This window comes from Heterocephalus glaber, unplaced genomic scaffold, assembly GCF_053883595.1.
Source record: "Heterocephalus glaber isolate CG9 unplaced genomic scaffold, H.glaber_assembly_v1.0 deba00000594, whole genome shotgun sequence".
NCBI lineage: Eukaryota > Metazoa > Chordata > Mammalia > Rodentia > Bathyergidae > Heterocephalus > Heterocephalus glaber.
Window position 1 is genome coordinate 9,735,119 of NW_028258151.1, and position 144,179 is coordinate 9,879,297.

At 38.7% G+C, this 144,179-nt stretch overlaps 3 long non-coding RNA genes across 7 annotated transcripts; 1 reads left to right on the top strand and 2 right to left on the bottom strand.

The window, feature by feature from the left end:
- Positions 1–25,096: 25,096 nt before the first annotated feature.
- LOC147829486 (uncharacterized) lies at positions 25,097–31,875 on the bottom strand. Its single transcript, XR_015448904.1, has 3 exons — positions 30,834–31,875; positions 29,907–29,989; positions 25,097–26,366 (listed from the first exon to the last, which is right to left on the bottom strand). It is a non-coding gene; the product is annotated as an uncharacterized LOC147829486 (long non-coding RNA).
- Positions 31,876–32,286: 411 nt separating this feature from the next.
- On the bottom strand, positions 32,287–103,237 carry LOC147829487 (uncharacterized). Of its 2 annotated transcripts, none has more exons than XR_015448906.1 (3): positions 103,067–103,237; positions 101,543–101,664; positions 32,287–37,022 (listed from the first exon to the last, which is right to left on the bottom strand). It is a non-coding gene; the product is annotated as an uncharacterized LOC147829487 (long non-coding RNA). The 2 variants fall into 2 exon arrangements; XR_015448905.1 differs by lacking the exon at positions 103,067–103,237 and adding an exon at positions 102,202–102,427.
- On the top strand, positions 102,651–111,297 carry LOC110349510 (uncharacterized). Of its 4 annotated transcripts, none has more exons than XR_002395502.2 (6): positions 102,651–102,837; positions 106,186–106,298; positions 106,433–106,566; positions 107,248–107,319; positions 108,711–108,826; positions 111,085–111,297. It is a non-coding gene; the product is annotated as an uncharacterized LOC110349510 (long non-coding RNA). The 4 variants fall into 4 exon arrangements; XR_002395504.2 differs by having other exon boundaries at positions 106,433–106,496; XR_002395505.2 differs by lacking the exons at positions 108,711–108,826; positions 111,085–111,297 and adding an exon at positions 107,764–108,683.
- The last annotated feature ends 32,882 nt before the right edge of the window (positions 111,298–144,179 follow it).

The window sequence follows — 144,179 nt, forward strand, 5'->3', positions numbered from 1 at the left end:
TACGATTCGCAGGTGATCTTGTGCACCGCTGTATGGAAATACAGTTGGCCGCGATGTCTGATCTGCTGCAGTGTCAGTTCTGAGTGACGCTCAAGGAGATGGAAGAATGGGCCCGATGTAAACTCAGTGCCTGGTCTTCTCCCTGTTAACTTGCTATGAACCACGACTGAATAAAGTAATGAAGAGTTTACAGAGAGCCCCAGGAAACCAATCTCCAATTTTGCAACCAGCAGGCTTTGACTTCCCTGCAGCCCTTTGCTAATTTTGTCTGAAAGCAGACTTGGATACTAAATGCCATTCCTGCTTTTTGATCAGACAGACTTTTCTAATCCCCATATACTTGCCCATTAGTCTTTTCATAGGACCCATTTTATTTCTCTCCTTAGTTGTTAGCTAAAAATTCCTAAAATGAGAAATGAAATTTTAACCACTTTGAAACTTAAAAACATTGAAAAAAACTGGTCACATATATGACACACAGGAGGCAAAAAACTAAACATAAGAGAATTGTCTAAAATTTATTTGTGACAAAACTAAGCAAAAATGTGTAAAACAATTACATGTGGTTTATTTGTATGTTCTAAAATAGATTGCTTTTAATGTCATTCAATGAGTACTAACTCATTGATCATAATTTTTGACTTATATTAAGTCGAAATTCAATTTTTAAAAAACTGTCATATACTCAACAAAACTTCCAAAAATCAGCATATGATTTGAATAGTTTTCTGATAATCAAAAATGTGTACCTGATAGTGTTACTTTCGTGCCACCATAGGTGCCCTGGCCATAACTTCAAACACAATGGAATACTTGTTGCTGACTAGACAATCTGCTTAAGAAATATTTGGTTTCTTAAACATACTACTTAACATGGGCACATCCTTCTCTATTTTCAAGATATTTGTCCAATTTCTTCTTGTTAGAGAAGCACCAAAGTACAATTAATTTCTCTATAGACTCCTTAAAGTTGACTGTGCTCGCCTTCAAAGACGAGATGAAAACTTATAGATTTAAGTTTAATGTCTCAAAGACTGCAGTGTTTGTGAGGTAAGTTAAAAACAGAGCTTCAGTCAGTCAGTATCCATTGATAACTACCAGGCAGATGAATGAGCCACATTTCCTTCAGACAAGGCGAACTAGAAGACATGGTGGGGGATATGAAGAATTTCTCCTTTTATTCTCACATTCTCTAACATCCACCTCTGAAAGCACCTGTAAGCGATCCTTTATCATCAAGATTCTTCGTGGTTACCAAAGGAAAAGTGTGTCAATCGATTTTCAAGTTGTGAGTTGTGCCACTCATTTAGAAAAAAGGAAAAGGGCTCTTTCTTTTACTTTCTTCTTTTTCCCCATTTTAAAGGTGAGGAAGGTAGAACACATCAGGCAGATCCAAATGGCTCCAGACATTCTGGCTGTAACGTTGTTATCTCCAAAATCCCTTTTCACTTGTTCCAGCTGAGTGAAGACTGCAGGCTTCTTGGGGATAAAAATCTAAATGCTTGGATGGCATTGCAAGGCCCACATTCCCATCAGCATTGGCAAAGCGGTCGTTTCTTTTGCATTTTCCTTGTTTGGGCAAGATTCCTGTTTTAAATTATAATACACAAGAAGGCAAGGTATGTAGACCTCAAAGCCTGTGTATTTAAAATAACCTTTCACAGATTTTAAATTTTTTTCAGTGCTCAAAGTCCCATGCTAGCCCAGAATCCAGCCTAATAAATGCTGACACTCTTGGCTCCATTTAATTAACAACAAGCAAGCTGTGGGAAAGCACAGAGGGCCCCTGAAGCAGGGCAGCGGAGCACTCCAAGTGTGCTGCTGTCAATCAGGGCCTGAGTCCAGCTGGAATCCAGCTTCCAAAGGAGTCCTCGGTATGGGAGTGTTCTAGTAAGGCCTCCACTGCATGCCATCTTCATTGACAATGCTTCCATTTGCTGCATGGTAGCTGCCTGCACATTTTACATAATGACATGGGAATCTCTCTGGAAGACACATGTGCTCTTCATGCACTGTCTCACTCAAATCTCAGACACATGTTTGTCTGGTTTTGACTAAGAGCACTGAGGCTCAACAATCAAAATGGATTTAACCAAAAGCCACAGAGGCACAGCCTACATTTCAGAGCAGGTTGTCCAGCTCCACGTGAATGGTTCTTTCATTTTTACAATAGCTACTCAGAGAGTTCATGCACTGGGATGCAGGACTGTGTCCAGCACAGGACAGTGGTGAGCCCCACGCACACGTAACCCTGGCAGCCCTGAGCATGGTTTTATCTCCTTGCACAGAACTTAAGAGGCACAGAGATTTTTATAATAGCTTTCCCGGAAGCCATTACAATAAGCCACAGTACATGAAAACAGCAAAGTGCCTTGATACTACATGATACTCTCCCACATCACACAGCATGTGACTCCAATAGATGCCAGTGGAAGACTTCCTATTCGAATTGTTCTATATCTTCTGAACTAATAATAAAATCAGCAAATACAAATTGGTTATTTTCAAGAGAGGCATATTGGATGCTAACAATTGATATCACTTGTTAAAAAGTACTACAGTATTAGAATACAAAAAATGAGGGAATGATCTCCAAGGGTGAAGTTACCCCCTATTATGGGTGCAATACCCAAAGTGTCATGAGATCAGTTCAGCACTATTTCCTGGGGAAGGAAAACTCAGCTTTCAACCAGAATGCTATGGCTTTTTGCATCATTTCACTCCATGAAACTACATCTCTGCCTCTCACAACACATGGATAAGTAAGAGAGTAAATAACTAGAATTTGGGTGGTTCTTACATTTGTACTAGAAATAATAATAGGTACACTGTGTCCTTGGTATTATTTTAGGTAATTTTGCATGTAGTCAGGTAAACAAGAGTTAAATTTAAACATGTGGCATTCAAAAACACATTTAACAAGCTTTAATTAGTATTTCCTATGCCAGATAGGAGGGAGAATATATATTCATAAGACAGATCATATTCACCTGAAGATACCATTTTACACAATCACATGGCAAGGTAGGGAATGAAGGAAATTCATTGGTGAATGAAGACACTGATCCCTAAATGGAAATGAAGTCTGTGTAAATAGGGAAGGGTGGAGGGGGTGAAGGGCACACAGGTAATGGGGAAAAAATAAGAACCAAGATACATCATGTACAGGTACAAGTACCCAATGACAAATGTAAACATATTATATACCTAAAATGTACCAATAAAAGAATTTAAGAAGAAAAAAAAGACACTGATCTCTGCATCCTGTATCTTTCTGAAGCACTGATTCAGCAGCAATTCAAGAACTTGATGAAAGTCACAGCATCTTGAGTTAGAACTTCCCTTCATATTCACATGGAGCAACATGCCTAGGGCAGGCTCAGGTCAACTAAGGCACCAAAAATACAAGTTCCTTGAAGAGTTATAGGAAATAGAACAGAACGGAACCACTGTTCTTCAATAATTCTGAAAGAATACATAGTCCAAATAAGCGTATAAGGATACGGTAAAGAAATCATTTCAATCAGTGCTCTCAATATTCACACACAAAATACCTTCACCCCACTGGTACAGTTAGCAGAAATCACTATGAAAATGTGTCCTAGGGTGACTGAAAGGTCAAGGGCCAGAGATAGACTGCATTTCTAGGTAAATTCCAAATATTACACAGAAATGTAGTTTGTAAAATCGAGTTGGCATGTCCGTCTGACCAGATGAAATTGAACAAAAAGACAAAAGATGCACTTACTCATAATTTTAGGTTTTCCTACTTTTCATACTATAGTCTATTTTTTATGTAACTTTAAAAAGAGCATGTTTTATACACAAATCCTCTTCCGCTAATTGAAAATGTATTTTGAAGGAAATGCATCACTGAAACAGTTTATTCATTTCCAGTAACAGATTCGATGACATTTGCAGAAATAGCTCTCCATTATCTACATTGTATTACTTGGTAAATTTACCAGAAAGAAGGGGATGGAAAAATATGAAAACACAAAATGTGAAAATAATGAAACTTTAATGTAGCACAAATACTGACAGATGCAAAGCCACAAAGAGTCATTAGATTCTTCCCAGTCCATCTCTTTTTATCTCTCTCATCCCTTCACTATCAATTATCCCTAGTGTTGTTCTTTTCCCTGCTAGACCCATAGAAACAACAATAACTTATGCAACTTGCTTGCTATGTATCTCTCTGTCTAAACAGATCTCTAGCATTGCAAGTACAACCCTCAAATCTTATGATATGGGATTTCCCTAAGTTAAAAACATCATAGCCATTCTATCAGAGATTTGTAGTTATGATAGTAGTTATGGTGTTTATTCTTACATTCATCAATTAAAAAGGGTAATATATTTTGCTATAAGTTGGGTAACTGACTCATTGGAAATTTTTCCATTGTTTTTTAGACTCAATATATTGAAATAAGAGCTGTATTGGTCTTTTTATCATGGATTGATAAATATGAAAAGAACCCTAAGGTGTGCTCATTTGTCATTGTCAACTACATGTAGTCACATAAATACACTTTTTAAAAGTTATGCTAGAATCTCCTGATGTGATCAGCTTTATTTAAAGTAATAAGAACTAGTAGATCTTTAGGGCCTAGTTTTAAAATCTGATAGCTGGCAAAGGTAGTCATTTACAGAAAACGCTTAAAGCTATTAGCAGCAAATACATCAACCCAAAGCCTCTTTCTTTTTTTTTTTTTTTTGGTACTAGGGATCAAACTCGGGTCCTTGCGGTTGCAAGAAGGCAGGTGGTGGAACCACTGAGCTAAATCCCCGGCCCCCTAAAGCCTCTTTTCTTAGAGTCTCTGAAGAGCCTGGTTTCTGATATTGCAGATATCACTTCCAGTTCTACAGAACCACAAGAAAAGTAGAGGAAAGACCAGTAAAAATAAGTGGTTGGTCCTATTATTTAATTAACTTGCTACTAAAGAATAGTAATAATGAAATGCTTTACTTTCTGGTAGACCTGGCTCAGGAAGGTACACAGATACATAAAAAATGAACACTGAACAGAAGCAGGGATTACACAAAGGAAACATCAGAAGTTTTCTTCATTTTTATCCTCTCTCTGAAGATGTCACTAACTGAAACATGTGCTTCCTGGAAGGGACGAGCCTGACAACACCCCCCAATTGTAAGATCTCCCAAGGAGAAATGTTTAAGAAAACGTGTCTCAGACTTGATCTCAGTTCAAGCACACATCTACTGTAATTTCAGGGAATTTAATTAAATCCTCCCTAAAACTGAACAATGAAGTTATATGAAAGGTTTAGATTCTAAGATCAGAGACAAAAAACCCTAATTGTAAAATCCATGCTTAGAAATTCTTGTGTAATTTCCTCTTTCATGCTTTTTAATCATTTTATACAATTTTTTTCTTAATGATGTGACAAAGCTTTCCTGGCCTATGAGGTAATATTTTGGTTTTGTCAATGGTCAGTTATTCCTAAAATTATACGTGCATTTCATCCCTTTCACCAAAATCCACTGGCTGCTTCAGACTGTTCTGAGAGGTTTATAAATTCCAACTTGCACAACTTTCTAGGCAAAACCTTCACCACCACCTTGAACAAATTTATAGGGAAAAATTCCAACTTACACAATTCCAGCTTTGAGTTCCAAAATTCTAAATTCCAACATGCATAATTTCATGGGAAAAACTCCACCACAATCACATAGCCTCCCTCCCTGTCCTGTAAGCCCACAGACTTGAATTTCCCCTCTTGTAGGGTTACTTTGGTTTGTCTGTTTTGTGCTAGCTTGCACACCACCAGCTGTCTTAAACAGCAGTAGGAAATTTATCATACAGATGTGAGACTCGTGAAACTCATGGACAGTTAGGTCTTCTGAGGGCACAGAATCAACAACAGTAAAGTGTCAGAAAATAAAATCACTCTCCTTTACTTTTGGGGACTTCATGGTTTTATGTTTGCTTGCTCTGTATAATCTATCTATCCTTTCTTCCTCTGAAACTAGATTTCCTTCTTTCTAATGAGCAAATACTATTCTTTGTGTAGTAGAAGTATCTTCTCGGAAGATTTTGGAAAAGAGTTTATCTGAAATGGAAATCTCAATCCTTAAAACTGAAGTTGACTCCTGGCTCAGAAACTCAGTTTCCAAAATAGAGAAGAATGTTGGCTGCGCCTACACTTGGCTTGCCCATGCAATGACAGTGAAGGCTCAGAGGGTGGGCACTGTGTGACAGAAAATGGTTATGAAGGTTCGATCACACCAATGGAAATAATTTTTCAAAGAAAAGGATGGGAGGTGAGGCAGATGCCCCCAAATATCTACAACACAGTCGTGTCAAAATAACATATTGAGTAGTTAGGAATACTTACAGGAATTTCTCTAGGTTTAATTACCTAAGAAGAAATAGATCCGATGATCACAAGGGAAACATTATACTTAAATATTAAAATTTAAAAATTAAAATTTGATTTTGTGATTTCTTTCGAAGTGATCAACCAACACAGTACAGTCTGAGCTTTTGTGTGCTGAAGCCTCGTTACCAGGTGGCGGTAACCGGGCCTTTGCAAAGCGACTGGGTCACAAGGTCAGAACCGTCACAATGAGGTCAGCATCCCTTCTGAAAGTCTCCAGAGAGTCATCTCACCTCTGTGATTTGAGGACACAGGGAGAAGTGCCACTCGAGAGCAAGGAGGTGGCCTTCACCAGACCGGAGGCTGCACCTCATCCTGAACTCCCAGGCTCAAGCTTCAAGAAGCAAATGACTGTTGTTCATAAGCACAGCTGCCCACTTCAGGGCTCTCTATCACAGCAGCCGGAGACCAAGACACAGAGCACCCGACCCACAGAGCACCTGATGTAGGGTAGCAGAACAGCAGAGAGAAAGTCTTTTAAAATTACCTAAATGACTTCTTGAGAAACTTCCTGTGAAGCAACATTTAAATATAGCCTGGTTTTGTTTATGCTAACATAACTTAGTGCACTTCTTTGCTAATGACAATATTGGTTTTAAAATCCAAAGCAGGCAATCAGAAATAATAGCCTGTTTCTGAAACAAAATATGAATCTTTAAACACCCCAAATGTGTAATAGTAAGTTGTCTAGCATGCTTGCAGAAAAATACTTCACTTCTGATAAATAGTCACAAGAATGTAGGATTACATTTTTTTTATTTATGACAACAGTTTTTTACCATGTGAATGGGCTGCTGAATATCTAGAAATTACATTTTCATATAAATTGCACTTTTCAAAAAAATCACGATTTATCCATTTAAATAAATCAGGAAAACACTAGGAAATTCAATGTATGCATTAGGTTTATTCCCTCCAGTTATGAATGTTGCAGAATTTGCTTAAACAGTTAATATTTTCCCGGAGATAAACCATTTCTGAATATAAGAAAAACCCAAGCGATATGGCATTAACCCTTCTTTATCCATGGCTCTGAAAAGTAGGGAGATGCTTCAAATGTTTTAACAGGTCAGATAATTTTTTAATTGAATCTTGCAATAATTCTTTAATGATGAATTTTAAAATAGTGTTTTACACTAAATAAGAATGTGTTAGTTTCATAGAATATTCATTATGTTTATACAACTAGCATAATACTCTGGAAATTTTCCATTCTTTCATTTCTGTCTGTGATGACAACTGCACAACAATCATAAAAGATCTTAGAGACCTAGGAATAGAAGCCACTGATGCAAAAATTTAGGGCACACTGCATGCTGTTCACTGTGCTAAGTTTTTCATATTCACAGGGCTAAAGTAAAGCAGTTTTTCTTTTTATTAATGGGAACCCAATGACATCAGATTTCCCTTTCTCTTAAGACTTTGTTCCCAATCTTCCCTTCTAGAACCTAGAATCTGTTTCCCCAAGTAGACAAACTTGGCCAGCTCTGGATCTGATCCCTGAAAATAGAATGGAAAGATACCAGTTCTCCTAATAGAAGTCAGGCAAGGCAGGTGTTTGTTGCCTCAACTCTGCCTTTCATTGAGCAGGGCACTAATGAGATTCTTAACTGAGACATCCAGATGCCACCAAGTCCACCCACAAAGCCAGAGAGGAATATTTTCAATGCCACAACTTGTTAATTTGGAATATTTTATTTATTTTTAGGGTAAATGAAGAGAAATGAAGCAAAAATAGTAACTTCCTATTTTTATGGCTTTCAATTTAATTTCTGAACAGATCTATAGCACTTACAATGTAAAATATCTTTTTTTAATTCTTGCATTTTTTGTAATGTTTGACATACTTAGAATATTTTCATTTTAATAGGATATTTCAGTCTTAATGAAGCAGTTAGAATGACCTCTTCTTAAGCTTAGAAAAAATATTCATACCATATTGTCAACTGACCTAGTTATCATCTTCTTATCTTTCAAAGACTAATTTCCTGACAATTTGGATTAAATTTCTATTGCATAATTACCAAGAACCTCAGGAATCTCTATCCTTTGTAGTCTTAATAAGACTTTTAATTTTTCTTAATTACTTATTGGTCCACAAGGATTAAGATACAGAATACCTGCCCTGTATGTCCAAACACTTTCATCTCTGTATTTTGATGTTACAGAACTTCTGAGATTTTTAGGTGTGTATAGGTATCAATGACAGACAACCCAGATGCCAAAGACATACCACATAGCTGATTTGGTTCTTTTTCCTATACCAAACCACAGTTGGATTTATCCATTTGTAAATCTTTTATTGCTCTTTAAACAAATACATATTGATTCAGGCACAGTGCTTAAAGCCAGAAAAGTATAAAATCAAACAATATGGAAAAATAAAGTGAGTTGTTTTTCATCTTTTTTTGCAATAATCTACTAACTAGATTTCCTAAATCTATTCTTTCTTTCCTTCAAACTCACCTCTACACGAAGCATAAATCTGATCATTGTGCCTCCCCTGACAGGTAAATGGAGAGTTACTAATAGACAGGCAAAAAATTTCAGTTAAGTAAGATGAATAAGCTCAGAGAGATCTTCTGTATAACATTGTAGCCACAGTCAGCAATAATATATTATACAGTTAAAAATATATTGAGACAGATCTCATGTTAAGTGTTCTTACTATAATAAAAAAAAATGTTAACATATGTCCAAAAGTAAGTAAATGAATAAAATCCCAAGCATTTATAAAACAGTAGCAACAATAAAAACAAGTAAACAACTGTGGACATATTGTATATTAGAGTAAGAAAAATTATAACTTGAGCTCCCCAGAAATTTCATTGCAACTGTGATATCCTTTAGAGTAAAATGATTGACAAGTCAATTATTTAATTAGAATTAAAATAAAACATAAGTCTGATTATGAAGCTTCTGCTCAAAGTATTTAATAGTTTTCTATGATACTCTAGGAAGACCTAGCCTTTTAAAAGGCCTATAAATTCTAATATAATCTGATTTTTACCTACCCCTTCCAAGTTTCCTGGAATAGGTCTTGTAATACTCATGACTACAATACGTAATTTTTTTTTCTTGGTACCAGGGATCGAACTCGGGTCCTTGTGCTTACAAGGCAGGCGGTGGAACCACTGAGCTAAATCCCCAGCCCTGTAATATGTAATTTTCCAATATCTGACTCTCCCACCAGTGTGTAACCTCCAAGAAGGCATAAATTATTCTGCTTCTATTTATAATTTTACTCCCATCACTTCACAAAGGCCCTAATAAATAGAAATATATTTGTTTGTCCGATGAATCAATCAATATATGTCAGTCTTTTCTAATATACAGGTTAGTAAAATCACTATTTCTTGTTTCTGCATTTAACATGGCAACAATTTAGAAGATATTAGTATGACAATAACTTTGAAGAAATTTAATATGCCAATAACCTAACAGCCTGAACAATTTATTTTCATAAGTCAGCTAATGGAAAATAACTTTTCAAGTTATTGACCATAGTGTTTGAATATCTTTGCAATGTTTTTTTTTTACTATGACATAATTGAACATAGAAACAAGACTGACCATAATCCAACTTTTAGACATCTGGAACAGACATGGAGGTTAAAGAATAAGATGCAGCCACTGCCAAGTAATATCTATATATAGCCAATAAGAAGCCAGGCACTAGTGTTTGGTCAGCATCAAAACAATCCAAAACTACAAGAACACAATGCCAACAAAAAGCCTTGCAACTGGAGAATACATATTAAAGAAAAGATGTAATAAAAAAAACAACTAGAACCAGAGAGGGAGTTGTGATTTCCCATGGAATTCCAGTGATTATTTCTGTACATCACATCCTGGGTAAAATTATCTGATAGGAGACCTTGGGATCAACATAGAAGCTAAGGAGTCAGCTCCAGATCATCAAAGACTTTTGTGACAATGAAAGTTAAATCCTTTAATATGGAGACCAAAAAACCCACAATTTTTTGTGCAGTGTTTTTATAGCTGCCAGAATATATAAATATATATTTAATCATTGTGTTGATGAGAAAGAAAATCAATTTTAAACTTCTTGTTTCAAAACCCTGCTAATATATTTGTGTGTAGGTTGAATAATGGGTAACCAAAATGCAGCATTCTAATCTCCAGAACCTGTGAGCATTACCTTACATGACAAGAAGAAACTTTGCAGCTGTAATTCAGTTAAGGATTTAGAGATGAGGTAATTGCCCTGAGTTACGCAGATGGGCCCAAAATACAATCATATGTGTCCTTATAAGAGTGAAGAAGAGGAAGATTTTACTACAGATACAAAAGGAGAAGGGAACTGTTTGGAGGCAGAGATTGGAGGGATGAAACCACAAGCAAAGCATTCCTGGCAGACACCAGAAGCTAGAAGAGGCAAAATTCAGACTCTGGACTGGAGGCTCCAGAGGAAAACCATCCTGGAATAGGCCCTGTGGAAATGATATCAGACTTCCAGCCTCCAGAAGTCTAAGGGATTAAATTACCACAGATTTGGAGGTGACTTGTTATAGCAATCACAGGAAGCTGATACAACTTATTAAACTTGTGTTTCAGCTTCCCATGCAAGAATAAACAACTGAGCTGCACCGCTCCTCCATTTTGTCAACTATAAATAGTGTCCTCCTTTACCAGTGAGTCAGCAACTTTAGAAACTTAAGTTAGGACACCCAAGAAATCTTTGAACTTTCATAGTAGCATCATTAGACATTAATCACAATTGTATGATGGCTCAGACCTCAGAAACAACTCTTCAAGAAAGTGTTAAAGCACAATAAAACAAAGGAAACCCTCAGATTGCCTAATACCTTCTTGTTACACAAAATAATCACCAGAGCACTGAAAACCACAGCTACTATACTAGAAAGTGATTTTAAGTTTTTACACTAATATTTTATGCATGGACATTAGGAGGAAATACATAATTAGTAATAAGCCTCCTGGCTTCCCTGCAATCGAGAGACACACCTATGAGTGCTAACTTGCTGAAGCAGGCAGGGGAGAAAGTACTTTTGGGAAGATGGCAGAGTGGGAAGCAGCAATAAATCAGCCTCTCCAATATACAGAATCCAGACACTTGGAAATAACCACTTGGGAAAGAAAAGAAGGAGGGAGGTAGATCCCTGGAACCCAGGAAAGATCTGAAGGAAAAATTGGAGCCTACAGAAAAATTGAAGAGACAGACCACAACACAGAAAAAGGAAGGGGCAATATGGATTTTCCCCCTGCCTTCCACCTCATGGCAAGAAAAATGAAGATCTAATCTACAGAGACACAGTGAAAGCAGATGACTCCAGAGGCCTCTAGGGAGAAATGCACCAGTGGAACAAAACAGTGGATGCCATGCACCACAAAAACTTGTGAGTGACTCCAGTCCAAGCATTTGCCATATCCCCTGGAGAGAGTGTCTGGTTGGACATCATGTTAGGGAGGGGCAAACTGAACCTGGGACTCAGGTTTATGACCACCAAACCAGCACTCCTATAAGTCCTGAAGGGTATTCTAGAAAGAGATAATGAAGACAACAATTCCAAGAATCACAATAGAATGAATCCACCAGGCAAAGCAAGCAATTAAATAGTATAGAAAGAAAGGGAACCAACAACAAGAAAATAATACAATGACAAGGATAAGTCAATACCTATCAGTTATAACCATCAATGTGAATGGTCTCAATTCACAAATAAAAAAAAAATAGATTGGCAGGTTGGGTCAAGAAACAAGATCCAAAAATATGCTGCATACAAGAAACACATTTAACCCAAAAAGAAACTCATAACCTGAAAGTCAAAGAATGGAAAACAATACTCCATGCAACAGGAACACAGAAAAAAAAGCAGGAGTATCTATTCTATTTGCAGACTATGTGGATTTCAAGCCAAGATTGATCAGAAGCGACAATGCAGGTTATTACATACTTATCAAGGGAACAATTCAAGAAGAAGAGATAGTAATCGTGAACATATATGTACCAAATACTGGATCTTAGCAAAACAAACTACCAGCAGAATGAAGAGACAACTCAGAGTGTGGAAAAAATCTTTACCAGCTGCTCCTCAGACAAAGGACTAATATCTAGAATATATAAAGAACTCAAAAGATCAGGCCCCCTAAATTTAAAGACCCAGACCAAAAATGGCTATCTGTAATGAATAGACACTTCTCAGATGAAGAAGTATAAACATCAAATAAATATATGAAAAAATGTTCAACATCACCAGTCATTTAAGTGCAAATTAAAACACTGATATTCCATTTCACTTCAGAAAGAATGGCTATTATCAAGAAATCAACCAATAACAAATGCTGCCAAGGCTGTGGGAAAAAGTCACTATTTTTTATTGCTGGTGGGATTGTAAACTGGTATAACCAGGATGGAAATCATATAGAGAGTCCTTAAAAAAACTAAAACTAGAGGTTCCATTTGACCCAGTTATTTCCCTTTTAGGTGGCTTCCCAAAAGAGTTAAAAGCATCATACCATAGTGATATAGCACAGCCATATTTATAGCAGCACAATTGATAACACTTAAATCTTGGAATATGCCCATCAACAGATGAATAGATAAAGAAAATACAGTTTTATACACAACAGAGTACTGCTGTGCCATAAAGAAGGCTAATTGAGACCTTTTTAGGTAAATGGATGCACATCAAGACCATCATTTTAAGTTAAATATATCATCAGACACACAAGTTTAAATAATGTATTGTTTGTCTTGTGTAAGAAATCCAGAGGGTAAATAAGGAACAAAATGGAGGATAGATACTAGGAAGAACATTTTCAAATAGAAAAGGAACAAGGGAGGGTTGAGGAGGAAGGGAAGGAAGGGAAAAGGGATTACAAAAGAGAATGGAAGGAGAAAATGGAATCAAAGGTTTTGTAAATGGGAAGGAGAGGAAGGTTTGAAAGGAGGGGAGGGGAGTGGTAAAAAAAAGAATTAGGATCCATTATGTACAGGTACAGATTCCCTATGATGCATGTGATCATTATGCATGGCAAACATGTACTAATAAAACATTTTAAAATAATTTAATTAATATTTTGAAAGCAGAGGAGAAAGGCCTGCTCCCTTCCATCCACTGTGGACAGATGAGGACTTCAGTCAGCCCCACACCCATCCTTGGGGTGGAAGCAATGGTCCAAGGAGTCTCGATCACATTCTCCAGAAGCCAGACTCATCAAGGGAAATGAAACCTGCACTGAAAGCATCTTTCCTAGGCCTGAGGTTGGACAAAGGGAAATCAGCACACCAGTATCACTTATTTTTTTCTTTCTTTTTCATTATCATATGTTTATAATACATAATAATTACACTCATCATTCCCCTCCCTCCCTGTCCTCTCACCCCCAGATCCCTTCCCATCTCCACAAAGTCTGCCTTGCTGTTTCCTATCATCTATCTTTTATTTGGCTCTTAAAATTGTTTAATTTGGGTTTCTTATATAAGAGAAACCATGTAATATTTAACCTTCCATGTCTGATTTACTTTACTGAGTTTTATGGTCTCAAGGTCAAATCATCCTACAAATGACTCAAATTTATCCTTCTTCATGGCTAAGAAGTACTCCATTGCATGAATACATATATACCATATTTTCTTTATCTGTTCAACTGTTGATGGGCTTATAAGTCACTTCTAAGATCTTACAAGTTATGCTACTATAAACATGGATATGCATATATCACTGTAATATGATGTCTTTTACTTTTTCAGGAATATACTCAGAACAGGTACAGCTGGGTCAAGTGGATTTCTATTTTTAGTTCTTTGGATCTTCATACTTATTGTCATAGTGGTTGTACTAGTTTACATTCCCACCAGCAATATAGAAGTATTCCTTTCCCCCCACAACCTCACCAGTGTTTGTTGTTTTGGGGTTCTTGATGATAATTAGTCTTACTGGAATAAAGTGAATCTCAGTGTCATTTCCATTTGCATTTCTCTAATAGCCAAAAATGTGGAACATTGTACTTATTCTTTTGAGATGTGTCTATTTGTTTCAATTGCCTATTTTTAAGTAGGTCTTTTATCTTGTGGAGTCTAATTTTTTAGTTCTTTATGTATTCTATATATTACTGTTTTGTATGAGAAGTAACCGAAAATTTTTTTCCATTCTGTATGTTGTCTCTACTCTTGGTTGTCTCTTGCCTAGGAATTAACCTATCCAAGGAAGTGAAAGACCTCTATAATAAGAACTATAATACTCTTTGAAAGAGAGAGATTGAAGAGGGCATTAGAAAATGGGAAACATCTTCTGTTGTTGACAATGTCAAAATGTCCATATTGCCAAAAATGAGGTAGAAGTTTAATGAAATTCTAATCAAATTACCAAGAGTATTCTCAACAGAACTAGTAAAACAATCCTACAAGTTATGTGGAACCAGAAGAGACTCAGAATGGCAAAGGAAATCCTGGGCAACAAGAATAAAGCAGGAAGCATCACAATCCCAAATTCCAAGTTACGGTACACTACTAAGTTACAGTGATAAAAACAGCCAAGTGCTGGCACAAAACAAACATGGTGATCAGTGCAACAGAATTGAGGACACAGAACCATCCCCAGCACATTAAGCCATCTGGTCTTTGACAAGGGGCCCGAAAATGTACACTGGAGAAAAGACAGCCTCTTTAGCTAACGATGCTGGGAAAGCTGGCTATCCACATGCAGAAGAATGAATTCAGATCCACATCTTTCATCCTGGACTAAAATAAAATCAGAATTGACCAAAGAATTAGTAAAACAGGAACACTTAATCTTCTGGAAGATGAAACAGGTAAAACTGTGGAAGACTCAGGCAGACAAGCACTTTCTGACCAGAACCCCAATGGCTCAAGAAATAACACCAAGAATCACTAACTGGGATTATATCAGATTAAACCCTTCTACAAAGCAAATGTATCATGTTTTTATTTGATGACTTTAAAGACAAATAGGCTTAATGTTTAAAAACTGCTAGACATAGATTTTGTTCAATTTGATTGAAATATAATGATGTGCTATGAAAAATTATGACAAATTAGTCCCAACACCAACATATTTCACCACCTGAGGTGTTATGATTTTCTCCAGGACTGATTCTTTGCTTTATTATTTTTACTTTGACATGGTGCTTCCCAAAGTGATGCTTCGCACACATCATTTTTTTCTAAATTTACACCATAGCCAATCAGAACAATCAAACAGAAGCAGTCACTGTTAAGGCAATTCACAAATGTCATATCTAACTGTCACATTTAGAGAAGCATTAAAAGAAAGGCTTGGAAAGGTAAAGACTGTGTATTCAGAAATGCAGAGAATTTAAAATCCAGCAAAGTTCTTCCTAATATGTAATTAATTACTTGAGGCAAAACAGTATAATTGACAGAAGAATAAGTTCTCCATCTCTTTTGCTTTGCCCTGGATGGCTTGCATCTAGTTATTCTGATAGGTGACTACCACCAACAGTTTCATATTTTCTCCTTCATGTTAAAGTGATAGCTTGGCCATAGCACCAAAAGAAATTAAAACTTAATTACTTATAAGCTATCAGCCGAAAAGCATATTCTTCAAAACAGTTGAAAACTCTTCTTCAAAGCTTATCAGCACTAGGCCAAGGACATGTCACCAATTGTGTGTTCACACAACATGTTACACTAGTTCCAAAAGCCAACAATAAAATTATTCTTCAACTTGAGAAATGATTCCAAGGAGAAATATCATAACTGGCTGTTATTCTTTCTTATCAAGAGACAAAACAAGAGAGAATTTCTTTATAGGCTTATTCCTAGCATCTGTGTGATATTGTCTACATCCAGCATTAGTAACCAAACAAAGAAATGTCTTTAATTAGTACAGGCGTTACAACTGTGGACCTGCAAAACCGTGTTTAGAAATTCTAGTAGGAGAAAATACGAACTTCTATAAGCCTTGTGCAAAGAAATGTCCTATTCTATGAAGAACAGTAATCCTTCTTGATCAAGTGAAGTATTTCAAATAAAACACACACTGAGTGAAGAGCAGTAAAAGAGGCACTCACCTCACCAATTATATTAGTAAGAAGAAGAGAATCTGGTCACCAATGAGATGATAGAAGTCAGTTCACCTAGCACCTTAGCACTTGTAAACAGGCAAACCCTGATTATAGTGGTGATAACTATAGTTAACATTTATTCAGTGCTCAAAATGCAGCAAGGAATAGAGGGTCCAAAGAGGAGAAAGTGGACTAAGGCAATGATGAAGAGTTAAACTGCATGGTAGAAAGTTCAGCTGAAGAAAGATCTGTCTTTAGCAGTCCTGCCTCTGTGTCAAGATCACTTGCATGAAAAGTGGCCAGCCCCATAGTCCTGTGGACAGTAAGTACTGGGAATGCACTACAATGGATGAATCCAACAACTACCCAGCTCAGATACTGGGGGCTTAAATGATAGTGAAAAGGTTCCAGTCAACCCATAGGCCAGATATACAAAAGCTCTTAAGACCTGCTGCCAAGATCAGTGTCTCCCCACCCCTGCCCACACAAAGACATTCTGCAGTAGAATGGAAAACTGATCAGAGGCTTGAATGTCAACAAAAGGACAGAAAGATCTTTGTACTGGGGGAAAAACCTGTTTAGCCTACTTTATTCACTATGTCCCATTTGCTTAAAACCACACTGTGGTGCATTATAATCCTTGTTTTATAAAGGAAAAATGCAAATGATAGGATCAAGAACAGCTAAGTGACAAGTTGCTATCAGGAACTTCTGGAAAAGCCAAATTAGGAGGATCCCAAGGTTGAAGCCTATCAGTCTCAAAATAGGAATATGAAAAGGAGCTGGGGACATAGCTTGGTGGTAGAATGCTTGTCTGAGTCCCTGGATTTAATTTCCAGCATTATGTATGTGTGTGTGTAGTAAAATTACATACATATAATTTGTTACTCTTCTTTTTCCATATATTGTATCCAACTCTCTTCCTAGATTATGAAATGAAAAAAAATCTTGTTGAACCTGATATTCTAACTGATTTCCTCTAGACTGAACCAGCACACACTGAAAATCTAAACAAGCAATGCAATAAGGTACTTAGCGGCACATTTCTCTCACCTTGAGATAACTCCCAGTACAAGGTAAGAGCAGTGCTAGTAGCAACTCTGTAAGCCAACAATAGTTTACACTGTGGTCAGCATGGTCAAGATGGCCTGGGCATTCTCGGCTTCCTCTTACAGCAGTAGTTCTTTTTCTTCCTCAGTGTAACCAGAAGGTTTCACTTTCTCATCATCAGAATTTCTCCACTAGAAGGAAAGGCCAATTTACACTAATGTGCCACCAAATAATAGGTTTAAGTTTTAAATTTAAATTTTAAAAAACAAGTCAAATAAATGATGTGAAAGTAACAGAATAATTGTAACCATGTGCTGGTGGGAGAAGCAGCTGTGAATTGGAGGGAAGTTAAAAATGAAGGTGGGCAAGAAAGAAGTCAGAGCCCTTTATGATGCCCCCCAAATCTCTCTTCACAGTTTCTATATCACTACACACAGTTCACTGCAAAGATGCAACACATAAAAGGACCCAGGCAAAGAACTAGAACTTGAGTAATATTTGCATTGTATTCAAAATAGCACCTAAAAAGCCAAGGTGAAATGTTCAAATATGGACCTAATTCCCACACATATGCTGACAGGAGAGCCTTGCATTTACATAAGAATTCAAGCATCTTCATTGAATGGAGGGACGAATGAAGACAAATTAATTGTTAAGGATACATTATAACTATAGCCATTATTAAATGGTAAGGGTGTGAAGGTCACAACTCCCAAGCCTTCCTGGCAAACCCAGAGTTGCTTCAAGCAAGTGGATTCCTCTATGCTGAGCAACACCCACCTGGAAAGGCCATACTGAGATGGAATTCACTGAGGCTTTGATAGAGGTGGAACCATTGGACTTTGGGTGAATTTGTAAATAGAATTAATAGTTCTGTAATTACTTTCAATAGGTACACACGGTGCTCATTAATAGGTTCTTGCCCAAGTGAGTTTTATTTTTATGTTAGTGATATATCATTAGTGTATATACATTACTAGTACGTGTATTAATATGTATAATGAATATATAAATGCACACACGTGGGAGTATGCATAATTAGATAGATCACTAGTAGATATTAGGAATCTACTAGGCCAGGAGGAAAATAACAGGAAATAGAGTGGAATGTGCACACAAACCTACCCAGAATAATAAATGATGATTCACAAATTTTGAGCATTACCAATGAAGTCATTAAAATTCAATAACAATACCACTATGTTTTGAGACAGAAGTGATAAAAATCCAAATCTGAAGTTGCCTACAAAAAACAGAGGCAGAAAAGAGCAAAATCTTTTAGACAAGCTCCCTTTTCCAAATGTAAGAAAAGCAGAGGGCAAATGGATGGAAAGTAGATGTCGCCAAACCCAAGACATGACAGAAATTTCAACATTAATGTCAGAGTAGAGGCTATGAGTTCAGGTGATGCTGAAGAACTGTGGAGTTGTGAGAGAATTTATAAGAATGCTAATATAACCAAAGTTAGAAGCCTGTGTGAATTTCAGAGGAAAAATATATTTGGTTACTAACTTTCCACACAAATCCCTCATGATTCACCTGTGACTGCTTTGAACTTTATTACAAGTAGCATTTTCTGATATTTTCTAAACTTGAGATCTTTGAAGTATTCCTTTAATTATCCTAGCTGAAGCAAGATGATGTTTTAAGACCTTTACATTCTCAGCAACAAGTACCAACCTACTTTAGAATTTTGGAAAGGAATTTGAATTACTATATTAAAGAGAGTTATGAAAATGTCTAATTTTCAGTTAGCAATGGTTTTCAGGTATCTTGTATCCTTTATCTGAGAGGGCCAAAAAAATTTTCTCAAATTGCTGATTGACCCAGAAATCAAAGCTAGATCTCACAAGGATTTTTAAAAATTAAGTAGAATAGAGGGCTTGTAGGAAGAGCACTGTTTTAAGAGTTAGGAGGCCAGGATTCAAACCTCCTCTCTGGAAAATAACCAGTTATATGATCTGATCAGATCTGTGAAGCTATCACAGCTTTCTGAATTTCCTTATTCCCCATAAAGTTAGTTTAGATGAGCAACTGAGTAGTAGTTCTCAAAATGTGCAATACTGCCTCCAGAGAGTATCCTGGGAAGCTGCAGGGTTGTTTTAAATTGTCGCGATGACTTTAGGTGTTACTGAATTTGGGAACAGGGATAACAAATAATCTGCAGTGCTCAAGACATTTGACACTATGAAGGATACTTCCACATATCACAGATTTGACGTGTCCCAGGAGACATGCTCATACAGGTGCAAACTCTATGTTTGTTAATGTTTATGTTATGTTCGCCTAAGCCTATAGGCTAATTTTATACAATATTAGTAACATACACATACAGGTATATGTATGTCTTAGTCTGTTTCAGGTGCTATAACAAAATACTTTAAGTGCTGCATAAGCAATAGAAATTTATTTCTTACATTCTAGACCACTCTAAAGCATCAGCACCTCAGCTCCACCTCAGCTCATCAGGCATTAGGTTCTCATAAAAGCCCACAACCCAGACCCTAGACCCTTGGCCTGTGCAGTTCACACCAGGGCTCAGCTCCTCTGAGAAGCTGATGTCATGCTGATTGACAGGAGGCAGAGCTGGGGAAGGAGCTGAGAGGGGGAAGCAGCTGTAAATGCAGAGAAAGCTTCTCCGGCAGCCTTCCTGCTGTCCTCCTGCTGTGAGGCCCCTTCCTGAAGGGCCTCAAAACAGCCAAGGTCCTGGCCCAGGGGCTGGGGCCCCACTCTAGATGCTTAGAATTCCAAATCAACATCTGCCCAGACACCGTGTCCGGTGAAGGTCTTGTCCTCATGGTGCCTGGTAGCTGTGTCCTCGGAGGGCAGATTCCGGCAGCCTCATTTATAAAGGGAACAAATCTTAATGAGGGGGGAAATTCATCAAGAAGATCATAGTCATATATGTGTGTGTGCGCGCGCGCGCTCACGCGCATGTGTGTGTGGCCATTTTCTGATCAAATCCTGTATCTTTTCTTCTATTTTCTTAGGATTTAATTTTAATATCTGTGTCTAATATCTATATCACTTGTGGATCTGCTTCCATTGTCTGTTTTCCTTTGGTCTCATTTGTCAGTAGCCCTGATCAATGCTCACTGAATGCTGAACATTAGGCATGAAATTTTGTAGAAATGCTAAATGCTATTATTTCTCTTTTTAGCACTGTCTTAGGATGTAAATTAGTCACTGTGTTAATTCAAGGCAAGGCCTCAGTTTTGTAAGGCCTGGTCTGTCCCAGTTATCTCAGCATCGGGACTTACAGCCTGGGCCCCTCCTCCTGGGCAGGTCCTCATCTCTCACTTCCGTTCCCTACCACCAACTCCCAAAAATTCGGCTTAGTTTCTTCCCATCTGGCAGTCCATTTCTCCTCATCCTTTTCACCCATCTGGTACAGAGCATCTTCCCTGCTAAGATCCTGGCTGCACAGTGATGCTGAAATGCTTCTGAACAGTCTCTATCTTCTCCCCACCTGGCTTACGGAAGGAGGATTCGATTGACACAATTCAGTCCATCATGGCTGTACGTGAAAGTCTGACGTGGTTTAATAATGGACAGAATTTGCTTGGAAAACAACCATTGTGTAAGTTGAGTATTATAATTTGTTTTGTTCAGAAATTTTCTAAAATGTCAGAAAATTGCCTTGCCTATAACAACAGTGGTAGCTGAGCCACCAGTTCTTCACATTTACATCAGTCTGCATTTACTGCTAGTGCACTAAGGGTGATTCCGTACTTAGGTGTGTTTATATTTATATAGTGTTATTTTCAAAATGTGTAATAGAAAGAAAGCTTTCCTTCCCCTAAATCCAGAGTGATTAACTGAATATAAATACAGGTAGCTAAACATATTACTTTGTGCTCTTATGTAGTTGTGTCTGAACAGCTATGAGTTGAAAGCCGTAGAATAACATCTTCAGCCCTCGGCTCTCACCTTTTTCCCCAAGCCCCCCATACTTAACTGGCTATAGAAACATGTAGGTTCCTATAATGCTAATCACACCGAGCACCCTAAAATCCAAAAATCCAAAATTTCAAATGCTACAAAATATGAACCCTTTTAAGTGGCAACATAATGCCATAGCAGAAAATTTCACACCTGATCTTATGTGCTGGGTCAATCAAAAAGCAATTGCACTAAAAATATTGTACAATAGCAACTTCAGGCTGTGTTATAAGGTATATATGAAGGACAAATGAATTTCATGTTTGGACATGGATCCTATCCCTAACATATCTGATTATGTAAATGCAAACATTCCAAAATCAGGAAAAAAATCTGAACTCCAAAGCACTCCTGGTCCCAACCATTTCAGATAAGAGATGTTTAACCTGTACTGAGCCAGAATAAGGAACAGAATTCTCCCTGGACTTTGGCCTGCATTGCCCAGTGCTTCAGTTCTCACCTGAAAAATGTTTTGACATGACAAATACTACAGAGAGCTGCAGTGGCACATGCTGCATGTCCACGTTTCAGATGCAATGACAAAGGTGCTAAGTTTTCTTTAGGACTAGAAGGAAGTATCTGGGCTTGACATCTGAAAAGCCCAGCTCCAGAAAACTGTCTTCCATGGCAAGGATGCCCAGGGAAAGCTCCAACAAGCAGGACAGATATCTATTCAGGCCAGCCATAAAGTATATCATCCCCGTCTCAAAAAAGTATAAGGCTAGAGATCCCTGGGAAAGGGAGGGCAGTGGGAAAGAGTCTATGAAATCCAGCAACACATCCTTTGAGAGGAAGAACCAGCATTTGAATATCTGCCAAAGTGATGGACTCAATTCCAGATTCTAATGGCAGCAATCAAGTAAGACTTTTTTCTTCTTCTAGTTCCTTCTCCTGAGCATAGAGGAGCCAGAAGCAGCAGCTAACAAGTGGAGGAAGGAGGATAAAATCAGGGAAGAAACACACCATGCCTTACTCCCCCCACCCCCACTGCTGCAGATTATGAAACCAGGATTATGACTGTACTGGGATTGGAGGAAACCAGGGTGAGCAGGAGAAAAGAAGCTTTTATTTGGATTAGACAAGTCATCATCATACTAAAAATGAGACTATTTTATACTTCAAAGTGATAGAAAAAGCCAAGAAATTTGCCTGAGATCTTATTCAGGTCTTTGAAAGAGACTCAACATACAAAACTAATGATGATGGGGGAAACACAGCTATTTCCCACATGTATATCATTGAGTAGAGTCCCTCTTACACACTCGGGAGGAGGCCTTGCCTACTAGGAAGCATGACAACTGTTAGTCACGTAACTGTTTCTCCTATTATTGAATATATTACAGAGGCTCAATGAGTTTGGGGTTTGAAAAGATTATGAATCTGTCGTAATTTAAGAAATAATTGCCACAAGGTAAACCTATAAACCTATTCTCCCCCTATATGTTAAAATATATTCAATGCATAAGTGTACCCAAATTGCAAAAGTAGCAAAATGCCATTAGACTAGAAGGGGATTTTTCTTGCAATGCAACCTAAATCAGAGAAGCAATTATGAGCTGAATGTGGAATTATTCTAATCTCCAAAAGAACTAGAATCGTCAGTGACAGCCCTTTCATGATAGGACATAAAAACTTCTTACACATGGGGAGTCCCAGATGTATGAAAAATCAAGACACAAGATAAAAATAACCTCAGAACACCAGCCTCGCTACAAATGTATTACAGAAATTCTTATTGTCTCTCTCAAGCAAAAGAGTAAGATGAGCATTGGAATTATGTTGCTTATTATTAGATAAGAAAACTTTTAAATGGAATTTTTCAGTGAAATGCCAAGTAACATACAACTTTCACACCCAAGTCAAGAATTACAGTACATGCACCCACTGATTTAACTGAATGATGTCAGAAAGTACTGACCCATCATAACATTCTTTGAAAACAGAGTACAATGCCAGTAGGAAGTGTCCTCGTGCCCAGATTCAGTTTCTTCTCAGACCTGCACACGATACTCTCTGTGTACTTCAGGATGAAGATCATATCGGACAGACATGGAGAACTCATCACATATAGCACCATAAGCCCAGGGCCTGACAGACAGGTGAACAAGAGCATCTATGGGGACAGAATGGAGTCATAACAAAGCAGTGACAATAAGTGATGGAAAAGTACATCTAACTTTGAGAGAAGAGAGCCACTAACACTAAGCAATTTACTTAAAATTTGAATGAAAGTATATGACATCCCCCACTTCTTAGCAAATGGAAACAACTCTAAATTTTGGGAAAATCTGTCAGATGGTAAAAGCCTAGGAATAGATTCTCTTTGCCTATTAGCCACTAAAAATCCTGTTATATATTTCTCTATTTAGGAAAAGATATTTTATTAATTCGTTTTCTAACAATAATGGCATTTGTGCTTGATATGCTAATATTATCAGAGAGTTGAAAGTAATAAAAGTGTGAAGCTGGGGAAATGGAAACAACAGTTATAGTAAGAGATTTAATGCTTATTTAAATACACTATCTTTATACTTTTTAGAATATACTGTAGTCTTTATAAGACATGGAATTCTTTAGATATGTAACCTTTATAAGTGGAAGGAAAAACAGATATTGAGATTCTCCTTTAAACGTATTATTTTACAAATAAAAAATGTTGAAGCAAAAAGTGAGATTTTCTGGGTCATAGAGTTAATTAGTGGCATTTGTTCATCATTTGTTTAGTCACACATATTTGAGTGCCTGTAAATTTAAGGAAGTACATTTAAGGACAGTATAGAATATCAAAATGATTAAAAAAAAAAAAAAACCCAGGCTAGGCTGATATGATCCTGGGTGCAAGGAGTGATGATAGGTGTCAGCCCACATAAATGTAATACCAATTTTATCCTGTCGCATTTGCTAGAGTGTATACAGTATCTTACAGGAGATTCGAGCTATGGAAAATCAGGGGCCAGAGAAAAGAATTCAGAAAAGACAAATCTGGAACTAGGTAGCGGAGGCTGAAGAAGTCAGAAACACAATCATTGGCTTGAGTGGGACATTCGTTTGGCCTGGCTTGGTGGGATCAACAAGGTGCATAATAAAGCTATAAAGTTAAGCAAAATTCTTACTGTGAAAAGTCTAGAGCTCCCTGAGCAGACAGATTAGCTGTATTTTGCTAAAAAGTGAGAGCACTCATAGGAGTGCTAAGTAAGATTATCAGGTCATTTCATTATTCAAGATGCAGACTGGAAGGGCCCGATGGTCACACACAGAGACAGCGGCAGAGGAAGGTAGCGGCAGAGGAAGGTAGCGGCAGAGGAAGGTAGCTGCACAGGTCCCCAAGTGATCCTGGCCACCAGGCAAGGTCTGAACTAGAGAAGAAAAGGGGGAGTCACCGCTGACTCTGACAATGTCGGTGCCAATGATGGGAAAAATTCCACGGAGAAAAAAAGGGTCTGGTATGGAAGAGGAGTTCAATCTGGAATATACTAACACCAGAGTCCAAATTTCACGTCAGGCGTTTGGTCTCTATAGGCCTGTGCTCTCTCTCCTATATCACCCTAACTTCCCTAAGGGTGAACTTAGAAATAATTAATTACCTAATAGCTACCACAATTAATTTGTTCCTAGTTGTTCATTAGAAACTAGATCTTACATATCTTCCAAGGTTTTTAATATTAGCCATTTTTAAATTTTATTTAAAGTAGTTTCATTTTCTCAGCAGGAATTTTAATGCTACATAGCCAGATGTGGGGGTACAACCCTGTAATCCTCACACTCTGTGGGCTGAGGTACCCAGACCAAGAGCTTGAGCCCAGCCTGGGCTACTTAGCAAGTTAGTGAGACCTTGTCTCAAAATAAAAAAGTAAAAAAGAGGGGAGGGTGATGTAGCTCATGTGTAGGCCCTGGGCTTAATCCCCAGTACCCCCTCCAAAAGAAAAAAGCTTTCTATAACAAACATTTGTACAGTGCTTACAATGGTCTGTGTATTATTGCAAACACTTCAAACTCCATATCAATCATTAGTATCCTCATCATACAAACAAGTAAACTGAGGCCCATGAAATTAAGTCATCTGCCTAGAAACCTAGCTGCTCCCCAGATGCTGGGCTCATGGTGATCCAGGCAGTGTGGACTCCGGTTCCCAGCTCCCACCTTCTCAGCCTTGGCCTCCTGCCCAGTCCAGAGCCTGGGGAGGCCAGGCTGCTCTCGTTCTACAGCTCAGTTAGGAGCCTACAGTAACCCATAACTGGTAACGGAGCCTCCCCACAGTCCCTCCCTGCCTCCTCAGAGGCTGCCTCAGGGCTTCCCCCCGACCAGCACTGTCCCTTCTCCTGGGCAACGCCCTCTTTGCCTACCTTCTCCCTCTTTCCAGAACACACATAGAGAACAGACTCCAAACCAGGGCTGAGGGAATGGAAATGAAGTTTGCTTCCAGAGTCTTCCTCCCTTCACATGAGTAGTCCTCTACCTTAAACAGACATTTTAAATACCTTGCTGTAACATTTGGCTTCTGCTGGTGCACTTTGCTGGACCCCCATAAACAAGGCCATGACAGCTGAGGTGTCACACTTAGCCCACCCTGACTTCTCATTTCTACCCCCTCTCCCAGCAGCACTCCAAGAGCTCTTCACTCAAAAGAGAGTGTCAGGGGCATTTAATTAATTCCACACCAACTTTAGAATGAGTGCCATACATCTAAATTTTATTACTTTCCCTTGTGGTTTACAGAGGAAAGGTGTGGCTATGAAACAGCAAGCTCATTAACAAAGATACATTATTAAGAATCTATTGAAAACTGTATGACACTATCGACTATGGGTTATTCCGTTTTACATACTGTGCATGTCAGATAGCTTCAAATCATCTCTAGAGCTGGCAATAATTCCTTAATGGGCTACAGCTTGATCTTCTGATGACAGGAGCAATTACTTCTCTACCTCTCAAATCTCCATGCTGCAACAGAAGAACAAATTGAACTTTCAGAGCAAGTAGCCCATAACACTTCTCAGCAGTATTGAGCTTTACTTCTTAGGTTGTTTTGGTTTTCTTATTTTTATTTCTCCTGTACAACACAAGCTCACAGCACCTATGTGGCTTTGGTGATACATGATTAATGGTGCAGTGCTTGCTAATCTAGTATTTTTAATCTTCCCTTTCTCTTAAAAAAAAAAAAAAAGGTTTCCTTGACTATCTTACCCTCCTTTTCACAGGTACTGAAGTTTGAGAAGTTACAATGGTAGATTACATTTGTAAATGCTGTAAAATACCCAGGACCCATCCATGATATAATTACAGGCACTCATGGAGCGTAGAGATAAGTAAGACAGTGTTGTCCTGCCCCTGTCCCTGGAACAGACTCTTGGACTACAGATCACAGCAGAGAAGAACCAAAACGCATAATCATGAGCAGTTTAGAGAACTTCATGTCCACTAATTATTTAATCCGATCACCTCCCCCAAAGAATACTTCGTAATGTGCCGACCTTAAGATTCGGTTGTCCTGCTGAGCCCCACTCCCTCTATCCAGTGCACATGGTAAGTCATTTGCTAGTAACAGGAAAGAAGCCAATCTGTTTCTCATCCAAGGCTTCTGCACCAGAAATAAATATCTGGCTATTTGGTGAAAGAGAGGGATGACTGTAGATGCAGGCCTTGGCTAGAGATAAGCCTGGGACAAAGGCAGCTCAGAAAGGAGACAATGCTGTCAATCCTGCTAGCTCATGCACTAATCAGCTTAGCTTCTACCACAACAGATAATTACAGACTTTTCTCAGTGGTAAGTAAAGCAATGTAATTAGCCTCATACTTTTAAAAATCTGGTTAAGAGTCATATGCCTGTTAATCTCACCTTCTGGAATTTCTAGCATTGATTAATAAATTGTAGCTGGTATTAACAGGCATGAAAGATTCCAGTTCCTTGGCTGCAGACTAGACTTTACAGAGACTGATTATATAGAGGGATACGCACAGGATGAGAACATAAAGGAGAAAAAATGCACAAACACAAACAGAAGAGAGGGCAGGACTAACAACACGGAGCAGAGGAGAGACAAAACCATAAGGGTGATAAGAGAAATACTGGTGCATTCACTGGAAAGGAAGGTGAAAACAATTCTTTTAAGAGATATTATTTCTTTAAAATAGGTTAAACCTGGTAAATTCCTATGCAGGGAGGATGTCCACATCATCTAAACATGGGAAGAAATAGGAGACACTACTAAAACTGGCCAGGATGACAAGCATCACTGAACCTACCATCCTGGCTGGCCAGAATGAAGGCTCATCCTATACACAGCAGGAAAAATGGTTGAGCACAGAAACGAAGAAGCATTACTCATAAAAGAGCAAGTATAAGAGAAACAAATTAGGTCTAAATTCATTTTTATAAAGTTTCTTCTACGGTGGACTTCTTATTTTTCCATCTGCAGTAGGGTAAATCTTCACTAAAGTCCTGGGATTTGGCCTACAGAGATAGGGAAAGACATTCAGGGAAATTCTGGGCTATTACATGCTCATGTAGCATGCTTTCTACTTGGACACTGTTACGGACTGAACTGTCCCACAACTACCACCACCACCATGCACAGCCTGAAACCCTGACCCCCAGTGTCATTGTATCAGAGACAGAGCCTGTGCGGGCTAAGTCAGGTTACACATAATTGTAATGGTAGGTCCCCCATCTAACTGCCCTTGTAAAAAGAAAAAAGGAAGAAACACCAGAGATATTTCTCTCCACGCAGAGAAAACTGTCATTTGGAGACAGCACAAGGCAACATCCCTGGCAAGCAAAGAAGAGAGGCCTCAGAGGAAACCAAGCCTAAAGGGGCTGTGATCATTGACTTTTCAGCCTCCACAGCTGTGAGGAAACAAATGTCAGTTGTTTAAGCCACCCAGCTGGTGGTATGTTGTTATGGCAAGCACAGCAAACTAAGACAATCATGAAGCATTAATTTTATCAGAAAGAATAAACATTTAATTCAATAGTGTTTTCTACATCTTTGTTTCTGTCCTTGCTGAGCCTCAGAAATTTACAATGGTATCATGAGCCAGGTGTGAAAATAGAGTCAAACATGGGGCTGGTGGTGACTTGGGGGGCCAGGTGCTTGGAAGGCTGAAACAAAAGGATCCCCTCATCCTAAGAGTTTGAGGTCAGCCTGAGCAGCAGGACCTGTCTCATAAAAAGGGGGTGGTGGCTGTGGATGTAGCTCAGAGGTACAGCACTTGCCTAGTGTGTAGAAGGCCCATCCTAAGTATTGGGAGAAAAAAAATCTATACTTGGGTCATCAGAGGATAATGTTGTGGCTTGTATCTAGAGGTCCGCCCAAAGCCTCCTGTGCTCATAGATGGGACTTTTCAGAGCTGGCTGGATCTAAGGTATGTGATACTGGGATTAAGTGTGTGTGGTATTAAATTAGTCCACTGATTAAAATTAGCATAGTTCTGGGTGTGGCTGAATGGATTTACTGAAGACAGGCCTCCTCATGGCACCATGTGGATGGCACCACCCAAAAGGCTTATATCCTAGATGGGATAAAAGGGAAAGGCAGGCCTGCTGATTACTGCCTTCTGCCTGCCACACCATGAACTGTTTCTCCTCTCTGATGTCCCTCTGCTGTGCCATCCTGCCTTAGAACCAGCTGACTATGGGCTGAATCTGTAGGGAACAGAGAAAGGGAACATTACTAGAACCCCTGCAGTAAGTCCTAGTCGACTGCGAGCCATGACAGCACAAGGCGAATCAATTAATTAGAAAAAAATGATAGAAAAATGAGAATTAGAGAAGAAGCTGAGGTTTGGGCCTGATCAGTGCTGCTCTGGGTAGCAAAGACAAAAGACCCTGAGCTTGCCACATCTTTATTCAGTACATCAGGAGAAACAAATGTAACAGGTGATTCAGAGGGCAGTGGGCGAAAATCCCAGAACAAAGAGGGACTGTGCAGATGAAGATTTTGTTCCTCCTCAGGATGTCTTCAACTGGTGTAATCCTGCCCTGGAGCATCACAGCATCAAGGACCATTGAGGTCCTAGCTGTGACTGGAGGCAAAAATAGAGTTATGTCTTGACATGCCATGGCTGGCCTGTAGGCAGGAGAACTAGGCCTAATTATAATTTTAATTGTGAAATGATTTTTCCCCAAAATTATGTAGAATTGCTCCTGACATGAATCCTCTACAAACTGTGAGGTAAATAAACCTTCTGGGTGTCAGGAATTTTGTCTCAGCAATGAGAAAAGCATAACAAAGACAGACAGCAAAGCTCTAAAGAGATAGGAAGAAATGTGGAATATGGAGGAGTTAAAATACAAAAAGTAGGACCTTGCTCATCTATTACTACTCAATTTTTCTTAGAGCTAGCCCTGCTTGCCAAAGTACCCCACAGAGAACAAGCACTGGTTTACTGACTTGGGTAAAAATCTTTTGTGAACAGAGTCTATATTAGTCACAAATACCTGAGGAAAACAATTTAGAGGAGGAAAGGCTTATTGTGACTCACGATTTCAGCGGTTTTGGTCCATGGTCAGCTGGCTCCAAGCAGAAACATCAAGGCAGAAGGGTGTGGTGGAGGAGAGCTGCTCACTGCATGTCAGCCAGGAAGCCAGGAAAAGGAAAGAGCCTGAGAAAGCTGTGGACATGGCCCCATGACCTACATTCTCCAGCCAGGCCCCGTCTCTTTACAGCCCATTCAGCTATGAGCTCATCTGTGGGTTAACCTGCTGATGAGGTTACTGCCCTCACTGTCCAATCACCTTCTGGTGCCTCATAATCCAGCCAAGCTGTCAATCAAGATTAACCACCACAGTCTTCACTGGAGTCAGCAATGCTCCTGAGGAAGGAGCAAATAATCCTAACAGTGAACTGCTGACCTTGGACCTGTGTGCTTTGGTCTCCTTGGCACAGCCCTCCAATGGAGACAGCCCATTATTTTTATGCAGCAGTCAATTTCATCAATGGCATAGAGCCATGCAGCACTAGAGTTCCATATTGCTTCAGGACATCCTGCTTCCTAGGAAGCATTTTAATATTGATCGTCATTATTGTATTTTATCATGTGCCAGCTAGAATGACAAGCTTTAAAATCAATTTGCACTCTAGTACTTAGTAAAGATTTTTAGTTACAGTAATACCCTTTGGATTTTTGGCATCCTCACCCCTTTATTGAAAGGCCAATCTAGATCTATTATTTTATGATCATAAGTGGTTTCATTTCCCTGAAGGAGAATGCCACTTGCTTTAAATGTAAAGTTGAACATGCAAGGTACTTAGGAAATTTAATTTAATAGCTTTAGGTAAACGATCTGTGGAATTAGATATTTGTATCTCTAGCTGTCATTAAAGGCAACCTCTCATAAGTTCATCCAGTATTTCACTTTATATCACAAGTTCCATTAAATTTTCATAAGCAATTTCTTTCAAAGTATACCTAAACCATGAGCAAGGTTGTCTTCTTGAGTAGTTTTACTCAAAAGTGGATTTTCTAGCCATGTTCATCAAAGAAGTCAGAACTGTTTATGAACCTAAAATTAAGAAAAAAAAAATGACCCTATGAGGAAAGGACTTTGGCCATCTATTTACTCTTCAGTCAATGATAACAGAGCCAAATGGTCAGTAATTCAGGCAGGCCTGGACTGGCCACCCAAAATATGCTCATCACAGGTATGAGCACAAAAATTACATATTCAGTAAAATTTGTATTTCCTTGTATTGATATTACATATTCCTCATTAGAGTTTCAAAAATTGCCTGTAGTACTAACATTTAATTTAGAAAATAAGTCTAGATTCACCCATTTATTTCTTCACACAAAGCCTGCATCTATCCCTGAGCATTGTAGTTATACAACACAGTGGAATTATAAGGAATAGATTATTGATTAAAATGGGTTTATGTATAATCCATTACACTAATATTTTTAAATATAAGGAAAATAATCCAATGAAAGTACATCATCTTTCTATACTTTCCGTATAAACTTCCTTTAAACCCAAAAAGAAATTTGGTGTACTTGTTGCCATTAGCAATGGTCTAGATGTTACAAGATACCAAATCTACTCATCCAATTAGGAAAGTTGGGAGCGATGTGGGACTAAGAAAGAAAGGAAGGAAAAGAAAATATTAGATGTCTTATTTTAATTTCTAACACTACATATTTAACGCATAACCTTTGCCTCTGCTCATCAGAAATACAGAAGGTAGGGCCGGGCATTACCTCAGTGGTGCCACGTCTGCTTGGCAAGCACTGAGCTCAATCCCCGATACCACCACTCCCAAAAAGAGAAAGAAAGAAAGAGAAATACAGAAGGTAGAACAGCAATTTAAATAACTTAGAGTAAGCCCATAGGACAGAATATTAGGATCACTAATATAAGGAGTTTGGAGTATATTTAATGTATACTCTGACATATATTTTGTATCACAGGAAAAACATCATGATAATGATAAAAGCAAAATCAGAATATATAAACTATGCACACAGAAAATACGATGTATGGTATAAAATTAATTTTAAATAATATACATACATATAAGAAAGGTAAAAGATAAATATGCCAAAACATTAACTGATAATATCTAAATTATAACATTATAAATGACATGTATTTGGTATCTACAATTTTCTCAAATGTCCTACTTTTATAACAAAAAATTTTAAATTATTAGTTTTTTAAGTTTATGGGAGAAAATGAACAATTTAAATGATTAAAATATTTTCTCTACAGACAAAGGAAAAATTACTTTTAATTACTTCTTTCTTTGAAAAAGAATGAAAAATTTAAATATATAACTAACCTTTCACATGAGTTATTTCTTAATAGTCAAATAATAACTTTGTTCTTTCAGATATTCAATAAAAGGAATGTAGTTGATACCAAGAGGGCAAAACCTAAGCAAATGAGGCATTTAAATTTCCACTACAAAATTTTTCTAACATCTAAAATTTTCCAAGATTTGATCAAATGGCTTTACCCCATCTCTAAATGCAAAACCTGCAATACTTAAGAAGTGCATGTGTTGTGTGGAGATGAGTGTTATTATCTATGCTGCATTTATTCATGAATCCTTTATTAAACATTTAAAATTATTTTCAAAAGCTTGTACTATGATTTAGATCTAAAATGTCTCCTAAAAATCTCATGTCTTCAGAGCTAGGGCTCTTGAAATGACTACATCATGGAGTACTATACATGTTAGGAGATGGGGTATGGGTGGATGGGCAGGTGGATCACTGGAAGCATGACCTGGAATGGTTCTTGTCCCTGGCTCTGCCCTTTTCTCTCTGCTTCCCAGCTGCCATGCATTAAGCACATTCCTTGCTGCATGCCCTTCTGCCATGATATACCTCTCTTGGAGACAGCCGACCATGTACTAAAGCTTCTAAAACCATGAACCAAAATAAACATGTTATGTTTATATAAGAATGATTACCCAGTTTCACATGCTTAGAGGCAGGGCACTGGGGGATATGACCAGGTCAGGGGGTGTTTTATTCATTAGTGGGTTTAGTCAATGATGAGTTCATGGATAAATGTGCTGTTAGGAAGTGGAGCCTGATTAGAAGAGGTGTGTAACAACTGGGCACCTGTCTTTGGAGGATCTCTCTCTCTCTCTCTCTCTCTCTTTTCTTGGATGCCATGAGATAAGAAGCTTTAAGCAGCTCTCTTCTGCCAAGCCCTTCTGTAATGCTATCACTGCACTGGAGCCAGCTGACTATGGACTGAATACCCAAAGCTGTGAGCCAGATTAAATCTCTCCTCCTTTAATTTATGAGTCAGGTATTTTGTCCCAGTGACAGGAATACTAATACAGAATATTGGTACTGGAGAAATGGGCTTATTGGTTTGATTATACCTGATCATGTGGTTTAGAAGCCTTTGGAACTTATTTATGAAAGAAATTTGGAAAGATTTGAAAATATATATTAGAGAAGCCTTAGAATATTATAAGTGGAGCCTTATGTATGATTCTGGTCAGAATCAGAAGACCAGAATGTTGAAAGGAATGCAGACAGAAATACCAGGCTCAGGAAGTTTCAGTTGGAAACTTCACTGGTAGTTGGACTAAAATCTGTCTATATTACACTGTGGCAGAAAAATTTGTCTTCAGTTTGCCCACATCATGAGACTGTAGGACACTGACAACAGCAATGGACCAATAGATCTAATGAGTAAACTTTCAAGACAGCCCAACATTCAGGCTGTAGCATGGATGGTGCTAGCTGCATTTAGCTGGATGTACAGTGAGAATTACAGACAAAAGGCAGAGCAGAAAAACTTGAAATATTAAATTTGGGCTCAGAAGTAACCATATGTAAATTGGGATCAAAGGACTTGTGGTTACTGAAGAGCTCAGTACCATTAAAAAAGGATCAACTATTTGGCACAGGGCCAAGAAGAAAGATCCCTGGAAGCCATCTCTGGAATCTGAAAATCCCTATCCATCAAAGGCTAAAGAGTGTAAAAGGGTAAAGGCCCTCAAAAGAGTTCATTTTGAGAAGACAGTCCAGGGTTTCCTGCTAATTCAGGGATACCTACTTAATGCACTGCTGCAGTAATGTTTCAAGGTAACTGGGCTACTGTGAAAGCTAGTGGCAGACCTTGGTATCATCTGTGTGTTATTGTTTTTTGAGGCATGCAAAATGAAGTTATGGGGTCATGGAGGTTTCCATCCAAATTTTAAAGGAAGGCCTTGAAGGCCAGGCAATGTGCCCCTGAGACAGTTCAGGTATCCCTCATTTAACAACCTCCCTGTTTAATGACTGTTCTGAGTTATGACTGAGGTACACTGTTCAGACTTACAATCCTCTGCTCAGACTTATAACTCATCTTTCTTTATTGTACAGTTCTATATATTTTGCTTATAGAGCCTCAATGTCTTTTTTACAGTACACCTTATTATATAGTATAGTAATTTTTATAGTACAGTACTGTAGTGTTATGTTCTGTAATACAGTACAGTACTGAATGTAAGAGTTATACCAATAAAAGTAAAGTCATCAAGTTGGAATTCCTTTTAGCCATTCCTCTGTTCTGAATATTGTACTGTATATACTATATAAAATTTCTCATTTAGCAACCACTTCATTTAATGATCTAGTCACAGGAATGGAGCTCAGCCATTAGAGGAGAAATGTCTGTAATTTATGAAGCTATGAGAGTGGAGTCAAAGGTTCAGTGGAGACCCCAGGAAGTTGGAGATGCCAAGAACATGGGGCATCTGCCAAGGGAAGCTCCAGTTGTTGAGAATAGCCCAGCAGAGAAGTCATGTGGCCTGCAACTGGAAAAGCCATAGAGGCAGGATTGCACAAGCTTTTTGGAGCACATGCTTCACCACAGTTTGTTCCAGGTGCTGGACATGGAACTACAGGAGTTTATGTTTGTCTTAATGGTTTCTGACTTGCTCTGGTCCAATTTCCTTCTATCACCCTATTTCTCCCTTTGGAATGGGAATGCTTACCTTGTGTCATTGTATGTTAGACATATTTGACTTTTGATATTTCCTTTTGATTTTTATAGGGCCTCATAGCTAAGAGTTTGCCTTGTGTCTCAGAGGAGATTTTGGACTTTGACATTTCAGCACTGCTGAAACTTGTAGACTTTGGTAGCTCTAGATACACTTTATATAATGAGATGGATGTGAGCCTTTTGGGGTCCAGAAACAAAATATTATGGTTTCTATCTAGAATGTTTCCCCTGAAGTCTTGTGTGTTTAGAGGCAGGTATTTTAGGATAGGATTGGAACATGCTGCCACTGTACTAAACAGGGGATTGAGCCCTTGATACATTTAGGGCTAAAGGTGTTGTTAGGAGATGTGGCCTGGATGGAAGAGGTATGTAACTATGGGCTTACCTTTAGAGGTGTTATGTCTGTGTTTGGATGTCCTTCAAAGCCTCATGCTGTCATAGGTGGGGCTTTTCAGAGGTGACTGGATTTAGAGTGTGTGACACTAGGATTGATTCATGATGCAATGCTAGGATCAAGGGCACTAGGATTAAAGGTGTGAGTGCTACCTGCACTAAGTAGCCTGGATAAGATGTAAGGAATAAAAAGAGCTATGGTCATCCCTTGCTTGCTCTGCTACCTTCTTCCCACCATGAATTGTTTCTCCTCTGCTATGCCTGTCTTCCATGCCACCCTGCCTTGAAGCCAGCCAATTATGGACTAAAACCTCAGCAAAATATGAGCTAAATAAATCTTTCCACCTTTAACTCTGAGTATCAGGAATTTTGTCCCAGCAACAAGAAAAGTAACTAAAACAAGAGGTGTATCTCCCTCCCTGACTCATCACTGTCTCTCTGCTTCCTGGCTACTGTGAGGTGAGGAGTTTTCCTCTGCCATATATGTCCACCCTGCCAGTTCTTCTTTGGAGCCAACTAACCATGGACTGAATCACCCCAAACCAAGCTAAATTAAATCTTCCCTCCTTTAGCTTGTGCAAATCAGGAGTTTTGTCCCAGTGACAGGAAACCTGACTAATATAAAACTTCTCCTCTGTTAATCTGAAGGTGTGGGTTATTTTATCCTGGCACAGGAAAGTGACAAATACAGTGTGCATGCCTTTATATATACTTAATAAAAAATATTTAAAATCAAGAAAAATAATTTTGTGTAATGCAGTAACTTGCTTAAAATAAAAAATGTGATTTGAGTTGTACCATGAAAAGAAGACATACTTATGCAGTAACTCTCAGCTAGGGATCTTGATTTATAAGAGTAAGAAGGTGAACAAGAAAGAAAATATGGATACAAAAAAATCAAAGGAAAATATATCCTTTATAATATTGGAATTTTGCAAATTTGTCTTCATATTTTCTCAGACATTATGTATTTCGTGTGGTAGATTGAAAACAAAGAAATAAATCACAAAAGTTTCAGTTGTTCCTTCCACATAGAGATAAAACATACATTAGTTTCTCATGATAATGGGCTTAGCCATGTGACTTCTTTGGCCAAAGGATATTAGCAAATGTGATTATATAGCATATACAATCAAACCTTAGTTTTTAATTAATTCCAGAAACATGCTTGTAATCCAAAGCACTTGCATATCAAAGCCAATTTCCCCATAAGAAATAATGGAAACTCAGATGATTCCTTCCACAACCCAAAAATATTCATAGAAAATGATTACAATACTGTATAATATAATACAGAATAATAAAGAAAATACAAAATATAAAGAAAAATAAACAAATTAACCTGCACTTACCTTTGAAAATCTTCATGGCTAGTATGAAGGAGATAAGAGAGAGGAAGGTTATTGTGCAAGATGACTTTCACTATCACTAACAGAATCACTGCTGTCTGTTGGCTCAGTAGAATCATTTGTTTTCATTCAACTTTAACAAGGAGCTTTTCCAATAACACTTTTGCCTCCTTTTGATAATTTCATGGAAATGTGACATTGCACTGTCAGTAAACAGATTCATCACCCACACTGCTACAGCTGTATTCAGATGCTGCTTTTCTACAAAATTTTGCACCCTTTCCCACATTTTACATATCTCTGTAATCTCATTTGAAGTGAGAGATTCCTCCACCTTTTTCTCCTCCTCTTCTGCAGATGCGATCTCCTCCATAACCTCTTGCTGTTGGAAGATGATCACCCACAATCCTGCAGTACGAGAGAAAGAAAACTATTGGCTCAGTTGTGATCGTGTGATGTTCAGCATTGCATATTTCTCATATTGCAAGACATCATTTGTTTATCATTCTAAAATTTATTAGAAATATTTTCTCAAGGTTTTGCTATATATATTTAATTGTGAGAGAGCATATAGAAAGAAACTCATGGAAAACCACCTATGTGGCCATGTCAAGAAAACCAAAGGACATGCTAGCATTACACTGATGTTAGTGCCAACACCTAAGAAATAGAAACACATTTTAATAGTAGCATTTTTACATTACATTGAGTCTGTAGCGCTAAAACAAACAAACCATTGTGCATGGTTTTGTCTTTTGGGAGAAGGAAGAGAAAAAGAAAGATGAAGGAATTACAAAGATGTAGGAATCACAAAGATGTAGAGATCACAGAGATCCTATATGTTCCGTACTACAGAAAAGCAAGCAAGGATTTTTAATTGCAGAGAAGACCTTTGTGAAGTGCTTTGGTCTTGGGTATTATTTTTAACTTGGGTTGTTCCTTTTTTCTCCCCACCAGAGGTTTAATTTTTCAATTTGAAGTGCTATTGGTATAAAGCATGCCTCATTAGCTTGTGGGTGGTAGCTGGTATTCATTAATTCAGTTCTCACTTCATTTGCTTTGCACACAGTCATAATTAGCTTCCAAATAACTTAGGTACCTTCAATAGATTTATGACTATAATTTTATTCTACATTTGCTTTTTTGTTTACTCATTTTCCCCTTTTCTGATACTTTATAGACATTAAAATTTAAAAGGCCAAAGCTACTTTGGAGTGATTTGATGTTGAAATTTTGGGCATCCAGTTGTCTTGTATGATAAAGGCATAGAGATTTCAGCATTTTAGAAATTCTCTTAACATTCCTGATTAGCATTCCTGATAAAAAGGCAAACAATTAAAATTTTAAATCTGTTAAAAATGCTTTAAATTTAAAGAGAAATTTTGAAATCTCATGCCATCTCAGCCTTTTGTATTTATTGCTTCAATCTTCACAGATTGAGTAAATGTTATATTTGAAATACTACTTTCATATGGGAATTTTACTACATTGACAAACATCAAGGCCATGTGTTGATGTTGCTGTTGTGGTAGATTGAAAACAAAACAAAATAACAACAGCAGTTTACTGCTGCTCCTTCATGTAAAGACAGAACCTATATTTCTTTCTCCCGAGCCTGGACTTAGCTGTGTGACTTTTTGGCCAGAGAACTTCAGCAAATATGAGCTGAAACATGAAGCTTGTCTTTACCCACTGTATCTGGAACGCTGTGAGGAAGTGTGGACAAGCTATGTGACCAGTTTTTCTTTACCCAAACCACCTACCATACCTGTAAATAAAGGGATCTAGAGCCAGTCAGACACCAGGCAACCTGCCTGCCACGTTGTCAGCCAAACAACACTGAAGTGGACTCCCTGGGACTCGGGATACACAGCTGAACTGAGGTCACACTGTAGGCCTCACATGGAGCACAGTGGTACATGCCTGAAGTCCCAGCTACTCAGGAGGCTGAACCTTTTGAGTTCATGAATTTAAAACCAGCCTGGAAAACACAGTGAGGCTTTGTCTCAGAAAAAGAAAAGAAAAAGAAAAAACTGCTAGCCCACAGAATTGTGAGTAAATGAGCTAGCTAATGGTCTTGGTTCTAAAACACTAAGCTTTTAGGTTATCTGTAGCATACCAAAGCTTGTTGATTTAACTAAAATTTCTTAAATATTAAAGTAAATCTAAAGCCCTCTTTTTAACAATGATCATGATTTTATTATCAATTAATCAATGACAAAAACGGTTAAAATTCCCACAAAGAATGTAAAAATGCCTTGAAATGAAACTGAATAAACCCACCACAAGGCAACTTAACATATTCATTAGATATCCTCTAACTATTCAACATGGTAAATATAGCAAGACATGGGTAGTAGGTAAACAAGCAAATGTGGCTGCTACCCTGAGAAGTTCACACTGTAAAACAGGAGCATCAAGAAATCTTACCTGTGGGAGGAGAAGGAAGGAAAGGAGATCAAAAATGATCAAGTCCCTCTCTCCTCTCTTTCTTTTTCTCTGTCTTTCTCTGTCTCTCTGTCTCTGTCTCTCTCTCTCTCTCTCTCTCTCTCTCTCTCTCTCTGTATGTGTATGTGTGTGTTAGTGGATGTAATTAATATATATCACAAGCATATACTAATTAGAATAAGTTTTAAAAGAAATCTCACTTAGCTCCATCAGTAAGAAACAAAAGTCAGTGGAATAGTTGATACTGTGTTCTCCATACAATAAAGTTTCCACTCTTTACCAATAGGTGTAGATGAGTCACTTCAGCATTCACTAGGGCTTATTTAGCCCAACTTTATTTATAACTCTTACAAATTAGATCATCTGGTTCCCAAGGCAGGGATACTGATACCAAAAGAGAATGGCTATAAACAAAGGAATTGACAGAAAACATACAAAAAGCATGTTCAATAAGTCAAGAAGCAAGGTATCTGAGACCACTGAAAAGCCCTTTCCTCCTCATTGGTTTCCGGCGCACTATGAACATAGTGCATTTGTGCATAGTCCCTGCGATGACTCAGCTCGTCAAACACCTGATAAACTGTGTATGAATATATGCTGCTTAAAAGGTCAAATGTCCCCCAAAACAAAAACAAAAAATTAACATCCCGGGCCGGGGATTTAGCTCAGTGGTTTCGCCGCCTGCTGCGCAAGTGCCAAGGACAAGAGTTGGATCCCCGGTACCAAAAAAAAAATTAACAGCCCAATTCAAAGTAGACAATGGATTTGAATAGACATTTCTCTAAAGGAGATAAAAAAGTGGGCAAGAAGCACTTCAAAACATGCTCACTATTACTAGTGAATAGATTCAGTACTTTTACTTCAGAATTATGTAAACTGTGATTGTCTTTCAGAAAATTTATTATTTGCTAAAATCAGTTAAGATTTTTTATACGTGTAAATGACCATGAAGATGTATTTTATAAAATGTTCTGTACAGTAGAGTTATACCACCGAGGTGAACGGTTGGAGTGGATTCCTTCCTATAAAGTCTTATCTGCGCCTGTGTCTTGAGAATGTTTGTCTGTTACTGTCAGCCAAGTGTTGTTACAGAGAGTGCAGCTTCACACAAACTGAACCTCTCCTTCATATAGTTTTGTGGCATGTATTGTTTATTTCCGTCAATAGACTCTTCCTTTACAGATGGTATGTGGTCTTCACGTTGTGTTTCATTGGCCTGGAGGTTTCAAAGCAGAAGATATTAGATCCCCATTTTCATGACATTGCCAGTTATGTCTTTGTCTACGTTTAATACTTTGTATTGAAAACTTTAAATGCTGCGGATTTTTGTAGATTTCTAATACCAAAGACAGAAGTAAATGTTTTTCATATACTTTGTCTTGCCTGTATGCAGCCCTTGTGTAATATGGTGAATTAGAATGATGTACTTTGTAATATATTCTAAATATGTCAATACAATAAATAGTTACTACTTACAAAAAAAATGCTCACTATTACTATTATTAAGGAAATGCCAATCAAACCACAATGAGATATCACTCCACACTATTAGGATGGCTATTGTATTAGGCACTTTCCTTATTTGCAGGGACAAAATACCTGACACTCACAACTTACAGGAAAGGTTTATTTTGGCTCAGAGTTTCAGTGGGTTCAGTTCATGGTTAACTGGCTCCAAGACAGAAACAGCATGGTGGAAGAGCATGGCAGAGAAAAGCTACTCAACCCAGGGCAGCCAGGAAGCAGTGAGAGAAAGGGGGAGTGGGGACAACAATAATATATATTCTTCCAGATCACAACCCTAGTGACCTACCTCTTCCAACTAGGCCCCACCTCCTAACAGCACACTTAGCTAGGGACTCCTCCATGCATTAATCCACAGATGAGTCCCCCTATGATCCAATTACCTTCCAAAAGCTCCACCTCTGAATACATGAGTCTTTTGGAGGACATTTTAGATTTAAACTGTAAGAGCTATCAACCAAAAAGCAAAAACTAGTAAGTATTGGGAAGGATATCAAGAAATTAGAACTGTATCTTAATGGTGGAAAAATTATATATGGTACAGCCACTGTGAAGGTAGAATCACAGTTCCTCAAAATATTAAAAACAATTACTATACAACCCATAATTCTACCTCTGGATACACACATAAAAATGACAGCAGGGACTTAGATATTTGTACACAGATGTAATATGGCAGCAGTATTCACAACAGCCAAAAAGTGGAATGGACCTAAAAGTCCACCAACAGATGAATAAACCAAATATGGCCTGAGGGCTGAGGTTGTAGCTCAGTGGTAGAGAACTTTTCTCGCTTGCACAGGGTCCTGGGTTTGATATCCATAACCACACAAAAAAGGAACCTATACATACACTGGATTATTATTTACCCTTTAATAAAATTCTGACAGTATGACCACATGAACAAACTTTAAGGACATTATCCATGTAAATAAGCCAGGCACACAAAAATAAATACAATATGATTCCATTTTTGTGAGGAACCTTGAATAGCCAAATAGAGAAAAAGCCTGGAACAGGGGTTACTAGGAGTTGGAGGTGGGGAAGTTGGGAAGTTTATTGTTTAATGGATGCAGTTATAATGATGAAAAAGCTCAGAAAGATGTATAGTAGTGATGGTTGTACAACAGTATGAATGTCCTTCATGGCACTGAATTGAACACTCAAAAGTGGTCAACAAAAGTTTTAGATTAATGTATATTTAAACACAATACAAAATGGTCAGGGTCAGTTTGTTGTTGTATATAAGGAATACTAGACATAATGATTTGGTAAATTTTTATATAACTTGACTTGGAAACATTAAGGGCAAAGAAAATGCTGAATGACCCTTGAAGGACAAGTGTGAAGAAGCCCACCAGATGGCATGCAACTATCTCAGCATGGCAGTGCACACAAAGGCAGAGGCCAAAACACACAAACACACACACACACACACACACACACACACACACTCCTCACTCAGAGGAGGGAATATATAGGAAGAGGGAAATTGAAGGATAAGAGAAAACAACATTCTTATTATAAACAGGCATCAAAGAAATTAGAACACATGATCAAAAGTTTTATCAACCTACTGAAAATTTCTTTTCTGGTGAGGGGAATGATATGATTCTTAAAGAAATAGTCTCAGCAGCATGCACACTGAGTAGAAGGGGGAAGTTTCTGGTCACAGACACCTGCTGGATGCTGCTCAGTGATCCTGGCACAAGATAAGGACCCAAACTAGAATTATGATGTTGGGGAGGAGTGAAAGACAAAGAATACAAAAGACATTTCAAAGGAAAACAACAGATTTGAAGACTTACTAGAGTTAGAAATAAAAATATTTTATCCCACTTTATTGATAGTCCATCTCAGTATAGAATGAAGATATAGATTGTAAGCCTGAATTTTTGGGAGGAAAAATCATACTGTAAAGTTGAGCCTTTGCTGTTCATAAGAACTGCAATACAAGAAGAGTGTCCTGAACAGCACAGTGCTAGGAACAGTTATCCCTCTGTTTAATAAATCTCACATCAATGTTTGGCCTTCTTTTATCCCTACTTTAAAGATGAGAAATCTGAGTCTGAAAAAGCAAATGACTTGTTCAATATCTCTTAGTAAGTAGATGAGCATACTGCTACTTTAATAGTAAAGTAGTACAAATGAAACAAATACCTTCATGTTTTTGTATTACAGTGAAAACATTTTATCAGCTATCACAATCCATAAAATGCTGCAGAATACTGTAGAAGAATGAGCTCAAAATAAAATACATTAATAGTGACTTGCAACATCCCATAGTATCTTAGTGACCCTTAATCTGAAGCGTTTTGCAAGTTTTAGATAAAATGACATAGCATTGGGTAAACTGAGCATTATCTACTGTCTCACTACTAGATCTTCAATTTTCAGGATCATATACTAAAATAAAAAGTGTTTAATTTAATGTATGTTCTAGCACTAATTAAATAAAACAGAATTATAAACCTAATTTTACCTCCAAAATAAGTTATCTGATAATTTAACATGTAATAAATTTCTGAAACTGAGAATGTAATTTCTCTGAATACAGATATAATTTATAGGTTATGTTGGAAGAACATTGATGAATTGTTTCTGAACTACATTGTCTCCCTCCTTCTTATCTAATTATTAAATGCATTAATATGCACAAGAACAATTTAGACTTTTATAATTAACCCAGCTTGTGGAAACAAAATTATATTAGTGAATATCAATCAAGTGCTGTTTGTATTTTTTAAAACTGTTTGCAGTTAGATGCATCCTTCCTTTAAAAAGGTTAATCACAGTGATTTGAAGCTCCACAGATGAAGGCACTGTGGATGTCTGCATCCCACCAGCCTGTGTAACAGTGGCTGTCCTGAAGTCACCCGCTCACTCTCCCTGCGGCTCACAGGGGAGGACTGCAACATCAGGAAGGCCCCTGCCCACATATTTCTGCAAGTCCTGAAAGGGAAAGAATAAATCTTCTGTTACCTGCCCCCAGCCCTTCCTTCTGGAGGCTGTTTCCTTACAGGAAAACTTGTAGTCACTGCTACAACCTCCCATGACCTCCATGTCAAGGTGCCACCTCTATCTTCCTGAAGTAGCCAGTCTTGGGGAGCAGGAGCTATGCCAACGGCTGCCTGGGTTGGAAATGAGTCCGTCTCACATACTCAGTGCCCTGCTGACTATTGTCCTGGGTGCACAGCCCTGCTGACCTACAGGTATCACATTTCTCATGAAAGCAGCTCCTGCAACTTTTCCTCCACCTCACTCATCAAAGCTCAGAAATTCAATAGGCCACAGCATTATTGCTCCCTCTACTGTTCATATGTTCCCCACCCTGCCCTTAGATGTTCCTGAAATTTTCAAAATTCTTTTCGCTTTAACCTAAAACATGATCTCTTCTGCATAGCAATCTATGCTAATAGATGTCCTTATGGGCTATCATCACACTATCATCAACAAACAGTAAGATGCTCACTCAATCTGATCTCAGCTAGATCCACTTTAAATGGTCATGGACTAAAATTATTTTTATAATTTAGGTGCAACAAAACAAATACTAGAATCATAAATAGAAGCAGAGATACATAGCATGCTAATAAATGCAAGCATCAAGGGACTAAAACTTAGCCAGAGGTATTTTTTTTTCTCCATTTACCCATTCTTATTGCCTAAAAAATAGGAAACACTGTCTAAAATCACACAAAGGAGAGCCACTGGCTATTTCAAAAGTATAGACTGGAAATTGATGCGCTGACATGTTTTAATAAACCATTTTTTTATTCTCTGAATTTGAAATTCACTCCCTGCTTGGCTAGTTGGTCTCATAAATCCTCCTTTCTTTGGATTTACTTTCTAAGTGAATGTTTGCTACATTATATGTCAATCTTAAAACTTGTGGATGTGCTTTGAGTATAAAATATTTTTAAAAGTCCTTATTTCTTTTATAACTTTTTTTTTTTTTTTGGTACTGGGGATTGAACTCTGGTCCTTGCACTTGTGAGGCAGGAGGCAGAACCACTGAGCTAAATCCTGGCCCTTTTATAACCTTTTTTAAAAGACTGAGGTAAGTTGTTTAAAATAGGAATAAGTATTTCATTTTGAGGCATTTGTGAAATTATTGAGTTGCAGTGTAAATATGAATATATGCACATATAGAAATAACACAACCTAGTAAAAGCCTTAAAATATAAACTTGTAAAAACCTTTTGGTAGCTTCCTGTTTATAGGTATACACATACATGTATGTAGATAGAAAAAAATATATATATATATAAAATACATATTTGGGCTTTCATGCAAATACAGTAAGAATCTCTTCTTTATTCCAACACTCAAATTCTATCAAACTTACAAACACATTTGGAGACAGATATTAGGTTTCAGTTTCTAAGAATAGAATTAACTTCAAATTCACCAAGATTAAGAGAAAGCTGTCCAATGTGTTTAATACTAATTTATGTACAGACCCAAAATTAATTGGTCCATTCTTTCTCATTTGGATCAATTAGTAGGCTCAACTTCAATCAATTTAAATATGTAGCATTTTTCATTCACTGGATCCATCCAAGAATCTAAACATACTGTTATTACAAAGGTTTGGTAATCTACACTCCAAACAAAATCAGTTGGGAGATAGAAATATTTACAAAAGAATTAAATATTCTTCTATGAAAAAGGGGGGTTATTCTAAAGAAAAAAATAAGATTCAGGATATTCGTTGTGTAACAAGGTAGACTCTAAGCCTATTTTATTGGAGATGAGTTTCAAGAAAGTTGAAAAAGTGATATGACTTGTAGAGTCAAAATTGTAGAACCAAAAGGAACTGAAGCTTGTGGCTATGGTCTAATCAAAACTAACTAAAATACTATATAGTAAAATAAAAAGACAATATTCCAATGGAATGGTTTATTACAGAGTTTATTATCAAGGATGAAGTAGACATACTGTTTAAGACACCAGAGGAGCATACGTGGAGCAGTGACCTGAGGTCCCAGGGAGCTGTCTCTTACTTCAGCAGTGTTTGGATGGAACAGACCAGAATCTCTCACCCAGCCTGCAACTGCCTTCCTATATCCTCTCCAGCTGCATCACCTGGACCATCAACTCCCACATCTAGGACCAGTCAACATTGCTTTGTGCTTCCCTCCTCATTATCACAACCTTGAGCTCCCAGATGCATCAGAATTCCACATCAGTGGGTTCTGCACTCAACCATGGAGTCAGTCTGGATCTGCAGGCTTCCTAGCCTCCCCTTCTCCCAGCTTCTGGTTCACCTCAGCCACAAGACTCTGGAGGGCATGGCTCCTTCTTGGAGATTTGACTGAGGAGAAGCCTATGCGGTGTCTTAAGATGCAAAACCTGCTCAGTGCTGAGCTCTCATCCTGGATGTCCAGCTGCCTTCTTTGAATGAGTGGGGCAAAACCCTGGACACCATGGAGGGGCCATGGTCCTAGAGAAGCATCTGGAGTTCCCTGGATATCTGCAGCCAGGGTGTTGCCTGCACCTCTGTGACCCCAAAGAAGCACTTTGCAGTGAAAACATAAAATGCCTGGAGAAGATGGAAGACACCTTAGCAAACCTCTGCAGCCAGAGCCCCAGGCCAGACTGGGCAAGCATCTCCCTGAAGGATTCATCTTCTGGTATGACTGCCATCTCCTCTGCATCTCCTCCTTCTGCTGGAGGATCTCCTAGCCATGTGGCAGCTTTGAAACTAGCCCAGACCTCTCTTCCAAGCCTTGGACCAAATGAAAGTAAAGATTTTTGCCAGCTTGAGGGGTGGAAAGATTGACATCACATGCAAAGTCTATAGTTATGAAAATATTTAAATAGTAAAGAAACATTAAATATGTTTTAAAACTATAGTTTCCAGAAATCCTGAGCCAAAGGAAAAGGAGAAAATGTTTAGGAAAAGTTACAGAGAAGTCCTACCTGTTCTCTCCCAAGAGAGCTGCATGAGGGCAAAACTGACAAATGGACATGGGTCTCTCTGTGATCAGTAACTTCAAGAAATGAGCACAAATAATTATCCCTACCCACAAGACAAGATTGAGGTATGTCTGACCAGCAAATACTAGAACTACGCCAATCTGCACTCAGTCTCTTCAGAAAGGCTGATCCCTCACATTCACTGCCCCTCCCCCCCGCCCGGGACAGTTCCAGTGGACAACATCAGCTTCCCTTGCAGTGCTGCCCTCTGGGCCAGAGCCACCTGGGAAACCTAAAGTTTCTTGCCTCACCCCACCATCTGTGGTGGACACAAACCTGGGAGAAAGAGTTGCTCTCGTCCTTTATTGCCCTCCTTGTGAGAAAGTCCTATGAACAATTTGGGCAAATTAAACTTCTCATTTGTACTGGATTTTACAAGATGTGCCTCAAAACTCCACCAATATTGGCTTGAAGGAAAGCCCTCTCCTTCCAGCTCCTTATACAACTGGTACTGTGAAATTAAGGTGGAGACAGAAGTGAAGTTTTCCTTTTGATAATTAAGTTAATGTGCATGCCTTTGGTTTCTGATGCTGATTCAAAGTCAGACAGGCAATGAGTATTTACGACAGGTGGGTGTCAGACCTCAGCTACTTTCACGGGGCAGGGTACAAGGGAAGGTGTGCCACCAGATGAAATGTGGCACACTTTATTTTTTTTTTATTTTTATCTTTTTGCTTAAATTCTTTTATTGGTACATTTTAGGTATACAATACGTTTACATTTATCATTGGGTGCTTGTACCTGTACATGATGTATCTTGGTTCTTATTTTTTCCCCATTACCTGTGCGCCCTTCACCCCTCCTCCCTTCCCTATTTACATACTTCATGCAGCACACTTTAAAGGGAGAAATGTCTCTGCTAAATTGGGAATGAATTTACAGCATGGGTTACTGGAGAGCAGGAAGCAGTCTTTTCAAGATTCAGGCCCAATCCAGAAAATTTCATGTTAATTAGAACTTGTCTAAAGAAAAAGAAAATGTGTCAAAATGTTGTCTGTTATGTCCAGACAGAGATGCAGGTATATTTGAATGACATGTAAAGATTTGTTGTTGTTGTTTAGCATGGACTTTGCTATAATGACTAATCAAAACATCACTGTACTTACATACACACATTTTTGGAGGTTTAACTTTTTGTGGGTCTTTTTGTATATTTTGCTTTGTTTTATAGTACTGAGGACTGACCCAAGGGCCTTTGCACCAAGTTACAACCCCAGCCCTTTCATTATTTTTGTACCTTTAGGATCTCACTGCGTCACTAAGCTTCCCAGAGGTTCAAACTTAGGGTCCTCTGCCTCAGCTTCCCTGATGCTAGGGTTGCAGGCATGTGCCACCAGGACTGGCTCATACACAGTTTTTAATCAAGTCTTAAACTCCACAAGCCTGATGCCTAGGGGTGGGAGTACAGGTTTGAGGTACTAACTTAGACAAAGATGTAATAACAAATTGGAGTTGAGAAAGAGAACAACTACTACCATATTTTCCACTCATATATTTCCACAAGACTAAATGAACCCAGATATACCTTTGTGAGCTGTTCCATGAGCAGATGACATTCATGTCACCACACATGCCTCTTTTCCTTGTATGTGAAGATTGCTATTTCTTGGTCCTTCATTTATAGACCATCCCAATAAAACCTTACTGATTCCTAAGTTTGGATCATAAGCATTCCCAAAAGGTCTGTGTGGCGAAGGCTTGTTCCTCCATTGGGCATCACTGGGAGGTGGTAGAACCTTTAGGAGGTGAGACCTAGTGGGAGTTCTCCAGGTCCCTGAGGGTGTGTTTTGAAAGTAGGACCTCAGACCCCTCCTTTTCTTCTCCTTCTCTTTCTAACCACTAGTCAGGTGGTTCTATACTTCCACACACTCTCCACCACCAAAGGCTTAAAAGCATTCAAGTATTTGTTGTAGTAATGGAAAGCTGACAAGTACAATCATGTATGCAAACACATGATTTATGATTATCTGAGTGAGGCACATATGGTCAGGGGTTCTCAGCATGGGACTGACTTAGGGGGAAGAGATGTAATTCCCACACCTGCTAGGTATCCAAAACACAAGTTTGTGTTCTCTAAAATTGAAGAATGAATTCTAGGAACAATGGAGGTTAAGAGTAGGAAAAATTGGGGCCGGGGATTTGACTGAATAGAACCATGCCTGCCTTGCAAATGCAATGTGCTGAGTTTGATCCCCAGTACCAAAAGAAAAAAAAGAGAGTAGGAAAAATTTATTGAGAAAAAGAAAGCTTCTGTCTAAGAGAGACAGAAGGGGGACCGGAAAGTGGGTTGCCTGGGACCCTATTTCCCAGGGTTTTTTTATGGAGCAAAGCTATAAGGTGCGGCAGGTTCAAGGTGGGACAAAAATATAAGACCCAAAGGAAAATTACAAGGTGGGCATGAGGTGGGGAAAAACTATGACCAACCAATAAGATTACAAGTACAATCACCCAGGTAATATTGATTAAATGGGAAAACAAGTCACATACAAGGAATTTCCCATTTAGAATATCAATCACTGCTATCTATCTCTAGAGGAAGTAGTGCCTCTTCTTTTTATAATTTTAAACAGTGAATGTGCCTCAACTGTTCTCCATGTTGGTTCCTCCTAGCTGTGTTGGCTCCTTGAGGGCTGGCTACTTGAGGGCTGGTGCCTTGAGGGCCTGTCTAACTGCCTACAAGATAATCTAATTAATTTACCTATCTACCATAGGATAATTTTGCCCTGAGGGGATTTGGCTTGTCTGGCAACATCTTTGAGTATCACACTTTGAGGGTTCTACTGACATCTAGCCAAGGATGCCATTAAATAACCTGCAGTGCATAGGATACCCTGTACAACAGAGCCCTGAATCTCAATGGTTCCAGTCTGAGAAACTCTGTTCTGGTACAATGAAGAACATAGGCTTGTGACTATTCTTTCTCCTTTACTTCCTCATCTTCCCATCATCTTCCCATTCCCATTGGTTTCCATTCAGAATGTTCTAGTCTACATGATTTAACACAATTACTTTGCACGGTCTTACCTTGCACGGTAGTTTTTATAGTTTTGAACTACCATACATAGAAAACACCACCAGTGCTGCTGGTCCCCTCCCTCGGGCCAGAGGGGTGGCCAAGTGGCTAAGTGCAAAGAGCATCTGTAAAACCCTAAACTACCAAGAGCCCAGCCCTCAGTAACTGGCATATACTACTTGCCGAAAGCTATACTCAAGAAATAAAATTCTTTGTAAAACATTCAGTTCAAGTAGAAGTTAACCGAAAGCAAAGTCATTATTGCATTTGTTTTTAAAAAGCAAATTATTAATGCAAATTCTCTGGGAAAGAAGAGTCACTAAAAGTAGAGTAGAAACATTTGCTCATATCTTAAGCAAAGAATTTCTCAAATAATATTACACTGACTTGTTCTCTGTGTCCTCATCTAAACCCTAATGTATAAGAATTGTATTTGTGTTTGTATCCCCAATACCTAATAAGATGCAGGGATGCAGTAGGCCCACAGTAACTATTTAATGAATAGAAAAATCAGCAGTGGTCAGGAGATGAGACTAAATTCTAACTTTAGTATTATTTCACTGTATGAGCTTTAAAAATGAAGTATTGTGCCTATTTGTTTCTTTAACTGAAAACACTTAGACTAAATAAATATTATAAACACATTAAGTGATTTAGAATTGGTAATTCTCTTGCAAGCAAAATAGTTACTAATCTCCTACCTGTTCTAATTTGGAAGAGTCTTCTGCAAGAAAAATAGTTACTAATCTCCTACCTGTTCTAATTTGGAACAGTCTTCTGCCCCATTAACAAATAAAGTGCCACATAGAAATTTCACATGAAAAATAATGCTAATTTTACATAGTGTCACGTAGTGAAAGAAAGGGGGGGGGGCGGGAAGAAAGGTTAGAATATACACTGACTGAAAAGATAAGAAAAATCCTGCAAAAGGCTAGAGAAAGAAAAAATACTTCATTAAGTGTCTTAGTTATTTTTCCCATTGCTGAGACTCAATAAGCAACACTCACAATTTAAAGGGGGGATGGTTCTTTCTGCCTCACAGTTTGTAGAGGTTTCAGTCTGTGGTAGGCTGCTCCAAGGCAAAGCAGCAGGGTAGAGGGGAAACAGCTCATAGCATGGCAGCAGGAAGCAGAGAAAAGGATCAAGGAGAAGGGAGGGAGAAAGACCCTGTCAGGCCCAGCCCCAATGACCCACCTCCTTCACCAGGCTTCACCTCCCAACATCACATTTAGCTAAAACTCCTCAGTGGACTAATCCACTGATGAGTATCACACCCCCATGATCCAGTCACTTTCTCACTTACACAGCATGAGGCTCTGGAGAGACATCCAGTTATAAACCATAACATTAAGCTTTTATTGCCAGGCACTATGCTAGGAAGCAAGAAAACAAAAACTGAGGAGGACATTATCTCCTTGCTGAGCAACTCACTCAGACAAACTGAGGGATACCCCAAGAATGCCCAAGCATGTTTCCTCAAGGAGGGACTGGCCTGGAAACAGCAGATTCAAGAAGGAGCTGCGATGCACTGCACCCCTCTTTTATCACACCCCATTTCCATACTTCCTTAGAGTGAATTTCATTCTCCAGAAAGACCCAGGCCATATTCCTCAGGAATCGAGAATGTCAGGGAGGTTTAAAGGTTGAGAATCATTACCAGACTGAGTTGGGGGAAAGGACAAAGTAAAGTAAGTAATGACTAAGTTTATTGTTTTTTAATTTAAAAGAATGCCATTGGAGTGAAGAAATAATATTTCTCTGGGCACTACAAATTTCCTCCATAGCTACAAATTCTAAGACTTATTACTGTGGTGTTTTATAAAATATTGTAATATTTTAAATAAATTACAAAAGAAAAAAGTAGTTGTCGAACTTAGGTCAGTATCAGAATCACCCAGGGAGTTTAGTAAATTACCACACCTAGGCTTTATCCTCCCTGTCAAAGTAAAAAAGCAAGGTACCTTCTTCGTCACTTTCCTGGTCTCTGGAACAAAATATTCAATACCCTCAACTAAAGGGAGGCGAGGTTTATTTTGGCTCACAGTTCAGAACCTTAGTCCACTCTCAGCAGGCTCCAAGGCAGGAAAGGGTGTGGGGGAAGAGCCTGCAGAGGAAGAAAGCTGCTCACATCATGGCAGATGGAAGCAGAGAGAAGACAAGGAACAGGAAGGGAAATAAACACTTCCGTGTCACAGCCCCAGGGACAACTAGGCCCCATCTTCTAACAGGTCAGCTGTTAACCCATCCAAGGTCCAAGCATCTTGCAAAAGCCTCACTTCTGAGTACATGAGGCTCTCCCAGGACATCTAGATCCAAATTTTAATGTGCCAGGTATTTGTTAAAAACAGTAGGAAAACGTTATACTGGCTACAGCAGCAGGAGAAAAAGACCATAGGAGACCATGGAAGACTCAGCTCTGCAAGAACAAAGGGCAGAAAGGTTCATGAGCACCATGTAAGCAGTGGACACACTGGAGGTCTTTGGGAGATGCTGGTGAGATTAGGCCATCTGTGCTATGTCTTTGGCTGAAGTTTCACTTCTCCTTCCCTTCTCCCCACATAGGCACAGAGAAAGAGGGATGCAGTCTCCCTGACAGGAGGACAGCTGCTCGAGAAAGACAGCAGGCTACAGACCTGGGAAGAGGCAAGGAGCAGACTTACTACAAAGGGACAGGAAAAACTCACAGCTGTGCATTCTCCTAGGTACTCCTCTACTGGTAGGAAGCCAGGGCCTGCAGTCAGGAACAGCCAGGGGCACTTTCAGGCCATCTGCATAACACTTCAGTGAGCAAGATTAGTGCTCTAGATCTGAAAATGAGACCAAAATTTAAGGGACAAAGGGCAAAGCCTGAACAAAGGAAATAAACGAAATAAACGGAGTAAACTGAAGGCAAAGTGAGGTAAGCCTCCAGGGAAGCTGGAGCTGCAAAAGCCAAAGAACTGATAATATCCTGGGTGATGGGAAGCCTGGCGAGCAGCAGCAGCAGACAGCGGCAGGCCTGTGTCCAGCCCTTCTGTACTGCCTTGGAGGTGCCTGGGCATCTAGGGAGGGCTTTCCTGGTTCTTTACAATAATCCACCCCACCCAATCCAGCTGCTCTTTCTTCTGCACACCCTTCTTCTTCTTCCTCCTGCTTCAGAACAGGAACCCAGAGGGCGGGAAAGCTGGTTACAATGGGAACCCAAGTTTGGAAGCCAATGCTTGGAGATATTTATAAGAACTCTCAAACCTGCCCTCTAAATTTATCCCAAACTAAATTAAATGGTGTTAAACAAAAAAAATCATATTTAATCTGAATTATGTTCATGAATTCTCTCCAAATTTACTATATATGACACTATTAAGAATAACATTCGTGTGAAATAGAAACAATAGAACTCAAGGGTTTCCAGAAAAGACAGGACACAGACACTGACTCATTTTCTGAAATTCAGATGTTACCAAATGTCATGAATTTTTGTTCATTAAACCTCATCATCCTAAAATGGAGATTATGTTTGTGCTTTCCCTAAGAGCACACAGAAATTTTCTAATTAAATATCTTAGAATAGCTTTAGAATTTTCATGGAGGAGAGTATTGTCAGTGAGCCAGGACAGAGGTGTCTTAAGCCAGTAAGTGCAGTACCCTTTTCCTGATCACTATTCTCCAGTGGCCACTTTGTGCTGTGCCTCAGGCCAGGTGTCGCTGTCAGCCACAGCCCTCAAGCAAAGCTTTTTTACCTGGGGTGCCATGATTTGTGGAAGCCACTTATTCCCTTTTAAATGTTAGGAGCTTAGCGGGTCAAAATACAAACATTTTTTTAACCAGGCTCAAAGAATATGAACAATCTACAAAGCATGTAATCACACACAGCCAAATTGCGGAGCCATAGGTTCCAGACCCTGCCAGACTTCAGTTCTGTGAATATTTTATCAACCATGTGAACTACAAGGAGCAGCTGACCTGCTTGGCTGAGTTATCAAAGGGATCTGCTGTTATCCTGTAATGACAAAAGTGGGTCTGCATGACAACTTAACAGCAAAAGCCATTTCTTTCAATTTTCTACTTTAAAAAACAGCCAGGTAATTAACTTCACAGCAGTTTTGTTGGCAAAGTTATACTAGAGATAAAAATAAAACATTCATTAATAATTGACTGTGAAAACTGTCCTTAAATACTGTTCAGCTAATACAAACACTAATAGAGGATAGAACAGAGTGACTCAGAGATGTTGGAAAATGGAAGTAGTCATAGGGCTCTTCCTGCTCTGAAGGGCTGAAAGATGAAAGAAAGTAGGTGATCAAAAACAAATCATGAAAGAATTACAATACCTATGTATTCATATATCTACGGGCTGAACAGTTGGTTATTGTATTCAAAGGTCCAACACAATTTTCCTTGTTTAAAAAAAAAAACAAAAAAAAAAAACTTGCTTCCACTTGTATGAAGACTCAAATTGGTAAAAGTCCTTTGCAGCACTGGAAAAAGCACTCAAGCCAGTGACACTATGTCTTACAGCAAGCACTATATTTCCACGTTAAGGCCTGTGTCCTGTCCATTTCACTGTCCTTTAACTACATGCTTTTGACAGTGACTACTGTCTTGTTAAAATGTGACTTTCTCCTCATACACAATCTTCTAAATGATTTTGGAAAAAAAATGGTATGACTTCAAAGGAATCCCCATTTAAATAAAACCATTTATCTGAAAAATATCTGCAATTCCTTTTATGCAGAAAGCAAACAAAAGGAAAAGAAAATAATTTTCTCTTTCTCAAATGTGTGCTCTTTGTATATCTCAGCTTCGGCATCTAGGATACTTATGCATTGTAAGAAAAAAACTGTAAGGGCCGGGTATTTAGCTCAGTGGTTCCAGAGCCTGCCTCGCAAGCGCAAGGTCCTGAGTTTGATCCCTGGTACCAAAAAAAAAAAAAAAAAAGAACTCAAAGAAAAAAACCATAATGAGAGGGCAGAGCTGAACCTCATATTAAAGACAATTTCTTAGTTTTTGCTCTTGTATACTATTGAAATGATGCATGTTTAAAATGCTTTGATCTGAAGATCAGGAAAAAGCATCAGCTGCCCTACTAGTAATTAAGTTCCTTTGAGGATAAGTAATAATTAAACTCTATAGTTTTTAATGGGCAGACCCAGATACTGAACGAATGTCCTGTGGGCAAATCTCAGACACAGAACCTGGAGTTTTCCATTTAATTATCTTGTTCTAAGCACCAGAATATACAATATCTGCAGGAATTGTTTTTAATAATTTCTTTTAAAGAAAAATGCAATGATATTGTAGAAAAAGAATGTAGTTATAAACAAAAATCTCCACTGTTAAAGATTTTCATCACATCTATGGTCACATCATAATATCAATAAACTTTTAAATTGATCTATAATTTCTAGTGCAATTCAGAAATAATTGCTAGTGTGCTTTTTTTTGCTGGTGTGCTTTTTTTTAACTTTTATTTTATTGGTACATTTTAGGTATACAATATAATTCAATATAATTCATTCATCATTCTACATACTCTGTCTTGGTTCTTATTTTTTCCCGCTTCCCCTGCCCTCCCTTCAAACCCTGCATCCCTCCCTATTTACAAAGGCTTTGTTTCCATTTTTTCATTTTCTCATGTTAATTCCATTCCATTTCTTCCTTTCCCCAACCTCTCCCACTTTCCCTTCCCCTTTGCCCCTTTTGTTCCTATTTCACATTATCTATTATACCTTTTAGTCCTTACTTATGATTTCAGTTTCTCACACTAGAGAAAATATTCAGTATTTACACATGTGTGTCCTATTTATTTCACTTAAGAGTATTGCTGAAATGTACCTCCATTTAGCAATAATTGTCTCTAATGTCTCGTTTTTTTATGGCTGAGTAATATTCCATTTTATTAAAAAAAAACATACATTTCCTTTATCCATTCTCCAGTTGATGGGCAATTGGGCTGCTTCCAAGTTTTGGCTATTACAAATTGTGCTGCTATGAAAATAGGTGCACATAGATCACTGTGGTATGATTCTTTTAATTCTTGGGGGAAGATCCCCAGCAGTGGAATAGCTGGTCAAATGGGACTTCCAGTCCTAGTTCTCTGAGATATCTCCATACAGATTTCCAAAGTGGTTGCACCAGTCTACACTCCCACCAGCAGTAGAGCAGGGTCCCTCTTTCCCCACAGCCCCACCAGCATTCGTTATTCGTTGATTTCTTGATAGCAGTCATTCTTTTTAGGGTGAGGTGGAATCTCAGTGTTGTTTTCATTTGCATCTCTCGAATGACCAGTGATGTTGAACATTTTTCATATTTTTATTTCCCATTTCTACTTCTTTGCTGAGAAATGTCTGTTCATTTCAGATGCCCATTTTTGGATTGGGTCTTTAAATTTGGGAGGTCTGATTTTTTTAAGTTCTTTAGAGATTCAAGATAGTAGACCTTTGTCTGAGGGACTGCTGGTGAAAATATTTTCCCACATTGTGGGTTGTCTCTGCACACTCCTGGTGCTTTCTCTTGCTGTGCACAAGCTTTTTAGTAAGAAGAGATTCCACTTGTTGATTGTGCTAGTTCATGGGGAACTGAAGTTTTGTTCATGAAATCTTTTGGTACACCAATGTCTTCAAGAGTTCTACCTAACTTCTATTCTACCTAGTTCAGCGTTTCTATTTTAATATTTAGATCTTTAATCCATTTCAATTTTAGTTTAGTGCATGGTGAGAGATATACATCTAGTTTTAGTCTTTGGAAAGTTGAAACTCAATTTTTCCAGCACCATTTGTTAAACAGGCTATCTTTCCTCCAGTGAGGGTGTTTGGCTCCTTTGTCAAAGATGAAGGAGCTGACTGTGTCTGGAGTTGTTTCTGCATCTTCTAATCTGTTCCACAGGTCCTCAGGTCTTGTTTCTTTGCCAGTACCATACTGTTTTATCACAGTAGCTTTGTAGTATAGTTTCAAGTTGGGGGTTGTGATACCCCTGGCCATGTCTCTGTTACCTAGAATTGCTTTCGATATTCTGGGTCTCTTCTTGTTCCTAATGAATTTTTGGATTGTTTTCTCAAGGTCCATGAAGTATGCTGCTGGGATTTCAATTGGGATTGCACTGAATCTATATAGCAGTTTTGAAAATATGGCCATTTTCACTATGCTGATCCTTCCTAGCCAGGAGCAAGGGATGTCTTTCCATTTTCTGATATCTTCTTCAATCTCTCTTTTTAGAGTGCTATAGTCTTCAGAGAAGAGATCTTTGATTTCTTTTGTCAGGTTGATTCCTAGCTATTTCAGATTTTTGGATGCTATTGTGAAAGGAATACTTTGTCCTATTTCTCATTGAATCTGTTGTTCATGTAGAAGAAAGTTATTGATTTTTGTGTGTTGACCTTGTATCCAGCTACTTGACTGAATTTGGTTATTAAGTCTAGAAGACTTTTGGTTGAGTTCTTGGGGTCTTCTATATGGAGTATCATGTTATCTGCAAATAATGACAATTTGACTTCTTCATTTCCTATATTTATTCCTTTTATTTCATTCTCTTGTCTAATTGCTGTGGCTAATGTTTCCAAAACTATATTGCACAGGAGTGGTGATGGCGGATATCCTTGTCTTGTTCCTGATTTTAGTGTGAAGGATTTCAGTTTTTGACCATTTAGTATGATATTGGCTGTTGGTTTTTCATAGATGGCTTTTATCAGATTGAGGTAAAAATCATCTTTTCCAATTTTTTGTAGGGTTTTTATCATAAATGCATGTTGGATTTTGTCAAATGCTTTTTCTGCATCTATTGAGATGATCATATGGTTTTTTTCCTTGGCTCTATTGATACAGTGTGTTACATTGATTGATTTATATATGTTGAACCATCCCTGCATCCCTCCCTGGGATGAATCCCACTTGGTCAGGGTGTATGATCTTCTTGATGATCTTCTGCATTCTATTTGCCAGTATCTTATTAAGGATTTTTGCATCTATGTTCATTAGTGAGATTGGCCTACAGTTGTCTTTTTTCAGTTGGGTCTTTCTCTGCTTTGGGGATAAAGGTTATGCTTGCTGCCAGGAATGAATTTGGGAGTATTGCTTCCTTTTCAGTTTCACTGAAGAGTTTAAACAGTAATGGCAGTAGTTCCTCTCTAAATGTCTTATACAATTCAGCAGTGGAGCCATCAGGACTTGGGCTTTTCTTAGTTGGTAAGTTTTTAATTATGTTTTCAATTTCATTGATTGATATTGGGTCGTTTAGAATTTTTAGTTCTTCTTCATTCAACTTTAGTAATTCATATGTATCTAGGAATCTGTCCATTTCTCCTGTGTATTCCATCTTATTGGTGTATAGGTTCTCAAAGTAGGTATTGATGATCCTCTGGTTTTCGCTGGGCCCGTTGTAATTTCATCCTTTTCATAACCAATTGCATGGATTTGGGCCTTTTGTTTCCTTTTTCTGATAAGGCTGGCTAAGGGTTTGCCAATTTTGTTTATTCTTTCAAAGAACGAGCTCTTGGCTTGTTGGGTTTTTTTGTATCGTTCTCTTAGTCTCCATTGCATTGATTTCTGGTCTGATCTTTATAATTTCCTCCATTGTATGAGCTTTGAGTTTGTTCTGCTCTTCTTTTTCTAGGAGCTTGAGGTTCAGCATCAGGTTGTTTATTTGAGCTCACTCTGTTTTCCTAATATGAGTATTCACTGCTATGAATTTCCCTCACAAGACTGGTTTCATTGTGTCCCATAGATTCTGATATGTTGTATTGTCATTATCATTGAATTAAAGGAACTGTCTGATTTCTTCTTTAATTTCCTCTGTGACCCATTTGTTATTCAGAAGTGTGTTGTTCAATTTCCATGTGTTTATGAAATTGTTGCAGTTTCTTTTGCTATTGATCTCCAATTTCATTGCATTATGGTCTGATAATATACAGGGGATAACTTCAATTCCTTTGCACTTACCTAAATATGTTCTATGAGGGAATATGTGGTCTATTTTGTAGAAAGACCAGTATGCCACTGAAAAGAATGTGTATTCTGATTTTGTGGGGTGGAACACTCTGTAAACATCTGTTAAATTCATTTGTTCAAGAGTTTGATTGATTTCTAGTATTTTGTTGCTTGTTTTTTGTCTAGTTGATCTACCTATTTGTGACAATGGGGTATTGAGGTTCCCCACTACTATCATATTAGTCCTTATATGATTTTTCATGTGTGTTAGTATCTGTTTTATATAGTTGAACACACTAGTGTTTGGTGCATATTTATGATTGTCATCTCTTTCTCTTGGATTGTTCCCTTTACAAGGATGTAGTATCCTTGTTTGTCTCTCTTAATCAGTGTGGGTTTTAAATCCACTTGATCTTCAAAGAATATAGCTACTCCTGCTTTTGTTCAGGTTCCCATCACATGGAGTATTGTTTTCCACCTTTTAACTTTCAGTCTATAAGTTTCTTTTAGAATTAAGTAAGTTTCTTGTATGTAGCATATTGTTGGATCTTGCTTCTAGACCCATTTTGCCAGTCTATTTCTTTTGATTGGTTAGTTGAGACCTTTAACATTGATGGTAATTACTGATACATATTGACTTATCATTGTCATGACTTTTTCTTTTTGTTGGATTCTCCCCTTTTGCTTTTAATTTCTTTTCGTGCCTGGCAGATTCATTCTGGGGTTGTGATCCTCATTGTCTTTTCCTAGGATTTTGTCTAAAATTTTTTGGAGTGCTCGTTTGGTATTCATGAAGTTCCTAAGGTGCTTTTTGTCATGAAAGCATCTTATTTCACCATCAATTTTGAAAGATAGTTTTGCAGGGTACATCAACCTGGATTGGAGGCTGTTTTCCTTTAGGGCTTGGAATATATCACTCCAAGCTCTTCTTGCCTTGAGGGTTTGCATTGAGAAGTCTTCTGTGATTCTGATGGGCTTTCCTTTGTATGTGATTTGTTTCTTTTGTCTAACTGCTCGTAGAACTTTGTTATTCTGTTGGGGTTCTGGAATCTTAACAATTATATGCCTATGTGTACATTTTTTTTTTTTATCTAGGCCAGTTGGTATCCTATATGCCTCACTTATCTGTATGTCAAATTATTTTCCCCTGCTGGGGAAGTTTTCTGCCATTACTTCTGTGAAGTTTTTTTATGTCATCTGTACTTTCTCCTGTTTCTTTATTGACTCCAATCAGTCTTATGTTATTCTTCTTTGCATCATCTAGCAGCTGCTGGATTGATTTCTTGTGGTCCCTTACAATTTTAAAGCAATTTTTCTTTTCCTGGTCACTAATTGCAATCTCATCTTCTATATCTGAAAGTCTGCCCTCATATTGGCTTATTCTGCTGCATAGGCTTTCAATGGAGTTTTTAATGTCCTGGAAATCTGTTTGCATCTGTTTTATGAATTCCATTTGTTTCCTATGTTGGGATTCCATCATGTTCCTCAGCTCCTCTATTTTTTAGTCTGGGTCCTTTCTAGATTTATTTATTTGTTTGTTTGTTTATCTATTTATTGATTGATTGATTTTTTTGGTACTGGGAATCGAACTCAGGTCCTTGCGCTTGCATAGCAGGTTGCCAAACCACTGAGCTAAATCGCCAGCCCTTCTCTAGATTTACTAATCATGTCTTACACTATGGGCACAATCTCTGGTGTTATGTGAGAAATTATTTCTGATTTCAGCTTTTCCAGATCCTCTTTTGTCACTAGTCCAGGAGTCTAGGTGGTTGAGTATCAGAGTGTTCCATCTCATTTCCCTTTGGGGTTACTGTAGGTGATGTGGAAGTCTGGTCCTGAGGCTTGTTTACATGTCTTCTCATTTCGCAGGGGGTGGGGGGTGGGGTTCTGCTGGCACCCACAGGGCTCACCTCCTCTGTCCTGGGAGCAGTGGTAGGTTGGCCCAGAAGCCTCCTACTCTGCACTGGGAGCTGTAGCACATTGACCTGGAAGTCTCCTCTGCACTGGGAGCTGTGGTACACCAATCCAGAAGCCTCTTCTATGCTGGGAGCTGTGGCACATTGACTGCTAGTGTGTTTTTTAACTCACAATTTTCAGAGCTCTAAACTTTAAAAATTCATTCTGGATATTTTAGGGCTCTTTATTTTAATATTTGAGAAAAAAAACTGAGAATGGAAACGCTTGATATCTTTTTTGAATATTCTTGCTCTGAAGCAAACAGCTCTCTGAATCTATAAGACAAAGCCATGGCTAAGATCATTAACCAAAAAGACAAAGGAGAGAGAAAAAAAAGGCAGAGATGAGTACATTACTACCATGCTCACCAAATTAGCACAAAAATTCTGCTTTTCTGATTCAAATATTTTAATCTGCCTGACTCCCAAGGTAACATAAATAACACAGAATTCACACATTTATTTGTTGGAAAGTTATTTTACTAATCAAATGCTTGGCTTAAGTAAAATAAAATCTACTTATTTGGCTTTAAGGTGAGATAAATCATCTCATTCTTTAGGCAAAGGGTAATATATTTAGGAAGGAAAATTTCAGATAGTAGCCTAATGACCAGTTTCTGAAAAATAGTTTTTATGCATAATTCATGGAGTTTCTTTTAAGAACTTATTGTACTTTCTTTATTTCCCTTTTTAATAAACTTGGAGTCCATTTCACACATCTAAAGCAAGTTTGGTTGTGATTATGCTATCATATGCATAAACCTAAAAAAATACCCTTAAAATGTAAAAAATCTTTTAAAATAAATACTGAAGGTAAAGTTTTATAAGTAACCTACCCATTCATTTCCCATCCAATCAGTTGTCATAAAAAATTATTTCTGGGTGTGTTTGCAAGGTTCTTTCCAGAAGAAATTGGCATCAGAGTCAGTACACTGAGTAAGAGAAACCACCTTCACCAACATGACTGAACATCATCCTTGTTGCAAATAGAGCAAAAGGAAGGAGGGAAGGGACATCTCTCACTGTTACTCAGTATTACTTTGGCACTTTGGGGGGGCAGGGTATCGGGGATCAAACTCAGGACCTTGTGCTTGTGAGGCAGGTACGGTGCCACTGAGTTAAATCCCTATTTCCTGCCACAATGGTGATCTGTACAAATGATCAAGCAATATTTTCTAGTCAACCTTGTCAGAGGACTTTACAGAGGGAGATGAAGAATAATTAAGAATGGGTCAAAAATAGGAGCAAGTAACAAAGTAAAAATGCATGAAATATAAATTAAGACTAGTAGAAATTATTTTTTGACAAGGTTGATTAGAGTCCAATAAACCCTAATAAAATATTTCCAAAAATATTCCAGAAATTCTTGGCAAGATGTTCTATTATCTTTAAAATATGACATGTTTTAGCATAGTGATTTCAAGAAAATCACCCAGGATTGTTTATAGTGGCCTAAAGTCTGACAGCCAGAGAAGCCAACAGTGCTTTACCAGCTTTCTGGGCATCCCTTTGTCCAGCCAAACTGTCACATAAAAATAACCATCACACTGATGTAACAGGGAAAAAAGTCACAGTCTACATGAAGCACTTGATATGAAGAGATCAATAAATTGAAGCTATTTTAAAGCATGAAATATATTAAAATGAAGTAGTTACTTCTCTCTTTAATAAAAAGTAGCTCAAGTCTTTAGACAAAAAAGTTACAGTGAATAGTTACTGAATATGTACTTGTTGTACCAAACCTTATAAAGTCATTTTACAGATCTCCCTTCTTATATATATGGCATTATGCATGGAATTGTTAGGACCCAGCATTACCATCTAAAGTCTCTCAAAGGCCTGAATTCCAGCTCATTTACAGGGGTATTTCCAGGGTGTGGTCTGTATAACATCTCTCATTCATGACACCAAGGCGTGGCCAACCCATGTTACTTTAACTCATCTGCTGAACCTGCTGCATTGCAGTGATACGATGACACAGGACTTGATTTTTACGTAAACTATCACCTTAAGCCAAAGAGCTGAAGCTTGTATTACAATAAATTTTAAAGATATCAACCAGAGATTAGGAGAAGTCAGTGGGGTAAACTTCCCTACCTTCCATGAACAGCAGTAAACTCTCAAAGCTCAAGCTTTCTACTTGCTACAGCTTTTCTTCACTAAAATAAACTATTTTCTAAAGGAAAGAGTGCAATTCCATTATGCATGTGTGTTCTGTGGGTTGTAACCCAACTTCCAAGGCAGAACTGGTATAAAAATAATTACTTTTACAGAGCAAGGAAGATCTAGCATAAAAATTATATGGTAGCAATAATAACAATCATAGTGATCACAAAAACAAGCAGGCAACATGAGGTGCACCACACAAAAGAAAATCAGCTACTACCTTGACAGATTTATCAAAACTTCACAGATGAGAACAAATGAAAAGAAAGAGGACAAAAAAAATTACAAGGAGAAACTGAATATCCATCAAGGAATGGAATATCCATCTGGAAATGGATACATGTGGTTAAAATATGCAGATAATGAGGTTTTTTTTAGTATCACAAAAACATCTCTTATCCTCCTCATCCATGAGTTCCTACCATTATATAAAAATGATATAATCTCTGTTCTCCCATCTAAAGTTGAAGTCTGTACATCTTCCACTGTCAGCCTGGAGACGCAGGAGGAATTGAAGGAATGTCAGAAAGGACGGATGTGTCTGTCAAGAAAGAAAGAAAAATTCCAGTTTTCTTCCTATCCCCTGAGCGTTAACGTAAGTGGGATTATCCCTCCTGCATCTTTGCTTGAAACATGGTTGTACATACCACATTACAGTACGATGTTTGTGCCTTCAGATAAACACTGGGACCAGTTTATAGGTTCTAACCTCAGCTGATGACACACAAAGACCCAATGTTTGTAAATAATAATTAAAATGGTAACCTGTGTGTATATCATACAAAAACTCAGGATATTTATATCCATTTCTCTACTATAAATTATAAATTGTGTTCATAGAATAATTAGAAAATACATAATGTATAAGCATGTTTTAAAATAAATACAAGAAAGAAAACTTTAAACAATTTTACTCAACTTATATAATAAGCAAGATTTGTTACATATAACTTAAATGTTACTATCTATAGCCATATGTCACTTCATATATAGATAAAGGTTTAGTATCACTCTAACGTATCTTTTCTGTGTTAGGGGCGCTGACACTCTACACAATCAGAAACCTCTATCCACCTTTTGCCTCCTCCAAAACAATTCATGCAGCAGGAGGCAGAGGAAGGGAGACAGCGCAGATGGCCCAGCCCGGAGGGCCCAGTGAGGACCCCGCCCGCCGCCTCCCAGGGCCACTCTCCTAGGAACTGGTCCTCACCGGGTCACCGCTGTGCGTGCAGACTGACCATCAAGACCAAAATCTTGGCAGCCTGTCCCCCTACAGTCCCCCATGCTGTCACCTGACTGTCGTGTGGGCTCAGGTGGAGACAGAGTCCGCACCGAGGCCTAGGCTCTTGAGGACTGAGCTCAGCAGGCAGGGGCAAAGGCTGCGCGCCCTGCTCAGGAGCAGCTCACAGAGCGCAGGAGGCTGCTCAGAAAGGGGCCCCTCGCCACCCAGGGCGACACGAAGTGCCACGTTCCAGTGTCAGCTTCACTTTACCCTTGAGGCCTACTCGGGAGTGCAGCCAAAACCCACCCGTGCCCGGTTCCAGGTCATCTCTGCACTTTCCACACTGGGCCTCCAAAACCTCACTTCTCCTTGACTGCCAGGTAAGCCATACTTTCCTCTGGGTCTGAAAGTTCCTTTCTCCTGCAACTGTTTGGGATCCCCCTCACATCTGCCACTAGTACTTCACAACTGCAGTGAATTTCAGGTTTCCAGCTTTGCTGATGATACACAAGCCACTCTTCTCATTGAAGAAAATGAATACGGTTAATTTCTGGGAGGATTCTTATCTCATTTCCCATGAAATCCACCACAACATACAGTCCAGTTATCTCATTACCATTTCAAATTCTTAGACCCCCTCAAACCTGAAACAGACTCTTTGGAGACACAGTCCAGGAATTGTTATTTTTAACAAGCCATTTAATAAGAAACAATTGCATATTAAAGTTTGAGTATCACTACCCTAGGCTTTAGTCATTTTACCCTTATCTCTTCCCATTTCATCAGCATAAAACAACATGACATTATCTCATTTAGGCTTTCTATTGCTTTGGCTTCATCAAGAACACCTTTATACAATTTGAAAAAAGGGGAAGAAGAAAAAGACCAGCAGTAAAAATGGTTGCAGTGGTGGTAGAGACAGGTATCAAAGACACAGAACAAACACACACACACACACACACACACACACACACACACACACAAAGAACAACAACAAAAACCCAGAACAGAAAATTATGGAGCTTTTTGGCAAAAAAGGAAAGTCTGCAACAAGGAAAAGGGAAAGAAGACAGAGCCATAATCTTCAGTACAGAGGCAAATACGCATCCTGAGGAGCAGTCCCTTTGTCCCTTTAGGCACAAGACTTCATCTCCATTTCCCAACTGCATGCATGTTCTCTTCACTAACTGATCGACTTAGCAAGTGTATCAGGCTCTGCTTCCTGTTCTGCTTATCCAATAGTGAACAAGTGAAAAATGTACAGAAAGAGTCGAGAAAGGAAGCAAGTACTCTGGGCAAGGGATGATGGTGGTTTGTGTAAGTGTGTTTCCTTGTGTGAACAAAGAAGACACAGTCAGTACCATTATGGAGATCATTATATAGTAAAGGAAGATATTAAGTGAGCAATCCCAAAACTGTTACAGTGTTCTCAAAGTTGGGAGTGGGTACAATGGAGGGAATAAGGGAAGGTGTCAGAGAAAGTCTCTATGGAAAGGCAGACTGGTTAGACCCAAGTGAAGTAGGCATGCAGGAGGCACACAGGATGTTGGGGAAGAGAGCAATGGCAGAAAGTAAAACAAGTGCACAGGCCCTAACACAAGCAGCAGCATGGAGCCTCCCTTTCCCTTTCTACACCATACAGGCTAAAAGCCTATTGGTTGGTGCCATCCACACCCACCATAGGTCTTCCCATTATCCACACCCAGAGTCATGCTGGTCAGTGGACTAATTATCACACGCCTTTAATCCATACACACACACACCCCCTAGATCCAGCCACCTCTAAAAGCCTCCACCTCTGAGTGCATGAGGCTTTGGGGGACATCCAGAAACAAATCACAATACCACTTTCTCTGCATCCCACAGGTTTTAATACTGATTTTGACTATTGTTCAGTTCTAAAAATTCTGTAATGCATGTGTTTTCTGGGAATGCATTTTTCAATTTCCATACACATGCATTTTTAATTCTATTTTCTTTCTGTTGTTGATCTCTAATTAAACAGTTTTAAGAAAAGAGAAAATGCTCCATATGATATTTAATCTTTGGTATTTGTTGAGAATATTTGTAAGCGAGTATGCAATCAGTGTATACTGGAAAATAGTATATTTTATCTTGTTCCTATCATTTTTATGATTTATCTTTAGATCAATACTATTGACCTACAGCCAGTCCAGTTATAAAAGAAAAATTGCAAAATTTCACATTACCAAGTGTGAATAAGAAACCTAGGGGCCAGACAAACTTGGTTTTAGGTTTCCAAGGGAGTATGGCCCTGCCAGCACTTTAGTTTCAGATTTGTAGTCTCTTGAACTGAGAAAACATATTTCTGGTGGCCTAAGCCACCCACTTCATGGTACTTTGCTATGTGAGTCCTAGAAATCTCATACAGAGATGTTTGAAGATATTTTCAAGTGAAATCAAAGAGGCGTTCATACAGCATGAAGTGTAGAAGAATTTAAGATAATATTTTCAAACTAAAAGTGGAATAAAGATCTAGTTGAAAACGCTAAATTTTTATTTTATTAAAATAAAATGAGTAAAATACTGAAATCCATTTGAACTCACTGCCCAAGCTCAGTCCTGAAAAGTCAAAAACCATTTAGAAGAATGCTTTGAATTTGTAGATTCCTAAATGAAGCACAGTAGACTGAAAATGTAGTAAACAATTAGACTTTCTCTAATATATGTCAGGCCTCTTTGCTTTTAGAACTCTCTGATGCATTAATTGTGTGTTGTGCCTTTATTAAATATTGAATTACCTAGTGAGCAGTGGTATGAGATATATGTGTGTATCTAACCACATAAACTGTGAAGGTTAGCCAAGCTTATCTTTTAGATACCAAGTCTATGATTTATTTTATTTGTTCAATAATGAGACCAAGCAATGGATAATTACTAGTGTAGAAGATTTTGGCAATCAGTATTTCAAAGGGAGAAAATGCCATTTGGAATTTGGAAAAATCTATTACAGCAAACTAAATAATTACATTCCTTTTTAATAGTATAGTATTACATTCCTAAACAATTACATTCCTTTTTAATAGTATATAAGAACAGATACATCATTATCCCTTATTATGGTGATATCTGAATGAGTTGAGATAATTTCTTTGTTTGTATTACTTGGAATAAAGTAATAAATATGTTTTTAAAAATCAGATAAATTATTCTAAGAAAAAAGCACATCTGTGCAAATTGCTTTTTAAGAGTTGGAATTTTTACTTTAATTGGTTATTTTTGCAAAAATACAATATGAAATTTATTTCCATGTTTTAATATTTTAAAGACCTAAACATAGAAGATTAGTAATGCTTCTGTATATTAATGAATCATAAATTAGAGTAAGGTGCTGAAAATTCCAAATCCAAACAGCAAAACAAATTCAAATCTATCAGTGCTACATATGTATATAAATAACCAATCACATCATCCATACATATAATGCACAGGTAGTGAAATTGGCAACTGGTCTTCAATCAATAGTAAGTCAAATTAAGGTAAGGTATCAACATTCCAATATTGTTATCACATTTTATGTAGACTTGTCAATGAAATTAAGGATTCATTAGTTCCAAATTATTTGTATTTATCTGAATTTAAGTGCAAAATTCTAGTAGTCAGTACTAATGTTGACTTAATTCTAAGATTAAAAATATTAAACAGGGTTATACAAGACAGTAATATATCACTTCTACAGTATAAGTCTCAATATATTTAAATATATACACCACACCGTTCACTGATTGCCCACCATTATTGGAGGATATCTGGTTAGAAGTGGTTGTTGTCCTGATGGTAGTCTCCAACACAAACCATCAGGGAACATTTTGGAATTATCTAATAAATATACCATCTTCTTTGTTACTAGTTCGATGTTATAATAGCATTGTCTTTTTCTAATTCACATTGAATTAGACATAATGCTACATAGACTGAATTGCCATTTATACAATGAATTTTTCAGGAAGAAAAGTTTTTTCTCTTTTCTTTGAGTATCTTGGACAATTGAATTAAACTGACAAAAAGCAGATGGACAGGAGAAAAACCGTATTCACATACAAACTAGGGTTAACAAAAGAAGTAGCTAGCTCACTAACTGGCTACAGTTAGAGACTCACAGATCTACTGTAGTAGGGAAAAAGAAGGGGTAGAGGAAAGGATTCTTTAGGAAGAACAAATAGGTTTCTTTAGGAAAGACAAATGCATTACTAGGAGAACAGGTGGAAGGTGAGGAAGTTTGTGGTGTTTGTTTATGCAGGTGACAGTGGGCTCTGCCTTCGTGGCCAGGAACCTGCCCTAGAGAGGGGATTTGGGGTATTTTTACCCTTGGGTTTCTGTCCTAGTAACAGACCTGCTCCAAGGGAAAATTTACAGCAGTCTCATCTCCCAGAAGTTTCTGCTATTAGTCAGATTAGAGAAGCTTCTAAAGGCTTCTTTGTCATCTGTTTATCTTCAAGTGTCTTCAGTTTAAGATAATCTTCATACTAACTCTGGAGTTCTGAGTGAATCCCCATAGATATGCACAGGAATTAAAAAATAGCCATACATGTACCATGGATAAATGTCAAGAATATGTTAAGTAAAAATCAAAATGCATTGAGAAAGCACATGCACAATATATCAACACACCATGGCATGGCTGCCTTCCCACGGATGGATGTCACCAACAGAGTCTAAATCTGGCTTTGGTAAAAATAACTAACACACTGACCCACATTTGGAGGCATTCCTATGAAATGTCACACTGCTGAGAAATGTGGTATTCAGAGTCAGGAGATTTAAGTTAAAAATTCAACAGGCTCTTATGCAGTTTTACAGACCCTTAGTCTTGTAGTGGTCTTTTAGGTATCATTCTATAAGCTCCTTGAAGTAGGCATCACAACTCTTCTCTCTGTCCTCTGTGTCTGTCACAGGTTTACTAACACTTAGCAGACCCACGATACTATTTAAGACTAATTGCCATGTAAGGTTATGCTTGCAATTGCCTAGAAATTATTTTCACCTGAAAAATAGAGACTGACATCATTTATTCAATGAGCCTGTCATTTAATCGTCACTTGACATTATCCAGAAACAAGGCTAATTCCCAGCAGTGTCATCTGTCTGCCATTCATTCATCCAAACACTTGACCAATACCTCTTATAAGCTTGAATTACTGATTAATTCTGAATATAACCCATTTCTAAATGCTAAAAAAAAAAAAAAAACCTCTTCTCAAGCCATTTAAAGGAGAATTATCCTGCCCAATGCTAAAGTTCTTTCAGGAAAAATATAGTTCTGTCTTGTTTTACTACAGAGCTTTACTTATGCATCTCAGGTGGTGCTATACTAAACAAGAAGGATATTCTGATTGTAAGTATTCTATTAACAAGGACTACAAAATTTACATTAAAATAAACTTAAATGGGCCACCAAGCATTTATTCAGGAAGTATGCAAAAAGAGACTTTTATATGCTAGGTCCTGGGTTAGAAACTGAACCAAACATATCAGTCATTACCCTAGGGACACTGGCTATTACTTCACTAAATTTAAATTAATATAATTTTCTCTTTTGTCTTCAAACTATAGCCCAATAGTAAAGTTGAATGGATAACTGAACTCTCTATGGAATAATGATGCCAACCAAACACTTTTGGTCCTAGAAAGACTTCTGTGCCACTGTAGTTCTCCACATTAGCTGCACAGCAGAGTCACTTGCTTTGCGGAGCTTGAAAATATATTCAAAATACCCACATCCCACTCAGATATGCTGACTTAATGAGGCCTGGTTGCAACTGGGGAATGGGAATAAGAATGTCTTGCGTGGGTCAAGGACTCTGCCCAGTGGCCTGCCTGAGGTCACAGACCTCTCAGGATCGAGAGGCTAAAATCAGAGAAGGGTAGGGAAACATTCAGAAATGAGCACATTTGCTAAAATCCTATGTTTAGCTATTTTTCATCCTTTCCTTTTCAAACCAACTCTGAAATCAGGCCGTTCCTTTTAGTTTTTAGTCCTCATTCAGGTATGGTGCTAAGTCCACCAGGCCCTGTTGATGGTCCACACAACTGTCCTCTCCTCAACTCTCCCCATCAACCCCAAATCCGAAAATCTCCAATCTCTCTCTTGCCTGGAGACAATCCAGCATGTTTTCTTCTTTCTACATGAGACCTGAGCAGTTATAAAAGCTGCATTTTTCTCTTTAGCATTTTCATGAGCCAAAATGGGAAGAAGTTAAGATGGTACGGGTTTCAGACTGCCTTTAGCTAAAGAGGGGAAGAAAAATGAAACTGGCCTCCAGTGGGAATAAGAGATTGTACACGCTAGGTAACAGTCCTTTGACCTCTACCTTCCTCTGTAAGAATGAATATTAGATACAATAATAAGTATGTTAATGTCACGTTTACCTAATTCTAATGAAGCAAAGCATAAATCTCAAATTGTTAACCATCTGAGAAAATGAGTGGATTTTTTTTTCCAGAAGCCAAGTAATTAAAATGGGAAAATGTGTTTAGTGTTCAAAGACACTGAAGTGTTACTATATTAGATAAGGGAGCAGTCCATGACCACATAATGTCATTAAAGTGATCGGAAATTATGTCATCTTTTAAATTGCTTTATTTCTCTCAGCAGAATATTAATTTCAGGTGAGTAATTTAAATTGCATTAACAGCACACTCCTTAAGAAGACACTTCATTTGCTTTTGAAAGTTGCTGCTGTGGAAGCTATGCCCCCAGCCTGCCATTTCACACTGGCACTAACTTGCGCCAGATTGCATGTTTTTTTCAAAATACCACAGGGGTGTCAAATGCTTTATTGCAAACCTGCTGCTTTATGAGAAAATGCAATGTAAATAAACCAGAGAGACACCTCTGTAAATTGCCCTACTTTAGACAGAAAATGCTTCAATTAGATATATGAAATCTACTGACAGTTTTATGCACCAGATCATTTTGGAAATTTCCTTGAGATGCAGGAGATATCATCGCATCCTCAGAGACAGATGGCACAGAGTCACAAGAGTCAAGGACAGGCAGGCTCACTCTTGGCCGCAGTCGATCCCAGAGCCTCGCCCTTGTGCACTCAGTGTGCAGGTGAGACAACTTTCTATGCTGTCAATTTGGGGAAAAAGAAATATAAAAACAAAACAAATTTTAAAGGAAAAAAATTATAATGCTTCCGTTCCTTGTGAAAAGAACGCACATGTACATCCCTCTGCTCTTGCATGGCCCTTCATCCAGTAGCCTGAATAGAAATGATAAGCTATGGGAGCCCAGGCCAAATGGGCCCCAAGGGGCATGGATGTGGCTGTGTGCATGAGCTTTGTTAGGATCCTAAGCACCAACGCGTGGTAGGAAAGCAAGTTTCATGGGTAATCAAATGAGATTATTAAGCTGTTTGAGAAACTTAAAATAGTAGCAAATATATAATTTGAATTTACCTCGAACCTCTCAACCCTTCTCAAGTAAAGGGAAGAATAAGATTTGATTGCCTGCTCTTCATTAAATAACCCAGTTTTTTGCTTGTTCTATTATTACAGGCAGTTCCCAAGCACCTTTACAGCTATGCAAGGTTCACTTTATTTATGCTATAAGACCTTTGCTTTGCTGACTATAAATCCCTCTGACTTGCTTTCCTTTTCTCCTGTAAGCCCCCTAGTTTGTGATAATTGTCATCTATGATTTGCACCTTACCTGAATTTTGCTTTCCCACAGCTGACTTCCTGGATTACCACTGCTTTTTTCCTAACGCTAGTCCAGTGGTGACCAGCTTCCTGCCAGGATTCTCTACTATCCCTGATCATCAGCTCTCCTGAATCAAGTTTTCATATTCCAGAGCCATCTTCCCCACCAGGGAGCTCCAGGCCACCGACCCCACTCCAGCTGACTGCTATCCTGACTAAGCATATCTGCTTCTCTTCTACTGCAGGATGAAACAGGACAAATTCTCTCTCTCCAGAAAGCCTAGGTTTTGGATAGAAGAAAAGCCCACCCCGTGCAGGAGCAACCACCCCAAACTCTGAGTTTACAGGGCTTCTCATCCACTTTTCTGTGGATTATCACTACCAATGCTGTGAACAGCCCAGCCACAAGGTCACAAAGCAGCCTGCCAGCACGGGGTGTAGAGGTGTGTATGCATTGCTCTAACATAGTGAAAGAGAGAGATTTTAAACCTCTATGGAAAGATGGCCAAAGGGTCTAATTACACAGCAGGAGCCCAATATCCAAGCAAAGATGTACATGTGGGATACTGGGAATAGATATTTCTTAAATTATAGGTTATCCAGTTAGCACTGTTAAAAATATAGAAAAAGTAATCAAAAGAGAGAGGCAAACACCTTCCCTCACTTATATTAATTACAAATAAAATCACATCTTTTATCTTTTGAAAAAAATGCCAAAAGCTCCAGAACCACTGGCCTGTTTTTCCTATATTAATTACAGGAAGCAAAGAATCAAAGGAAATCATGAAGAGTTTTAAGACTAACTTAGCTATAATAGCAACTTTACTGGGACTCCTTCTGTTATTATGTGGCTTTTAGGATGTTTCTTTATAAGAAGATTATAGGGACTTAGGGTATAGCTCAGTGGTAAAGCACTGGCCTCCCATGTGCATGGCCTTGGGTTCAATCCCAAGCAGGACAAAAGAAATAAATAAAAGTAAAAAGATGTGTACAGGATCCTAATAACTCCAATCAGTGCAAACATTATATGCCATTACATGAGCTAAGCCACATAACATCAACCCGTATGTAAAAGGTGATGGGGGAACCAGAGAAGAGGGGAGAGGGGAGGGTAGACAAGGGGACTAGAAAAAACCCTGCTGTAATCTGCACATGTAGCCACCCCCAAGAGGATTGTAAACTTCATGAACTGTAAATGTGCACTAATAAAGTTAAATTAAATTTTTTTAAAACTAGAAAGATTATAGATGGGGCCACTCTAAATGGAAAAAAAAAAGCCTTCATACCCAACCCTTGACAATATCTGGCTCATCTGTGGCTGTTCCCTTGACATACAGTGTGGTAAAAAGCTGTAGGGCTCCAGAGGTTTACGCTGCACTCATACATGCGAGGCAGCAGCAGGTTACCACTTAGCCTCAAAACCAAGGCAGCCTGAAGGCTTATTTAATTTTAGTTATCTTCGGTGACTCTGTATAGGAGAACAGAGACTGTCCTCATGGTGTAGCAAATATGGAACCCCGGGTCCAGGGGCCGGCGGAAAAAGCCATTTGCTGGTCCAGGATGGGAATTCACTCTGCACCAAGCCAAACAGGAGGTCACTGCTCCTAGATGCACCTACTGGCAGGTGGCACGCTGGGCAGGCCCATCCCCTCTGCGATGGGAATCTCTGTCTCTGCTCTTCGCACGTAACTTGCAGCCCAGGTGATGTCTGCAGTAGTTTGTGCTCACCTCTTCAATCTTCATCAGTCTATAACCAAATCTTTCAGAAAATTCTTTCCCCAAAGAAATTCAGGTTGCTTTCTCTCACTTATTAGAAAACTCCTTTAGTTTACACACAAAAATTTGTTTGCACCTTAGGGATTCTATTTAATATATCGATTTTTCAATATTTACTTGTGGATCTATATATACACATATATACACATATATATGTGTATATATGTATGTGTGCGTGTATATATGACCTTTTTTAACCACTGTTAAGTATACAGCTTGAGTGTATTACGTATATTCACATAGTTGTACAACTGTCAGGACTACCCACCTGCAGAGCTTTTTCATTAAACAGTAACTGCCCTGCACTTCCCTCCAGCCCATGATAACCACTATTGCACTGAAGGAGTTCAGATAACACTATGCCAAAATATGCCATATTTGCATAAGAATTATGTTAAGGTGAAAGCAGTGGAGAAAGCAAACTCTGGCAGAGCTCTCTGCCTCCCTCTTTGTACCTAAAGCACAGCACAGAGTTCCCTTTGTAAAGGTAACATAGGTGTCTGCTTGAGAAGGTGTTTTCCTGTGTCCTGTACTAGGAAATCCAAAGGCAGCGCTAGGATGAGCTTGCGTGACAAAGCCTACTGAACAGCCCTTCTTTACTCCGAATTTCCCAGTCATGTTTCTGCGGTTCAGCACTCTAGGGGCCCAAGTCCCCATCCTTTTCTCGCCACTTCCCATAGTGCAGCATGCTTGTTAAAGTACTGTGTGAACCTAGCTGTCCACAGCCTCACCCACAGCTTTGGTTTGTGGTTTTTGATAATAGCCATCTTAGCTTGTAGGAAGTAACATCTCCTTGTGTTTTATATTTTCATTTACCTAATGATTAGTGATACTGAACATGTGATGTATCAGACTTATGGCTATTTTATCCCTTTACTTTTAACCTCATCTACTTATTTTTTTCTTTTTAGAAAAAATTGAAGTATAATTTAATAAAGTATATATATATTAAAGTATGAAATTTGATAAATTTTGACATAAATATGCACCTTTGAAACTATCACCACACATTAAGAGAACGAACACACCCACCACCACCTAAGGTTTCTTCATGTCCCTTTATAATCCCTTCCTCCCATATTTCTCTCCTTACTTCACCCTAGGCAAACACTAACCAGCTTCTTCTGTACTATAGATTTGTTGGCACTGCTTAGAATTTTATACACATGGACTCATAGAGCACCTACTATTTATTCTATTTCCTGGCACTCCATAAACTTATTTTGAGGTTTGCCTACATTGCTGGTGTGTCAAGAATTAATTCCTTTTTTATTGCTGAGTAGAGTAGTATTCTCTCGTGTGGATATAGCACACATCATAGATATATGTGCCTGTTGGTGGACATTTAAGTTGTCCTAGTTTGGGACTATTATTAATACAGCAGCTATAAACACGCAATTTCATGTATCTTGGGTAAATATTGAGGAGCAAATGGCTGGGCCATGTGGTAGGTATATGTTTAACTATTTAAGTAACTGTTGAGTGATAGTACATTTGTATTACCTAGTTAGGGGTCTTCAGTAAAAACAGAGAGTACTGGAATTGACTCGTGATTATGATGGCCAAGAAGTCCTACCATCTGTGATGTTAGGAAAGCTGGAGAACCAGGAAAACTGGAGGTTTAATTCAGTCCATGTCAAGAGCTTGACTGAGCAAGCCAGTGGTGGAACTTGCAGTCTGAGACCAAAAGCCTGAGGACCAGTGGTGGTGAGGGGTGCCGCTACTAGTGTATCCCCAGAATCTGAAAGCTGAGAAGTAGGAACCTGAAATCTAAGGAGGAGAGATGAAGCAGAGGGAGAGACAATTCACCCTTCCTGTACAATAGGATGAGTACAGCTCCCCCAGTCACCTTTCAAAAGCCCCACCTCTGAACACATGAGGCTTTGAGAGGACATTCTCTTTCTAAACTGTAACAAATACAAAAGTGGGATGATGACAAAGTGCTGGAATTTGTGGACTAATGAAATTTTTAAAAACTCTCCAGGGTTTCCATCTTGGGGGAATCCCCACACCTTCATGAACTTTCTGTCAGGCAGTATCACCAGGTTCTCACAGTGAGGATGCTGGGCTCTGCAGTGAGAGAGGAAAAGTCACTGTCGAGTTTCCATATGACAGGAGCCTGCTTCCCAAAAAGAGGTTTCTTCAGGGCTCAGTGCTGCAAGCTTAGGCCAGCTGGGCAAAGGAATGCCTACTGATCCTAGCCCTCAAGTTAGTCCTAGGCTTCCTGTGTCACTTAGGGAGGAAACATATACCATAGGTAAGGGGTGAGTACTTTAAAAAAATATGTTATGAGCTCCTCAGCCAGAGAAGGAAGTGATGAGCAAAGGAAAAACAACCTGTACACCAGCCTTCCCAAGACACCAAGACACCAGCCTTCCCAAAAGAAAATGGTTTAATTGGAAGATTATACAATGCTTCCCTCTCCTATACCTTACCACCACCACCAAATGGCTCTAATATAAGGATGTATTATAGCTAAATAAGCTGCGAGACACAGACTTAATCTAAGAAGGCAGCCTCAGAGAAACCCCAAGACATGAGGAAAACAAGACAAAGGATAATAGAGGAATCTGGGTGTCTTATAACTATACCCACAGCAAAAACTAAATCACCCAATTCCTGGTTGGATTAATACTAAATTTCACACTAAAGTTCTATTTACCTCCAACTCTAAATATGCAATAGAATATCCAGCTTTTGAGGAAAAAAATATCAGAATATATGCCAAAGCAAGAAAAGAAAACATTCAGAAGAGACAAAGCAATCATCAAAACCAAATTCAGATATGACACAGAATTAGAATTATTGGGTCATCAGACAGGCAATTTAAAATACTATTTTCCCTTAGAATTCTTAGGGAATGAATTTCAGAAGTTACCATAGATACATAGCAAAGGCCACACATGTTTAAGTCCCTTATATAAATGGCACAGTCTTTGTATATAACCTATGTACATTTCCCATGTACTTTAAACTACCTCTAGATTGCTTATAATTTCTAAGAAAATTTAAATGCTATGTAAATACAGTCATATCTTATTTTATTGCTAGTCAGTTTTGTCCTTTTTTAAATTATAAATTGGTTTATAGAAACCTTCACCAGGAAACTATCACTGACATTTTTCTAACAGCTCAGGTAATCATTAGCATCTTTAGCAATACAGTGTTTTAATTAAGGTATATTCATCAGTTTTTTAGACTAATACACTTACACACTTTATAGACTACAGTATAATGTAAATAAAATTATTACATGCATTGAGAAACCAAAACATGCAGGTGATTCATTTTCTTGTGATATTGACTTTATTGCTATGGTCTGGAACCAAACCTAAAGATCTCAGCAGTAAGGAAGTAGGTAGCTGTTGCACTATATCATTTAAGCAATAATGACAAGGGGGGGAAGTCTACCCATGTTCAGTTCAGATGCAATGTAAAGGAATATCAGAAAACAAAAACACTGTAAAAACTAAAAAATTCCTTTCATGGATTCATCAACAAATGACATGGCTGAAAAAAGAATGAGAGAACTTCAAAATAGGTCAATAGAAATTTCCCAGGCCGGGGATTTAGCTCAGTGGCACCATGCCTGCCTCACAAGTGCAAGGTCCTGAGTTCAATCCCCGGTGCCACAAAAAAAAGTTCCCAAGCTGAAATGCAAAGGGAAACGAATGAAAAAAATTCAAAAACTTTGGGGCAATATCAAAAGGTATAAGTTATACACAACTGAGATACCAGAAGGAAAAGGAAGAGAACAAAGTAAAGAGATATTTGCAGTAACAATGGCTGGGAACTGTTTCCAATTAATGGCACACATCAAACACAGATGCAGGAAGACTAGAGAACTTCAAGCAGGATAAATATTCAAAACACACCAAGCAAATCATATCCAACTTCAGGACAAGACAGAAAACTGTGAAGGAAGCCAGAGAAGAGGCTCCTTGGTGAGGCCGACTATTAACTACAGAGTATCAAAGAATAGGAACTAGAGTGGCCATCTTCACACAAACCATACAAGTAAAGGAAGAACAGGGTTAAATAAAGTATTGAAAGAATATTTCCAATTTGGATTCTATTTCCAGCAAAATTACATTTCAAAAGAGAAGGAGAAATAAGACTTCCTTAGACAAACATTGAGGTATCAAATCCCTGGCAGACCAGCTCTACGAGAAATGTTTAAAGAAGCTATTTGGGCAGAAGCAAAATGATATGCCAGGATATATATAATGAAAAGAAGTACATAAGAGAAGGAATACAAGAAAGGTAAACAAAACCATTTACTTTTTAAAAATTGATCTAAAAGATCAATATATTGGGTTATTATAACATATGGATAAGTGAAATAACCATGGCAATATCACAAGAATCAGAAAAAGTGAGAATATCCTGTTATTAGTTAACTATATCACATGTGGAGAGGTCGAATATAATTTGAGGATGGACTTAGACTAGTTAAAGTGTGTATTATAAATCACAGGGCAACCACTAAATCTTATTAAAAAGAAATAATTGACAAGCTAAGAGAAGAGATAAAATGGAGCCACATAAAATGTTCAAAAACCAAAGAAGGCAGAGAAGCAAAGGGGAGGAAAAAAAGAACAAATGCAAAAAGCAAGAATAGTTTTAAACATAATATATATTAACCCAACTATATCAGCTATCAGCTTAAATACAAATAACTGGGTAAAAATTTTGTTCTTTTATTGACTTGACAGAATTTTGCTGTTATAGTTATATGGGGAGTCTTTAGTACCTATACAACTTTTCTGAAAAGTCAAAAATAATAAATACATAGTTTTATTTATTCCAAAATAAAAGTTATTTTAAAAAGAATCCATGTTAAATCAGTTAAGTTTTGAGTATTCCTCCAAAAATACAATGCATTAAATCCCAAAAGGTTGTGAGTTCTTCAACAAATGCAGATTTAAAGACATCATTGTCTAGAGCAGCACTGACCAAGGACATTTTCTACCATAACAGAAATCTTCTGTATTTGTTCTATCCAGCATGATAGCCACTAACCCCTAACCTCATGTACTACTGAACAAAGGAATGTGGCTAATGGGAACTGAATTTTTTATTTAATTTTGTATTAGTTAATTAAATTTTAAATTTTAAAAAACCACATGACCTAGTGTCTGCTAAATAAACACAGGGCTTTTGTAGAAATTGAACACAATTCTTCCTTTAAACATGTAACTCATTCTCCTGTCCTATCCTAACATGAGCTTTTTTAATAGGTTCTAAGAGTTTCATAGTTGGAATTCAATGGCAACATGAATTTTTTTAAAAGTTTATTGATCTTTACCAGATTATCTATGAAAGTATTTTGAAATATCACATAAGAATAGAAATAAAGTAGATTGATTCTAAATTAAGAAACATATTGCAAACTTTTATTTTGGTGGATACTAACTCCTACCTTCGTCTCAACAAGAATTTTCCATAAACTAAATTTTGAAGCTATGGAGTGAATTCCAAGCTATTACCACACATATTTAAAGGCTCCAGCTCAGTACTATCAGCTTCCAGTTAAAACAGTCTGGATAGAAACCCTGAAATGGGGTAAGCCAAATTCTTACTTGTAGGTAAATGTATGCACCTTCAGACCATACACTAAAGTGAAATAAATTGGACATGCATTGTGTAAATATCACACTGTTTCTCTGGTGTGAGAAACTAAAAAGGCAAATAAGAACCAAAATGTATAATAGATATTGGGAAATAGGAATAAAATTATCAAATGAGAAGGGGAACAAGGGAGGGAGAAAGGAAAAAGGAAAGAAGGGAAAAGAAAAAAGAATAAAAGGAAAGTGTGGAAACAAAGTTTTTGTAAATAAGGAGAAGAGGAAGGAGGGGAGGGGATTGGGGAAAAAAATGAATCAAGGTATATTATGTACAGGTACAAATTCCCTATGATGAATATGATCATTATGAGTATACCAATAAAATTATTTTAAAAAATAAATAAAACACCTTTGAAGCTGAGACAACAGTACACAAGCACTAAAACCTAGGACTGACTTCATGGAGGAATCTTCCTAAGTTTTCAATCCATTGGAAACAGACTGAGAAACAAAAGCTTTGTCTTATATCAGCTTAGCCACAAGAAACAGAGATTATCTGACTAATATGGGGCTAAAAAACTATTAGTGCTCTTGGGATTATTTCCTACTTCACAAAAAAAAATCTTTATTTACTAAGAACTCAATGGAGCACTTACTGAAGCAGCTTCAGTGAGTATTTGTTTTTTTCATACACTAAGCAACCAGCTTTTTATCCAAAACATGGGCCACAAATGAAAGTCTGAGAAGTGTAATGCTGTACACTATCCGGCCCTGGCCCCAGGCAGAGGGGTTACCAGCAGAGAGTGGAAGCGAGGACAGCTCTGGGGACACATGGTGGAAGGGATTCTCCAGCTCAGTCTGAGGTGGTGGAGAGAGAAACCCTCTCAACGTGGCAGACAGACTCAGTGTCACTGGGAATGGAACCCAGATGGGGAACAGTTCCAAGTAACTTCAAAAGAGGGCTGGCCTGGCATCAAATGGCAATTACACTGGAAATATAAACAATTACATATTTGACCACAAACTCCATCAAAGAAGATGATCTGAAGATCATAAAAAATGACAAGAAATTCTAAAATATGAAAGTATGACAGATGTGGAATTCAGTGAATTATGATACCAAATTAAGAATTATAGTTATTACCAAAAGTGTACTGGAAAACAATGAACAGACACAATGGTCAGAGACAAAATTGAAGAAGATTTTTCTAAGTCAAAAAAAGTTTTATGATTTAGTATAAAAAGTCAACCATATTCCAAGAAAATCTCAATCAATAAATGAAACAGCTACATATTCTGTTAAATATCCTGCTTCACAGGCCAACACAAAATTCAAAAGGCTCCAGTGAGAAAAAGCAACAAACAGGCTTCCCCACCCAGAAACACTAGGCGGCCTAAGATTTTTTCTTTGCAATCCTTAGTAACCACACAATGACAATTTCTAGGGACAAAGGCTTTAACCTAAGGATTCATCCTGAGTTGTCATTTACTTATGAAGACAGTGGAAAGGCATTTCAGCTACACAGGGTTCAGAAACCATCCCACTGCGTTACTGACTAAAAGGCCCAGGGCAGTGACAGATGGATCCCTTTCCCTTCGCTTCTCACACACCCATCTCAAACTAAAAACCATATTCCTGCACTGACCCCTACTCTACCTTCCTGGGGCCTGAAGGAAAGGTGTCTCCCATCCTCTCCTTTCTAAGCACTGAAGAGCTGCAGATAGAAGTGGAGAGGGCCTGCCCTCATCATTAGGGGATATCCATCAGAGGGAAGGCTGGGCTCTACCCACTCTCAGCTGCCCCTTCTTCAACTGCTGCAATTGCCTCCTCCAGTGCAGCACTGTCTTCTTGTCCATGGAACAGGCTAACAGCACAGAGCCTCCAGGTGTGAAGAAAAGCCCTGCAGTCAATCTGTTTGTCTAGGCCATGCAGCCTCAGCTTTCTCAGCTTTAATACTGTGGTAGATACAAGATTTGGCTCTTGACATCTACTCCATCCTCCTTCTAGAGAATATTCCTGTAAACTGGGGAATGAAGAACTAAAGAATTCAATTCATCAGCTCCTTTGCAGCTAAAGTTTCAAGTATGATTCAGATTTGATCAATCAAGTACACCTACAGAAGACTTAGAAAAGCTGCAGCGCTGCAGACGCGCTTTCTCCAGCTGCTGCTGCGGTTTCGCTGGTGAGCAGTCACAGAGCTGTTGGCTTTTCTGAGGCAGCATTAGCAGTCCAGTCCCAGGTGCGTGGCTGTCAGGTACAGACCATCCTCAGTTTCTTCGCTGGCATGTGTATATTCAACCTTGAGTCTGTCTCTTCAACTTTTCTGATTTTTATTAAACTAACTCAATATGATTTTTTTCTTGCTTAAACAAGCAGCCATGAATTTGATCCTCTGCCACTGAATTCTCTGCAACTCAACTCTGATGAGTATGATCAGGCAGCCCTGTACTTCGGGTGTCATTGATCCCACTCCGGCAATTTTCTTATCAGCTCTTTAGGACTTGGAAGGGACAATGGCTGCCAGGACAGGTTCTTCTGAGCATCTAAAAGAAGTCAGCTACATAACCTAATGATGCACCTCCAGGTCCTAGAAAAACAAGAGCAGTCCAAACCCAATGCTAGTGCAAGGAGGGAAATTATAAAGGCCAGAGCAGAAAGCAATGAAATTGAGTCCAAAAAAAGAAAATTACAGAGTCAATGAATTAAAGAGTTACTTCTTCAAACGAATAAACCAAATAGACAAACATTCAGCCAATCTAACCAAAAAAGGAAAGACCCAAATCAATGCAATTAGAAACAAAAAAGTGAAATCACAACAGACATTGGTGAAATAAAAAATATTATTATCAGCTACATTGCAAACCAGATGCTAATACATTGGAGAATTCAGAAGAAATTAACAGATTCCTAGAGATATATATGAGTCACCAAAATTGAACCAACAAGATTTAAAACCCTAAATAATCCAATAACAAACAATAAAATTGAAGCAGTAATAAAAGAACTACCGATTAAGAGAAGCTCAGGTCTGGATGGATTCACTGCTGAATTCTACAAAAATTTCGGGGAAGATCTAACACCAATACTCCTCAAGATCTTAAAGAAATTGAAAAGGAAAGATTACTCTCAAAATCATTCCTGAAAGTTACCATTAGTGTGATTCCACAACATGACAAGAATCCAGCTAAAAAAGAGAAGTATAGGCCAATCTAACAGACAAATCTAGAGACCAATATTGATCAAAAATATACAAGAAGATACTGGCATCAGAATGCACTGAATCATCAAAAATATCATACATCATAACTAAGTAGGCTTCATCCCAGGGATGGAGGGATGGCTCAACATACACAAATAAATAAATGTAATACATCACATAAACAGAAGCAGGGACTAATCACACAATCATCTCAATAAACACAGAAAAGGTCTTTGACAAAATTCAACATCCATCCATGGTAAAAACACTGAAAAGCACAGGTTTAGAAGGACCTTATCTCCATCTGGTGAAAGCCACTTATGACAAACCTACTGCCAACATCATAAGAAATGGGGAAAATCTGAAAGTTTTCCCTCTAAAGTCAGGAATAATACAAGGATGTCCATTACCACCACTCCTTTCTAACACAACATTTGAAACACTAACAAGGGCAATCAGGCAAGCAAAAAGGAATAAAAGACATGTAGAGGAAAAGATGAAGTCAAATTATCATTATTTTCAGATGACTTGATTGCCTACATAGAAAGACCTCCCAAATCTACCAAAGACTCTTAAAATTGGTAACAAAACTCAGTAAAGAAACAGGATACAAAATTAACACAAAAAAATCAATAGCATTCCTATACACTAATAATTGAGTACATTAAGAAAGAAATTAGGAAAAAATACTGTAGGAGATCAGATAATGAGGATGAAGGCTTAATTGACCTTCTCTGGGAGCACAAAAGAGAAAAACAGCAAGCTGTGGCTCCTTTGGCAACGTGCAGGCATGCTAGCACATTGCAAGTTCCAGGGAAGAGTCAGAAGAGCCGAGAGCTGGATGTTTACCTGGGTACACGCTATAGATAACAAGAGGCAGATGAATCTTCTCTTAACCCAATTGCTTGCTCTCGTTTCTAAGCAAATAAAAGCGAGGTGAGCCAAACACTCAGGGCTCTTTGTCCACTAGAGGCAAGACCCCCCCAGGTCCCCTCCTTTTAAATTCTCTCTGTGTCTGTGTCTTTAATCTCCAGGCGTCCCCTCTGGTTAGTCATTCCTGGCAGGTTGGTCTCCTACAAGATACCACTCATACAAACACCAAGAAAAAGTAAATACTTATAAGCTAATGTAATTAAGGAAGTGAAAGATCTCTATAATGAGAATTATATGCTTTGAAGAAGGAAATTGAAGAGGGCATCAGAAAATGGAAAGATATCTCCTGTTCCTGGATAGGCAGAATAAATATACTCAAAATGGACATAATTCCAAAATTCATACACAGATTAAGTGCAATCTCAATCAAAATTCCAACAGCATTCTTCACAGAACTGGAGAAATTAATCTTAAAACTCGTGTGGAACCAGAAGATACTCAGAATAACAAAAGCAATCATGGGTAAAAGAGAAAAATGGGAGGCATCACAATCTTGGACTTGAAGTGATATTACAAAGCTCCAGTGATAAAACAACATGGTACTGGAACAAAAACAGACATATTGATCAATGGAACAGATTAGGAGATGCTGAAATAACCCCAACTATTTAATGTTTGGCAAAGGGGCCGAAAAAGAGGAAAGACAGCCTCTTTAATAAATGGTATTAGGAAACCTGGCTATCTGCATACAGAAGATTGAACCCATATCTCTCACCATGCACTAAGCTAAAATCAAAATGGACCAAACAACTAAATGTTAAAACAGAAACACTTGGAATTGGTTTATTTCTTGATGCTAGTCATTCTTTCTGGAGTGAGATGGACTCTCAGTGTTATTTTAATTTGCATTTCTCGAGTGGCCAGCAATGTTGAATATTTTTTCATGTATTTACTGGTCATTTGTATTTCTTTATCTGAGAAGTATCTATTCATTTCAGATGTCTATTTCTTAATTGGGTCTTTAAATTTGGGGAGTCTAATTTTTTTTTAGTTCTTTATATATTCTAGATATTAGTCCATTGACTGAGGAGTAATTGACAAACATTATTTTCCCATTTTGTAGGCTGTCTGTTCATTCTGTTAGTAGTTTCTTTTGCTATGAAGAAGGTTTTTAATTTGATATGATCCCATTTGTTAATTCTTGGTATTATTTCTGGTGTAACTGAGGGGGGTTTTCTTTGCTTAAATTCTTTTATTGGTATATTTTAGGTATACAATACGTTTACATTTATCATTGGATGCTTCTACCTGTTCATGATATATCTTGGTTCTTATTTTTTCCCCATTCCCTGTGCTCCCTTCCCCTTCACCCTTCCCTATTTACAAAGACTTTGTTTCCATTTTTTCCTTTTCTCATAATTTTTCCTTTCCCTTCTTTCCTTTCCCCTTTCTCTCCTACTTCCCCTACCCCTTTGGACCTTTTCTTCCTATTTCAAATTATCAATTATTTCTTTTAATTATTTTAATCCTTATTTACACATTCAGTTTCTCACACTAGAGAAACTGTTCAATATTTACACGTGTGTCCTATTTATTTCACTTAAGAGTATGGCCTCAAAATGCATCTATTTAGCTATAAATGTCTCTAGTTTCTGATTCATTATGGATGAATAGTACTCCACATTTTATTTACAAAAACCCACATCTTCTTTATCCAGTTTCCAGCTGATGGGCACTTGGGCTGATTCCAAGCCTTAGCTATTACAAACTGTGCCGCCATAAACATGGGTGTGCATATATCACTGTGGTATGATTCTTTTAATTCTTTCGGGAAGATAACCAGATGGGGAATAGCTGGGTCAAATGGGATCTCTAGTCCTGGTTCTTTGAGGTATCTCCATACTAATTTCCACAGTGGTTGCACCAGTCTGCACTCCCACCAACAATGGAGAAGGGTTCCTTTCTCCCCACACCCTTGCTGGCATTTGTTATTGGTTGATTTCTTTATAACAGCCATTCTTTCTGGGGTGAGGTGAAATCTCAGTGTTGTTTTCATCTGCGTCTCTCAAACGACCAGTGATGCTGAACGTTTTTTCATATGTTTACTTGCTGCTTTTACTTCTTTGTCTGAGAAATGTCTGTTCATTTCGGATGCCCATTTTTGAATTGGGTCTTTGAATTTGGGGGGTCTGATTTTTTCAGTTCTTTATATATTCTAGATAGTAGTTCTTTGTCTGAGGTTGTGCACCTGAGGTTTTGTTCAGAAAGTCTTTGCCTACTCCTATGTCTTCAAGAGTTTTATTTGTTTTGTCTTCCATCAGATTAACTGTTTCTGGTCTAATGTTTAGAACTTTGATGGACTTCTGAAATTTTGAGTATAATGTGGCAAAATTGGTTGTGGCTATTTAGTGTTCTATATGCCTTAATTATCTGAATGTGTATTTGTTTTTCTATATTTGGAAAGTTTTCTGTCATTTTTTTCTGTCAAATGCTGGGGAGGCTATGGGAAGAAAGGAACCTTTCACCATTGTTGGTGAGCCTATAAAGATACAACCTCTGTGGAAATCAAAATGGAGATTCCTCAAAAAAACTAAAACTAGAAATCCCATTTGATCCAGCTATTCTTTTTCTAGGTATCTTCCTGAAAGAGTTAAAGACATCATACAATAGTGATGTGTGCATACCTATTTTTATAGCAGTGCAATTCATAATAGCTAAATCTTGAAAACAGTCTATATGTTCATCAAAATATGAATGGATAAAAAATGTGGTATTCATACACAATGAAATACTACCTGTCATAAAAAATGTTAAACTTGAGTCATTTGTAAGAAAATGAATGCACCTTGAGACCATAATGTTAAGTAAAGTAACTCAGAGCACACAATCTGAAATATTGCACACTTTTGTTTATATGAGAAACTCTCCCCTCCCCCCCTCCCTCTCTCTCTCTCTCTAGAGAGAGATGACGTATATATATATATGACAGATAATAAGGAAAAAGAGAAAGAAAAACATGTATTGCAACCCAATGTAAACATGTATTACAACCCAATGTATCTAAAAGTATATCTTGACTTAGGACAGTTGTCTTGGTTTTTTTAAGTTCTTTGGCCTAGTAGTCTGGTTTTCAATTTGTATCTATGACGTTAACTAACTTTATAAAGTCTTATGAGATAAATAAATGAAGCTGAATCTGATGCTGGAAACATAAAACAGGACGGGGTGGAAGGAGGGGGAGAGAAGGGAATTGAAATGTGTTATGTGCAGGCACCAATCCCCTTCAGCAGTGGTGGCAAACCTATGGCACACATTATTGTGTTTTTCTTTTAAGACAAAAGATGTTAATGTCTGAGTTGTTTTTTCTAAACTAAAACCTCAGTATTCAGGTGTAATTGCAGTGTTGGTGCTTTGCAATAATAAGTGGTTTGGGGTTGCAGTTTGGCACTTGGTTTCTAAAAGGTTCGCCATGACTGCCCTCCAGTGAATGTAATCAGTATGTACTGCGAACATGTACTAATGAAAATTTTTAAAATAAAACAGAAACATTTAACTGAATAGAAGATAAACTAGGAAATGTTTTTGAAGTCATAAGGCATTGAAGGTGAACCGTTATATATTATATATAATATATAACATATATATATATCCATCAACAGATGAATGGATAAAGAAAATGTGGTATTTACACACAATGGAATACTACTCTGCCACAAAGAAGGATTATTGAGTCATTTGTAGGAAAATGGATGCACCTTGAGGCCATAATGTTAAGTAAAGTAAATCAGACATGCCAGCTTAAATATCACATGCTTTCTCTTGTATGAGAGACCCAAATTATGAATAAAAACAAAACAAAAGATAACATAAAGTATGGAGATAGATCTTTCTCAAAGGGGGAAAGATAGAGATGGATGGAGGAGGAAAGGGAGGGAAGGGGAAGAAAAAAGCAATGAAGATGTGTTATGTCCATGCACCCCCTCCGCATACTGCAAACAGGGACCAGTAAAAAAAATAAAGGAAATCAACTAGGGGCAACCTCAAAATTAAAAACTCAAGATTTTATACAACATCGTTATATTGGTGATAATAAAACTAATAAAGTTTAGGAATTTAGAGATATTATAGGTTAAAAATAAAAGTAATATATAGGAATATCAAAAAGGTTATTTTATTATTAGTAAAGTGATTTTAAATGTAAATGGGAAGTTATTTTTAAAAAATCAAATTGAGCCTCTAGTATACCTCTGAATCACTGGAAGCAGAAAAGCAAAATATAGGCCACCTATAGAAAAAATCATAAATTAGTAATGGTGAGAAAGGGAAAAAAATATAAACCATAAAATGAGCACAGAGCAAACACTTCAGATCACAGATGCAAATAGTCTAAATTTACCAATTAAATGCCAAAGACTTTATATACTGCTTATAAAGAAAATGAAAACTATGATTAAAATGAGTTAATAATAAATATTTGTAGGAAACATATCAAATGTAAGCCACAGGGGAAAAAAGAAAACAAAATAACAGGAACAGCGATATTAATTTTAGGCAAAGTTGTATTTAACATAAAAATTAAGTTGGAAAAACTGAGTAGTTTTAAAATCTAACCTGCAATCCAAGGATCTAAGCTGTCATTTGATGAAAAAAATATGAAATAAAAACTAGGAAATATCAGGGGAAAATGTGTAGGAACACAGTTGTTTTGGAAAACTCATAACTTCAAATTCTGGCAGACCATATTAGTGTTAATACAGAAGAACTTAGGGCTGGGGATGTAGCTCAGCAGCACCACACCTGCCTGGCAAGCACAAGGTCCTGATTTCAACCCCTAGTACCAGAAATACATAAATAAATATATATATATATATATATATATAAAAAGAAAGAGAGAGAGAACATGGATATTGTAAATCATAGGAAAGATTTATCCTTTATATAAAAGGCATAAATGCTATAAGAGTATACAGCTGTTCCTGGTATATTCTAAAAAGAAAAACAAACATCTTTGTTTGAAAGAAATTTGGCAACTAGTATTAAGTTACAATGTCTGTAATGCTAGGCATAACGCAAACATTTGTGTACAAAGACATTGATACCAGTTACCACTTGAGGGCTTCCTGTATCCTGGGTACTATGATGGGGCTTTACATATGTTCACATGCAACAGTGGCATGAAAAATAAAACACTAAATACCATGGAACCACTGCATGATATAATAAGAAATAAGAAGTTCAACTAAAAAGAGTGAAAGTATTGTGTATCTGAATGTACATACAAATAGCATGATCAAATTTTTTATGTGAAAACATATAAAAAGTCTGAAACAACATCAAATCACTGATAGCACTTTTCACTGAGTAGTGAGATTATTAGTGATTTCTCTTTTGTTCTTTATATTTTTCTGCCTTTTCCAAGGTTTCTTTCTACAGCTTATTTCTATTTCATTATTTTTAAAATGTGCTTCAAAATATACACAGAAGAAAAATCTCATGAACTAAATGTCAACATATCACAGTATGAAACAGGCCATTTTCTAACCCTTTCTTTTAAATTTCACTAATTATTTGAAATAGCAATGAGATAAATTAGCCGCCCTCATGTAGCACTGTTGAAGATGTAGCTTAGTATATCTATTAGCTGACTTGAGCAAACCTATTAGTTAGTAATAATAAAGAAAAAATAATAAGAGCTTAGCAGAAAGTTCAATGAACCCACAAACCACCACGGTGTATAGCAGGCATGGTTTCATCACATAAGCCATTATTTTCATTGTAGTCAAAGAAGTTAAAATTCATGGAATAAGCCAATAAGAAACACTCTAAAAATGAAGGATGTATGTAGGAGGAAAAAGAGGTTACCCAAACTGGTTGAAGCTGGTGATGTGTTAAATTACTGTATTTTGGAGAAGAATTAATTAGTAGTTTACAAGACAAAAACGAACAAGGGTTCACTTAGAGAGCACCATTCTCATGAGGCTTATGGTGAGGCAATAACACACGCAACAAAAATAATCAGACAATAAATGTAGCTGGAAGTGAGAGTGTGCTAGAGAATCAGGCACATTCAAACTGACAGTTGTCACTAAAGCCTCTCCTTCCTCATCACCCCGGTGAGATATGACATCTACATAGGGAGATTTCTCTAACAATATAAAAATGAATGTACAATAATAACTTGTGTATGGCTGTGACTCATCATCCACCATGCCAAGTTTGACTCTTTAACAAACTTCATGTGGTAAATATTATTAGCATCTCCCTTTTACACATAAAATAATGAATGTTTAAATAAATATTTTTATGAATTGTCCAACTAGAAAATGGTGAAACTAGGTCTTAAACTCAGGTTCATCTGACTCTAAAGTTTTGCCCCCAAGCATCGTGCTGTGCTATATAAGTAGTTATATGCCAGTAGATGTTTATATTGCAGTATCAAATGAATATATTCAACTTTTTCTCAGTGTGACTGTCTTTTGCACAATACTAAATTTTTTTTTTTTTTTTTGGTATCGGAGATCGAACTTGGGACCTTTCACTTGTGGGGCAGTTGCCAGAACCACTGAGCTAAATCCCCAGCCCTGCACAATACTAAATTAATTTAAATCTAAATTAATCACAAGTTAAAATGTTAAGAGCATATATGATGGTGAGGCTAGAATAGGACTCCCCAAGGCCCCTTCCCTTTGTCTGTCTAGGATGGAACTGACATAAAGAAGAATTTTCATGTGAATCAGAAAGTGGGAGTAGGCTGTGAGTCGCACTCCTTGGAGAGCCATGTGGTCAGGTATAGCTTGGACTAACAGTGGGCAGCAGGGCGAAATTGGTCAGGCTCACCCCTGCTCCTCACCTGCCTCGCTTCTTAGCAGCAGCCCAAGCCACCCCTGGGTGCAGGGCAGTGGGCACAGGAGGCATGAGCTCCGGTACCACAGCTCCTCTTCACCTTCACTGCCTCATTTTGGCAGTGGGATGTCCTTGCCTCATATTAACTTGTGGATGATCTTTTCTCTCTCATCCACCAGCTTCCTTTTTGATCATTTTATTTTCCAGCTCATTCCACAAATGTGTAAGTTCTAATTCCTATGATAAATCTCATACTCCATAACTGGCAGTGGTTCAGCTTCTATGACTGAACCCCAATTAATGCAGCAAGTGTAACTTTTTAAATAAAATATAAACTTACCAAAATACTGGAAGTTCAATATATTTTCAAAGACAAAACATGTATAAATCCTAGTAAACAATCTTTTTACTTAAGTAATAAAAAAAAAATGCTAAGGTAAATAATCTTATCTTTTGTTTGAACCAAAACACAAACAGAAAAAAAAAATCTTCTAACAATGATGAAATTAAATTTTCTTTCAATAATAATATATTTCTTCCCAAGTAAAGAAGAAAATAAATCATTTTACTTAACAAGAATAAATGAAAAATTATTCATGTATTTATGGATTACTCACTATAAAACTATCATAGGCCTTAATTTGTCTGAGATTCAAAAATAAAAACTGTATTTTACTCAATTTACAATTAAACAAAAACCTGTACAGAATAAAAATATCTCCAGAACACTACCACCATGACACTTTATCATTTTTCCAAATAAGAGGCCAACCTCCAAATATGTAGAAAAAATAATATATCTAAATGAAAACCTAGCAGTAAAAAGTATACTCTAAATATAAACCAGGTCTGTGCTCAAGGTCCACAGAAAATACTATTAGTGTACAGTGTGAGTATGGAAGTTTGACTGGGGAAGCAGTAGGGGTTAATCAGATTAAAAGTTATCTCACCAGATCAGGAAGTATGCTTTTGGTTGGAAAGAATAGAATAGCCAAGTTAAACTGGTTTTTTAAAAAGTACAGTAGGGGTGTTTACCGACTCACAGAACTTAATGGTCAAAGAATAAGAATAATGTGGAGTTCAGATGGATCTAAGGGCTCAGACTGCCATCAGGACACAGTCTCTCTCCGTTCCTGACTCTGCTTCCCATCCTGATGCCCCCCAAGAAACCATCCTATAATGGCGCAAAAGGGAGAACAAAATGGCTGCTAGCAGCCTCAGGCTCACATCCTTTTCTCCTCAGTCAAGCAGAAGAGAAGACCTTCTCTCCCCTAGTGAGCTAACGCCAACCTCTAACTTCAGTTCCACTTACCCAAAGGCTACCTCCCTGTCCTTAAGTCGGTGTCTGTCAACCAGATGGCACTAAAAATAAATACTAAACGAAAGGAGTGGAAGCATAGCAGACCCACAAGAATGTCAGATTGGCCTTTTGCAAAACCATACAATTAATTAAGATTAAAAAATGAGCTTAGAAAAACATCCCCTGTTTGCAGACAGCTAAGCTAGTTAAAAAATATTATAAGGCAGTTAGGCAAGGCCAGGCCTACAGCACAGAAGACAGTCATGGCCTGAACCTCACACACTAAAGGCCAGACTTCAAGAAGAAAAACAAGTACACCTACCTAATTCCCCTAGGGATGAGCAGCAGTGATTGGTATTCTAGACAGGCATCAGTCACCAGGGTGGGGACCAAGACCTCCCTAGACATTCTTTCTGGAAAATCTTTGTTCAGTGCATGTACACTTGCTACGTGACTTGCTTCCCCATTGGATTTCCATGTAATCAGTATTACCTAAGTGACTATACTTGCAATCTTATTGGTTGACCATAGTCGTGTCCCACCTCGTGATTTCCCATTGCATCAATATTACCTAAGGGACCATACTTGTAATCTTATCACCTGACTGTAGTTTTGTCCCACCTTGAACCCACCTCACCACATGGTCCCATAAAACACCATTGAGAAGCAGGGTGAGAAGGCAACCCACTTTCTGGTCCCCTTCTGTCTTAGACAGGAACTATCTTTCTCAGTAAAGTTTTCCTACTGTTAACCTCTGTTGTTCCTAGATTCATTCTTCAGTTTTAGAGAACACAAACTTGATGTTTTGGACATCTAGCAGGGTGGGAGTTGTAATATTTCTCTTACATTATTTGGATTATTTGGAGGTCCTGTATCATGCACCCTATATCACCCTGACCTTCTTTGCTTCTTTTTTTTTTTTTTGGTACCAGGGATCGAACTCGAGTCCTTGTGCTTGAGCAGCAGGCGGCGAAACCACTGAGCTAAATCCTCAGCCCTACCTTTGCTTCTTGTACCTGAGTAGCTGAGCAAATACTCTGGCTTTCCGTGGCCATCCCGTGCTCACTGTAAGCCACCCCAGGTGTTGCCGACATTACCAAGCACAGTCACCGAAAGTCCACTCTTCCAAGACTACTGATCTACCTGGCCTTGCACATCTCTTGGAACCTGTTCAGCTTTTTAAGCCTTGTATTAACCCCACATTTACAGTCATTCTTCCAGACAGATAAGCATTACTGATAAAAACTGTTCTCAGTTGTTATTAAAATCCTTATTAATGGTATCCTCATTTTTTTTAAAGTTCTGGCCTAATTTCTTTCAAATCTGTACAGATAGTCTATTTTTCTTGGCCATAATTAGTTACTAAGACAGCATCAGCCTGGCTTCAAAAAACTAAAGTACAAGTCAGCACTGATTTTCGTTTTTATGTTTTTCTTGACTCTGAGGCAGAGTGATTTTTTTCATTGTGCAATAAGCTTCCATATTTGAAGCTCTTCACTTCCTGAAATAGCTATTATTATTAGACGCGAGCATTAGTATAAATTCTTAAAGTAACACATCAGAAGATTTGGGCTGAGTTTCTCAATTCTGTGACTGCCATGTAGCAAAACTTTGAGGTGCCAGGAGAAAAGCAAGTTAAAACAAACCCTTTACCAGCTGCTACATGTGGGGTGGATCAATAACCCTAACTGACAACTTTTCATATGAAATTCAAGCAGTCTGTAGTTTCCTTTTTCTATTCCCTGAATATCTGTTCTCCCCACTTGAAAGGGCCGTCTGCTGCAGTGCAAGGAGAGGTGGCTCATGCACAGCAGCACTCTTCTTCTGTTTAAATTGTAACATTCGGCAGTGCTGGGGCTGCCAGGCAGTGATAAAAGGGCATGGGCTTTGATTGTTTATTCTTCAGTAGCAAAGCCAGAGGAGCACAGAGAACAAGGAACAAGCTTGGGAGACAAGCATGGCTGGGTCCAACCACAGCTCGGGCACAGGCCAGCCTTGCATGTGACCTTGGGCAAATTTGAGTTTTGCTTTCCTTGTTTGTAAAGTGAGTATAATACTAATTCTCATCTTCTGTGGTTGTTGGGAGAATTGAGTTATTCATTGTAAAGCACTTAGCTAGATTGGCACTTAAAACAGCAGCTCAACAAATACTTACCAAGAACTCACTAGTACCAGCACTGTTTTGGACACTGGTCTAGGAATATCAGTGAGGAAGACAGACATCAGTTCCCTCCTAGTCTCACATACTCACTAGACAGCTATTAAGAGTATAATATAATTAGTGAACATTATACATATAAGTAATAATACACACACAAATTAGATGTCTCCAGGGTGACTGATACGACAAAGGGTATCTAAATTCTTTAAGGGCAGCCACAATGACACAGTGAATTGAACCAACCCAACCATGCCACTGCAGGGAGCCACCTCCTGTGCCAGGGTTTGTGGTATCATTTCAGTAGAGTTGTGTCTGCAGGTAATGGAAATGGAAGCAATATGGAGATTGTTTAGTGCAGAAATGTTCCCAACATCCTGAGGCCCTGAGGAGTGGAGTAGACTGTCCTTCTCAGTTCCCACAGGAGTTTTAGGACAGTCACACTCTGTCATGCTTTCGAATGACTGCAGTAGGCCACTAGTAAGTGCTAAGACTGAGCAGAACTGAGATTTTTCAATTTCCATTCACTGGTATCTGCTTTTACAGATAAAGTCATATTTTCCTTTTTTAACAGCACTCAGGTTATTAACCTGAATGTACCTTGAGTAGCACCCTTTTAAATCAGAAACAGGATTCTACTATTTAAAGGGAAACTGTCACCCGTTCTTTTAATCTCTGTAATTAGCTAGAAAAATAAACTTCACTTGGCAACAATGGAACTGTGTCTACCTTGTAGTTTCAGGAACGGAGTGCAAAAAGTACTGGACAAATCAACAGAGAAATGTAAATGAGGCTGGGAATGTAGCTCAGTGGTAGAATGCTTGCCTAACATGCCTGAGGCCTTGAGTTCAGTCCCCAGGAATTCAAAGAAAGAGAAAGGAGAAGGAGGGGGAGAAGGAAGAGAAGGAGGAAGAGGAAAGGAAGAAATGCAAATTAAAACTACAATGAAATATAGACAACTTCACACTTATTAGGATGGTTATAGTCAACAAGATAAAAACAGATGTAGGAGTGATTATGGAGAAATTGAAGTACACACAACTGGTGGAAATGTAGTACAGTCACTTTGTAATCTGTCAGGTGATTCCTCAAAAGCTTAGAAATAGAGTAACAGTGGGATCCAGCATTTTCCCTCACAGGTACACAGCCAAGATGAATTAAAATACACAGATGTTCATAGCAGCATTAAACCTATCAGCCCAAATTGGAATAACCCACATATCCATCAGCCCATGAACAGATAAACAAAGCAAGGAATATCCATACAATGATACACTATTTGGCAAGAAAGAGAAATGAAATACTAATACTGCTACAACATGGATGAACTCTAAAGCATTATGCTAAGTGAAAGGAGGCAGTCACAAAAGACTACATGCATGACATCATTTACATGAAATGGTCAGAATAGGTAAATCTATGGTGACAAGGAAGATCAGTTGTTGTGGAGAACGGAGAGATAGGCAGGAGCTGCTAATGAACATAGGGTTTGAGGGGAGGAGGTAATGAAACTGTTCTGAATTTGTTGAACTTGTTCTAAAATTAGATAGTGATGGTTGCTGAACTCTGTATACACTGAAAACGACTGAATTGTATGGTATGTGAATTGTATCTCAATGAGACCATTTAATAAAAGTGTTGGCACTGTAGGGAGAATAAATTGTCTTCACCAAAAACATTTCTCTTTTTGTCATTATTCAGTATTCACCTACCTGATACAGTGGTACCTCAGGTCACAAACTTAATTCTTTCCACAATTTTGGTTGCAAACCAAATTGAATGAGAACAGAATCAAATTTCCCCGTAAGGTCAACATTAAACCTAACCATCGAATTTAATTTGGTTACAAACCAAAGGGCAGAAGCATTCAACCAGACAGTACTAGCCTCCTGCCTGGAGCTGGTTTAAGCCAGAAATGTAATGCAACTTCACCCACACAGGAAGACTCTGGACTGGGAAGCACTGGGGAAGTCTCTTCTTTCCTTTTAAGACTCAGCTGTACTTCTCATGATGTAGGTCTGAGAGAAAGGTGTAGCACAGAAATGAATGAAGCAGAGAAATTGACCCAGAGTCAGTACCACCTGCCCTGGAATTTCCTGACTTCCTCTTCACTGGACTTCTGAAGAGTGGTAAAAATCCCAGTACTATTAAACCCACAAGTCTGGTGTACCGATACCTCATCCTGATGCACGTATTCCTTCCAAACCACAGTCATGCCTATATATTTTGACAGTGCAGTCACAGACATTTACTGTTAATTACAATCTTTATTCAATGTGTATGTATACACTGTAATTTCAACCGGCCTTTGTAACAGATCTGTGTGACAGTGATTTAATAGGAATTATCACCTTCAATTAAAATATAAAATGACCCCTCAATGTGCCAGAAATTGCATAGTTGGTTAGCAGCATTCTTCTTTCACTCATTCCCCCTGGCCCTCTGCCCTGGATACAAGGATGTTACTATTAAGCAACACAATTAATTACTGTTCCATCCAAGAAAAATCAAGTGCATTCTCTGTGCCAGACTTTGATCTAAGGACTGGCAGTAGAACTAAAGGATTCCTGCTCATGGAACTTTTAGTTTGCCAGGAAGAAATGTTCTGGATAACTATGGAAAGGAAATGTTACATAGTTAAACCTAAGAACTCCTGAAGGTCTTCAGAGTGCTTAAAGGAATCTGAGCAGGATGTCAGACTTGGCTTTCCCCACAGAGCTGAAGATAGGAAGGGGTGAGAAGGATGAGCAGGAAGTGTTTGCTAGAAAACATTTCAGGGAGGAAGAAACAGTATGTGAGCCAGTCCAAGGCCCTAAATCAGAGAGGAGCCCGGATGGCTTCAGGGGCCAAGAGGATGGCCTTCAGGAACATCACCTGCATGAGATGTGGACACACAAGAGATAAGGTGACACAGGCAGGAGTGCTGTGAAGCCATTGAAGAGTTTCACAGAAGGAAGTGATGGGATGGGATTTGTGCTGAAAAAGACTTGGAAAACATATTGAAGCAAAGGGGAAGTGGGTGGTTAGGATTGTTGAAGAGTCAGTAATAAAAGACAGTGGCTAGACAAACTAAGTTATCTCACATGCTTCTTCCACACAAACCCTCCCTGTGCTCCACAGCCCTCCATGCCCCCTACCCTGGTAATGACACAAAGCCTCATGGTGTTGGGGTCCAGTTGCCTTTCTATCCATGACAGTGGACATGAGTCACAGAGGACCACAGAGTCCGTCACAAAGTAGACACTCACACCACAAGTCACACTGCACCCGAGCTGAGCACTCATGACTTCATGGTTGTGTCCTCTCATGAAGAGGGCCAGGGCTCTCCCAGGCCCAGGTCTAAGAACGAAGTTGTTAGCACCACTGTTTGTTTTCCACCCAAGACTGACTAGTTGCTAAGAGCGTGGCTAAGTAACTGAATGGGCTAACTTGCCACACTGAGAGGATAATTAACAATTATCACAAATGGTAGTCTGGGATATCAGAACCATGGACCTACAGACCTCTTTTTGTTAACAATTATACAGCTGTTCTATTCTGTGTTTCTTTTGTTTTGGTTCTGGTGCTGGGGATGGAATCCTAAGTGCTCTAAAGTGGAGCCACACCCCACCCTCAGATGGTTTTCTACCCAGGATACTGCTAGTCTGTGACAAAAAGTGTTGCCACTCAGGAGGTGAGGACGAGGGCTGGCCCCTGCAGCCCGGGCAGATGGCTCTGAGATGGCTCTGAGACCTCACCCTGCTGCTGGGGTCTTCCTGGCTCCCCTTTCCTGGGCCTGGATGGGATGTGGGGGGCTGCACAGGGCCTGCGCCCTACCAGCTGGGGTTGGGGGGCTGTGAGCCAGACTCCCCTTCACCAGCTCTGATGATTTGATCCTGAAGATGAAACAAGCCTGAAAGTTTACAACTTTGCAAGATAGTGAAAGTAGACTTACACTGATCGAAAGTCAGAAACTAAGTGAAATACACAAGAATGCATCTTTGCTTTGGTGATGTTCGGGCCATTGGTGTCCACATTTTTGGTGGTCAGAGCCACAATGAGTAAAGACGAACTGTCTCAGGCTGCACACAAAATGTGCAACATGGCAAGTGTACGTAAACGATAGCTCCGTTAGCAGCTATTTTTTCAATGGGTGTGGATACATGTGGCTTCTACTAGGCTGTGGAGCAGGTTCAGGGGTGGAGTCATAGCCCTGGCCTTTGTTGCCTAAACACGAAGCAATCCAGTCTCAATAAATACTGCTAAAATCATGTGGTAGCATTAACTTTTACGCTCTTTTATGTCACATTACTATATGTCCAGGGATCAGCAGACAAGAACAGTAGAAAATAAGTCCAGTTCGGTGGTATTCACCTATAATCCCAGCATTGTGAGGCAGTAAGATTGCAAATTAAAGTCCAGTCCAGGTTTTAGCAAGACCCTGTCTCAAAAATAAATTTATAAATAAATATTAAAAAGCTCTAGGGATATGGCTCAGTGCAAAGACCCTGGGTTAAGTCCTCAGGAAAGAAAGAAGAAAGGAAGGAGGGTGGAGGGAAAGGGAAGGACAGAACAGTAAAAACAACAGTCCAAAGGAAAGAATCCTACCCAATGGAATAATTGAAATTAATGCTCTAAGCTGGCCCTAGGGTGCTCAGTGTATACTGAAGAAGACAGACTATAAATGAAAGTGGAGCTGGAATGAAGAGGTAAACAGATGTGCCATAGTGCCTGAGTTGTCTTCTCCTCCAGCTCCTGCTTCATAAATCTGCTGGACCTGAGTGCTGCAGTAGGCTCTTCAGAGGTAAGGAAGAAGACAACAGTAACAGGACAAGAGAGAGCACATTTCTGAACCACACTTTCAGACACTCTTCCCTGCGCCGTCCTCCAAAAGGTGGCAGCAGCCATATAGTCTGAAGCTCCCTTGGACTCCAGAGGCACCAGCTGAAGGCGGGGTCCTTAGCCCCTGCCCTGTGGGAAGTGAAGGAGCCTCAGGATGGGGCTTATGGAAGGAAGTCCATCTTCACAGGCACACACCCAACAATAGGGCTTTGCTTCCCACCACCATGAGGTGAGCAGCTTCCTATGACTGCTCTCACCCTGACCTCCTGCCTCAGGTGCAGCAGGCCCAAAGGAGGGAGCCAAGTAACTGTGCACCTGAAGCCCCGACCATTAGATGCAGAGGTGCACATTTAAGTCTCACAACATCAAGGAATGAAGTCGTAAACCAAAGGAGGGAGTTAGGAGAGTTCTGCTAGAGATAAGAAGAAAAGAACAGCTAGCTTCTGGATTTCCAGCAAGGGTTCAGAGTGCATGGGTCCTGAGGCCCTTTGTCGGGGTATTGGGTCATATAGCAAGGGTGCATGGGAAGAAGGATGGCATTCCTGGGGAGGGATGGGTACGGGTCCATCTGTCCTGGTCGCCCACCCCTGCATCTGCTGCCTCTGTGGCTCACTGTGCCAGGCGGTGCTGGCTCAGTCTGATCTCAAGCTGCTATTTAGCCCTAGGAGGCTGCAGGCCTGGCCACTGTGTCTCCACTTCGAGGCCTGGCTCTCTTCGGCTTCACCTCCAGCCCCAGTCCTGCTGCATCTCATCCTCGCTGATTCCCTCTCGGGCCCATCCCTCTCTGCGCATTAATTTCTAACTTACATAGCTGTCTATAATGTCATGACCCAACCAAATGTGAAAAGTGCAATGTTTCTGCAGATGCAACAGGCAATTTATCAAAGGCTGGGAATAAGCCTGCAAAGGAATAAGGGTAGAATTTGGAATAAATGCAAAAGAATAAATACATTAACAATTATTAAAGAACAATATATTATTGTGATTTCTCAAATTGGCCTTGATCCTCTGAAAAATATGGTATTTGAAATTATTGTTAACATTAACAATAATGTTTCTAATTTTTCTGTGAAAATTTTCTCTGAAGAAGCCAATAGCAGATGTCTTACCTATAAAGGATACATCAGAGGGAGAAGTGTGCAAAAAGAAAACAAAATTTAATATATGTACTTGAATCTAAAATATCACTTTGAAACAAATGAGAATTCCAGTGCTTTGATAGCAACAGAGAGCTAGGCCATTTCCATCCTGCCTGTAAAAATACTGGTAGTTACTAATGAGGATTCACATTGCCTATGAGAAGGAAAATTTCTTAAGGATACCCATATTTTTATTTGAAGTAAGTTGATTTCCCACTAAACTGTCAGCAGATCTTTAACTTTGTGTCCTATTGTATATATTTGCTTCCTGGCATCAAACTGGGTTTTGAATTCTAACTCCATCACTCACTGTGTGACATTTGGGAAATTAATGTGTCCCTACCGATGTTTCTTCATTTTAAAAATGCGAATAATAGTGTCTATTCTAAGCAGTTGTTGTGAGAATTAGTAAGAATTCCTGTCAAGCCCTAAGAAGAAAATTGCCTGGCACATGTGAAGAGTTCGAGAAATGCTAACTTATTAATATGTTATTATTAATATAATTTTTTAAGATTTTAAGAAATTATTACTGTCCTAGATTAGGTTAAACAACTACAAAAGTATGATTTTACTCAATAATATTGTAAGTGCCAATAAAACCATGTCATCACCATATAAAAGACCACACTAATTTTTATATGAAACCACGCTTCTAGCAAATGAAAAACAGCTGTCAAAATATGATACAATTTATAAAGAAAATCATAACTCTGTACCTTTCTCCCACACAAAACCAACTGTTATTTGATTAATCAAAAGATTATTATAAATAACCCCAGGTCTTGCCATTATATTTAAGACACAATTTAATATGAATGTGAGTAATAGAGGAAGATATTGACTCAGTTTTATTTATACTCATTTTGCCCACAAATTAAAGGTCAAGTAATTCTTGTTTATAGTGTTAAAGTTGCAATTTCACATTGTTGTGAAGACATTTTACAAGGTGATAAAGAGTATAAGTCACTAATAGAATAAACATGCTTAAATTTCCCCTGCTTTAGACAGACATTAACATAATAAATCAAATTTGCAATTCACCAAGAAAGACATGGCTTGTATTGTAAAAGGAAATAGTTAATTGCACACCATAGGTCTGTAATTTTTCTATTAAAGAAAAGGATGGATAATATTTTAGGTAAAACTCAGCATTAACAAATGAAGAAATTGATAAAGCTTATAAGCCACCACATGAAGTTGCTGAATGATTCAAGTGATATAACTTTCCTCACCAATATCTCAAACTCTTAAAGCAGCTACAGGGTACAAGGAGTTGTGGGGAAGGCCTGGGAACCTGGCCACCAATCCTTTGCTCCACTTCCCAAAATCCTACCTAATCTTATTGCTGTTTGATGGAACTTTCCATATAATGTTATTTTTTCAGTTTTATTTAACAGTGAGAAGGCTTTGGGAATTTAAATTTGATAAAATTCAAAGGTGAAATTTCTGATTTTTGTTTTATTTGTCAAGCACTAACTGCTGTCTTTGTCATTTAAGTTTGTTTAGATTTGCATTGTTTTGATTTTATTTGCTACTGAGCAGTCTTTGTCAAGAAGGGTGGTTTCCACATTTACTCAGATAATGTGTGTATCAAAATATTTTTAAGTTACTGAAATTGCTGACAGGAAATAAGAGGAAATAACTCCTTCTTTAAGCTACCATCAGGAATTGTAATAACAACAGGTAACCAACATGTCTTAAAGCCCCTTTGTTCACTCTAATATTGTCACCCTTTCCATGGGTAATATTAGCTACAGCTTGCTTTGTTCCAGAAATGAACGTAAGAGACATTTCCATTACCTTTTATTATTCAGCCCAATGCATTCACCCTGAGGTCAGATAAGCAGATAGTTTTAACATGAAATGGTCTACACTGCTGGTCCCCAGGGAAGAATACAGCTAACATCTTCACTAATGCTCTGTACTTGTCCCTAAGGGAGAAGGTCCACAAAGATGGAATCCATTGCAGTCATTCTGGAAATGCCTCCTAGAATGTGATATCACTTCTGATATTCAGGGAACAGGGGTATGTAGAACAAAAATAAAATGATCATCAAAAATATGTATGCAAAATTCTGAGTGCACCTGACTACGGCGATTCAGGATAAGAAAAATCTCTGTTCTATAAACCAAGAAACCAACAACAAACCCAATCCTAATCTCAGCCAAACTTTTAACCTGCTAGCAGGAACAATTAAAAAAAAAAAAAACTAAAACAGTGAATGTGATAAGGGAATGTTCCTCTTTTCCAGTTGCATGATACAAAAAGCCAAGTAAAGAGCTATTACACGACTGTCTTTTCTCTAATGACTTCACCCGACCCCATTCCATAGCACAGGTAATTTAGTGGATCTCAGTGAAAAGTCACTTACGGTTCATCAAATTTGCTACTTCAGGTGCAGACTCTTGTTCCAGATCTTAAAAGCTCAGCTCATGCAGTTCAAGGCAGACTCTTATAGTCTTCAAGGACCAACTTCCACATTCTGCCAGGTTACTAGTAAGAGAGAAGCATTAGGAAGATTGGCAAGAATTCTCTCAAGAAGACTAGAAACAAATTAATCAATTAAAAACACTTAAAGAATAAAATATTGTAAGTAAAAGAAATTTTTAAAAAATACAGAATCCCATTAAGAATTGAATTAAAAATGATAAAATATGAGATGAGATCTGAATTGAGAAGACTCTATGTAAATAGTTTTTAAGATTAAAAAAAGAATGCAAACGATATAATTTTTTAAAATGTGAGTTTAAAATGGAAAATAGAACATGAAAAATTGTGTGGGAGGAGTAAGGTTCAAATATTTAAGGACCTAAAAACTAAAAATAGTAACACTATAAGATAAATGATGGAATAACACATTTTTTTCAATGAAAAGAAAATGCTTATAAATTTAAATATATATGTATATGTAAGAAAATACAAAATTAAAGGGGAGAAGTAAAATATCTGAAATACTCCTATCAACATTTCTTGAGGGCTTTCTGTGGGGTGAGTTAGTTTCTATTTTCCTGTGCCTACTGTAATTTCTACCTTGTGAATGCTACTCCTGGCACTTTTTGGCTTATCACGTTGGTTGTCTCACATTTATGGAATGAGAGTGATAATGCATTCCCTCATGTAGCTCTTGCGAGGCCCGAGTGAGTTAATTCCTGTGACGAGCTGAGAACACAACATGGGTAGGTGGGAGGCAGGGGGAATCCACGCGGCAGGGAGGAGACCGGAAGTGAGGCTTGGCAGGCAGGCAGCCACAGAGCAGAGCAGGAGGAGCAGCGAGAGGAGGCCGGGAGCGGAGTGCATCGCTTTCCCTGTTCCTGAAAGGTCCTCTCTGGCCAAGTAGAGGGAGAGGAGCGCTTCTGAGGAAGCCATCATTGAAGAGAGTGAAAAGGTCACGATTACGTGGACACCTCCGGGTTCACTGGCCCCACTTCTGCGCCCCTTCTCCAGGCGCCGACACCTCGCCGTCCTGGAGCCCTCGTTCTCGGAGCCGGAACCGGAACTGGATCACAGTGGGCAGCACAGCCACAGCGCCCAGAGCACCAGTCCTTGAGAGTTCAGACGCCCAATTAGTGTCCTTATAAAATGGTGTCAGGGAACCTTCTCTAAAATCCCGTATATCACCCTTAGGACACTGAAGTATCCGTACGCCGAATCATCCATCTTCCTGCAGTAAGTTTATCGCCGCCACGTGTTGCTAGCTTTGCCCTGACAAGAGGCCCCGAAATCTAAGGCGCCCTCACAGCGCGGGCGACCCAGCCTTCCTAGGCGCTCACACCTGCTGAGAGATATCATACCTGAAACGAGCCCGGCAGCCTTCTGGGCGGGAGGAGTCGGGCCCGTGCCCGCTGCCCACCTGGCCACCCTCAGAACCGTGCTGGGCTCAGTCTGGGCCACTCACCATCTCCAGCCCAACTGGGTAGCATGTCCTTTCAGGGCCTGCATCACCCTCTTTTTCTTTTTGGTCAGGACTCTCTTTTCAGGCTTCCCGAGGATACCTACGTAGGCAAGTAGAAAAATGAGGAAGAACAGCTGCAATTCGGTAATAGAGTGTGTGGTACAGGATCCATAACCAGAAAAGCCACCTAGGGGCAGAAATGTGTGAGACCTTTCCTCCCCATCACAAAGGAATCGCAGCCCACACTGCTATAATAAAGACAAATAAATCAGGAGTAACAGATTTATTTAATCATAGTTTTATATGACACAGAAATGAAGATCCAAAGACCCAGGGAAAACTGTTTTCACGTTTAGTTTCCACGAAGCAGGCACAGCCCTGTAGAAATATGCGTGAACAAGAGTGTGACCCAGCAGTAAAGGACTGATGGCAACCCAGTGCAGCATTTGTATGCACCGGCTTCTCGGCCTCTTCCTGCTGCGTTCCAAGTGTGGGACAGGATCCCTCCAGAAGGACAGTGTGTTCTGGGTGGGGAGAGATTACAGTAATATTTCTAGGTTTCATGCTGGCTTTGAAGAGGGTGCTAGCTACTACAACTCTCATACCCCCGGGAAAGAGAAATTCTAGTTTCTATGGCTTGATTTGAGAAATGAAGCAAGAGACAAAGGAGGCAGGTGAAGGGAGGAGGAAGATTTTGCTTCAGAAGGCTTCCAGTGTCCTTCACAGGACACACAACGGGATGCTGTTTTCTGAGCCCCACAGAATGAAAACCCACTTTGGCTCTTTTAATAAAATTTGAAATCACAAGTCCATTCTTGATTCAAGTGATAGCATGCTATCTTTATGCTTAAGAGCATAAAGAATTTGGTATATTGAATATTAATATAATCCTAAAATGTACCGTGTCAATTATTGTGTTGAAGAAAGTGTTTTGAGGTGTTTTCTTTAATGAAACAACTCATGAAGGGTACTCTCCCAATGGAAAGAAGTGAGGGAAGGTCACTCATATGTGTGGAGTGTGACCATTTAGTACAGAAAATGACCACAAGGTCTGCCCTAAGAAATACCATGTCTGCTTTGTGACTGCATCTTCCATGGCTGGACTGCTATGTGTGCTGTAGACCAGTGGTGGGAACCCACGGCATGCATGCTGTAGCAAGCTGTTTGTATTATTGAAAGCTCTAAAAGATTTGCCATCACCTTTTGAATAAGTTTCTTTAAAAGAAATCTTATATGACCAATACCTAGGCCAATTCAGTCATCTCCATGTTTTCTGATCAGTGCATTTTTACCATGACAATACTGCATCCAGTATTTGGTTCCAGCAACCAGTAAGATAACAATCTTTACACCATCTCTCAAACTAATCAAGATATTTAATGGCTTCTTAGATACATACTGTTGCAAGATCCTGGTTTCCCAATATGCTAATGAAGTAAATTTTCCCTTTTCCTTTTCTTTTTGTTAAATAATACTAACCCTCAGTGTAAAACAAACACAAAGTTTCCATCAAAGCATTCTAGAAAAAGACCCATGTTATCAACCATTTGTTAATTCTAATTAATTTGCCTCTAATACCCTCCCCACTATGAAAATAGATTCTTTAACAAACATTAAATAGTTTAACCAGGAAAAAGGTCAGGCTTGGTCTGTTGTAATACAGTCTGATTAGCCAAAGTGATTGACTTCTCACAGGAATCTATACCTGTCACTTTTTATGGACATGCTGCCATTCTAAAGCATCTATGAGGGAGCCACATCCTAAGGTCACTCTGAGTCTTGACTTCCAGTGGTTCTTTTAGGAAGTGCAGAAAGTCCAGAAGTCTCATGGTTTTGTTTTTTTGTTTGTTTGTTTGTATGCTTATTTGTAGTAAGATTTTTCAGTCTCTTCTCAAAATAAAAAAAATGTGAAAATGGAAGAGTTTAATAACAATATCTTAGTAATACCACATACAACGTTTTACATATCTCCAGTATCTTTACCTCCAGTCTGGAAATAAAATCAAGGAAAATTATTTCCCCTCAATAATCTACCCCACTCCCCAGGGGGAAAGTGTGTGTTGGCGAAAGTTAAACACACTTGGCTCTTTACCCAGTCAAAACAGCTGAATCAAAGTAACCCTAGCTATTTGTGACACCTTGGTATGAGCTGTTTAGCATAAAGGTACAAAGCTTCTCCTCCATCCAGGGTATCCTTCTTTCTTCCCACACCAGATTCTTTCTCCTCAGATCCAACACAGAACATAAAAGCAGTAAAAGAAATAAATATTGAGTTTGTAACACAGCAGTTACCTGATTTATCTCCCTCTTCAAATGAAACACTACAAATACAACAGAAATGGAGAAAAGTAAATTTCTCATACTATGCTCCACTTCTCCCCCATCTATCTTGTATGACTTTTTCAAACTATCACCCTTCAGTAATATTATTACTAACACCTACTACCAGCAATTACTTGCCGAGGGAAACTAAAATGCAGTCCAGTGCAATCACCTTAATTTGACCTGGTAATTTAAGCCATCTCTTAAGGTAAGGCAGTCTCTGCCTCTACGACTCCAATAAGTTCTGAATGTCCTGTTCCACCCCTTCTGTTCCTCTGTAGAGCAGGCAGGGACATGTCACAGGAGGCAGCAGAAATGGGGCGGGGATCTGGACTAGAGTTGGTCTTGTACTTCACAGCGCAGCACTTTGGTCCATTTATCTTTCTTCTGGGTTGGTGTCAGGGTGGGGGGTTGCTATGCTGGCTCTCAAAACTGAAGAATTTGATCTTATCCCTTGGCCTCTGATCTCACAGTACTAGAATTCTCCTACCTTCTGACTTTGCCTCCCACCCCCAACACCAGCCCTCTACACCCCCATCTTCCCCCAGGGCACATAGACCTTTCTAGCCAAACTGAAACTGGTGTACTGAATAAACCCAATGTGATCAAACAACTTTTATTTCCCTTGTTTTAAACATTTTTTGGATGAAGAAAATCTTTTCCCCCTCTACACAGGTAAGTGGAAGACTGTTTCACACTTATAAGCAATTCTTCAGCCACTGTAACTCAAAAAACACTGCAATTAGGTAAATTAAGGTAGTTCATGTAATAATGAAAACTCAAAACATGATTTTACCTAGGATCTCCTCTCCTCCCACTTACTTGGGCCTAAAGCGGCTGCTTGCAGTGAGAGAAGAGAAGCAGGATCTTCCTTCCCTCGTTCTTGCTCTGCTCCTTCTCTTCTACAAGTTTGGTAAGCAAGAGCCAGACATTCCGGTCTGATGCTTGAAGAGAGGATTAAGGGAAAGGGTGTGGACACAGGGAGGTGCTGTTCTTCTGGTGAGGGGGTCTTTCGGAGGAAAGTGTTTAACCCTTTCTTTCTCACAGGCCGTTCCGTGGGCTCCTCGTAAATTGCCTTCACTGGAAAATTCCGATTCTGCCCCACTGACAGGTAGACAACGCCCTTCCTGAGCCCCTGGCTTTCACAGTGACCCCTCAGTTTGGACTCTCAGTGTTAGAAGGTACCTCATCCTGCCAACTGTGGGCAAGGCGCCCCTTCCACATGGACAACACTCACACATCCTTTGTTCCAACAAGCCCCAGGAGTGACAGCCATCTCTCACACTGCCACCTCTACCCTGCTGTCACACAGGGGTGGCAGGCACGGTTTTCTGCTCAGGGAATTCATCTGAGCTCTCAGTGTGGTCCCATTAAGCCTTCCCAAACTGAGCTTGATGTGAAAGACAGAGAAATGCTGCCACCCCCCCACACACACACCCCTTTCCCTTTTGAAAGATATCCCCACGTTCACTTTCACTACCTTTTAGTAGTCTCTGTGAATGAATGATCCCCTGCTTCAGTGATGGCAAACCTTTTAGAGACAGAGTGCCAAACTGCAACCCAAAGCCCGTGTATTTATCACAAAGTGCCAACATTGCAATTCAACCTGAACACTGAAGTTTTAGTTTAGGAAAGAAACAACTCTACCACTCCATACTAATGTCTTTTGTCTTGAAAACACAATAACATGCGTGCCATAGATTTGTCATTTATAAGTTCTGCATGTGGTAATCTAGCACCTCGCTTTGGAATTTCACATAAAGTAGGTTTTACTGGTGTGAGTTTTAACACTTGACCTCTACCTCCTGTTATGTATCTAACTGCCCTCCCTGTGTCTTACTTCCTTTGTGTTTTATGCTAAGCTGTGGCACCGGGCAGAAGCTACTTTTCTCCTATGCATCTGCAGTGTTTTCCTCCCAAGTCCAAGGAAGCTGGTCAGTATCACTCAGCTGCTTTCCAAACTGTTTGCTCAAATCAAAGTCACTCTTCTCTTATCCATGTCAAAGTGTACTGGGGGGTGACACCCTGTTGACTGATTTTCCCGTGGCCCTCTGTCCTTTTGCCCAATGTTCATCAGGACAGCACAGCTGCTTCTAATAACCCTCCTCCCACCAGCTATGGCTGGGTGCTCACCACACCCTCTGATTAAGTCTGTCAGGCCTTGTCACCAGGGAACAGAATCACATTGTTTCCGTCAGAAATACTGAAATAAGCAAACCCACACAAATGTCCTGCGTTAGGTATATCAATGCTATGATTTCCTGAAATTTGCCTATCTGATCATCTTCATAGTTAAATTAAAATTTGGGTTATTACAGAATCACGTGGGGAGGTTGTTAAAATACTGATTTCTATCCACACTCACTCTTTGCCCCTAGAACACTGAAGAAGAATTTCTGAGGCCAGAGCTGGAGATCTTGTTCACCACCATGATGGTCCACTGGGCTTGGAAACCTCTTTCTAACCTCTAATATTGAAAAGTCTCTATAAATACTACAAACTACTTCCAAAACACTGAGAAATATTAACTGTTGACAAGAATCCTCTGTGTTTTAATTTCATATTTCTAGCAATTTCTGGAATATGAAGATTCATAGATAGCTCTAAAGTTTGACTACTGATCAATAGTCGGTGTAAGCCTATTCATTAAGCCTTAATTTCAGGAAAGTCAAGCACATGCTTTTACTCCACAGTAGTGCACTCAATAGTTTTATAATAATTTGAATCGATTTGTGAGAAAATTGTATTGCCTTACAATTTTTTGTTGGAAGTTCATAGAAAATATTAATAGATTTTGATACTTATTTTTTTGGTACCGGGAATTGAACTCCAGTCCTTGGGCTTGGGAGGCAGGCGGCAGAACCACTGAGCTAAATCCCCAGCCCAGATTTTGATTCTTTTTAAAAATGCCAATGGAACAAAAGCTGAATATCATTTTGACAAAAAATGTGATTTTCACACTATGAGAGAATTCAAAATCCACTGGATACCCAAGGAATATACAATATGTGAATGGAATACATCCAACATGAGGATGAGAAAGTCTTCATTATACCTGTTCCCAAACACATTCACTGATTTCACATAATGACACAAAAAGTGACTTAGAATAAAAAAATTTTAACAGACTTGTATCTTAAGAAGTTATGCCTCCTGGGCTAGGGATTTAGCTCAGTGGTTTCGCCGCCTGCTGCACAAGCACAAGGACCTGAGTTCGATCCCCAGTACCCAAAAATAAAAAACAAAAAAGAAGTTATGCCTCCTGATGATGCTTTTTTTGTACAAATAAAATTGAATAGTTCAGATACATCTCAAAATCTCATAGGTCATAATCTGAAGATGATCTTGCCATCAACTGTTCCTGCAGATAGCACCAGGGAGCCCTTTGTCTGTAACATAAGCCGCTGTTTGTCCCAGGAATTAGGCTTCAAAAGTTATCAGGTAAGTACAAAATAGAGAAAAAGAGAGAGAAAATAAACTGTTTCATATTTATCCCTGGATTAGGGGAAGCCATTGCTGTCTTTCCCACAGTTAAATAGATTGTACCCTAAGGTCTTAAAAAAGTGCTTACAAAGAAATTAATTCTATAACTATATATATTGGTAATTTCCAAACTTACTTAAGATCATTTCTTTCTTTATTAAGTTTATTAGTACATTTTAGGTATACAATATGATGACATTCATCATTGGGAATTTGTAACTGTACATGATGAATCTTGGTTCTTATTTTTTCCCCATTACCCTCCCTCCCTTCAACCCCTTCACCCCCCCCTATTTTCAAAGACTTTGTTTCTCTTTTTCCTTTTCTCATATTTTTTCCTTTCCCTATGTTTTTAGCAATCTAAAATGAAGGAGAAGTAAATATTCTCACTCTCTAAAACAACATCTTTAATCTTTTTATACCCATCTCTGCTGAACACATTTTCTATGATCCATTGCATCAGTAAATGTTTTAGCTTTCCAACAGCCCTGGAGCATCTGCAGCTGTGTCTTCATTAGGTCTCTTGCATTTCACAAGCTTCATTCTAGGGTATTTTATTTTATATGAACACACCGTGAGGGACTGACAGTATTTCTCATAGATGTTACCTATACCTCAGCAAATGCACATCTGAATTAACCTGTACTTGAAAGAGCTTAATTGGAACTTAGTTATTAAACTTCTCCTTAAAAAGGTGTTTTTAATGGAATTCATACAGAGTAGCAAAGTTAAATGAGGTGATTCTGAATAGTCATTGAGAATCATAGCTACCTTATTTAATTGAGGACCTACTGGGATTTCTTGACTAGAACACTTTCTTGTATATCTATCACCACATATTATAAATAAGGATCACCCTAAATGGATAGTTTTGTTTTAGGCTATCAATTCATAACATCAAAAATAGTGCTCTCCAAGATAATGCTCCCCTCTTTGGGGCGTATAGGAGGCCATTCATGTGACTGAAAAGAAAACATTAAAATATATATTCAGCTTATTTTTTGAAAACAAAAATGAAGCTTTACCAGTTTTCTAGTGTTTAGTATTCAGATGAACACTCACGCTTTTATCCAATTTGGTTATGTGGTAACCATTGTATGTGGGAGATCAGGAGACTCGAGAGGAAAAGTCGCTCCACAGTGTGGATGGTGGCAAGTGCTTGCTTGCAGGGCAGTGTATATACTGAAGTCCAACCAACTGCCAGATTTATGGATTGCTTTTGGTTTCGGTTTTTGTACTGGAAATCGAACTCAGGGCCTTGCATTTGCCAGGTAGGTGCTGTGCTGCTGAGCTACACTCCTGGCTCCATTTATGGATTGTTTTCTATTCTGAGCTAAAGGTTGCTCATGAACTAGAGAAGTAGTTTAAAAATACTCCTGCCAAGACCACAGGTTAAATTTTGGTAAGATAATTGAAATAAATTTATTTATTTGTTTTTGGCTTATGTTTAAATTTCTATGTATATTTTTAATGTGTACAGCATTAGTAAAATGGTAAATGTATTATATACACATATATAAAGATATTTCAGGACTGCATGTTAAAATATTTTATCAGTGGATGCATTAATAAAATAATTTATAGATAGTTGACTTAAAAATAGCAGAAAGAAGAAATACTACTAAGTAACTGACAAATAAAATACATACAGTAAAATCTTGGCTTGTGTGTATAATTCATTCCAGAAACATGCTTGTAATCCAAAGCACTTGTATATCAAAGTGCATTTCCCCATAAGAAATAATGGAAACTCAGATGATTTGTTCCACCACCACAAAATATTCATATAAAATGATTATAATACATAATATAACACAAAATAATAATGAAAAATAAACAAATTAATCTGCACTCACCTTTGAAAATCTTCCTGGCTGGTGTGAGGGAGATAAGAGAGAGGAGGGTTACCGTGCAGGGTGACTTTCACTGTCACTAACGGAATCACTGCTGTCTACTGGCTCAATGGAATCTTTTTCTTTTCATGCAACTTTAATAAGGAACATTTCCAATGACACTTTTGCCTCTTTTTGAGGATTTTGTGGAAATATGACATTGCACATTGCATTGTTGTTAAAGAGATTCATCACTCACACTGCTACAGCTGTTTTGGCAGTGCTTTTATACAAAATTTTGCATTGTTCCCAACATTTTACACATCTCCCCAATCTCATTTGAAGTGAGGGATTCCTTCACCTTTTTCTCCTCCTCCTCTGCAGATGAGATCTCCTCTGTAACTTCTTGCTGTTGGGAGACAATCACCCACAATCCCACAGAGAGAGGGAGAGAAAGAGAGCCACTGGCTCAGCTGTGATCAGGTGTCATTCATCATCACTTTCTACACATACTGCAAGACATGGTTTGTTTATCAAGTTAAGATTTATTAGAAATGTTTGCTCATATTTCGGAACACTGGCAGAACAAGTTACTCACAATCTAAGGTTTTACTATATATTGTTTGGATGTGTTTTCCTGTTTTCATACTTATTGTAAATATAAGTATGCTTTACATTTGGGGGATACACAGAAAGGAAAAAATAATCTTAAGACCCCACTTTGAAGATTTGGCATAAAGCTCCAAAGTTCTAAATAACCCTGTTATCTATCTTCCCTTCTTCAAAGTATTTCTTCACTCCCCAGTTCAGAGTAAATAGAAAAATATCAACTTGAGTCATGATACTGTGAGGTTCTGTGTGATTCTGGCTTAAGGAAAGCCAGGGGTATTTAATCCCAGGTTGAAATATGCCGAGGAACGAAGGAAGTATTGGGAGGAAAATATCACTGCAATAGTTGTCCTGGCCATGCCTGAAATTATAGCCTTGACCACAGTGCCTAGGGTGGGATGAAGGAGATAACTAAGTAAAATTCAGCTGATGGATTGAGCATAAGAAGGGAAGAGAGAAATTCTCCCGTGTCTAAATTAAACCTAGTGTGACTAAAAGATCAAACACTATAATTCTAAAAAATACCAAAAACTTCCTGTGATTATAATGAAATCCAGAAACAAGACACCTGTGAGCCACTTATCGCCTGATTGAATGTCTCATTCTTTTTATAAAAGTTCAAATATTTTCAAGGAGTTGACCTTATCATTTTACTAGGAGTTCTCCTAAGGGTAAATTTTTAGTGGAAATAATTTGATTGAGGATTTCTACTTCAAGGGTGGCAAAAGCCTAAGAGAACTCTAGCATATGAAAGTTATCCTTTCTTGTCTACTATAATTTTAGAAGGTATCTTGAAGTTGTTCATGTGATCAGACTTTATGTGCAACATGTCATGAGTGAGGGAGTATTTATGATCAAACTGCTTTCCTAAAATGTATCATAAAATCAGGCTTATAGTAAATGTTCTTCAGACCATTATCTACCATAATTCTCCAGTCCTTTTCTTAGCTGTTTTATTAATAGTATACAATCCTCATTAATACACCATTACTTGTTAAAAACAGACCCATTCAGCAGAAGCCAGGTTCTCCTTCCACTGTCCGTTTTAAAAGATACTTAAAAATAGCATCAAAATAGGGCCAGGGATTTAGGTCAGTGGCACCACACCTGCCTCAAAAGCGCATGGTCTTGAGTTTGATCCCTGGTACCAAAAAAAAAAAAAAAAAAAAATAGCATCAAAACCCATCTGCCCAGGATGCTCAAGGGCCCTCCCTTCTAGAAAGAAGAGCAAGGAACTGACTGCAAGACCTCTTCTGGACTTTTCCATTCTCAGAACTTAGTATGCCTCCAGACTCAGCCTGGAATTATGATTCATTTGGTTGCAGTATAAAAACAAATTGGGCCAGGGATTTAGCTCAGTGGCATTGCACTTGCCTTGCAAGCGCAAGGTCCTGAGTTCGATCCCTGGTACCAAAAAAAAAAATTAATCTCCTGATTGAAGAAAAAAGGAAATTCACATTCAAAATGTGCCTAAAGAAAAAAAGGAAATTCATATTCAAAAGAGCAGAGAATGAATGGAAGAAAGAAATGCCAGAAACAAGAAAAGTTCTTTCCCTCTTCCACTATTACTTTTGGTTTCAATATCACTTCATAAAGTCCACTTAGTGAAACTGACTGCAGAAGATATATTTCGCCTTCGGGCTCTGCCTTCTGTGATCAGGAGTAGACTGAGGGACCTTCTAGAAGTCTCTGATGACCCCAGAAGAAATCTTCCCGTCCTCACTGCAGTCTGGTGGGGCAAGCTCCTGGAAGCTCAGCTGAGCCAGATTGCTCATATGATGAGGATGGACAGGAGGAGGATGGCGAATAATCAAAGGGAAGATAGATAGCAGGGACTTCAAGGACTCCAGGGACATGTCATCTGAAGCAAACTGACACTGATATCAACTTCTAGGAAATGATAGAGGCAGATAAATTGCTCAGGCAAGAAAAAAGACATGGGATGACCCAGTTTAAGCAAAAAAGTAATTTGCTAATCACAAAGCAAAGAAATAACACAATAGGCTCCTCTCGCCACTCACACACAGCAGGTGTAGCCATTACCCAGATAGCATAGGAGACAGATAAGGAGATGAACCCTAATGCGACTGGGACTCAAACCATGGAGGGAGAGCTGTTTCCAAACAAGAGCTCACCCCAAAGAAAAACTGGCAGCCAGTGCCACCTGCAGAGGAAAGATATATCTTCTGCTGGCACCAGCTCTCCAGAGCTGACAGGCTGATATATTCTGCTGAATAAATTGGAAAACTTTCAAGTGGTCTAAAAAAGGTAGGCTGAAGTAGACAGCACTGCAGGGATCCAATCAAGCTAAAAATGTCAGGAGCCAGTGGCAACATCCACCCCAGGAAAAAGCCTCACAGACTCTGAGTTAAGTGCAAATGAGAAAATACCACAGTGAGTTTTGTTTCTTTGTGTGTGTTTCGAATTTGTGTGTGTGCATATGGCTGTGTGTTGTGATTTTTAAAAACAGATACAAAACTGTTCTTTTCATGTAAAGAGAAAAGTAAGCACAAGAAGTATTTTTTCCTGGCACACAACAGTGTTACTTTCTCCTGGAATTTTTCCTTAGGGTTTTTACTCTACCTGGAGCTGACCTTACCTTCCTCCTGGCTCTGCTCAAGCCTTGCTTCCTCCAGAAATCTCTTCCAAAGGAATATGATCCTCATCGATCATGCCTCTGGGTCCGTGGGTGCTTTACTCATGGCCTGAGCCATTCATTATGGACCCTCAATATGGAGCTTAATTAAACACTGTCTTACCTTCTCCTAATTGCTTCCTGTGGGTAAATTTTACCTTCCCAACCTAACGGTATGATCCTTGACAGCAAGGCGTATGTCTGATACATACATTTTGGCATATATTTCCATGTCTAGGCTGTGTATATAGTGTTTATCTCTTGTCATTTTATTTGAGGAGTAAGAGAAAGAGTTTCTTCCATGCAAATATCTTCCTTCCCTTGTGTATATTTCCTTTATTGATTCATTTTGCTTAGGAAATTGGCTCAATTACAGTACTTATGATTTCTAGGATGATTCATAGCTTAAACTATGGAATCTACTGAGGCACAAGGTGACAGTTTGGGGCTTCAAGACCGGTTTGGCTCCCCCTCCATTACTTCCTGATGATGTAATCTTAACAACATATTCACATTTCCATGTAGTCTGTTCACTTATAAATTGGGGGAATAACATTCTGCTGATGAGGATTGTGTGACAGCTAAAAGAAAAAAAAGTGCATGTAAAATTTAGCCTGTAGTGGGCACTTAATAAATATTAGCTTTCTAAAGCCACAGCAACAATACTGAGAGAAAACAGTCTAAGATTTAAAATAATGCAAGCTGACAAAGGAGCCTGCTGCAGTTTCCTGGATGCTGGCAGAAGCCAATAGAAAACTAAGCCAGAGACAATGAACAAGAATGTGACACAGCAAAGCACATGAACTTTAAATTCACATGAGTTCTCTCATCCTGAGTAGCACAAGGTCTGGCCCAGCTGAGGCACTCTAAGCCGGGGAACCCAAGCCTTTTATAATGGGCTACAAGCAGACTTGTCCAGCCCTTGATCTGAGGGGCAGGCGGAAACGGTGTCCTTATATGCTAGATAGTACTCATGCCTGACTTCTGCTCTAGAAAGTGGTAACTATAGCTTTCAGGGCTGTTTGGTACAAAAGCATCCAAAAACAAAACAAAAAAAATCAGTCCAAAAGAAGCTGTCTGCACCTCTGCTCTCAATGTGCATGAGAAGCAAGCAATCCGTTGAGAACAATCTCTCAGAAATACTAGCAAGGAGCTTACAATCAGAGGGAAAGACAGGAAGTAACTTCAAGTGTTAACAGATAGAAGCTGGGCACCATAGTGCAGTCCTAGCTATTTCGGAAGCTGAGGCAAGAAGACTGCTTATACTAGGAATTCAAAGCCAGCCTGGGCAACAACAAAATTAACAGATAGGGAAATAAGTATTATTCAAAAAAAATCATCGAATATAATAAATGCATATAATTTTTTAAATACCATGCAGCTCTAAGGGAGATATGTCCTCATCTTTACTGGCATGGAAAATGTTTATGACATATTGTTTGTTGAAGAAAGAACATCTAAAAAATAAGCATAGGGTACTCCAACCAATACTTACAGGTAAATAATTTACATGGCATATTTTAAATTGACAACAGTTAATTTCATTTATATGAAATATTAAATTCACATGTATGTATAATACTGCTCTGAAAAGATACAAAATCCACTGTGCCCTCCACTTAAAAGCTGTGGTAGGAAATGATGAGAAAAGGACAGGGGCCCCAGCAGTCTTCCTCGGGGAGGCAGTGTTGGAGTAGAATTTCAATGAGACGTGAAGAGTGGGAAGAGTGAGACATAGAAATAAGAGGACACAGTAAATTTGGACTAGCATGATGGGATCATGGAAGAGTATGAGTTATCCGTAAAACTGCACCATCATCTGGAGTGAGCAGGGATGTGAAAGCAGAAGGTGGGGCAGAGAGGGCTGACTCTGCCTCCCATCCAGTTTAGTTATATGCCCGTATTAATACTACTCAAATTGCTTAAAGAAAGTTTCCAATAGAAGAGGAATTAAAAAAGGAAATATAGTCTTCACTCTAACTCACCTAGTACCTTAACTTCTTTTTAAAGACACACACACACACACACACACACAAGACATTATCACAAAGAGAAGGTCTTATTAGGAAATATGCTCAGCATTCACAAAAGCTACTAATTCTAATATAATTTTGAAGAAGATTCATCTATTAATAATTCCATTTATAAAGTACTGTGAGCCTCATGTTTCTTATACACAGCAATGCCCCAACATGAGGTAGCACCCCTGTTTTCTGGCTGGGGATCTTCCCTGAGAGCCTAAAAGTGCACATGATGGATAGCAGAGGAATGGGAGTCCCCGACCTAAGTCCAGCCCTTATGCACTTTCCGAACCATCACCAAAATGTACAGTGCTGAGTCAAACAGCTACACCAAATGTGACATTTCCTTAATAATTATGTTCTCAGGATCAGAATTTTCTTGGATGTGTTAAAGACAGGGTTTAACCAACAGCTCCACCATGAGTACAGCAGCAAAGCAGTAACAGAACTGGTCGATACAGAAATTCATCTTCATACCACACATGGTTTACACTTCCCCATTTATAGTATTTTTTTTAAAGACAAGTTTACCAACAATAATCTGTAATTATTTCTGCAATGAATATGAATAAGACAGCAATGTTTCTGTTTCAGGCCATATTCTCTAAATTGTTTTCAAACAATCCAAAAACACTCCTAGCAGGTTGGAGAACCGAATTCTCAGTAAATATTGTCATAACTGTTTATACTTTGAAGAAATAATTTTTTTCTTTTTTCCCCCTAATGAGAATAAAGAATATGGATAAACTGGAGTTTAATTAACTACATTGTGGAGAACTTTTCACATAGGATTTGGTTTGTGTCATGTAACTGCTTGCAATATTGAAAAATACTAGAAGCTTAAAATAAGAAAAACACCACTGTGTTACCATTAAGGATGGCCACCGAAGATCCCTGTCCTGGAATTTACACACTTGTGTAGCTCCATTCTGATCCTCAGTCTGTCTATCTATCTGTCTCTCTGTCTCTCCTTCTTTCTCTCTCCCTCCCTCTCTTTAGCTGCCTTTTAAGCACCCTGTGGAGAGGTCCACACGGTAAGGAACTGGGCCTTCGTACCAGAGCCGAGACTTCCAGCCAACAGCCACATGAGTGAACCATGCAAGTGAGCCATGTGAAATTTCTCCTCCCACCTTATTAACTTCAATGTGATGACTGCCCTTCTCAGTAACTGCAATCACGTGACAGACTCTGAACCACAATCACCGACTTAGCTACTCCCCAATCCTAACTGTCAAAACCTGTGAGGAAATGAAGTGTTTGATGTTATAAACTGGTAAGTTTGGTAATGTTGTTAGTTATAAATAGAGACAGATGTCACTCATAGCATTCCATTTGAATCCTCTTGCCCATTTACTCTAGGTAACCATGCAGCCTATTAATAATACTTTTATCACAGAGGAGCAGAGCCCCGCCCAGCATCAAGGAGGTGAGCCATGCAGGCGCCAGCAGCACACAACCCTCCAACCCCCACCCACAACTGAAATGAGAAGACACAAACAAATCTCAAAACCAGACTTTCAGATCACCTAAAGCAACCGCAAAGGGAAATGAGATGGAACAATCTGATACTCAACCACCTGGACTCCCTGAACTTGTGACAATAGAGGATCTGGAAAAAATGAAATCAGAAATAATTTCTCCTTTTTTTTTTTTTTTTTTTTTTGGTACTGGGGATTGAACTCGGGTCCTTGTGCTTGCAAGGCGGGCAGTGGAACCACTGAGCTAAATCCCCACCCCCAGAAATAATTTCTCACATAACAGCAGAAATTGTGCCCATAGTGCAAGACATGATTAATAAATCTGGAGAGGACACAGATAAAAAAAAAAAGAGGAGTTGAGGAACATGATGGAATCCCAACATAGGAAACAAATGGAATCCATAAAACAGATGCAAACAGATTTCAAGGAGATTAAAAACTCCATTGAAAGTTTACTCAGCAGAATGAGCCAGTGTGAGGAAATTTCAGATTTCAGATATAGAAGATAATATTGCAATTAGTGACCAGGAAAAGAAAAATTGCTTTAAAATAGTAAGGGAATGCAAGAAATCAATCCAGCAGCTGCTAGACAATCCAAAGAAAAATAACATAAGACTGACTGGAGTCAATGAAGAAACAGGAGAAAGTGCAGATGACATAAAAAAAAAACTCTTCATAGAAGTGATGGCAGAAAACTTCCCAATCAGGGGAAAAGAATTGGATATACAGATAAGTGAGGCATATAGGACTCCAAATAGCCTTGATCAAAAAAAAATCTATACATAGGCATATAATAGTTAAGATTCCAGAAACCCAACAGAAAAACAACATTCTACAAGCAGTTAGAGAAAAGAAACAAATCACATACAAAAGGAAGCCCATCAGAATCACAGCAGACTTCTCAATACAAACCCTCAAGAAGACCTTGGAGTGATGTATTCCAAGCCCTAAAGGAAAACAGCCTCCAACCCAGGTTGATGTACCCTGCAAAACTATCTTTCAAAATTGATGGAGAAATAAGATAATTTCATGAAAAAGAGCACCTGAGGAACTTCATGAATACCAAACCAGCAATCCAAAATTTTTAGACAATGTCCTAGGAAAAGAAAATGAAGATCACAACCCCAGGAAGCCCAGCAGAATGAATCCATCTGGCACAACAAGAAATTAAACGCAAAGGGGGAGAATCCAACAAAAAGAAAAAGTCATGACAATGGTAAGTCAATACATATCAGTTATAACCATCAATGTTAATGGTCTCAACTCATCAATCAAAAGAAATAATAGACTGGCAGAATGGGTCAAGAAGCAAGATCCAATGATATGCTCCATACAAGAAACACAATTCAAAAAGAAATTCATAGACTGAAAGGTAAAGGGTGGAAAAAAATACTCTATGTGACAGGAACCTGAAAAAAAGCAGGGTTAGCTATCCTCTTTGAAAATTAAGTGGATTTCAAACCAACACTGATTAAGAGAGACAAAGAAGGGGGCCAGGGATTTAGCTCAGTAGTTTCGCTGCCTGCTGCAAGCGCAAGGACCTGAGTTCAATCTCCAGTACCAAAAAAAAAAAAGAAAGAAAGAGAGAGAGACAAAGAAGGACACTACATCCTTGTAAAGGTAACAATTCAAGAGGAAGAGATAACAATCATTAATATCTATGCACTAAACACTAGTGCACCCAACTACATAAAACAAATATTAATGGACATGAAAAATCAAATAAGCACTAATACAATAGTAGTAGGGGACCTCAATACACCCACTGTCCCAAATAGATAGATCAACTAGACAAAAAAGTAGCAACAAAATACTAGAACTCAATCAAACTCTTGAACAAATGAACTTGAAAGATGTTTACAGAGTGTTCCACCCCACAAAATCAGAACACACATTCTTTTCAGTTGCACACAGGTCATTCTCCAAAATAGACAACATGCTCACTCATAGAACATGTTTAAGTAAGTGCAAAAGAATTGAAGTTATCCCTCTATATTATCAGTCCATGGTGCAAAGAAATTGGTAATCAATAGCAAAAGAAACACAAGAATTTCATAAACACATGGAAATTGAACAACACACTGAATAACAAATGGGTAACAGAGGAAATTAATGAAAAAATCAGACAGTTCCTACAATTAAATGACAATGACAATACAACATATCAGAATCTATGGAACTCAATGAAAGCAGTCTTATGAGGGAAATTCATACCAGTGAATATGCATATTAGGAAAACAGTGAGCCCAATTAACCTGGTGCTGAACCTCAAGCTTCTAGAAAAAGAAGAGGAGGACAAACTCAAAGCTCATACAATGGAGGAAATTATAAAGATCAGGGAAGAAATCAATGCAATGGAGACTAAGAGAATGATACCAAAAATCAATGAAGCCAAGAGTTGGTTCTTCAAAAACATAAACAAAATTGAAAAACCCTTAGCGAACCTTATCAGAAAAAGGAAAGAAAAGGCCCAAATCCATGCAATTAGGAATGAAAAGGAAGAAATTACAATGGACCCAGCAGAAATCCAGAGGATCATCAATACCTACTTCAAAAACCTATATGCCAATAAGATGGAAAACATAGAAGAAATGGACAGATTCCTAGACATGTATGAATTACCAAAGTTGAATGAAGAAGACCTAAAAATTCTAAGCCACCCAATATCAATCAATGAAATTGAAAACATAATTAAAAACTTATCGACTAAGAAAAGCCCAGGCCCTGATGGCTTCACCATTGAATTCTACAAAACATTTAGAGAGGAACTACTGCCACTAATGTTTAAACTCTTCAATGAAATTGAAAGGGAAACAATATCCCCAAATTCATTCCTGGAAGCAAGCATCACCTTGATCTCAAAGCAGAGAAACACCCAACCAAAAAGGAGAACTATAGGCCAATCTCACTAATGAACATAGAGGCAAAAATCCTTAATAAGATACTGGCAAATAGAATGCAGAAGATCACCAAGAAGATCATACACGCTTACCAAGTGGGATTCATCCCAGGGATGCAGGAATGGTTCAATATATGCAAATAAATCAATGTAATACACTATATCAATACAGCCAAGGACAAAAACCATACGATCATCTCTACAGATGCAGAAAAAGCATTTGACAAAATCCAACATGGAGTTATGATAAAAACCCTACAAAATATTGGAATAGATGGTTTCTACCTCAATCTGATAAAAGCCATCTATGAAAAACCAACAGCCAATATCATACTAAATGGTCAAAAACTGAAATCCTTCACACTAAAATCAAGAACAAGACAAGGATGTCCACCATCACCACTCCTGTTCAATATAGTTCTGGAAACATTAGCCACAGTAATTAGACAAGAGAAAGAAATAAAAGGAATAAAGATAGGAAATGAAGTCAAATTGTCATTATTTGCAGATGACATGATACTCTATATAGAAGACCCCAAGAACTCCACCAAAAGTCTTCTAGACTTAATAACCAAATTCAGAAAAGTAGCTGGATACAAGGTCACCACACAAAAATCAATAGCTTTCCCCTACATGAACAACAGACTCACTGAGAGAGAAATAGGGCAAACAATTCCTTTCACAATAGCATCCAAAAAACTGAAACATGTAGGAATCAACCTAACAAAAGAAATCAAAGATCTCTTCTCTGAAAACTATAGCACTTTAAAAAGAGAGATTGAAGATGATATCAGAAAATGGAAAGACATCCCTTGCTCCTGGGTAGGAAGGATCAATATAGTGAAAATGGCCATACTTCCAAAACTGCTATATAGATTCAATGCAATCCCAATTGAAATCCCAGCAGCATACTTCACCGACCCAATCCAAAAATTCATTTGGAACAAGAAGACACCCAGAATAGCAAAAGCAATTCTAGGTAACAGAGACATGGCAGAGGGGTATTACAACCCCCAAGTTGAAAGTATACTACAAAGCTACTGTAATAAAAACAGCATGGTAATGGCAAAGAAACAGACCTGAGGACCAGTGGAACAGATTAGAAGAAACAGAAACAACTCCAGACGCACTCAGCCAGCTCATCTTCAACAAAGGAGCCAAACACCCTCATTGGAGGAAAGATAGCCTCTTTAATAAATGGTGCTGGAAAAATTGGGTTTCAACTTGCCAAAGATTAAAACTAGACCTATATCTCTCACTGTGCACTAAACTGAAATCAAAATGGATTAAAGATCTGAATATTAAAATAGAAACTCTGAACCAGTTGGAACAGAGGTTAGGTAGAACTCTTGAAGACATTGGTGTAGGAAAAGATTTTATGAACAAAACCTCAGTTGCCCATGAACTAGCACAAACAATCAACAAATAGGATCTCTTCTTACTAAAAAGCATCTGCACAGCAAGAGACACCACCAAGAGTGTGAAGAGACAACCTGAAATCTGGGAAAAAATTTTCACCTGCTGTTCCTCAAAGGTCTACTATCTAGAATATATAATGAACTTAAAAAAATCAGACCACCCAAATATAAAGACTCAATCCAAAAATGGGCATCTGAAATGTAAGGCATTTCTCAGACATAGAATTAGAAATAGCAAAGAAACTCATGAATAAATGGTCAACATCACTGGTCATTTGAGAGATGCAAATGAAAACAATGCTGATATTCCACCTCACCCCAGAAAGAATGGCTGCTAGCATGACATCAATCAATAACAAATGCTGGCAGGGTTATGGGGAAAGATGAAACCTCCTCCACTGCTGGTGGCAATGTAGACTGGTGCAATCACTGTGGAAATCATTATGAAGATACCTCAAAGAACTAGGATTGGAAGTCTCATTTGATCCAGCTATTCCCCTGCTGGGTATCTTCCCCAAAGAATTAAAAGAATCATAGCACAGTGATCTATGTGCACCTATGTTCACAGCAGCACAATTTGTAATAGCCAAAACTTGGAAGCAGCCCAATTGCCCATCAACTGGAGACTGGATAAAGGAAATGTGGGTTTTTTTATAAAATGGAGTACTACTCAGCCTTAAAAAATGAGAAATTAGAGACATTTATTGCTAAAAGGATGCACATTGAGGCCATACTCTTAAGTGAAATAAACAGGGCACACATGTATAAATACTGAATAGTTTCTCTAGTGTCAGAAACTGAAAATGTAAATAAGGACTAAAAGGTATAATAGACAATGTGAAATAGGAAGAAAAGGCACAAAGGGGAAGTGGAAGGGGTAGGGGAAAGGAAAGAAGGAGATGAAATTAATATGAGAAAATGAAAAAATGGAAACAAAGTCTTTGTAAATAGGGAGGGATGGAGGGGTTGAAGGGAGTGCAGGGGAAGGGGGAAAAAATAAGAACCAAGAGAGATTATGTAAAGGTGCAAGTTTTTAATGATGCATGTCATTATATTGTATACCTAAAATGTACCAATATAATTAATTTTAAAAATAATACTTTTATTACCAAAGAATGAGAATGGGCAGAAGTGGATGAGTCATAAGAGAAGTAACCTGTGGGGACCCAGTGGTGGCTCCCAATGACCTGCATCTCCCAGCCTCCATGGCCAGGGACACTTTGTTGTGTGACTTGTTCAAGTCAATGGAATAACAGCAAGCAAGATGCAACCAGTAGGTTAAGCACCAACTCACTCTTAGGGCCAAGTTGCTGTCTGCGTGGAAGTCCCAGCTTGACTGCTGGAGAAGGCAGCGTGAGCTCTCAGATGAACACTGTGCACAGAGGATCCTGCTGACACCATGTGCAACAAGAGCGTCCCTGCAACACCACAGACAGAATCTATGTTGTGCACAGCCCTCCAGTCTAGGGGCAGTTTGTTAACACAAAATGGATAACTGAGATACAACATGACCATCTACAAAGTGCTCTGCAAACTAAAGTATTTCTAAAATATTACAAACTATAAAGACTTTCTAAAGTAAACACTTTGCCAAGTAGAAACTCTAAAGCTGTGAAGTATTTCTAAAATACATGACACTTTGATTCTGTCACACAATATAGTATCTGCCATTTCAATCAGATAAGGCAATTGGCTTCATACTTGGATCAATTAAGGGTTCTTACACTAGAAAATATGAATCTTAAAGATCATGGAAATTATCTCTTCCTATACTATGTCTAATTAATGGTTTTTTCCTTTAAAACGTCATTTCTGTTGCATAAGATGTATGGATTGACTTCAGGGGCCACAAGAAACAGATACCAAATTTTTTGTCTTTAATTTTTTCAGGACAGCTTAAAACATGACTTTGTGTTGAATTTTCCATTTATAAGAAAGTAATTGTTAAAGTATCGTTTACTCCAGATAATATAGAAGTAACAACATACATCTAGCGGTATCCATGGTCAATGAATATACAATCCATCCTTGTTTCCATACTAAGATTTACATATGTTCTTCTTTTAAAAGTAATTGCAGAGAACCTAATTCTCTTTCTATCATGGATACATGATTTTTACAAATGCATTTTACAAAGCCTCAGTATAAAATGCTTCAAATCAAGTTTCTGTATTCTTGGATTTTACTTTCATAACTAAACATAAATTGAAAACAAAACTCTCAGTTATTTTGATGTTAAAAGATTTTTTCCCAATAAAAATGTGAAGCTTGGGTAAGTCCATGATACATTAGAAAAATGTGAATCTTTGTGAAAAAAAGACTGGATTTTAAAAGGCTGGGATTTCACTAAATCTTGGATTTGTCCCAACACAAAAGTCTTGTCTTGAAGCATTTGAAAAGAAACCACGTATGACTGAAAAGAGCTCATTGAAATCATGTGTTCAGTTTTGTGCCTTGGAGAAGAAGAATGTTAATGAAACAGTGTCCTTGTCAAATAACATCCCTGACTCCGTGAAGCAGGTCATGAATTACAGACAGCTATGCTATTTGTGTACACCTGAATAAACCATCAGAGGATGAGTGCAGCAAAAACTGTGGTTTCTTACATTAATACACAATGATTTGATGAGATTCTTTAGGAAGTTATAAAGGCTATATTCAAAGTATCAAAATATTTCTTTGCCAAGAAAATACACACCAAAAAAATCATCCTAATCTTTCAGACAAGCTAAGCCATAAATCTAATTTTTCTTCTTTAAGAAAGCACCTTCACACATCACTAGGATTTGTTCCTTCTGATGGTATCATACCCTAGAATCAAAGGCTTTGCTGACATCCCTGAAAAAATTCACATCCATCTCTCTGGAAATCTTTAACATGAACAATCAGAGGCCACTATAAGCAGAAGCTCACGGGTGTCTGAGAGGGTCCAGTGTGCTGAGGCCAGTGGGGCTGGATTGCCATCCCAAGTCAGTCATGTGCTCCTTAGGCCATCTAGACAACGTCTCCCACTCCACAGACCCTGAAGCTTTCCCATCTGTCTGTGGAAATGATGCCCATTGCACCGCTTGGATCTTAAATGTCTTCAAAAGGCCCATGTGTCGGACGCTGGGCCTCTGGAGGTGCTTCTGGGAGGTGCTGGAGCAGGTAAGAGGAGGAGGCCAAGTGGAGGTCTGGTGGTCACCGAGGGCATATCCTCACAGAGGACAGTGGGCACAGTGCTGTCCCCTGTCTCCATGTGCTCCCACCAGAGGACAGCGGCTTTCTCCACTGCACACTGCCACCTCCATGTGCTCCTCACCACAGGACCAAGCTGTGGGCTGGAGCTCCCAAGACTGTGCGTCAAATAGGCCTTTTCAGGTGTTCATTATAATTATGGACAGATAATACAACTACCTGAAAAAGGGTACTAAAGATCCAACATGGTAACGTAGAAATGGTTCTAGCAACCTGTCTGATACTCAGTACATGTTGGAATGTTTCAAACTGGTGAGCATCACAGAACTCTTCTTTCTTCAGTCTACAACTCTAATTTTTCCCAGTGAACAGAGAACTTTTCTTCACTAGGCCTCATCTCTACTCTCTGTGGTGCTTCCAGAGCTGATGAAATAAGTGTTCTCCTGAGGAGAGGCACCCTTTCTCCAGATCACCTATGGCTTTCCCAGAAGGGTTACCAGCACTATTCCTCTCGCATACGGACCAGGGCACTTGTTCCCACCCATAGCCCCATTGTTGCCTCTCAGTGTGTAAGAAAACCCATCCATTTAACCAGGCAGCTTCTCTCTGAGCTATGTACAGCTGTCTCTACTGATGAACAGGGCTGTTCCAACTCTACATTTGTCATTTTAATTTTTATTCCGTTAGCATCTGACATCCACTAATCTAACCATCATCTTCTATGCATATGAATATTGGATTATTATAACATACAAGTGCAATACTCAATTGAATCCTTAATTTAATTCAGTGAGTGTTTTAAGGTAATTCGTCACTCCATCTGCAGATTTTACAATGCATCATTTCTCTAGTATGTGATTCTGGTATTTTAAACTAGGATTCATTAAGTGTTTTACACTTCACCAAATGCTTTCAAACATCTATTTGATCTTCACCAAAAATAATCCTATGTGGTAAGTAAACCATATTTTATTAGTTTCACATTTTTTAGATGGACAGAAAGTTTAAGTCAACTGGCTAAAGCCACTTGGCTAATACACTGTGAAATAAACTAGATCCTAAGTCTTACAGTTTAAGACATGTGTCTTTCCCACTATATTATACTGTCCCCCAGTGTCGCTAAACATTACCTTTTATCTAACTTGTAATAGAAATAGTTGAAACAAAAGGAAGCAACAGTGTAGGTGTATCAAACCAAGTGATTAAAGATATAAAAATGTCCCAAGAAATCAGTTCTTTAATTTCCATTTAAAATGTTACATCCCTTATAAAGACAAAAATGTAAACACAAATTGCTTTTAGGTTATAAAAATTATACATGGTAATTGCAGAAAATGTAGATAAATAAAAAATTGCCTGAGTGAAGCCAGGCACGTTGGCAAGTGCCTGCAGCCCCAGTTACTCAGGAGCGTGAGACAGGAGGACTACTCATGCCCATGAGTTTGAAGACAGCCTAGGCAGCTCAGAAAGGCATTGTCTTAAACAAAGAAAAGAAAATTCACCTGGATGTTAAATTTGATTATTTTGAGTAGACTGGAGATTCACTGAGCATTCTGAGTATGTGAAACTGTGGGGTGATTTGAGTTTGTGAACTGTCCCTGGGCTGGTTGTGTGGGGACTCGTGACTAGCGGGAGGCAGTAGGAGGCCAGTGAGTGGCTGCCAAGATCCAGGAGGGAGGCGAGGGACCCTGCACCAGATGGGAGCACAACAGGTGAACATTTGTGATGTCTGAGCTGAGGTGCCCTGTGAAGGAACAGGTGATGGACGGGATGTGGACTGTGAACAAAAGAGGGAAGCCAAAATGACTTGGGATTTGGGCTTAAGAAATGGGTGGGTAAGGGGGATCAGGTAGGACCAGAGGAACAAGGAAGAGAGGTAGGTCTTGTAGGAGGAGTTGAAGGTTCTGTTAGATGTGTTACGGGCACTGTTCCATAGAACTGACCAGCGAGCAGTTGGGCAGATGGAAGCACAAAAGGCAGGAGAAGCTGGGGCACAGGACAGAAATGTGAGCATATTTTTATTGTAACACACTGTCTCACTGCACTCACAAAACCGGGAATGCATCTCAGAGAACACCTGTGTGATCCAAATAGGCTGAACACTCACCGGAGTTACTTTAGTCATCTAAAAAGGGGAGACTGGATCAACTTGTCATCCCAAGTATCAAGCTGAGAATGCAATAGTTTACTGAGCAAGGTAGAGCTCATATGAAGCTATCTCCCTCCCTAGTAATAATTTATTAATTATTGTAGGAAATTTTCCAAACATTACTTCCTTTCACTTGCTTTGTTAGTTTTTATTTTGTTCCTTTTCAAATTTCTTGGAATTGAGTACATCCCCATTTCTTTGTATTTATGAGATATCATTGTTAGAACCCAAAAACAATTTTAATTATTTATTTTAAAGTAGCAGCAATCACATAATTATTGTTAGCTGTCTTGTTTGATAATAATTCAAAAATAATTTCTGAACAGCTAAATAGCTTTGTCTTTTCAAACCCACAGCAATAATGCTTGCTGGGGGCCAGGTGGGGGGACATCTTACCTTTTATGCTGATGCCTGGATCAATATGCAACCTTTGATTATCATTAGATGTCTATCTTGTGCTTCAAAAGAATATATTTGTCTGCCTCAGAATTATATTTCTCATTGAAAATTATTACATTGATCCCCTGAAATATAAAAATAAACATAGAAGTCACCAGACTTTCACGTGAGAAGCCAAGATGTGGTGGTGATATTATATGATTTGGAAAAAACATGACAAAAAGAATAGCCTGAAAGAAAATATATTGTAATGTGCGGCCTCAACATTACCAATCAGAAATACAATAATGACAGACATGCAATAACCCTTGATGATAGCAGAAGACAAGCAGTAAATGAAGTAACCGTGAGGTCTAAATGGACACCAACCCTCAGACACTGGCAGTGAGCACAGGTCATTTGGAGGAGCAGTGTGCTGCCACTGTGATCCACAGCTACCTCCCTGGACTTTCTTGGCCCTGGACATATCAGCATGTGTGTTAGTTACTTTCTCATTGCTGAGACAAAATACCCAACACCCAAAGTTAAAAGGGAAAGGGTTTATTTCTCTCACAGTTTGTGGAGGTTTTGGTCCGTAATCAGCTGGCTCCAAGGCAGAGTGGTGTGGCAGAGGAGAAACAGTTCATGGTGGCAGAAAACAGCAAAAGCAACAAGGGACCTTAACAGAGTCTCTCTGCCCTTTTTATCCTGATTACCTGGATTAGGGCAGTCCCAAACCTATCACTGTACTAGTTTAGTAATCTCATGCCCTCAATCCCAGCATCATACACTCTAGATGTAGCCACCTCTGGAAAAGCCCTATGACCAAATAACGTTCTCAGCAACATCTAGGCCCAAGCCATAACAGGATGCTAAGGGGAAGCCAAATGATATAGCAGGGCAGAATAAGAGGTGGAAAGGGAAATTTCTACACAGCTTCGTGACAAGAGAGGTGTGGACAATGTGATCCTGTGTCCAAGACCTAATGTGGACAAGCATCGTGCTGAGCACTTAGCACACCTCCCCACTTCCTCCTCAGATAGGCATGTACAATATTTGCACAGCAGAGCTACCGTAGGCAGCCTTCTCTTGGGTACCAGTGATAGAAAACCATCTTTCAAAGCTTCAGGAAAGCAAGTGACTCACAAGAGCACACTGTGCTCACACAGGCAGCGCACAGTCATTTCAGGGCCTCGAAAGCAGGACTGAAAGTTCAAGGTCTGCCACTCCTCCCTGGCTTCTCATGTTCAGAGGGGCTTGCTCCCCCTGGTGGGGAGCAGGACTGCCAGGGCTGTGCTCTGCCTCCCAACCTCATCCCTAGGAGAGATGCACTGGACCAGCCCAACTCTTTGGGTGTGTCGAACCTCAGTCTGGCTTACAGGGCCTGAGTGTCCTGACGAACCCTGGGGTGTCCTGTGCCAGGGAAGTCCTTGTGCTTGTGTGCTTGTGCTACACCATCATTGAAACAGAAATCACTGTCCAGGCAAAGTCTAACAGAAGGAGCAGACACTGAAAGAAAGAAATGGCCCTCACCACTGTCAGTTTAGTTCCAGAACACTTGTGACAGATTTGTGACTGTTTTATCTAATCTTAGTGACACAAGAATCCTGAAAACAAAACTGAGCCAATTATTAGTCACATTCTGATGCACCTCCTCTATGCATAAAATAAACTTCTTTCTCAAATATTAAGAAATACGAACTAGAGGTTTTAATCTTAGGGTTCCTGTCTTCTGTATGAATTTGAAGATTGAAAGTCTATGGCTGGGCCAGGGATTTAGCTCAGTGGTTTTGCTGCCTGTGGCACAAGCCCAAGAACCAGAGTTAGATCCCCGGTACCATAAATAAATAAATAAACAAACAAATAAATAAATAAATAAAGTCTATGGGCTGCTGGGCCAGGGATAAGCTGTGATACGTGAACTTGAAGCCCTCCAGTGTTGTATGCTGCAAACCACATTTCCTTCCTGCCAGCTGTCAGAATTTATCAATAGAGGACGCCTCAGGGAAACTGTGAGGCTGGGGCTGGAAGGAAAGACTTTGTTTTCAGTACCAAGTATTGAACCCAGGGCCCTCACACTGAGCTACATCCCCAGCCCTTTTTTATGTTTTGAGACAGGTTTCTGGCTACTTGTGATCTTCTTGACCCCTCCTCCTCCCCACCCCTGCTGCTCCTGAAAGCACTACCCCACCAACGCTTTCTCCTCCTGCCTGCAATGCCAGTTTGCTTGGAAACTTCCTCAGACCCAGATAAGGAGACTCCTGCTCTCCCAGAGACAGCTCACTGTGAGCTGCTGGGAGACTGGCCCCACTGCCCCAGTGCCCCCTCTCAGAGGCCAGTCCCAGCATTCTGAGTACTAGCTTCTTAGGGATCCCAGCTTCAGATCTGTGGCTTCCCAAGTTTCTAAATTTTAATTATTCCAACCCTTTCCTGTTGTTTTTCCATGTAGGGATAGTGGTAGCTTTCTGCAACTGCGGCCTCTGTGATCACTTAGCCTCTTTTTGCCTTTTCAGTGTTCTTGTTAATAATTTTAAACTTGTTAATAACCCTCTCTGCAAAACAATTGATAGGGTCTCTGTCTTCTAAGTACATACTTATGGCAAGAAATATGCCCATATTACATACATGTGCTCCACATACAGATTTTAATGTAGTCACTGAGACACTAAGGCTGTCTCCAGCCCCTTAGAAAACCCATGGACCGAGGCCAAGAATCTTAGGATCTGGGGTGGGACATGGTGCATAACGGTCCTCAGAAAGCCCTGGAAAGTTCCCGGGATTTCTGCCCTTGCTCCCTAACAGGCTGGTCTCACCAACAAATGCAGCTGCTGTAGCTGTGTACTGTCCCCACAAGGTGGCCTTGGCATTTCAAGTAAGATATCACATTAAAGGGTATATATTCACCAGCGAGGATGGTTAATGAATCGTAGTCCTGAAGGAGGATTTCATAGTCTCAGGGAGATTTTTTTTTTAGCATAGCCTATTCTCTAAGTAGTTTTAGGTGGCTGATTTTTAAAAATTTACTCCTGTAATGTTTTCAACCTTTATTTTGGCAGGTTCCAATGAATCAAGTTCCCCTCATCTAAACAGGCTCAAGGTAAAAGCTGATGTAAAGGTCTGCCAGTCTCTGGGCTTGTCATGCTTTTCTGCTAACAGAGAGGAGTCCAAGATAAAATGAGATTCCTCAGAGTGGGCAAGATGATCTCAGGGACCAGAAAGCACCTGTGCTATAGTACATCCTCAACCCTTTTTAAACAGTAAGGCCCACTGTGGATAAGTTTCAAGACCGTGTTTCTAATGATAAGGAACAGGGTGTTCTAGAGCCATAGTCATAAAATTTCAGCTGCAGGCCGAGTCTGGAGCAGGTCTGGCTCTCTGAGCTGAGAATGAGAGTAAAGAAGAGTAATGCCAGCGACTGCATGAGGCCCATAGACTAAAATGTTCACCCTTTGCCTTTTGCAGGAAATGTTGACTTCTTTGGAGTAAGCCTACCCAAAGCACACACAACAGACTTTGACAGTGTAAAGGAGAGTCCCCTTTACTTTGTAAATAAAATTAGCATGGTGAAAGCAGGAAAGGTGCCAGGAAGGGTGCGCAGGTTGGTGGTGCTAGTGGTTCAACTGTACCTCTTGCAGACAGGTAGATAATTATTTAACATAGATGAAAAGCTACAGGCAAGCAGCACACTGCAGGCTTTCATAACTTCTTTAAGAATGATGGAGGCTCTAGAGGGGACCAGGAGACGTGGGCCCAAAGGGGCTTACAAGTAAGTTAGCTTCATTCTTGAGAAAGAAGCAAGTAAGCAAGCAGGAAGCTGACATTAAGAGTTCACATCAATATTTATAACTATAAAGTCTCATCATGATTGATCCTTGGTGCGTGATTCAGAATCGCTGAAATTAAAATAAATTATTTTCAGTTTCCTCTCATTGAGAAGTGAGAAATACATTTTAGTAACATTTACACCAGAGAAAATGGCTGAAATAAATGTTCCTGAACTTACAGGTAAATTCATGTCCAAGAAACTAAGCTACACAGAATGACTTCATACCCAGCTGACCAATTCTTGAGAGTATAAAGATAGAAAGAGAGGCTCAAAGCCAAAACGCTGAGAGCCAATTCACTGAAGATGCCCCACAGTACCTGCTAATGAACAAGAGGAAATTAAAATGTGAAATAATGAAGCTGCTTATGTTAGGGGCAATAAGGCTTTCCAGTGAGCCTTTTAACTATGATATGTTAATTCTGCTCTGTTTTGGAGTTCACCAAATACACTATGCACAAGGTCTGAAATCTGGGAGCCGGGAATACAGCTACCCTTTGACCACTGGATCAAGCGGAATTAACCTTTTCAAATTTAAACATAAATGCCTATTAAAATACATACACCAACTGGGGTCGGTGACTGCCAGGACAGAATTTTTATTGCTCAGAAAGGGAGTACACTGGAGCCTGAGCAGCTTGAGCACGGGCCAGGGTCTGTGCTGCCCCTGGCAGCCGACCAAACAGAATCTATTCCACCTTCTCCTTTTTAACAGAATCTCAGTTTTGGTTGGGGCAACTGTGCACCTACCTAAAAATATCCAATTCCAAGCTAAATGTAGCCAAGTAGCCCAGAACCTGCCAATTAGTATATGGACAAAATACCAGGGAGGGGCATTCCCTCCAGAATAAGAACACAAAACTTGCAAGTAGAAGCTTTGGGCCCATCCACCTCCCTTCTTCCTAGAATGCAGGTTTAGGCAGTGATGCAGAACCTTTTAGAGCTTTAAATGATAGCAAACAGCCTGCTATAGGTTTCACATCACTGGCCTACAGGGCCAGCACAATTTGCCACCGTAATACCCAGAGCTACCTCCTAAGGAAGGCAGAGCCAGCCTGTCCCTCCCAGACTGGCGAGGAGCTGAGGCCCTTCTGGGCTGCTTCTTGCCTTTAGTTTTTACACTACTGCTGGTCAACTTTTGTACCACTCTCAGCCTAATGCAGCCCAGCTTTTGTAATGTTTTATTATTATTGGTGCTAGGTATAGGTCTGAATGCTTCAAATGCATCATCAAGCTTAGTTCTTTTCAATAGTTCTATGAATGTTACTCCCAGTTTTACAGAGAGGTTAAATATCTTATCCAAGATGACACAATTAGTGTAAAGCAGAACTCAAATCCACATCAAGGTTTGATAGGTGCTATCATTTCTTTAACAGTGCCAACCCCTGTGATGACTTCTTAATGATAGTTTTGTTAAGAACTTTTGCATAACACTCAGCCATACAAGCTAAAGAAAGTGTCACTCCCCTTGTCAGAGAGCAGATTTATTTACCCACTCAAGGGCAATGAGGTCCTCCTGCCTTCCCCAGAGGTTTCCTGACACTCCAAGGTAATAAAACAATGTCTTTCTTGGGAGCCAAGATTGGACAGGTTTGCTGTGCCCTTCACAAGCCTGAGTTTTCTGGACTCAGTGTTCCTCATCTGTGACACACATGCTGTGTACCCGGTAGCTGCTCTGCCCACAGCTGCACCATCCCCAAGGGACTTTCCAGGCAAGGAGAACTGATGCAAACACTGTGATCACTCATGCACAAACCTCCTAAATACACTTGGGCTTTTCTCTCTATCAAGATCTGCAGAAGTGCAAGTCAAGCCTACAACTGCAGTTCCCTTACTGCATACAGAATGTTTGACTTTAAAGTCAGCCTGATCACCTGACATTAGGCAGGAGTATTTAGTAATCCAATTGAGATATCTGTGTTCGGTCCAATAAGGTGGCGTTGAACTAATCACCAACCTAACATTCAAGTGCCTCACCATATTTTTAAAGATATACTTATCCCAAAGCAGTAATTTTCAACTTTTCATAATTTGTCACACTCTTTTGAATTATAGTATTTTGGTGGCATACTTGAAAGGTTTAAATGCCAAAATCGCATTCGAGTCACTAACAATAACATGGAAACAGTTATTACGATGTAGCATCTCACGGTTTCCCTGAAAGCCTGCCTGGAGCCTTCTGGCACTGTGTGGTCGCCTGCGCAGAGCTGTCTCCTGACCCATCTAACCTCTGGTATTCGCACAATCCACAGTCCTCCACTGTTCCAGTAGGTGTGCATTCTTTCATAAATGCCAGTTATTTATTACCCAAAGCAACGCAAGACCCAGTGCCCACACATCACGTCTCACAGGGTTCTGAGCAACAGAACAGCTGGATCAGAACCAGAACTGACACACCAGGATGGAGGTTTCATGTCCCATAACTTAACTCAGGCCCTTGTCACACACCCGTGCCCTGGCACTCATAATCAGAGCCACACCGAGAATGAAGCACATGCATCAGTGCTCACTAAACCCTGGCTGTGTGTGGAGTGATGATCCAGGCACACTAGAGGGTTCTGGTTTGTGTTTGTAAGTGTCCTTGTCCTCAAAGCCATGACGTGTCTTGGAAAGTAGGCACATAGGAAACATCCAAAAGCACACCTGTAAACAATATAAGTATGAGGACAATTAGTGCAATGGGTATAAATCTCAGGCAGTGATTCATGTGCACAGAGCATTGAATTTCACAATTATCTTTAAACAAACTTAAATCCAGTTCCCAGTGCTCAGCCCTCTGAGGAGATGCCTGCCTGGCCCTGCTTCTTCTTCAGGATCCCCGACCCTCCGGGAAGAATGAGGGAGCTCCTCAGCCGGGGCCCACCAGCTTCTCTGTCCTCCCCAGAGAGGAGAGCTTCTCGCTCGCACCTTCCATCTCTCCACTTACTGCTTTTGGGGGTGGAGGAGGAACCTCATGTACAACAGCCAGTAATCACATGGTGCTCGTTCTGTGTCAGGCATAGTGCTTTATTTATCACACTCGCTCCTTCATTCATATACACAATTCCACCCATGAGATAGCACTGTGAGCATCCCCATTTCAGTTGAGAAAATGAGGGGCAAAAAGTGACTTTGTTCAAGGTCACATAACTGGCAAAGCTGTCTGTGGGCTATTTGGGACCTCTAGTAAAGATAAAAAGAACCACTGACCAAAGAAAGCTCTGCTTTCAACATTCCCATTAGCACATTGCTGTGGGCTATTTTTGATGAAATGTAAAGCATATACAAAGATAGGACATAAATATGCATTGTGTCTCCTTCCCTGTTCTTTTTTAACCATAAATGAGGTTCAGTTAGTTGTATTTTAAATGCCATTCTAAAAATCTTACAATGTTAGAACTTCCTTATAATAGTTTTAAAATTAGAGTTCATTTAGATTTTGAATAATAGTATCAGGCATACAAGGTTTAACTTGATCACTCAGAAGCAAGAAAACTTTCTGAATTTTTTACTCTTTTTTCTGGATGCTGGACATCTGCTACCTTGTGGACATACAGCTATCTTGTGGTGAGTTCCACTAATACTAATGTATGGCTTTGTACGAAGCAGGGTCAAGAATCTTTAGATCACAAATCCTCCGCCCTGACCCCAAGGTTTCAGGTCCAAGTCCACAGGAAATTTCAAATAACACTCAGGTGAAAAGCAATCTTCTGGATTCCCACAAAGTTCATCTTTGAGAGTTCCTGACCTCTCAGGACAGAGCAAAGCTGGAAATAATGATCTCTCTCCCTCTCTGTGTGTCTGTGTGTGTCCATCTGTCTGAGGGTGTAAAAGCTCTTTATAGTGTATTTCCAAAAAATAATATTTCTGAGATATTTGGAAGCTGGTCCCATCTAAATGAATGTTCTACAAAATCAACACATTTTTTCTTCTGGCAGTTCATCCAACTTGGCCAAATGCAGAAATAACAATGTCTTATGTTGAATTTCTTTCATTCCTGATAGTAACTACTATGAAACAGCCTTCATTTTTAAAGGGGAAGCACAAAGTCTAGTGAGTATTTCATGATGAAAAACAACAGTTGATTCACTCTATCAAAGCCTGTCATGGAACAGCTGAGCCCTGGCTCCACTGACAACAAACAACAAATGTGCCAGAGATGGCAAGATGCATTAGGGAGATAAAGTTCATGCTCTTTGTGCCAGGACACTCACTTGAACAGATGAAGAGAGGGATGAATGCAGCTTGAATGAGGGGGATGCTGAGAAGGCAGCAGGGATGCCACTGTCCTGGGAAATAATTGGGAATGTCAGGGCAGCTGTGATGTGTCCTTTGACATTGCCACTCAGAGATAAGTCATCTTTCTCATTAGGCTCTTTAAATGTCACTTGGTCTTACTGAGACATCCTGTGCAACATGAAGAACATTTCAGTGTTGCCCTAAGAAAAGTGCAGTATAAAGCAACACAAAGACAGTATTAACGCATTACAGATCTCTAACCTGTCACTGGCCAATTGTCCTCAATGTTGTCACAAATTATGGTAGCTCAATCTAAAATCCTAGGTGCAAATTTGAGACTCTTTTGGCAGCTCCCTCCTTACATCATTGCTAGAGAATTATTCATGTGCTGAGACAAGCTATGCCCATAACAAAGCTTGCATGTTATCTTTTGAACACAAATCAAGAGTTTGGTGTTTGGGTTCTCAGTCCCCACATGAAGGCAGCCAGGATGTTTCAATTCCTCTCCAATCTATTCCCATAAATTGTCCAGAAAGCTTCTCAGACAAGATCCCCAGGGCAGAGTTCTTGAACTTCTTAGATCATGGAAGATTACTCACCACAGAAGTCCTAACTCTACCCCTTTGGCTGCCTTGTCTTTCTTTTATTTTAATTAATTTTTAAACTTTTATTAGTACATGTTTGCAGTGCATGTAATTTAGTCATCTTGGGGAGTGGGTACATGTACATAATACAGCTTGTCTCTCTTTTTTCAATCCCTTCCTCTTCCTTCCCTTCTCCCTCCCTCCTCTAACTCCCTTTTCCCCATTCTTATTCTTGTTGGTATTATTAACCTTAACTCATATTTATGGCATATAATGGTTACATTCACGGAGGTCATTAAATTCCCATACATGATATATCCTTATTCTACTTGCTTATTGCAATTCATTCTGAAGTAAGATAGAATCTTAGTATTTTAATTTCCATCTCTCTAAAGGCCAGAGATGTTGCATTTTTTCATGTATTTATTGAACATTTATACTTCTTCCTTTGTAAAATGTCTGTTCATTTCACTTGCCCATTTCTTAACTGGGTCTTTCATTTTAGGTGGTCTAATTTTATTTTGAGTTGTTTATATATTCGGGATATTAGTCCTCTGCTGAGGAATAGTTGGCAAAAAAATTTTCCCATTCTGTAGGTTGTCTCTTCATTCTAATTGATTCTCTTCCTGTGCAGAAGCTTTTTAATTTGATATAATCCTACTTGTTGATTCTTGCTGTTATTTCTTGTGTAATTACAGTTCTGTTTAGGAAATCATTTCCTACACCTATGTCTTCAAGTGTTTTACCTACTTTATCTTCCAGTAGGTTCAATGTTTCTGTTTTAATACTTAGATTTTCGATTCATTTTAATTTTAATTTAGTACACAGTAAGAGATATGGGTTCAGTTGCTTAAATTCCCATCATACATACTGGAGAAGAGGAATTAGGTATTAAGGGCTGAGAAAACGTAAGGTTGAAATTATTGCTGTTAATATATCCCCTGACGATGAAAAGCAAGGAAATGCTAGGTATTCAGCAGTTAGCAATGCTGTCTCTTTAATTGGAAGTGTTCTGTGTTAATAAAAAACTTGACCAAACAATTTCTGAGTTAATTGAGATGATTATGAACCCTAGAAGTAAGAACTACTTAAGCACGACCTAATACCAGGGGGATCTGTAAACACATGCTGTCATTAAGGCTGGTATGAGGCCAGATCACTTAGGACAGCAGTCTTGAAGCTGTTGTTTACAAACCTGCTAGAGCCTTTCAGGCAGGCCATCAAGTCCAATCTAACTTTGAGATAATAAGAAGGAATGTGCTTTCTTCATGGATTGATACACACCTGTGGTGTGGCACCCCAGCCTGAGCCGGTCCCCACCTTCTTCTGCACCTCACATTAGCAGTGGTGGAGGTAGGGGAAAACATGGGGTGGGAAGGGTAGTTTTACATACAGATGTCCTTGATGAATCAATAATAAGTATTAATTTTATTAAGTCTCAAACCTTCTGTTCACTTATTTTTAAATTTTTATTATATTAGTACTTGTGTGCAGTATGTGAAGTTTATCTTCATTTTAGGGATCAGGTTCACATACATAACACAGCTTGATTCTTTCAAAAACTCTTTCCCCTTCCCACCCACCTCCCTGCCTCCATCTCTAAATTCCCTTTCCCCATTTTTATTGTTATTATTATTATTACTATTTCATATGACAAAATCTACATAAAGCCCTTCTGCTCCAAACCAAAGTAGAGTGGGCATCTCAAGGAGAAGCCTGTGGGTGATCCTTTGAGTTGTAAGGTGAACTAGCTGGCTAAACGTTTCAGTCAAGATAAAATGCAACAGTCTGAGGAAGAAGACAGTTTATTCACATATTCAACTATTTCTTTTTTTAGGGTAAGGTTTTTGGAAGTATTTACATGCTGTCTTGTATCACTAATCGTGGCACAAATAATAGGCACACAAAAAGTAAAATAACAGATACAAGTACATTTTTTGTAGTTTTGTTTTTGTTTTATTCTGAGACAGGTTCTTGCTATGTAGTCCCAGCTGGTCTTGGACTCCTTATATAACTCAAGTAGTTTTTGTGACTGGCTTCTTGTTCATAGCAGATTTTTGAGGTTCATCTATGTTGTAGCATAGATCAGTAATGCATTAGGCATCAGACATTTGTGTTCTTCCACTTGGAAGCTATTATTAATACAGCAGCTATGAACATTTTGCGCAAAGTTTTGTATGTGATGTGTTTTGATTTTTCTTGGGCATATTCTTCAGAGTAGAACTGTATCTGGAAACTCTAAGTTTGAACTTTTGAACAACTACCAGACAGTTTTCCAAAGCAGCCATATACTCACTCTTAAATGCTTTCAACAGTAATTTATTCACTCGGTTAGTAAATACTTACTGAAAACCTACTATCCTCATTCTAGGTGCTAGATATTAGTAATATAACCATGAACAAAAGAAACAGTCTTTCAATAATTGAGAGTACGACAACTGAGGGATGGCAGCCAAAAACATATTTTTCAGGATAAGTATAATGATAGGGAGAACACAGGTACGTAGGACAACATAATTGAGGTGCCACGCCTATTTAGATGCCTACTAAGATCTCTCTGAGGAATAAATGTGTATGGTGAAGCACAATCGAAGAGCTCATCACAATTAATTTAACAAAAGGGAGAGTGTTTGGTCCAAATTAACACTTCATGTAAGTCCCTGGAGACAAGAAGGGGCATGTTTTGGTCGAAGAACCAAGAGAAATGAAACAGGATTGGAAACTATGTAATGAATGAGGTGAAAGAGGGTAAAAATTGATTCTTAGGAAGTAGGGACCACTGAACAGTTTTTAATAGGGCAAGAACACTAATATATTTGCGTTCTAAAAAAACCCACTAATCTATGCTCTAAAAACACTCCATTCCATCTGGATAATGGCTTGGAGGGAAGCAAAGCTGGAAGCTTGAAAGCTGTCAGAGGTTATTGACAAAAATAGTCAAGAAGTTATGATGGCCAGGACTACAGTAGTGGTTGCAGATTGAAGGTAATAAGATGAATCAAGAAACACTTAGATAGTGAAATCAATACGACATGGTGATTGATTGGATGTGGAGGGCAAGAAAAAGGAATGGATCAAAATAGATTTTCTGTTCAGGCACAGAGTGGATGGTGATGCCACGCACTAAGCCTGGGCTACAGGGAATGTCATTTTCCACATACTCACCAAATGTAAGACACTGGGCTATAATGTAAAATGAAGATAATGTGGGCAGGATGGTGCCCCCCCTCCCCACAGAAAAAGAAAGAGAGAGAGGGAGAGAGAAAAGATGTCCATATTAATCATTAAAACTTACATATAAGTTACCTTAGGTGACATGAAGCCAAGAGTTAACATAGTAATCTTGAACTGCTGTCTTTGAAAATCCCTACTTGCTGGATTACCGTTTGGCTCGCATCTGGTAAAGTTTTTATAGTCTCCATAAGAGTGCTCACTATGCCTAAAATGTTTGTGCAGACAATATGGTTTGTACCAAATAACCTGGACCCTATGTAAACCCCAGACCATTTGTAATGATTCCCCTGGTTAGTGACATCTTACAGGTGTTGTCCAAGTCATTCCTGGAGGACTCGCATCCTGAGTGACGCTGCTGGGGGTGGACCTTGAAAAGCTCACATCTCATTCCTTCCTGACTGTCCATGTGCCTTTTCCCTTGGCTAACTTTGCTTTGTATTTTCATATTAAACCATAGCTATAAAGACTGCATATTGTGTCTTTTGAGGCTTCCTAGAAAATAATTAAACCTGGAAGTAATCTTGAAGACTCCCAACACACATTGAAAAAGCGATTTTGCAGATGTGATTAAGAGGTTTGAGATGGGGAGAGCATCCCAGATTACCTTGGTTGGACCCGGACCAAGGCAATCAAAGGGGAAGTCACAGTGATGTGATTGCTAATTTTGAAGACAGAGAAACAGCCCATGAGGCAAAAGAAGCAGGTGACCTCTAGAGGATAGAAAAGGAAAAAAAAAATCTTCTTTAAAGCCTTGAGAAGGAATTCTGCAAGACATAATTTTAGCCCAGTGAAACCCATTTTGGACTTCTGATCATCAGAAATAAGCTAATAAATTTATATTATTTTAAGCCACTAAGTTTGTGATCATTTTTATAGCAACAAAGAAAACTAATACAAATGCTCTCAAGGACCATTGATTTTGGTGGGTGAGACAAATACATAAACACAATATTTCCCAAAGATTTTAATTACGAGCACTGATGGCTGTGTACTACCCAGTTAACCACAACTATCCTCGTTTCCAAGGACAATGACAACATTTACGAATAATCAGAAAGTAATGTTTGAAGAGATGGCCTGCTATAGACTGACAGAGATAGAATAAAACTGGCTTATTGGAAAGTTTCCAGCTCTTATCATAGCATGACAAGACTGTATAATAGATAAGATTAAATGACAAAATGATTTACCAAATCGTGAGCCAGAAAACATAATATACCACTTTAATGACTAAGCACTGAAGGGGGATGAGCAAAGTATTCTAGCAGTTGAGCAGTTTATCAGATTCAAAGACTCCAGTAGGTTTTTCTGATATAAAGTAGAAGGTAACATGATGTTCATTATTGTCAGACAGATTAATTAATGGACTGGTCAATAATATACACAAAACAAGGCTTCCGCTAGCATGAAAGCAGGTGTCCATTTGATGGAAAAGCAAAGTTAGACAATTCAACGGCTTTTAATTTCACAGTCTGTGATTCTTCATAAAACTTTTAAAGATCAATTACATCCTATCAATGTTAGATCCAAGCCAAACTAAGAAATTTATGTACAAATACCCTCACATATGGAACAATTGGTGATTGAGTAATAACTTTGTTAAATATGAGATTATTAAATATCAAGAGATTACATTGGGAAGCAATTTACACTTATGACTTTCTTTATGCTTTTTAACTCACCTCCACTTTCTGTTTGTAAAATATACTCTAAATAACCAGAGGACAGGAAATATTGCTTTTATTTTAGAAAGAAATTAAATCATAGTTTAAGACAGTGATTCAAATGCATCTGCTAGATTTAGGCAATTTCACCCTTAATCCAAGGTTAGGGCATTTAGCTCAGTGGTTCCACTGCCTGCCTCACAAGCACAAGGTCTGGAGTTCAATCCCCGGTACCAAAAAAAAAAAAAGTTCACTTAATCCAGCTTTTCAGATAAAAGCCTTCAGTAGTGCTACACAGACATGAAAATCCCAGTCCCGAACAGTGGCTTCACTTAGTCATTCTACAAACACTTGTCCAGTTTTTCTACTACATTGAAGACTCCGTGCTAGGCACAGATGAATAAAGAACAGCCTCTGGCCTCAAGGAGCTCACAATCTAACAGTGGAGGTTGACACATGAACAGATCATTCTAAAAGTGGGATAGAGAAATATAGAGATAGAGATTTGTAATAGAGAGACACCTAGTCTGGCCTGGGGTAACAAGAGAAATGTATGGGGGCCAGGGACATCTGCTAGGAGACTTCAGGACCAAGCAGGACTTATGCAGACTCCAGCAAATGGGAATAGGTCAGCAAAGACAAAAAGGAAACAAAACCGCCTGATGTGACTAGGAAACCACGAACAGCTGCAAAACATTGATCAGTTTCTCTGCTGTGTATATATATCTAAACTAAGTCACCTCACACATATGAAATAGTTAATGAGTAATAGTTGAACTGGCATACCTGGCATAACAAAAAAGGAAACAAAACCTCCCGATGTGGCTAGGGAACCACAAACAGCTGCAAACCATTGATCAGTTTCTCTGCTGTGTATATATATATCTAAGCTAAGTCACCTCACACATATGAAATAGTTAATGAGTAATAATTGAACTGGCATAACACAGCACACAATTAGTTTGGGGAAAACTTTAACATACACTTTTTGTCTTAATGGTACCATTTTTGAAACATCAGGCTGCACCACTCAATCTATGAAAAACAGTTCATGTTTGGAGTCAGTTTAACATTTTCCCCAATTTTTCTTGCCATCTCTTACTATAGTCTAAGTGGTTTTATTTAAATGTTTAATCAGAGAAAATTCTAAGTCTTTTTGCTGGGTTACTTACCAATCTTAGATTACTAAATCATTGCAAAAGAAAAATCTCTTAGAAATAACGTTAAACACAAGAAGCATCTGTAAAATACACATATTCAGCCTCCTACTTCAATGCCATTACTAAATCTTTATTGTCTCTCAAGTCTGTGTCATCCCGAGCTGTAAATGAGGTTAAGTGTATCTGCAAAACCCATCCTGTGGAGACAATCAGGTTAGTAGAAATGTACTCCAAAAGCACACTGCAACAATAATAAACTCACTCATATATCACCCTAGAATATCTGAAACTTCAAGGAAATCCCAAAGTTTCTCATAATAACTGCAGTCCATAATCCTGCCATGAAAAATGATGATAGTAGATAGTCAGCTTACAAATGAATATATGAATAGGATAAATGAAATTAGGTATAACCTTTCTATCATATATAATCCCAATAACCTATGAAAGAAGAAAAGGGAATCATATCAAGATGCAGTGTTTTCTTCATTAAAGTATAGTGTACAATATTAGGAACACTATAGGCACAGAACCTAAAGCAATTTATACTTTGCATAACCTCAGGATACATTCAGTTCCTTCAACTTATCTGCTAAGAATGTAAGACACAAACTGGACTATCTTAATTTTTCAGATCCAATTCTTCTATCAGAATATGCTTCAAAAAATAAAGCCCCAGAGATATGAAAAAGAGTTTTCTTTTTGTACTAAGATGAAATTCCCAGCAAAATGAAAACCAAGCAATTACATTAGTTAAGTATATCTATTGTTCAAAAATCCACTCTTTTGCTAAAACTAAAATAAGTTAAGGCTCTCAAAGAGACTGAGCCTGAGATATAGGAGTATGATAAATTTTGTTTTATCACACTTAATAATCAGGCAAAAGAAGGAAGGGAAAGGAAAAGAATTGATCATCTACTCTATACCAGTGTATCAGTTAGAGTTCACTAGAGTAACAGTATGTATGTGTGTGTGTGTGTGTGTGTGTGTGTGTGTGTGTAAACACCTGCAGAGTCAAGTGTGGAAGAGTATAAAAGGGCTGTCTGCACTGCTCTGGAAGCCAAACGATCCAGTCCAAGGTGAAGACCTGGAGCTCACTGCAGAGTTCCACTGGGATCTATATGGGAAGCCATAGGGTCTACACTGGGATGCTCAAGAGTCTGTGCTGGAAGCTTGGAGATGGACATCCAAAGCCAATGGCAAAGGCTGGAGCTCCTCCAAAGAAGTAGAAGGAGACTTCCTTCTTCCTTCCCTTTTTATTCCATTCATGATGGAAGCCTATTTGTTGGTCCCACCCACACCCAGGCTGAGTCTTCCTTCTTCAGAAAAACTATCATTCAGCAGCACCCAGAACTATGCTAAGCCAATCAGTTTGGTATTTCTTACTCAAGTTGACACAGCAATTAATTATCACAACAAACCTATTGAACAAGTTTCTGGGAACAAAATGTACTGTGTGAAAACTGTTTTAACAGCCATAGGAGTGAAGAACTGGGTGACCTGGAGATAGCCCACTGGGAAATGTGGAAACGGCTTCACAGAAGAAGAATCTGTACTAACCCTTGATAGTTAAAGTTCATCAAACAAAGATAGAGAGAAAAGGACTCCCAGTCCCAGAGGTCAATAGAGGCTGGGAAAGACAATGGAGTATGGAGGGAATTCTGAGTCTGGTGTTGCCAGCACAAGCATACATGAGTGAAAATGGTGGGAAGTGGGAAATAAGAGGGATCCTGCAGTATACCAAAAGTAAGCAGGAAATAGAATACAGAACTGTAGAAGTATAAAGAAAACTCTGGAGTCAGTGATAACCTGGTACATAGACATAATTAAGAGAATGTTATACCTGTGCTGGTGAGAGTCAATGGGGCCCTTAAGATGGTAAAAATGGAGAAAAGGAAATGGACTTTCACATATCAGAGTCAGAATAAACAGGAATTGGCAACTGGAAGGGAGACAAATGTGCTGATAAGAAAACATAATAGAAATGTTATTTAATAGAGAAAGGGGAGACAAAGAAAAAGGGTAGGTTTAC